The 144,179-nt window shown below is 42.7% G+C and overlaps 1 protein-coding gene across 1 annotated transcript; it reads right to left on the reverse strand.

Moving 5' to 3' along the window:
- Positions 1-41,454: 41,454 nt before the first annotated feature.
- On the reverse strand, positions 41,455-95,336 carry PROX1 (prospero homeobox 1). The gene is made up of 5 exons (XM_068985935.1): positions 95,228-95,336; positions 86,424-88,215; positions 79,453-79,560; positions 73,321-73,515; positions 41,455-46,882 (listed from the first exon to the last, which is right to left on the reverse strand). Exons 2-5 carry the CDS (start codon positions 88,146-88,148, stop codon positions 46,697-46,699), a joined length of 2,214 nt encoding a protein of 737 aa, XP_068842036.1. The 5' UTR covers positions 88,149-88,215; positions 95,228-95,336; the 3' UTR covers positions 41,455-46,696.
- Between the last annotated feature and the right edge of the window lie 48,843 nt (positions 95,337-144,179).

The following is a 144,179-nucleotide window of genomic DNA, read 5'->3' on the forward strand; positions in this document are numbered from 1 at the left end:
TGCCTGATGAGCTTTGTCCATTCCAGGTGACCATTCATTCATCTGAATTCACTGGGAATCCATTTCCTCTTGGTCCCTTCCATCTAAGTTAAAGTGATGATGGATTTTGCCTTCAAGGAGTTTATCTTCCAGTAAGAGGGTTAAAACATGTGCCTCTATAATAAGGAGCAAGGGAGAAGGTGATACCTGAAACCAAAAAGGCTTGTCTTGGTCCCTAGTTTCTATGCTGGCTTGTAATGAGCATCACCTAGGTCTTTTGTAAGGGACAGACTGAGTCTTATCCTTTTGGGTTTCCCCAGTAGGACTTTGCACATGGCCAGTGCTCATAAAAATGTACTGACATCTGGATGATGGGTTCCTCTTCCCATGTGGTTCTTTACGATCTTTTACTGAGAATGGTAACTGACCTACGTCAGTAGTTTTGAGTGTTCATTTTCCTTTCTCATTTCTCTGTCTCTCCATCCTGCCCTCTTTCTGTCTCTCTCTTTGCCTCTCTCACTCACTCACTCTAAATATAAATATTTTGCCATTTGGAGATGGAGCCAATACCCAACATGACTAAAAGCAAATGGCATAATTTGAAGCAACATGGATGGACATAGAGGTGATCATATTAAATGAAGTCAGACAAACATCGTATGATACATGGAATCTTTAAAAAATGATATAAATGAACTTATTTACAAACAGAAATAAACTCAGACATAGAAAACAAAAATGATTATCAGAGGGGCTAGTGGGGTGGGTGATGGAGATAAATTAGGGGTTTGGGATTAACATATACACACACTGCTGCTGCTGCTGCTAAGTCGCTTCAGTCGTGTCCGACTCTGTGCAACCGCATAGATGGCAGCCCACCAGGCTCCTCCGTCCCTGGGATTCTCCATGCAAGGACATTGGAGTGGGTTGCCATATCCTTCTCCAATGTATGAAAGTGAAAAGTGAAAGTGAAGTCGCTCAGTCGTGTCCGACTCTTCGCAGCCCCATGGACTGCAGCCTACCAGGCTCCTCCATCCATGGGATTTTCCAGGCAAGAGTACTGGAGTGGGGTGCCATTGCCTTCTCCAATGCATGACAGTGAAAAGTGAAAGTGAAGTCGCTCAGTCGTGTCCGACTCTTCGCAGCCCCATGGACTGCAGCCTACCAGGCTCCTCCATCCATGGGATCTTCAGGCAAGAGTACTGGAGTGGGTTGCCATTGCCTTCTATGTACACACACTACTATATATAAAATAGATAACCACCAAGGACCTACTATATAGCACAGGGAACTATATGCAATGTCTTGTGATAACATATAATGGAAAAGAATCTGAAAAAGAATATATAGACAGAGTCGCTTTCCTGTATACCTGAAACAACCACAACCTTGTAAATTAACTATACTTCAATAAAAAGTGGTTATGCTTTTTTTAATAAAAGCAAGTGGCAGAATTTTATTTTCTTATATTTGTGTCCCCAGCATATTAGGGCAAATTTTAAATATAGTTTTATACATTTTTAGCAAATCCAAATATCTTCATTCCTAGTGGATAAATGAGAAGAAAAGAGTGAGCTTCTTATTCTCACCAAGGTCACACCACATGGTCCTCAGCCTGGGCTTATCCTGCTGCCTCCTTGGAATTAAACCTGAGTAGGCAGAGAGAGGGTGGAAGGGGACCTGAAGTATCTTGAGACAGTCTCTCCTGACTGTTTCAGCACATGGATTACAACAAAAATCACAAACTGCGGACTTGGCAGATTGTCCCAGAGCAGGAGGGGAATGTGATAGCCTTTTCCAAAGTCAGAGGAGGGATGGGTATTGAATACATCACAACAAATATGTGATATGTCCTGCGAATGATATGAAAAATTAAATACAAAGAAAAGTGAAGATGGAGCTTCTCAAATGACAGAGCTGTGGAGAGGGTGATGGGGGAGGTTGTGACGGAATGGGGGTTGAGGCAGCAGGGGAAATGGGGGGCAGAGTGCTAAATTTGTGAAAAGAAAAACATTGATGCTATGCATAGTCTGAAAGATGACATGTTTCCCTGGTCCAGATGGCAGTTTTTTTAGAGTTTTACTTGCATTTTCTGACTGAACAGACTTTGCTCGGATCCTGTTATTAATGTTAGAACCCGGGGCTGGGGCTCCTGTTTTCTCGCCAAAGCACACTGACCCTGCTGTTCCGATGCAAGGGGGTTCAGAGGCTCAGAGAGCAGCAGCAGCTTGTGCTTCTGGGAAGTGGAAGGCTGGCTCCCAGGCAGCCTGTCCCGCCACTCCATAAAATGGAAGAACCTTGCCTCCCTGTGTGAATCCTCTTTGTGATTAGGAAGACAAATACCTCCACTGAGTTGTCTACGAACAGGTGCTGCAGATGGCTGGACCCTGGTTCTTACAGGCTGTGGCTGGAAGCGAGGGAGGCTATTTTACTCTTGTTCAGCCCTGCTAAGTTGTTAGCTAAGGGTGGGCTCTCAGGAGACAATGAGTTATGTGAAATATAAGTAACGCCGAGGGCAGGAGGAGGGGTTTGCTGCAGACTGCCATGTTAGGTCTCGCTGTGAATCGATGGTGTATTACCTAAAGTTGCTTCTGTGATACAGTCATTGGGCAGCTTCAAAATGGGTCGGGATTCCATTTGCTCTGGAAGAGAATGGTTGGATACTTTTTCTTAGGGAATCCCAGGCAAGGGGGAATTCCTCAGAATCCTTCCTCATCTTGGAATTTGAATCCAAGGGCTATCTTTCTCAGACCAAAGGACTTCTCTGCGTTGTGCTATGCTTAGTCGCTCAGCCGTGTCTGACTCTTTGAGACTCCGTGGAGCCTGCCAGGCTGCATAGGGATTCTCTGTCCATGGGGATTCTCCAGGCGAAAAGACTGGAGTGGGTTGGCATGCCCTCCTCCAGGGGATCTTCCCGACCCAGGGATTCAACCCAGGTCTCCCGCATTGCAGGCAGGTTCTTTACTGTCTGAGCCACCAGGGAAGCCCAGAGAGGCAAAAGAAAGAAGGGGACAAATATTACTTTCCAGATTGTTTTGCTCTTCTTAAGATTTCTAGATAATGATGGCTGACCAATGCCTTTGTTCAGAGTTATCAGCCTGTTAAAAAATCAGAGGCAAAGCTCCCTTTTGGTTTTAGTTGTCACTGATGTCTATTTATAGTCATGGCCAAATGTGACCTCATCCTCTAGGTTCTGCAAGCTCAGCAAAGTGAGGCCAGGTTAGCCTGACCACGGGTCTCTGAGGAGCACCCCAGATGCTGTGGTGTGTCTTGTCAGCAGGGCCAAGGTTTTTCTCTTTCTGCTACGCCTCAAATGCCTCACTGCTCAGCACGTCAGAGAACAAGGTGATGGGAGGAGCCATCTTTGAAATCAGAAAGCAAATGGAAGCTCCTGAGTATGTACAAGAGTTCCTGGACTTTCTTTCTTTTCCTTCCCTTTTTCACTCTCTCCCTTTCTTTCTTCCTTCCATCTTCTGCTTTCCTTTTCCTTTCTTCTTTTCTGTTTTGGAAGAACAGAACCGAGGAAAGAGAAGATGGTGAAGCAATGAAAAACTGGGTATGTCCCTGATGGAAGGGTCTTTGTGACACTGAAGTGTTCCTGGGATTCAAGCAGGACCCTGATTGTTTGTCTTCAGCAGACGGCACATCGGTGATAATGGTGGCTCTTGACTTGTGGGGAGCTCTGGTGGCAGTGAGCCTGATCTCATCTCACAGCCCATTTTGGGGGGCCCCTAGTTCTTCCAGCCAATAATAACTATGTACTGCTCCCTCAGAAGTCAGTTTTTATTCATTTCCTGGAGTTTTTCATCCTTAGTTTCAGAAAAACCGACTTCGCCATAAAGCCAGAGTTTTTCTTTGAAGATCAACTCCATTTCTATGGCATGGTCTACATCATTGAAGTCATGAACATTTTTCCTTCTCTGAATCCGTGAGTCTTCACTAAGCTACTGATGGTTCCAGTGGTCCCTCCTTTCGTATTGCAGTCAATACATACTTTTTATGAATCGTGTGTCTTCCAGTCTACAAGGTCATAGAAATTGTAGGATTTGGTTGAGAAATCCAAGTCAGTTGTTAAAGAAACAGTAGTTCATTCAAGAGTTACGCGTTGATGTGTACAGAGGGGTTACATAATGAGACCTTGTACACAATGGTTTGCTTAGATGTGGTGCCTATCCCCCAGTGAATCAACACAGACTAAAATGTAGGATGCTCAGAGAATCCCATGAAACTTGGGGAAAAACAGCACAGCACTGGGAAGAGCTTTGCAGTGGCTGAGAGGAAGCTAATGATCTTAGCCCCGGGCAGACCATACACGTGCCGCCCTCACCTTCTAGCAGCAAAAACCATATTTAAACCACATTTGTGCCATTGCAAAGATGTATTCTGTAATGGAAGCAACCTTGATTTCAACAGAAGTGTTTAAACTTTAGTTTTTCTAAGACGAGGATAGCCCCAAATAAATCTGAACAAAATCAAGGACTAAAAAACATGGAGTAAGAAAACAGCAGTACAAATATTCCTTTTCTACTAAGGTCCTCATCAGCTAAAATCCCAAGCAGCTTCTTTGATTTCATTTTTGGTAATTGCAACAGAAAATTGCATCTGGACTGACAATGTGTATGCCACGCTTCAGCCCAATGTGCTTACAAATTGCCAAGTTATAGCAAAGCCCCAGCAGAAAGGATGGAGAGTTCTCACAGTAATACTGGCAGACCATTAAGAGCAGTGCCATTTACTGACACTACATCCTAGGAAAAAGAAATGAACTGGAAACTGTACATCAGGGTGATCAGCAATGTCAACTGGGTTCTGATTTTTCTTCTCACCCCCCTCCAAATAATTTGGCTTTCAAAATTGCATCTGCTGCTCTCTCTTTAGCACATACAAAATATATGCAGCATCTCATTGGAATTCTCCTTCTTTCCCCTTCTCCCTGCCTCCTGGAAATGTGTTCCTTTGGAGATGAATCTGGATATTTAACTGAAGCAGTGGAGATAATATTACAGACAAATTGCAATCACCTGTGGGGTAGGGAGGGAAGACTCTACTCTTGCGGGCTGGAATAGAATATTTTAGGAAATATTGAATTCCATGCTGGTTTCCATGTCCCAGTCAGAACTCTCTCAGTTCCCTCAGCCCATCAGTAAATACGTATTTAAAAAAAAAAAAAAAAACTGATTTCAATATTTACCTGAGTGAGACGTGAATATCCCTTAACTCAATAGAACTGACTTTTGTATATTTCAGTGGGTGGGATTAATATATCTCTATAATTATGAAAGACTTAGAATTAGTTGGAGCTAACAGTATGTGTCAGAATGCTCACCATGTCCATTAAGCATCACCTGGGTAAAGAATTAACATTACAGAATGCTCGGGTCAGAGCACGTTCCTCACTCCTAAAAGGGTGGGAAGATGTTCTGGAACACAGAACTTTCAGGGCTTAATCTTGAGCTTTTGCCAACTTCACTTGAAGAATTAGAAGTCTGATCCTCTTCCTGGCAAATATCCAGCAGCAGGATAGACACATTCAGAACACTAAACAGCAATAGCAGGTTTTTGTGTGTATGTGTTGTTTGCTGGTTGGTTGTGTATATGTGGCCATGTCTATATATCTGAGCCAGCTTGAAGAAAAATGCACTGCTTAATCTCAGACAATCACTTGAAACAATTATCAACCAGTTCCCCGGTGGTTTCTAAAATAGAAGTTGTTCGATGCAGATACACTTCTGTTACATGCTGCTCCCTACAAGGGGAACAAGGACTGTTTCTCCCTCTATTTCTTATAATACCTGGCTGATAATGGTTTTTTACTGAAGACAATTTCACTTATTTACACACTGAAAATAATTATACTTAATAATAATAGTTGTCTTCCCTTAATATAGTATTGTTTGTTCTTTTAAAATATTCATGACTACTAGAGTATTAAGTGATCACATAGCAAAAATTCCCACTAAAACAAGAAAACAATAAACACAGCCTACCAAATGGTAAAGAATCCCCCTGCAATGTGAGAGACCTGGGTTCGATCCCTGGATTGGGAAGATCCCCTGGAGGAGGGCATGGCAACCCACTCCAGTATTCTTGCCTGGAGAATCCCCATGGACAGAGGAGTTTGGTGGGCTACAGCCCATAGGGTCACAAAGAGTTGGACACAACTGAGCAACTAAACAGAGCCCAGTGCTTTTAATGTATTCACCACTGTGTAAGAAGTCAATGTCCAATTCTCTAAACAGTGATCCATCAGCCCCATTGTGCTAAAGTGGGTTTCTCTCAATCCCGAGGTCATCTTTGCTCTGCCTCTCCTGACCCTGAGTGGGAAAGTAAGAGTCTCCGGGGCACACCTAATAGCTCCCTGCGGTCAGGCAGCCATGGGAAGGGCAAGTGTACTGAAGCAGCAGAATCAATCCCCGGACTCATTAACCCAGCAGCCTCCCACCCCTTCCACAAGCTCCCCAGCCTCACAGCTTGCCACCACCCTTCCATCTCCCTGACTCAGACTCACCCAAGCCACCTTCAAGGGTCTGTGCACCTGCTCACTACACCACACTTCCCTTCTGGCCCCTTGCAAACGGGCGGCTGGAACTTAAAGAAGCTTTCCCAGAGAAAACTGTCACTTGCCCCCTTACATACACACAGGCACACACACGTGCACATGCATACACAGACATACGCATGCGCTGATAAGATTCCATGAGGGTCAGTGTTGTGGACAGACACCCCTCTGCTCGTAGCTCCAGCCCCCCTTCCCCTCTGCCCTGACTCCCCATGCCTTCCTCTGTCCGAGGATGCCCGGCTGCCTGGCACTCTGAGGCCCGATCGGCCGCTGCCTTCCCTCTCTCCTGCTTGAAAGCCATTGCCTCCATCACGGCTCTGTTTGCCAGCCCTGCACTGTACTTCATTAGGCAGCTCTATTTAATGGCTTCAACAAAAGCCATCATTTTAGCCCAACTGCCTTGACTAAATTAAAATTTCCAATCTCTGTTTTAGTGTTCTGCAACTGATGTATACATAAGCAAAACTGGTCAACATCTGCCAGGGGGTTGGCCAAAAGTTCTGTAAAGATGTACTTCACATTTCTGAAGCATGTGCAAAGTAACAGCGTCCTTATCCTCCCGAGAGCTCTCATGGTTTTACTTCACCATTTGTTCAAACACACTTTAGCCGCATAGAAGCCATGCAGTTGATTCTCCCCTTGGTTGCCATTTTATCTGTAGTGTCATTTTGAGTAATTGGGGTATGGTAGCTGATCAACTTACAGGTTTCTCATTGGCAGAAAGGGACCATGTTGGCACCAAGAAAGAATACGATGGGTCCTCTTGGTGCAGAAGCAAGTGTCCCCCTCTTGCACTTGGCTACCCAAGACCATTAGGAAATAAGCTTAATAAAGCCTCCAAGTGTATATGTCGTCACTCTGCCCAGGCAGAGGGAAGCACCTATGGATGAAACACCACACACCAACATGGAAAGATGGTCAATGTACATATTTAGTCAGTGATCTGTGAAAGTTTTTGAATTAGTTTTTAAAGCTTTGTTAAGACCAGAACGCACAGATGTTGAAAACAAGTTCAGATGTAGCGACAGATGGTATTTGATTATGAAGCAGACTGTTCATATAATACAAAGATGCTACTTCTGCCATACACAAGTAACTGCAGAGAGTGCAGTAGAAATTTTGGAAGGCAGGCGCTTCGAGAGGGTCTTTGTGCAGCAATAACTTTCCCATTTTCCAGCAGTGCTAGAATTGTGATAATTTCCCCCTTTTCTTTTCAATCAGGGCCTCTCTTGGCCCTTCCATGCCCCGCCTGCCACTCCAGCCTCTTTTACTCCAGCCTTCAAAAGTCCTCTCTCCTTTCGGTGAATTGTCTCACCTCGCCATCACGCCTTTCACAACCTCGGTGTCGTTCAGAGAATGCACGGCCTCATCCAAGGCAGGCTCGTGCCCAAAGTTAGGGGAAACTAGGAAGCGGCTGCCAACGTTCCCATCATCTAAGGAAAAAGATTTCATCGCTCATGCTTCGCAATGAGAACTTGACCTTTAAACAGAAGCCAGGTTACAGCTTCTAACGTGCTGCTGCACACGTGCTGAGGTTGCTGCTAGCTCAGCTTGAGACTCAGCTGTCTCTTCTGTACAATGGGGATAACACTGGTCCTTCTGATCTCTTGGGGGAGCCAAGGAGGTCATAGAGGATGCTGGATTGGGAACTTGTCTTGGAAACTAGAAAGTGCTGCTGACAGGCATGTAACTGTCATTGTCAAAGCCTGAGAATGGGAAAGTATGGTATCTGCGGTTGGAAGGAGAAATCACCCTGTGCCTTGGGGATTCTCAATCAGAAATCCACTCTCCTTCCATGTAGGTTCTAGAAAAATGCTACAATATCCAAAATTGAGCTTATTAAATGATGTGAGGCCAGCAGACACCCCGGCTGGAGAGGTGTGCCCTCCAAATGGTTATTTCATTTTGTTAAACCAGGGACTGCGGAGGATCAGTGACGCTGAGCTTGGGGTGCCATCAGATCTGGTCCATGAGAGAACCTTCTCGGCGGAAGTCCTGAGTGTAGAGCCAGGGAACAGACACACTTGGTAAAGAAGAACGTGGATTCAACAGCCTCCATTCCAGACTCCTTTAGAATCCAAGCTTTTAAGGCTAAGTAAGTTACCAGGCCCAGTTTCCAAAGCTTTTCCTGAGTCTATTGCTTTCTTTTCTCAGCACAGGATGCCCGGGTCTGTGTTACAGTGTCGGTGTGGTGGGGGACAGACAGGGCGGTAAGGGCAGTGCAGCCTCGTTTCTGCAGGCTTGTAAGCCCACCGCCCAGCCCTTGCAATCCAAACCTCTTGTTTTGAAGAGCTCACTATGTGCCAAATAATATTTAATAAACACAGATGAGCCATGGAAGATGAGGGAAAGAACCAGCGTGCCAAAATGAGTTGGAGGAGATTTTGAAGGATGGCACTATGGTGGAGTGGGTAGAGAGCCACTCTGGATGGACTCAGGATGGAGGCGGAAGAAGGTACAGGGAGGAGTCGTCAGGTCTCCTCCTGGGGTGAAGGGTGCTATGACAGTATGGCACACGATAGGACAGCATAGAATGCTATGATATTTTACATACAGCACCTGCAAAAAATCTCTTCCTTTTGGCTAGCTTTATTAGTTAGCTGGTTAAAGAAACAGACATGGTTTTAGTGAAGGTAAAGCTGATCGTATATATGTATAACTGACTCACTTTGCTATACACCTGAAACAAACACAGCATTGTTAATCAACTATGCTCCATTATAAAATATTTTTTTAAAAAATGCTGCCAAGACATTGAATTATAATAAATGTCTGGGGTTAGATTAGCCAGTTAAAGAAAGGGATTATATTATCTCTCCAAGTCGCAAATGTATGTTAAAGCTCTCTGCATCTTGACTGCAGATGGGACTGGTGACATAATTTGCAGGGCTCTGACCAGAAGGCAAACGTGTGGCCCTTTGTTTAAAAATGATTAAGAACGTCAGGAGAGTACCAGATGAGCAGCAAAGCAGACATGGCACTCTCCGAAGTGTGGGACCCTGAGTGACCAGGCGGCTTTCACATTTGCGAAGCTGGCCCTTCTGCAGGGGAAAGATGCAGAGGAAACTTTCTCTGATCACCTCCATCTAGAATCTCTGCAGTGCTTGGGAGATTTCTGTGGTTTCGGTATCAATTTATTGAACCCCAAGACACTAAGTGATTATCCAAAATATGGAGGAAAATGGAAAGCAGTGGCCACAGACCGCAGCCTGGGCAAGCCTTGAGAAGTCCTGGGTTTGCTCTCAAAGCCTATCATTAATCAGATTTATGAACTTACCCATGAGAAAGGAATAACCAGGCCTTCCTGCTCCAGGAGTCTCTCAGGGTTGTGCGCTCCCAGAATGACAATATGAATGTCAGAGTGTAAAGTGCAGTGGCTGGCAAGTTGATGCTCTCGGTTCAGGCCATGTGCACTGCGGGGTAGTGGTGGGGAGGTGATCGACTAGTCAGCTGGTCAGGATTGGTGTGGTGTCGTTGCAGGGGCTTCCATAGATAACGCAGTCATAATGGAGGGTGCATTGGTGCTTCAAGCCAGGCTGGTGGATCCTCTCTCTGAATATTTCAATAAATACTACCAATTCCCCAGGCTCTGTAAGAAGAAGCTTTAAGTAAAGCTATGCAAGTTTGTGGACTTCCCAGGTAGCTCAGTGGTAAAGAATCCTGCCAATGCAGGAAACATAGGTTTGATCCCTGGGTCAGGAAGATCCCCTGGAGTAGGAAATGGTGACCCACTCTGGTATTCTTGCCTGGGAAATTCCACAGACAGGGGAGCCTGGCGGACTATAATCTGTGGGGTTGCAAAGAGTCAGACAAGACTGAGCATGTACACAATTGGCTCTTCACCTCCACCCCTTTCCCCCGCAAATCACCATCACTCTGCATTGCTGGTCAGCATCTCTGAGGAAAACATTTCCATCACCTCGCCTGGGACTATCTCTGAAGGAAGGAGATGCAAGTAATTTTTCCAAGTGGGCCTGAGTTGTGTGTCCTGCTCTTGGGGAAAACTGGCTCCATTAAGGGGATAGCACCCGGCTAGTCCATGCCCAAATTTCTGCCCATAGAAACTATGAGATGATGAATCTGTCTTGCTTTAGACCACAAAATATGTGGTAATTTGTTCTACAGCCACGGAAAACCTGTATGTATTGCAATGTTTTATTATTGGATGTAAGAGAAACCACAGAACCGACTCATTGGTAAAGGCCCTCAATGGAAGGACTCATTGGAAGGACTGATGCTGAAGCTGAAGCACCAATAGTTGGGCCACCTGATGCAAAGAACTGACTCATTGGAAAAGACCCTGATGCTGGGAAAGATTGAAGGCAGGAGGAAAAGGGGACAACAGAGGATGAGATGGTTGGACGGCATCACCAACTCAATGGACATGAGTTTGATCAAGCTCTGGGAGTTGGTGATGGACAGGGAAGCCTGGCATGCTGCAAGCCACGGGGTCACAAAGAGTTGGACACGACTGAGTGACTGAACCATGACTGAATTGAACTGAACAGATCAAGATCTTGTTATATGGTTGAATTTCTCCCTCTTCACAGTCATTCCTACAAAGTACTTAAGAAACCTAGCCTATTCCCTGCCCATGTTCCTGGTTGCCAAGCCCTCCTTCAGAGAATCACAGCACTCTGAGCATGTCTAGACAGGACTCTCATAATAGTCACCTCTGCTGCCTCCTGGGCCAGTTTCCCTGGAGCTATAACACCTTAGGCTCCACCAGTTTTTCACAGGAGCAAGTGACCTGGTGCCCACACAACCTACTGGGCAGCAGGATCAACACCACCATTGCTAGTGTGAATTTTTTTTCTATGACTGGGTAACAAACTATCATGCGTTTAGTGGTACAGTGCACACGACAAAGCATACTGCAGACACAAGTCTTCTGCTGCTGCTAAGTCACTTCAGTCGTGTCCTACTCTGTGCGGCCCCATAGATGGCAGCCCACCAGGCTCCCCCATCCTTGGGATTCTCCAGGCAAGAACACTGGAGTGGGTTGCCATTTCCTTCTCCAGTGCATGAGAGTGAAAATTGAAAGGGAAGTCACTCAGTCGCGTTCGACTCTTCATAACCCCATGGACTGCAGCCCACCAGGCCCCTCCGTCCATGGGACTTTCCAGGCAAGAATACTGGAGTTGGGTGCCATTGCCTTCTCTGCAGACACAAGGGGGGCTTTTCAATTAGATATATTTAAATTTAAGTTTTGGATTTCTTGAGCCTCCTACTTACCATCCTAGATAGCATGTTAAAAAGCAGAGATACTGCTTTGCCAACAAAGTCCGTCTAGTCAAGGCTATGGTTTTCCCAGTGGTCTTGTATGGATGTGAGAGTTGGACTATAAAGAAAGCTGAGTGCCAAAGAATTGGTGCTTTTGAACTGTGGTGCTGGAGAAGACTCTTGAGAGTCCCTTGGACTGCAAGGAGATCCAACCAGTTCATCCTAAAGGAGACCAGTCCTGGGTGTTCATTGGAAGGACTGATGCTTGAGGCTGAAATCCAATACTTTGGCCACCTCATGTGAAGAGTTGACTCATTGGAAAAGAGCCTGGTGCTGGGAGGGATTGAGGGCAGGAGGAGAAAGGGAGACAGAGGATGAGATGGCTGGATGGCATCACCAATTCGATGCACATGAGTTTGGGTGAACCCCAGGAGTTGGTGATGGACAGCGAGGCCTGGCGTGCTGCAATTCATGGGGTCACAAAGAGTCAGACGCGACTGAGCAACTGAACGGAACTGAACTGAACTTACCATTGATTATCCTAAAATCAGCATATAGAAGACATGAATTAAAGTTCTTGGAACAAATAAATGAAGCTAAAAAATACTCATGATGACAATGTCATCAAGATGGTGGAAGCCACAGGCTTTGTTCTTCCACAGGAACACCAACTTATCATTACACGGTCCAAAAGCCTTTCAGAAAACTCCAGAAACCACTTACAAAGTCATAGTTATACATGTATCCATCTGTTCACCTGAAACTACCACAACATTGTTAACTGGCTATATCCCAATACAAAATAGAAGGTTTAAAGTTACCAAAAAAAAAAAAAAAGTATGTGGTTATGGACTGAAACTGTTGAGCTCCCGAATATAATGAACATTAACCAAAGACTGTTAAGGTTTAGTAGAGATCACGCAAAACTTCTAAGAGAAGAGCCTTGTGTATCGTAGATAATAACTGTCCACTAAAGCTGCAAAGCATTTCAAAAACTCAGAAAGATGGGAGATACATATCTGTTACAAAAATTGGCTCATTGGTTCTTTCATTTGCTCATTTCACTCTGATCACTGAAAATCAATCTTCATGTATATATTTTTCTTTTTTTTAATTGGAGGATAATGCCTTTACAATGTTGCTTTAGTTTCTGCTGTACAGTAATATGAATCAGCTATATGGATACATATATCCTCTCCCTCTTGAAACACCCTCATTCCACACCTTCATATATATATTTTTAAGGAAGATAAAAGAGTCTGAAATGCTTCTAGAACTCAGAAAAAAATTGAAGTAATTAGCAACACTAATATAAGTGAATGTTACAAAGGCTTTACACTTTAAAAAATAGTTATAGAAGCCCTGGCAAATTGAAGGCCAAGAACAGTGCGGTGTAACAGCTTCATCTCTTGGAAATCAAAAGTGTTAAAGACTTGGAGACTATAGTAGAGACAGGTAGCAGAATGATCCTCTCCATTGATTCGTGGCCTTTAGAAGACAATCTGCAAATTCAACTGCCCAGAGAAAACCACCAAGACTTGCCCTAGTGGAGAAAATGAAAGTGAAAGTCATTCAGTTGTGTCTGACTCTGTGACCTCATGGACTATGCAGTCTAGGGAATTCTCCAGGCCAGAATATTGCAGTGGTTAGCCTTTCCCTTCTCCAGGGGATCTTTCCAACCCAGGGATCGAACCCAGGTCTCCCTCATTGCAGGCAGATTCTTTACCAGCTGAGCCACAAAGGAAGCCCAAGAATACTGGAGTGGATAGCCTATCCCTTTTCCAGGGGATCTTCCTGACCCAGAAATCAAACTGGGATCTCCTGCATTGCAGGAGGATTTTTTACCAGCTAAGCTGCAAGGGAAGCCCCATAGTGGAGAAAGAGAGCCTCACAGAAGCATTGTCAGAGCTTCTGGATGTCTCATCATTTGAGAATCAAGAAAAGTCAAGTGCATTTGGCAGCCTTAGTGAAATGCATGTGTACTGATATGTGTATTTTAAGTTTGAAATTGCTTTATGATTTGGGAACTGATTTATTTATAAAGCCTTGTAAAGTTATAGATAATAAATCACGTTTAGTTACACACGGTGAAAAGTTAATTTTCATAGGAAAAATTTGACACAAATGTATCATCTCAGAGTTTTCATGTGGTAGGAGTCTTGGTATGGGTTAGCTGGGTGCTCTGCTCAGAGTCTTACCAGGCTGAGATCAAAGTGTGGCTAGGACTATAATCTCATGCAAGGCATGAGAGTCTCATCTAAGTGCTCCAGTTGTTGGCAGAATTCTGTTCCCTGCGATCTCAGTACTGAAGGCATTATTCTCTTGCTGGCTGTTGACTAGGGACCATTTTCAACTACTAGAGGCTGCCGTCGGGTCCTTGCCATGTGACCCCCTACAATAGACAGTTCATAACATGGCATTTACTTTTACAAAGCAAGCAGAAAAATCTCTTTTAAGAGCTCACCTAATTAGTCCAAGCACATTCAGGGTAACTCTTTCGATTAACTCATAGTCAACTGCTTAGGGACCATAATTACATCTGCAAAGTACTATTATCTTTGCCATATAATGGAGCCATACAGTGAGAGTGATAACTCATCATATTCATAGGTTCTGCCCACATACAAAGTAGGGAAACTTTACAAGACATGTACACAAGGGACAAGAATCTTAAGGATTGCCCAGATATTGACAACCACATGGAATATAAAGAGAACACAGTCATCTCTAAAGACTAAAGGACTCATAGGAGTTAGGAGGCAGAGGTATAATTCTTTTTAATTTATTTTATTGCGGTTAAGTAGATTTACAATGTTGTATTAATTTTTACTATACAGCAAAGTAATTCATATATATATATACACACATATATATTCTCTTCCATTGTAGTTTACTACAGGATATTGACTATAGTTCTCTGTGTCATATAGTAAGACCCTGCTGTTTATCCATTCTATATATAATAGGCTTCATCTGCTAGTCCCAAACTCCCATTCCTTCCATCCCCTGCCTCTCCTCCCCTCTGGCAACCACAAGTCTATTCTTATTTGTGAGTCTGCTTCTGATATGTACATATGTTCATTTGTGTCAGATTTTACATTGCACATATAAGTGATATTACATGGTATTTGCCTTTGTGTGTCTGACTTCATTTAGTATGATAATCTCTAAGTCCATCTATGTTGCTGAAAATGGCATTATTTCTTTATTTTTTTACTCCTGAGCAATACTCCATTGTGTATATATAGCACATCTTCTTCATCCATTCATCTGTTGATGGACATTTAGGTTGTTCCCATGTCTTGGTTACTGTAAATAATGCTGTTTTGGACATAGCTGTGCATGTATCTTTTTGAATTATAGTATATGCCCAGGAGTGGGGTTGTTGAATCATATGGTAGTTCTATTTTTAGGTTTTTGAGGAACTTCTATGCTGTTTTCCATAGCGGCGGTTCCAGTTTACATTCCCAGCAGGTGCGGTTTTAATGGTGCTTGAGGGAACTCGCAATTGGATAATAGTAGCTGCATGTTGTGGTCTTCCAAGACAGCAAAACTTGGGGTCCTCTAATCCAGAGAAATTCACGACTTCCGGTTTGTATACTCCCATAGTTTTCAGTAATACATTTTCTTCCATGCATTTTATTCTTTCTATTTCTATTGAGGCAAACCTTATTAATATCTGTGGTGTGGGGGGAATTTTTATTTTGAGTGTTTTCAATTTTCCTTCTTTCCCCTGATTCCTAACATGGAATAATTATTGTTTGTAGAGGCAACTCTCAGAATCTCCTTTGCTGTGGAAAATCTAGGTGATGAGCATATGATAGAGAGTATGAAAGAAAGAAACCTGAGGGTTTCATCAACTAGATAAGGTAGCAGGTAAGAACACAAGCTCTGGAGCCAGACAGACAAGGTTTAAATCTCAATTTTTCCCCTTACTAGCTGAGTGGCCTTGGGCAAATCATTTCCTTCTACGTCTGTGTCTTTATGTATGGGATATAATAATGCTATCTTTCTTTGGTGATCTGAAGATTAAATGAGTCGATATATGTGAAGTAGCTGGATCCATTCCTGGGATGCTGTAATTCTATATATGCATTTATTATTCCTTACCATTCACAGAGGGAAGCATTGTAAGAGATTGGGAACGGTGGGAAAATGTTTACACATGGATTTGAGGAAGTTGGAAGCGAAAAGTAGGAGTTGAGTGTGGGTGGGTTTCAGGGAGCTGATGCTGACATGTGGGAGATTTTAGAAGGAGCAGAGATGGAGAAAAAGAAATTTTCACGTTTGTTGTGCTTTAATGTTGCACTTTGTCTTATAGCATATCACTTAGAAATTGTGTAAAGATTTGAAGTGCTATTAATTACTTAATTGTTTCAAGAGAGAATTTATTTAAAGGCACTGCTGGACTTGGAGAAGGCAATGGTAACCCACTCCAGTACTCTTGCCTGGAAAATCCCATGGACGGACGGATGGGCCTGGTGGGCTGTAATCCATGGGGTCACTATGAGTCGGACACGACTGAACGACTTCCCTTTCACGTTTCACTTTCATGCATTGGAGAAGGAAATGGCAACCCACTCCAGTGTTCTTGCCTGGAGAATCCCAGGGATGGGGGAGCCTGGTGGGCTGCTGTCTATGGGGTCGCACAGAGTCAGACACGACTGAAGTAACTTAGCAGCAGTAGCAGCAGCTGGTTAAATTTGAAATTTTTAGCAGACATCTGAGACAAAATTTAAATAGACAGTTGGTTGTAGGAGTCTGAGAGATTACCCAGCTTGAGCCACACATTTGGGAACTGCCTGTGTATAGATGGTCTTCCAGGCCACGAGGCTGAGTAAGATCATTTAGCTATTTTCATTGAGCTATTGTACATACTGGAGAGAAGTCTGATAATAGCTCTTGGGTACCCCTAGTCCCGGAGAAGGCGATGGCATCCCACTCCGGTACTCTTGCCTGGAAAATCCCATGGATGGAGGAGCCTGGTGGGCTGCAGTCCATGGGGTCGCTAGGAGTCGGACACGACTGAGCAACTTCACTTTCACTTTTCACTTCTATGCATTGGAGAAGGAAATGGCAACCCACTCCAGTGTTCTTGCCTGGAGAGTCCCAGGGATGGGGAGCCTGGTGGGCTGCCGTCTATGGGGTCGCACAGAGTTGGACATGACTGAAGAGACTTAGCAGCAGCAGCAGCAGCAGCAGCAGCACCCCTAGTCCTGCTATTGGTTACCTTTATAGCCTTAAATATCATCCTTAAATCTCTAATTCTACTTCTGTCATCATTAGACTGTGAGGGCATTACAGTTGAGGGCATTAATATTCCTACTTCTTCCCTCCCTCCATCTCCCAACTTTGGCCGGTCATGCCTTTGTTTTTACTTTGCCACCGCTGAAAACCTTGACATCCTTCTCTGTAACCACCTTAGAGTTCACTCTCTTAGGTCCATATACTAATCCTCAGTGGTAACAGACAGTAAACAGCATTTATACTATCAAAGTATGTAAGTGTTGGGCATTGCTAAGCCAGGCTGAGTGTCAAGAGCACATTTTCTTCTTGACTGGTTCAAATTATTCATTAACTAAATAGCCATTGACTTCCTGCCTCATCACAGGCAGTTTTAGTTGTCTGCATTATGCAAAACAAGTTGCCTGCCCTCATTAAACTTACCTTCTGGCATGGATTCCATATCACTTGTGGGAGAATGTTTTTAGAGTTCATTCAAAAGTATTCTTTTTTTTAACTCCCTTTTATTTATTTTATCAGCTTTTTGGTCTGATTTCAATATCACTATGCCAGATTTTTTTAGTTATTGTTGGCATAATATATATATTTAAAAAATGCATTATCTTCACATAATTTATCTATTGCTTAAAATCATATTTTATTTTCCCTTAATTTCTCTTTCATAAAATTTTTTCAATTTATTTTTTGATTCTCTTAGAGTTTCCCTTGGTTATTTTCTTTTTTCCTTGTTATGAGATGAAACATAATTTCACTATCATTTCACAAATATTTTTGGTTTCTTACTCATCCTGCCCACCATGCAGAATCTTTCTAACTTTTCTAAAGACATCTTTCTTGCAGCTATTGAGTTCCTGTTCTAACTTAAACTAGTTATACTCTAAGCTTGCTGCACAACTGTCAGCCTGTCTTCCATCTTTATTCCACATCTTCATCTTTTTTTGCTTTTTAGCTTCATTCTGTTTGAATATAGTGCATGTAAATTTTTCAGAAAGACTATATGGAAAATAAGCTTTTCAATCAGCACATATTGGAATCTTTATTCTTATGCTTGTTGATAGTTTGGATTAATACTATTCTAGATTTTCATAGGGCTTCCCTTATGGCTTAGCTGGTAAAGAATCCACCTCCAATGTGATAGACCTGGGTTCCATCCCTGGGTTGGGAAGATCTCCTGGAGAAGGAAAAGGTTCCCCACTCCAGTTTTCTGGCCTGGAGAATTCCATTGACTGTATAGTCCATGGGGTCACAGTCAGATACGACTAAGCGACTTAAAAAAAAAAGTTTTTGTATTGAACATTTGAATAGTGTTTTAGAAAGTAACAAAAAGTTCAAGCCGCAAATAAGAAAAAAAAAAAAAACCATTTAGGCAGTGGGAACATCAGTGCAAATGTACTGAGACATGAACTGACAGTGGATATATTGGAAACTACAGGAAATTCAATATTGTAGGGACATAAAGGGCAAGAATTAGAGGGAAGGGATTTCCCTGGAAGTCTAGTAGTTAAGAATTCACCTTCCAATGCAGGGTCAGTTCAGTCGCTCAGTTGTGTCTGACTCTTTGCAACCCCATGAACTGCAGCATGCCAGGCTTCAGTGTCCATCACCAACTCCTGGAGTTTACTCAAACTCGTGTCCATTGACATGGTGATGCCATCCAACCATCTCATCCTCTGTTGTCCCCTTCTCCTCCTGCCTTCAATCTTTCCCAGCATCAGGGTCTTTTCAAATGAGTCAGCTCTTCGCATCAGGTGGCCAAAGTATTGGAGTTTCAGTTTCAACATCAGTCTTTCCAGTGAACACCCAGGACTGATCTCCTTTAGGATGGACTAGTTGGATCTCCTTGCAGTCCAAGGGACTCTCAAGAGGCTTCTCCAACACCACAGTTCAAAAACATCAATTCTTCTGTGCTCAGATTTCTTTATAGTCCAAATCTCACATCCATACATGACTACTGGAAAAACCATAGATTTGACCAGATGGACGTTTGTTGGCAAATAATGTCTCTGCTTTTTAATATGCTGTCTAAGTTGGTCATAACTTTTCTTCCAAGGAGCAAGCGTCTTTTAATTTCATGGCTGCAGTCACCATCTGCAGTGATTTTGGAATCCCCCTAAAATAAAGTCTGACACTGTTTCCACTGTTTCCCCATTTATTTGCCATGAAGTGATGGGATTGGATGCCATGATCTTAGTTTTCTGAATGTTGAGCTTTAAGCCAACTTTTTCACTCTCCTCTTTCACTTTCATTAAGAGGCTCTTTATTTCCTCTTTGCATTCTGCCATAAGGATGGTGTCATCTGCATATCTGAAGTTATTGATATTTCTCCCGGCAATCTTGATTCCAGCTTCCTCCAGCCCAGCGTTTCTCGTGATGTACTCTACATATAAGTTAAATAAGCAGGGTGACAATATAGAGCCTTGACGTACTCCTTTTCCTATTTGGGACCAGTCTGTTGTCCCATGTCCAGCTCTAACTGTTGCTTCCTGACCTGCATATAGGTTTCTCAAGAGGCAGGTCAGGTGGTCTGGTATTCCCATCTCTTTCAGAATTTTCTGCAGTTTGTGGTGATCCACACAGTCAAAGGTTTTGGCATAGTCAGTAAGGCAGTAGTAGATGTTTTTCTGGAACTCTCTTGATTTTTTGATGGATGTTGGCAATTTGATCTCTGGTTCCTCTGCCTTTTCTAAAACCAGTTTGAACATCTGGAAGTTCATGGTTCATGTATTGTTGAAGCCTGGCTTGGAGAATTTTGAGCATTACTTTACAAGCATGTGAGATGAGTGCAATTGTGCGGTAGTTTGAGCACGCTTTGGCATTGCCTTTGCAATGCAGGGTATGCAGGTTCAATCCCTGCTCAGGGAACTAAGATCCTACATGCAGCAGAGCAACTAGCTGGTGTGTGGTAACTGAGGTCTGCCACAGCTAAATATGAATAAATATTGGGAGAAAAAGAAGAATTAGAGGGAAGGGAAGAAGCAGTGGGAAATACAGCCAAAGGAAAAGGTAGGGGTGATATCCTAAGGGGTCTTATCTGCCACGCTAAGAGGATTGGCTATAATCCTGAAGTGAAAGGGAGCCCCAGATTAGTGATAATCTGGGAAATACCAGTGATGTGATATAGAAAGATTGATTGCTTACAACAGTGGTTTGGAGGATTGCCATGAGATTGGAAGAAAGGGGCGCAACACAAAAGAAGCTTTCATGATAGCAGGAACGGAGAGCTGGGGAAGGAACCAGGGACAGATCATAAGGGGTGTGAAGAGCCACGCTAAAAAATCTGAACTCTATTCTGGAGCAATGGTGAAACTGTAGATGTTGAAAAGAGGGGCAGATGAGTGCTTCCAAAAAATCACTCTGCACACAGTACAGGAGAATGAATGCATGTTGGGGTGGAAACACCCGGTGTAAAAATGCCACTCCTGATATTGTTTCCTTCTTGCCAATGTAGAACCAGAGATCAGAGTTGATGGGGACCTGAGTTAAGAATTGCGTCTAGAGGGACTTCCCTGGTGATCCAGTCGTTAAGAATCCACCTTCCAATGCAGGGGATGTGGGTTCAATCCCTGGTCATTCCACATGCCTCAGGGCAACTGACTCCACGTGCCACAAGCACTGAGAATGCATGCTCTGGAGTCCATGTGGCACAGCTAGAAAGAAGTCCACATGCTGCAACTAAGACTCGATACAGTCCAAAAAATAAAGTATTAAAAAAAAAAAAAAAAGAGCTGCACCTAGGGAGAAGTGAATGGATTTGAGTGGTATATGGAATGTGAATGGACGGCCATATAATGGTTGATGAGATGTGGGACTTGAGAGAAGAAAGACAGAAGACTTCTGGGTTCTTGGCTTGGGCTAGTAGATGAGTGGATGATGATACCATTCACTGAAGAAAAGACATTTTTGGGGAAGGATGTTATAATCAGGGATAGAGCAGATCAGTCAAGAGTGACACTTCTCTCCTTAAATATAATGTGCTTTTATCTGTCGTGTGTGTGTGCTAAATTGCTTCAGTCATGTCTGACTCTGTGCAATCCTATGGATTATAGCCCACCAGACTCCTCTGTCCATGGGATTCTCCAGGTAAGAATACTGGAGTGGATTGCCATGCCCTCATGCAGGGGATCTTCCCAGCCCTTGTCTCTTACATCTCTCCTGCATTGGCATGTAGGTTCTCTGCCGCTAGCACCACCTGGGAAGCTGTCAGGTGAAGAAAATAATAACAGCTGCATGTTTTTCCTCCCCCAGTGTAATGGAGTATCCTCACCATCACAACCTCCTCTTTTGGAAATTCCCTCCCTCTGGCTACCTGACTCCAGGGCCCCAGTCTTCTCTGCTGTCAAATGCTACCTGGTTCCTCCAAACTCAAGGCCTGCCTGTTTTTGCCCTAGAGTACAGCCTCCTCTAGGATAAGAACTACGCCTATTTTACTCATCACTGTTTCCACGAAGCCCAGAACAAATGTTTGTTGACGGAATGAAAGAGAAGAACGCCTGAAGATCGGTTGGCTGTGACCTCAGAGGTGCTCTGCCCCCGACAACTCTCAGCAGCTGTTTGAGAAGTTGTGGAGCTAATTCCCAGACAGCAGCTTACCACAGGCCATGTGGGGACCACGGCACATAGTTCAGGCGAAACTGAAGCCTCAAGGCCTCTGGGATGCACCAATTCAAGTTCTGAATTGGGGAAGCCACAGTTGCTGCTGGCTCAGTCTGGGTAGCAACCAGCAAGAGGCTTGCAATTTTGCCTAGAGATGAAGAAGCGCTTTCTTCAGGCATGTTTGCGTTTTGTAGACCGTGAGCTCCTGGTCTTATCCATGCCTTCCCTGAACCAAGCTGAGTGTTGGGCATATAGAAAGTGAAAGTGAAGTCATTCAGTTGTGTCTGACTCTTTGTGACCCCATGAACTGTAGCTTACCAGGCTCCTCCATCCATGAGATTTTCCAGGCAAGAGTACTGGGGTGGGTTGCGATTTCCTTCTCCAGAGGATCTTCTCAACCCAGGGATCGAACCCAGGTCTCCTGCATTGCAGGCAGATGCTTTACCATCTGAGCTATCAGGGAAGTCCATTGGGCGTATAAGGTGCACTCAATACATATAAGTTAAATAAGCAAATGTATACATTGAGACAGAGATACTGATTTGCACCTTATCATGTTGTTTAAGAAAAATTTCTTTTGAAATCATTTAAAATTTTGAAGGCAATAAAGCTATAAAAATTTCAAATAATAAAAAGAATATGCAATGAAAATGAAAGCTATCCTGCATTTTTCTCTTGAATTCCAAGTATCTCTTATCTATCATTTATCTGTATCTATTGAATCTATTTTCTATCAATCATCTATCATATCTATCATCTTCTATCTATCAATCATCTATGTATCTCTCTACCTAGCTATCATCTTTTTATACTGTTCATGGGGTTCTGAAGGCAAGAATGCTGAAGTGGTTTGCCACTCCCTTCTCCAGTGGACCATGTTTTGTACTTTGGCCACCTGATGTGAAGAGCCAACTCATTAGAAAAGCCCCTGAGGCTGGGAAAGATTGAAGGCAGGAGGAGAAGGGGACGTCAGAGGATAAGATGGTTGGATGGCATCACCGACTCAATGGACGCGAGTTTGAGCAAGCTCCAGGAGTTGGTGATGAACAGGGAAGCCTGGCGTGCTGCAGTGCTTGGGGTTGCTAAGAGTCGGACTGAGTGACTGAACAGCAACAACGTCTATCATCTGTCTCTTTTCTATCTAATCTGCCTCTCTCTGGTACAGATGGGTCCAGAACATTCAGAATCTAGCAGTAATAAGACATTTTCTTTTATAACGTGCCCCAGCACCCATCCAGTAGAGCTGGCTGGACATTTAAACTTGATTACCTGAGGGTACTCTCTCTCTCCCTTGAGGTCGATCAAGGGCTTATCCAGTAAGATTGAGGATAGACCTTAGGTCTTCAGTTGCTTCTGCTTCTGTACTCAGTTCTTCTTGCTTATAACACTAGTGGCTCCTAAGGCAGGTGGGTCTCCTGGGGCATCTCTGCTGCTATGACAAGCATGGTTGCAGATGTGCCTGCTTCTGTCTTCAGCACTCTATGCTTAGCGCTCTGTCCTCCACGGGCAGCCATGTAGCAATTCCATCCATCCTTTCGCTTCAGGGAAGCGACTTTCTCATCTCCTCACCCAAACCCTAAGTTCACATCGCCTCTGAGTCATCAGAGCATGGAGTTGACCTACATCCGTTGCTTCCCCTTATGACAGAAAAGACTCCATCCTTTTTCTGGGGGGTGGAGATAGTGCTATCAACCCATAGATTGATGGTTAAAGGCATGTAAATTCCCCTGGGATAAATGAACCAAGTTCAAGAATATAAAGACCTGATTGCCCTTAAAGGGAAAGGAAGAAAATTCGCTTCCTCATTCTTCTCCTCTTCCCTCTTCATCTCCCTTTCGGATCAGTACACCAGAAGGTCATCAGTGAAGTTTTCAATTACTCATTCTATTAGATACATAGATAAATGTAATTTTAAATACAAGTGGGATTATATGACTTACTGTATTTCATCAAGTCTAAGAGTCGGACTGAGTGACTGAACAGCAACAAAGTCTATCATCTGTCTATTTTCTATCTAATCTGCCTCTCAATCATGTCAATTGTAAGACATGCCGTCATTTTATGTTTTACTGAGAAGGAAAAAATGCTACCTATTATAATTATTAGACCCATGGTTGTATGATGCCTCACAATGTCAGAAGTGTTGAAATGTGAATGACATGATTTTAGAATTAACAGAATATAGTACTACATTACTCTGCTCCTACACTTTTTGGTTAGTAATTTGCCTTTGAGAATTTTCAGTGTCAATATATAAAGATTTATCTCATTTAAAAAAGCACTTTATAGTATCCCATATAAGAATATAAAGTAATTTACTTTTAAAAACATAAAACAATTTGTTTGATCATTCATATACTGAGGTTTTATTTTGTGCATTTGAAAATAATATTTTAATGAAGATTCTTATACCTTTAATATATTTTGTGAACATTTTTGGTTGTTAGATATAGAATATTAGATTGTGTTAAATTTTGACAATTACTGTCAATTTGTCCTCTTAAAAAGAACTATCTTTAATCCTGCAATAATGTTTGAGAGTATCCATTTTCCCATGTACTTGTCAAAACTGGATGATAATAATATTATTTTTCTAATCTAATTGACAAAAATGGTACTATTTTTACATTTGTATTTCTCTGATTTCCAATGAAGTTAAGCATATTTTGACTACACTAAAGCCTTTGACTGTGTGGATCACAACAAACTGTGGAAAATTCTTCAAGAGATGGGAATACAAGACCACCTCACCTGCCTCCTGAGAAATCTGTATGCAGGTCAAGAAGCAACAGCTAGAACTGAACATGGAACAAAAGACTGGTTCCAAATCAGGAAAGGAGTACGTCAAGGCTCTATATTGTCCCCTTTCCTATTTAACTTCTATGCAGAGTACATCATGTGAAATGCTGGACTGGATGAAGCACAAGCTGAAATCAAGATTACCAGAAGAAATATCAATAGCCTCAGATACGCAGATGACACCACCCTTATGGCAGAAAGCAAAGAGGAACTAAAGAGTCTCTTGATGAAAGTGAAAGAGGAGAGTGAAAAAAGCTGGGTTAAAACTCAACATTCAAAAAACTAAGATCATGGCATCCAGTCCCATCACTTCTTGGCAAATAGATGAGGAAACAATGAAAACAGTGACAGACTATTTTCTTGGGCTCCAAAATCACTGCAGATGGTGACTGCAGCCATGAGATTAATAAAAGACGCTTGCTCCTTGGAAGAAAAGCTGTGACCAATCTAGACAGCATGTTGAAAAGCAGAGACATTATTTTGCCAAAGATCTGTCTAGTCAAAGCTGTGGTTTTTCCAGTAGTCATGTATGGATGTGAGAGTTGGACTTTAAAGAAAGTGGAGCACCGAAGAATTGATGCTTCTGAACTGTGGTGTTGGAGAAGACTCTTGAGAGTCCCATGGACTGCAAGGAGATCCAACCAGTCCATCCTAAAGGAAATCAGTCCTAAAGGAATATTCATTGGAAGGGCTGATCCTAAAGCTAAAACTCCAATACTCTGGCCACCTGATGCGGAGGGCTGACTCCTTGGAAAAGACCCTGATGCTGGGAAAGATTGAAGGCAGGAGGATAAGGGGACAACAGAGGATGAGATGGTTGGATGGCATCACAAACTCAATGGACATGAGTTTGAGCAAGCTCCAGGAGCTGGTGATGGACAGGGAAGCCTGCTGTGTTGCAGTCCATGGGGTTGCAAAGAGTTGGACATGACTGAGCGACTGAACTGATACCGAAAAGCATATTTTCAGATATTCATTAGCTACTTTCATTTCTTCTCTGGTATTTTGACAATTCATGATCTTTGATCATTTTACCAAGAGTGGTACAATTTATTAATTCATTTATAGATTTTTTAAATATAGTAAGGCTAATAGTCTATGTGTATATGTATGTATTTTCTCTTTTCCCATGCTTTTTTGGTTATTATTTCTGAAACGTAATTTTTTAACTCTTTTATTTAATGAAAGCACCTTTAAGTCCTACAGTGCCTTACAACTTCAAAAGTTTTGCACACGATTCCATATAATCCCACAACTCCTCTTAAATCCCCTACCCTTTTACTGTCCTTCCCCGCTCCGCTCACCTCTGGTAACCACTAGTTCTCTGTATCTGTGAGTCACCTTCTTTTTTGTTATATTTACTAGCTTGTCATGTTTTTTAGATTCTGTATACAATATTTGTCTTTCTCTGTCTGACTTATTTCATTTAGCATAATCCATTCCAAATCCTTCCAAGTTACTACAAATGGCAAAATTCCATTTTTGTTTTTTATGGCTGAATAATACACACACACACTCCATCTTCTTTATCTATTCTTTATCCATTTGTGAGATGTGACTTTATCTAACCGTATCTTTTATTTTACTTCTTTATGGCTTCTGGGTTTTGTGTTGCTTAAAATATCTTCCAAACAGTAAGATGGTAAAATTATTTTCCCAGAATGTTCACGTGTGTGTTATGTGTGTGTGTCCGCACATGTATTGGTGCACATTGTATTTGGGTGAATATGTTTTCAAACTTTTATCTATCAGTATTTTATTTTTGCATGTGTTATAAGATGGGACTCTAACTTTGATTTTTCCATATCATTAGCAAATTTTCCCAATGCTATTTGTTGAATCATTTATCTTTTCCTCTTGATTTGAAATTGGTCTTTATTGTAGACCAAATTCCTATGCTTCTATATGTCTGTTCCTGGATTTTCTAATTTTCTTTCTTGAACTATTTTTTTCAATCCTTGTGTTAATAGCAGACTATTTAATTACTGTAAACTTTAAATTTTGTTTCTGTGTCTATTGGTGCAAGCCATAGAAAAAATAGATAGAAATATACTTTAATTTTCAAAATATTTATTGAATGTCCTCTATGTCCTTGTCTCTGAGTGCACCTAACAACTGTACTACACCTTAATATAATTTTAATAGTTTTTAAAATTGATATTTTTTTGTTTTTGAATACTTTCTCAGCTTTCTTTTTTACTAGCATTTCCTTTTTCAGGTGAACTTTAAAATTGTTTAAGTTCCATTAACAGTCATCTAAATTTGATTGAGACTGCATTAGTTTATAGAGTAAATTGACTGCATTAATTTACAAAATGTTGAGCAAATTAGAAAAAATAAGAATTTGGATCTTTCTGTTCAAAATGTTATCTTATCTTTATGTTCCCCCAGTTTCCTTTTTTTATAAATGAGGATAATAGTACAAACACCTCTGAAAATTTCTGACATTAAAGAAATCATTTAGATAATTCATCTCACATTATAAGAACTTAATAAATGTTTTTTACATTATTATCATTAGTATTTTTATCATTATTGTCTGACTCAGTTTTTTAAGGTCTTCTATAAGTCTTCTTTAAGCTGTTATAATGGCTTCCCTAGTAGCTCGGTTGGTAAAGAATCTGCCTGCAATGCAAGAGACCTGGGTTCGATTTCTGGGTCGGGGAGATCCCCTGGAGAAGGAAATGGCAACCGACTCCAGTACTTTTGCCTGGAGAATTCCATGGACGGAGGAGCCTGGAGGGCTACAGTCTATGGGATCGCAAAGAGTCAGACATGACTGCACGACTAACTTTCTTTATTATGTCTTTGTAGTACCATTTTTAGCTTTATCCCTAATATTTTATAAGTTTAGTGTTACTTTATTTCCATTTTTTGTTCTAGTTGTTTATTGTTTACAAATAGAAAAATAATTGAAATACGTGTTAATTGGCCACATACTTACTGAGTGTCCTCTGTAGTCACTTCCCATTCCTTTCTCAAATCCAACTCTGGTGATATTGGGAATTACCAAGAGTGGAGAAACAGAGGCCAGATTCAGGGGTTACTGTGTGACTTCCTCTCAAAGCTGATGGATTTTCACTCCAAAATCAAACACAATTATGCTTTCAATGCTCAGTTGTTCATATCAATCTTCCCTCTACTCAGATCATGTACATTGGAAAAATGACTGTATTGCATATGGAAGTCATTATTGCTGTCAGAACCTTTGAAGATTGGCTTATACAAAATACACATTTGACCATCTATTCTGCATATAGCGATGTATCTAAAGGTTAGGAAGCAAGTTTATTCTGAGACACCTGGGAGAACTCAGGATACCCAACAGGGTGATATAGTTTGGTGGATTCCAGCCATTCTCAGAAAGCTAAGAGAGGAAGTGGCTAAGGGTTACATAGTCTACTACAATTTTTAGATGCGATATTTTCAAACAAGAGATAGTGTTGGAACTCTAGGTAGAACACAGCAGCTGAGGCTATATGAGTCTGAAAGAATATCACCCCTCCTCGGAACAAACTAACCAGAAGATTTATCAGTTAGTTTACTGGGTAACCAAGTTACATCATTAATATCAACGGAAGAATACAATGGCCTCTATGTTGTGTAGGTTAAAAATCTCCCCAAACAAAGGTCTCCACATGGAAATTCTTTGTTGGCAGTGTCCAGGTTTAGAAAGCAGTCACACAACTGCAGATTTACTTATACGCTTGCATTCTTTCAAATGTCAGTGGAGCTCACTCAGTTTATACTCAGATCATTTAGAAGTGAATATTGCTGTTCAGAACATTGCTTAACCTTTTCTTCTCTCTATTCATTCTGATGGGGATGGTATCCCCTCAAGTGTCATTGGCTTGATTCCATTATGTCAAATGTATGCAGCAGAGAAAGGGGATACACCAGCAGCTGGAGTTGCCGAGCGGAAGGAAGGAGACTAAAATGTATTAATCCCATTTTAAGCAACAGGCACTGTGTTAAATGCTTTCAGATACAATACCACACTTAATCCTCATGGCTGTCTTGCAGGGAGAGCATTGTTATGATTATTTTCACATAGGAAGAAACTGAGGCCCAGACAAATTAAGCTTTGAGCCAGGGTCTATTTAACTCCAAAATCCATGGGTCAGAAGTACCAGTTTATTCTCAGTTCCAGTTAGAACTGTTAGACTTAGGCCGGGTCTTTAGGAATTCTCAAGATTTGTGTAATGTTGAAGCCAAAGATGATTCCAAATGAGTTGGAGCTTCCCATTTAGCAGTGTGTTTCTTTATTGGCAAAATATTCTATCAAACTCTCTCCTGATGGGCAAGTCAGACATTTTCCAACAGAATGAAGACCTAAAGATATCATGGGAATGCTGCTCTCTTGCTCTTTCAGCTTCAGAATCTACTCCTTGGAACCAGGTCGTGGACTCGTAGGACTTTCCATCTACAAATTTGCTTAGTGAGCTCAGCTCAGATGAACAGGGCTGAGGAAGCTGTAGGCAGACAGAATTAGTGATAATTCTTTCCCATAATACTGCACTCCATTCTTCTAACATACCTCAAGTGCATGCCCTCGGCCAAAACAGATCTGGCAAGAGGGAGATTAACAATGATGACAAAAATAGTCCCTGACTTGATAAAACAAATATCAACTGGGGCAGGGGACAAGACCTGCCCATAACCAACCTTGGGATCTGATATGCTCTTCATGAGGACAGGATTGCACCATCTTAAGTATTTCACCTCATGCTAACTCTGAAGTTAGACCTTCTATCGCTGCCCTTGAACTCAGTCAATATTTGCAAACTGCGGGGGGGAGGGGAAGAGGATACAGATCAGCAAGAGGGGTAAATGTAAAATATTCTGAAATAACTTTTTTGGTTTCCTATAAGCTCACAACTCTCCATTCATTGATCTTTCAGAACTGAATTTCAGAAGTGGGGTTACTAGGGTAGATGTTTCATGTGATGTAGTGTGTATTGTGGAGTGGGAGGTGGCGGGGGCGGGCGGGGGGATGGCGGGTGTTAGAGGTAAATTTTCATTGAATAAAATGTGGCTTTGTCTGGGTCTGGGCTCCATAATTTCCTCTCAAGATAAAGATGAGCTCATTTGAACCTATCCGCCTTTAGATCAGTAAACACTCTGCATGGGTCAGATTCCAGTCCTGGACCCTGGGCTCTTGCACTTCGGGAGCCCATTGATTTTCCCTTTCCTGAGTCTTTAGGGTGAGAGGTCAAGGCAGGTGGGGGTGAGGGTGGCCTAGATTTCCTTTGCCTTCCAGCTCTGCCTCTAAACATGCTCTGCTCAAGTTTCCAATTCCCAGAAGTGGGAGCATCACATCTCACTAAGTCCAGAGGAAGTTTCCACAACTGAATGTACATTGTTTACCATCCTCTTCATTCCCCTATTTTGCCCTCTACCCAGGCTTATAGTATGATTTTGTGCCATCTGTTTTTCTTTTGGCCTCTTCACATGGCATGTGGGATCTTAGTTCCCTGATCAGTGATTGAATCATCCCTCCCCCACCCACCCCCCCAACCCTTGCCCTGGAAGCATAGAGTCTTAACCACTGAGCCACCAGGAAAGCCCTGTGCCATCTGTTTCATAAGATAATTTCTGATCACTCACCCTCAACTCTGATCTTCCTAAATAAAATTCCCCTGTCTTTCTTGTTTCCTTCTCATACATGGTAGGGAACTGCAAACCCATTATCACACTGACCCAAGGAAAGCACAGCATATGCTTTGTGTGTATTTGATGCCTCCCTCCCATCTATAGCACCCACATCCACATAGCACCCACACCCACATACCACCTGGAGCAGGCTCCTTTTGAGGATGGGTGCAGAGCTCACTCCGTGTGTGTACCCTGCTTGCTTCCTTTTCCAGATGCTCAGTTGGGGTGGATTTGGGCTGCTAAGTTGAAGGAAAAAAATAAAAAGGAATAAGGCACCAGTGGTGCATTTAAACATATCAATAACCACCCTGTGGGGACACTCATGGCTCCCACTACTCAAGGTTAGCTATATATCTTCCATTCTGACTTCCTCCTCCTCTTCTTGTCTATGGAGCACCTTCTGAACCAGGCACTTCATACAACACATCTCATTTACTCCTCCGTTTGAGAGGTAGGTGTTATTTCATGAAAGAACTAATGATGATTCAAAAAGACTAAAAACCTAACAAGTTATGGATTAGACTTTGGATGCAGGCTTGTCCGGCCCTGTGTCTGTGCTTTCTTCAGGAGCCCGAGACAGCTGAGGCGAGCTAGGCAGTGCAGACTGCCCACTTGAGAGCAGAACAAGATGGAGTCGGGGGAAGGCTGAGGCAGCATGAGGGCAGGACCTCCGTTCCCCTCAGAAGGAAGCTCTCGCATGCCCTCCGTGCTTTTGTCTTGGTACGTATGAATCCTACAAACAGAAGCTGTATTTGCTCACTGAAAAAAACTCCAACACTACAGAAATCTATAAAGTAAATGTGACAATTAAGCCCTCACTTTAAGGCTTGTTTGCCCATTTCTACTCCTGGAAAGTAGCATCTACTATGGTGGTGTGTGCATGTGTGTGTGTGTGCACACATGTGTGTGTATGTGCCCATATGAACTTTGTAGATAAAGATACATCAACTGAAAAAATAAACCAAAATGGAGTTATGTTACATGTCATTTCCTATATTTATTTATGAACCCCAGTAACATAGTGTGGATAACTTTCCATTCACTACAAAGCTATTCCTCATCTTTAAACTTTTAGTGGCTGCATAATATTCTATAGACCATGAAATCAAAATTCAAATCTTACAACTGAAAGCACAAACAAAACTTTGCGAAAACACAGAATAGCTTTTGTACAATTGTGGTGATGTATTCGGTTCAGTTCAATTTCTCAGTCATGTCCGACTCTTTGTGACCCATGGACTGCAGCATGACAGGCGTCCCTGTCTATCACCAACTCCCGGAGCTTGCTCAAAACTCATGTCCATTGAATCAGTGATACCATCCAATCATCTCATCCTCTGCCATCCCCTTCTCCTCCTGCATTCAACCTTTCCCAGCATCAGGGTCTTCTCAAATGAGTCAGTTCTTCGCATCAGGTGGCCAAAGTATTGGAGTTTCAGCTTCAGCATCAGTCCTTCCAATGAATATTCAGGGATGATTTCCTTTAGGATTGATGGGTTTGTTCTCCTTGCAGTCCAATGAATTTTCAAGAGTCTTCTCCAGCACCACAGATCAAAAGCATCAATTCTTTAGCACTCAGCTTTCTTTATGGTCCAAATATTACATCCATACATGACTACAGAAAAACCATAGCCTTGATTATATGTACCTTTGTTGGCAAAGTAATGTCTCTACTTTTTAATACACTGTCTAGATTGGTCATAGCTTTTCTTCCAAGGAGCTAGAGCACATTAGGTAACATGTTAGGGAAATAGTTACTCCTGGGGTCAGTTAGGTTCCACTGACAGACATAAAGTAACAAAATTTAACAGTTTACCTTGTGATCGATATTTAATTTGTCTACCTTTTTCTATTATGACATACGAACTTGCAGTGCATATTCCTGAACATGTCACATAAAATTTAGACATATTAACTGAGGTTTTCCCAGCTGCACACCAGTATCTGTGACTTGCCCTTATTCAGTCACCCACAAACACTGCTTCTAGAAGGGATTCATGGGGCAAATGCAGAGAACTAAGAATCAAGGTTTTAGAATTTTAAAATAGGTTCTTAAAACTCAGTGTGAGATGATAGTCTTGAAAGTTAAGGCTTTTAATTTTCCAGAGCCTGACTTTTTGTGATAGAAAAGGGTGTTTTCAGTCTCAAAACTTAAGCCAAAGGGATCAAGGCATAAAGCCTCATCCTCAACAAAGAACAGACTGATAACAGATGAGGAGCCAGCCTGGCCCACCATCACTGGTTGGAAGACATTTTCCTGGTCCAGAGGACAAAATGGCTAGAGAAGAAGGACTTAATCAGACCTTCCCTACAATGGGGCCCTGTACTTTCTATCTCGGGCTGAGCTTGTGATTTGGGTGGAGGAGACAGAACAGCCAAATACGTTTGGAGTGTAGAAGAAAGGCTTTGTATCTGTGTGCTGCCTGGCACCTAGAATATAGTAGCCTTGCATCTAGACTACAGTAGCCATGCAGAAATTCCTGGGCCAACAAGGCATGACTGCTGGAGGGTTCAGAGTTTTTGAGCACCAGGGACAGAGAGCATAGACCTCTGATAGGCTCGAGGAGAGACTCCAACATTCCTGTGTCCAGACCACTGGAGAAAATGCATGGGGAGGAAAGTGAGCCAGTGAAGGCCTGAGGATGCCTTAGCGTAAACTGGTATGAACGCTGCAGGATAGAAGCCTAATGTAGTAATGGCCATGTTAGCAACCAAAGCATGATGCCCTGATGACACCTTGCAATCCAATTCGCAGGACTCCTTGCTTGAGGATCAGAGGACCTGGCACTATTAGACATCAACCAAGAACCAGAAGACTCCTTGTTAACACCCAAGTGCTTAGATGCCACCCTATGAATAAAGGAGCAGAAAGGGATGAAACTTCATCTGAAAAGGTTGAGTACACCTGAAAGTGATTAGGTTATTTTCTATCATTAGAAAAAAAAGGAGCTTGAGGAAGAGATTAAGTTGAGTTGTAGGAAAAACACAAAAACACTCAGGGCTTCCCTGGTGGCTCAGACAGTAAAGAATCTGCCTTCAATACAGGAGACCTGGGTTTGATTCCTGGGTTGGGAAGATCCCCTGGAGAAGAGAATGGCTATCCACTCCAGTATTCTTGTCAGAGAATTTAATGGACGAGGAACCTGGCAGGCTACAGTCCATCGGGTCACGAAGAGTTGGACACAACTGAATGACTAACACTACACTATAGAAAAAAAATCACACATTTGAACCTCACTGAATATGTGCCTTTGTGATCCCTGTCCGCTTATATGTTCAATTATTTCCATAATGTTGATTGCTAGATGTGGAATTGATGAGGCAAAAGCATACACATTTTTAAAAAGTAAGAATATTGCCAAATCTCTCTCCAAGTTCTAAGCAATGGCAGTTCTCATGAGCTTCACCAGATGGCCTTGGGTCAGTGCTGGCCAAGTCAATACTTCCTTAGAGCCTGATATCTTATCCTTTCCTCTTACAATATAAACAAATAAGCTCTAATTTTAAGTCAATTTTCTAGAAAATGAAAAAGTCATGATTTCTTTTAGGCGGAAGAAAGAGCCTATCTTTAATTAGCATTACTTTTTTGGATTTCTTTTCCATTTTAAGTTCTTTTAAAAATAATTATTGACTTCTTTCACCAGTGTTTTATAGTTTTCTATATATAGATCTTTAGTTTCTTTAGGTAGATATATTCCTAAGTATTTTATTCTTTTTGTTGCAATGGTGAACGGAATTGTTTCCTTAATTTCTTTTTCTACTTTCTCATTATTAGTGTATAGGGATGCAAGGGATTTCTGTGTGTTGATTTTATATCCTGCAACTTTACTATAGTCATTGATTAGCGCTAGTAATTTTCTGGTGGAGTCTTTAGGGTTTTCTATGTAGAGAATTATGTCATCTGCAAACAGTGAGAGTTTTACGTCTTGTTTTCCAATTTGGATTCCTTTTATTTCTTTTTCTGCTCTGACTGCTGTGGCCAAAACTTCCAGAACTATGTTGAATAGTAGTGGTGAAAGTGGGCACCCTTGTCTTGTTCCTGACTTTAGGGGAAACACTTTCAATTTTTCACCATTGAGGATAGATGGAGAAATATACCATGTTCATGGATTGGAAGAATCAATATATTGAAAGTGAGTATACTACCCAAAGCAATCTACAGATTCAATGCAATCCCTATCAAACTACCAGTGGTATTTTTCACAGAGCTAGAACAAATAATTTCACAATTTGTATGGAAATACAAAAAACCTCGAATAGTCAAAGCAATCTTGAGAAAGAAGAATGGAACTGGAGGAATCAACCTGCCAGACTTCAGGCTCTATTACAAAGCCACAGTCATCAAGACAGTATGGTACTGGCACAAAGACAGAAATATAGATCAATGGAACAAAATAGAAAGCCCAGAAATAAATCCACACACCTATGGACACCTTATCTTCGACAAAGGAGGCAAGAATATACAATGGATTAAAGACAATCTCTTTAACAAGTGGTGTTGGGAAAACTGGTCAACTACTTGTAAAAGAATGAAACTAAAAAATTATTGATGAAAATTTTTAAAGCTCTACTAGATGAATTTGACTTTTTCTAAAGACTTGGAATTCCAAAAAGGCATATTAAAATAAGACACAGTCTCTGAATTAGGCAACCTGGCAAGCTAACATGGCTGAAAGAGCAAAGGCTACTTGGCCCTAGTAAAAGAAAAACTTAGCTGACAGCCCCAATAAGATATATTTGTTTTCATTGTCACTAGAAGGTAGAAAAAACAAATCAACACATCAATAAACTTTTTTCTGCTTTTCACCCAGAAAATCAGTAAGTCTGGGTCTTCCTTCATCTCAGTTTGTCACAAGCCCCGCTTGTTTATAGTACAGTGTTTTTTTCTATATTGGTGGATTAGAATTGTTTATATTTTTACTTAAGATTTTTGCATTTGTATCAATAAATGTGTTAATTCATAAAAAAATTGGGATATATATGTGTATATATAGGTGTCTGAACTATTGATCTAATATTTTAGATATTTGATAGAATTCTACAATGCTGGGTGCCTTTGGAGGAGAGGAGATTGCATTTGTTTTTATTTTGTTTTTTGAGCAAGTTTTTCAATTTCTTTTAGGATCTCAGTTCTATTAGGTTTTTTTCTACTTCTAGTGTAAACTTTGATACTTTCTTTTTGTTTAGAAATGCATCCACCTCATGAAGATTTCTCATATATATAACTATAATGTTGATTCTACAAATTCTTGGATATTGAGTGGAGAAAAGACATAAATAATACTCAGTTGATAATGGATATATTATTCACAGTTTTTTCTAGAATGCACAGGTATTTTTTCTAGAATACCAGTACTCAGAGGCACATGCCCATACCATGCTTGAGTGCATGCTCATTTACCTTCCTCTGTGTTGGACTTCAAGACTCTCTTGCTCACTTTCAGTTGCTAAGTGGTGAACAGGCATTTAAATAAAATGTTTCTTCTGGTTACCAAGAGCTTTCATGTTGTGAATAATTGGAAATTGGACCATTGATTTTTGAAATTATTTCCTAACAGGTCAAGGGTAATGACAATAACAAGAAATCCATGCCTCCCATTTTCATGGTCTAGAGCTACTCACACCAAGGAATTTCCAATACCAGCAAAGCACAGAGTACTATTTGCACAAGCACTGGGGAAAACCCAGTGCTTTCTCCACCAGCAGATTTATTTGCAGAGACACAGGCATTTTTTCCAGGGAGGCTGCCAAACTATCTCCTGAGCCTGTCTAGCTAGCACCTGGGCCACTCAGCAGGGGGCTTTGCAAATAATACCCTCCCCTTTGCCAGGGTAAAGACAGCCTAAGTGATTGTTTCAGCCTGTTATGGCACCTTAATCTTTCTAAGCTGCTCCACTCCTATTCTGGGGCGTACCCAAGCATGGCTGGCTGGAGGTGGGGCCACAGTGGCTAGAGGCCTGAGGCTGAGGGCAAGGGCCCCAGGAAATAGTAGGCCTGGGAAGAAATTTTTAGTTCCTGGAGAATTTCTGTGTTCTTCAAAATCTGAATGTCCTGGGAAGCTGCCATGGGTCTGGGTATAGTTCTCAGATCACAATTTAAAACAGTATGGCAGGATGACAAAAGCCACTGGCTAGGGGAGAAGAAAGGGGACTAAATGCATGTGCCTGGCAGGCTCTGTGCTGTTTCTTTGGTGTAAAAATAATCTCTATTTTTGAAGGTTTGCTAAAACTCACATAAAGCTACTATTTTTTAATGTTCACCTAATCATTCATCCTTGAAGATCTCTTACTTTACTTGATGAGTATTGTGTTGTTGTTTAGCAGAGAACTCCTTTATTTTTTTTTAACCTTTTAAAAAAGATGTTTACTATTGTATTGTAAAATATACATAAAATATAATTTACCTTTTTAGCTGTTCTTAAGTGTAAGATCAGTGACAACTGATTTTGGTTCTGCAACAAACAGAACAAACAACAACAAGCAGACAACAGTCACAAGTTTTGTAAATATCATCACCATCCACTTCTGGAACTCTTTTGTCTTCCCCATCTGAAACCTCATACGCATTAAACAATAGCTCTATATTCCCTTCTGTTATCCCCTGGCAACCACCATCCTACTTTCTCTTTGAATTTGATTACTTTTAGAACCTCAAACAAGTAGAATCACACAGCCTTTGTGTTTTTGTAACTGGCTTATTGTACTTAGCATGATGTCTTCAAGATATTTCCATGCTACAGCTTGTATCAGAATTGTCTTCCTTTTTAAGGCTGAGTAATATTCCACTGTGTGTAAATACCACATTTTAAAAATCGATTTATCTAAAAGAGGACAATTAGTTTGATTACACCTCTACGATTATTTTTGTTTTTTCATTGATTGACTTTATCAATAAACACATATTTTAAAAATCTTTATATTGTAGTTCATTAGCAGTGTTGTGTTAGTTTCCTGTGTACATCAAAGTGATTTGGTTATGAGAGTGAAAAAGTTGGCTTAAAGCTCAACATTCAGAAAACAAAGATCATGGCATCTGGTCCCATCACTTCATGGAGAAACAGTGGAAACAGTGTCAGACTATTTTTTGGGGCTCCAAAATCACTGCAGATGGTGACTGCAGCCATGAAATTAAAGGACGCTTACTCCTTGGAAGAAAAGTTATGACCAACCTAGATAGCATATTGAAAAGCAGAGACATTACTTTGCCAACAAAGGTCCGTCTAGTCAAGGCTATGGTTTTTCCTGTGGTCGTGTATGGATGTGAGAGTTGGACTGTGAAGAAAGCTGAGCACCGAAGAATTGATGCTTTTGAACTGTTGTGTTGGAGAAGACTCTTGAGAGTCCCATGGACTGCAAGGAGATCCAACCAGTCCATTCTGAAGGAGATCAGCCCTGGGATTTCTTTGGAAGGAATGATGCTAAAGCTGAAACTCCAGTACTTTGGCCACCTCATCCGAAGAGTTGACTCATTGGAAAAGACTCTGATGCTGGGAAGGATTGGGGGTGGGAGGAGAAGGGGACGACAGAGGATGAGATGGCTGGATGGCATCACTGACTCAATGGACGTGAGTCTGAGTGAACTCTGGGAGTTGGTGATGGACAGGGAGGCCTGGCGTGCTGCAGTTCATGGGGTTGCAAAGAGTCGGACACGACTGAGAGACTAAACTGACTGATACATGTATCTATTGTATTTCAAATTCTTTTTCTATTTCAATACAGAATATTGAGCAGAGTTCTCTGTGCTATACAGTAGATCCTTGTTGGTTATCTATTTTAAATATAGCAGTGTGTACATGTCAATCCCAAACTCCCGATCTATCCTTCACCCACCTTCCTCCAGAACCACATGTTCATGGAACTTTTTTTTTTAAATGAAAGTTTGACAGAACTTATTGAATTTAATATTCACGTTCATACTTAGAGACTTATTCTATCATATTTGATGAGATCTTTGTTGCTTGAAACAGAGAACATCTTTTAAAAAAGTGAACAGTTTATTGCACCCCAGTATAAAGATAAAAATTCTTTGGTTAAAAGAGATCTTGATTTGGTGGCCCCTGAGGTAGTACCACATTACCCTAGAGATCTTGGGAATAAAAGTCACTGAGTTAAATTCTCTTTAAAATCTATTCAGCACTAGGTAATTTCCTCTCTAACCAGAAAAACAAACCAATGTCCAGTGGAGAAGAGTCCCTCCTTCTGAATGATTTTGGAGACACTTGAAAGGACTCAGTGACCACAGGCAGGAAAGTGGTCAAGGGACTCAATGACCACAAGTTCCGGAAAAAGAAGCAGGATGCCCTGACAGATGATACTGCATTCAGGCAGGGTGTAGCTATGAGTGACATTGTTCAAAGATGTGGCCTTGTGTTTGGTGGGGAAGACCGCCAACCCTTAATTGCTGGGGTGTTTTCAGCCCCAAAATGAAAATGTAAAAAGTATTCCTGTGCACCATATATCTTTTAATACCTATACCACTGGAAGAGAAACACACCAAGTTAGTGATTTCTTCATGTTACGTCTAGTAGATATCTCAGTCCCCTTGAACAGAGCAAGGGCTGGGGCCACACGAGAGCATTACATGCTTGACAAGTGCTGAGACACTTACTGAAGGACGAGTGATCATGAACAGAGGGAAAAAGATCCAGCCACCCTTGACCAACTTCAGAATTTTGCTCTTGCCTTGCCCTGTAAGTTAATTTCCCTTTCTTTTTTTTATAAAATAATCTTTTAAAGTTTATTTTTTTGGCAGTGGTGGTCTTTGTTGCTCTGTCCAGGCTTTCTCTAGTTGCGGTGAGCAGGGGCTACTCTTCATTTCGGTGCACCGACTTCTCATTGCAGTCCCTTGTTGCGGAGCACAGCTCTAGGCATGTGGGCTTCAGGAGTTGTGGTTCCTGGGCTCTAGAGCACAAGCTCAATAGTTGTGGACAACAAGCTTAGCTGCTCCACGACATGTGGGATCTTCATGGACCAGGGATCAAACCAGTGTCCCTTACATTACAAGGTGGATACTTAACCATTGGGCCACAGGGGAAGCCCCCTAAATTCCCTTTCTTGAAGGACAGGGAAGCCTGGTGTACTGCAGTCCATGGAGTCACAAAAAGTCAGACATGATTGAGCAACTGAACAACAACAACACGAGAAGCAAAAACATTTTAGCAAACTTTTTTTTTTGGTATGTAGAAATCCTTCAGAGAAAGTCAGCATGGTAGCTACACTGACTCTAAGAATCCTTTAGCCTTCTAGACACCAAAGAGAAAGTTTACCCTTTAGATATTTTTACCCCAGAGTCTTGACCCTCCCTCCAAAGGGTTATTGCTTGTGAAAGGGGGCAGTGGGTGTGTGGAACCTTTTTTTTTTTTTTTTCTAGTAATCTTTCACAACTTTGTATAGATATCATACCAGCTGTTTTCCTTTACAAATCCTTCTCTTGTATTTTATGCCTTCAGGAGCTATCATAGATCCCAGAACTTGGCAACGCACAGCAAATATTTGATGTTTTCCTATGACCTTGTTTTCAGAGACATCTGTCTCTCACTTTAGCATATGTGAATAAACTGTAAAAATGTGAGGATTTTTAGCTGCTAGTCTTTAAGAAAAACTTATCATTTATGATAATGAATGGAGATACCAATGAATAAAATCAACCTTTTCTTTATTATTACTTGGTGAAACCTAAACCTCCAAGTATAGCAAGGGTACTGGCAGGCATTGAGACAGACATATATGGAAATAGTTCTGTGAACAGGGTTCAGATCAAAGTTAAGAATAGTGGTATCAATGCATATTACTCTGGGTCAGTGCCATCAGATGGAGTCACAAAAGCAATAAGTTGAAGCTACAGTTTACACGAACCTCCTATCAGAAAACATTACCACCTACTGTAACTTCTTAGTGATTTAGTCAGATTATCCAATCTGATTTAAAGAAGATTGGTGTTAAGTAAGGACCAGAAGATGGAAGTCATTTCATTATATTACCGCAAATGCCTTCTCCTGTTCAAGAGCAGTTAGAAGAGAGCTGAGGGTGAGAGGTGGGGTGGGAGGAGCAGAGAGTGGGGGGAAGCATTCCTTTCTTTCTCCAATCAGGGAATAAATATTTTGGCACAGAAGGCCACAGGCATGCTCTTTGGCACAATTTAATTAGGAAGGCTGGAATTTAAATTTCTGCCATTGATAGAGAAAAGAGCTAAAAATGGAAAATACCATTACCATTTCATAGCTTTTCAGTTGGCACTGATTCTAAGCACTTCTCATGACAATAGAGTCAAAATATAAAGCTTTTTCACTGAGGGGAAGAGCAAAAGGAGATATCTCAGAAATGGAGAAGACTCAGTGTACAGTAATATGGTGGGCAGAAAGGGAGGTGCCGCTGTGAGTGACACTTAATAGGGTCATTGTCAAGTGGGCAAATGAGTTCTGATGATTCCTCAGGCTTTTGATTTGAAGATAAAGGAGACATGATTTTAAACTAAAGCAAAAGAGAAAGAAAGTTTTCCAAAGCCATATAACCAATGTTTTTAGTATGAATCATGCCACCATTCTTGTCCAAAGGAACATTTCAGAAAGGTTTTAAATCTACATTAGGATGTAGTTCTGAGTTCAACCAGAGTAGAAAGAATACAAGCTCTCACTCCCCATATTTCAAATAACATATTTGCCATTTTGTGATTTGGGGAACATCTTTCCTTGTTCTTCAAATCATGAGACATTAACAACTGAACTGCATTTATTAGATCACAACACTGTTTGAATCCAAAACTTACATTGTTTATAAATTCTGAGGGTTAAATTTAAATTTGTGAGAAGAGGTTTCAGACAGAAATCTAGCCATTTACTACAAATGTCTGAAGTAAAAAAAAGACCATTTCTATGAGTTGCGTGTAACGATCCTAGGTTTGTATGCTTAAGAATTGTAAAAAAGGAAAATTCCAGGGAATTCCCTGGCAGTTTAGTAGTTAGGCCTCCTCACTTTGGGTACCAAGGGCACAGGTTCAATCCCTGGTCAGGGAACTAATATCTTGCAAGTACATGACCAAAAATAACAAACAAAAAAATAAATTGCCCAACTGGCAGGAGGAGGAAAACGCCATAACTGATATTACAGTCACAACTAGCCTGCTGCCCTAGAATTGGACACAGGTCCAAAAACTAAGTGTCCCATGTTTAAAAGAAATCAAATGGCACTGAGCTTGTAATGTATATTTTATTTTGCACAAGCTTGCATATATACTGCACATACATTCAGTTTAAGAGGAGATGGAAGGCACACAAGGCAATTGGACTACTGTATCCTTTCAGTGGTACAAAGCAAAAGGTAAAAGTCTGCAGAGTGTACAAAAGCTTAAACACACAAAGTGAAACCCCCTTCCCACCCTCCCCCCAACACATTTTTTTTCCTGTTTTAAAATTTAGTAGCTGCCAAACTAATTTTTTTTTTACTTTTACTTTAAAATCAATTGTCTACTGCACCTTTTTATTTATTTTTTAATATGGACAGGGAGTCTCATTGTTTTTTTTATCATATCAATTAATATTACAGTACATCCTTGGTAATACAAAATTGTACACCTTCATCAAATAAATTAGGATAAATTAAACCAATAAATTATGCAAAGTCTTCAGAACAATAGACAACAACAAAAATCCACAATTGAAATTGCCTCTAGCTAAAAAAAAAAAAAAAATCAAAAATTGACTTTATCAGTTCAGTTATTGTACTATATTCAAATCAAAGGGTCTTTATTACAAAAAAAAGAGCTTAATAATGCTATTTACAACATATTGCTAAATAATATAAAGGCAGTGTTTTGTCACGGTTTATACTATATACATATGAGAAATGGCTGGGACAATATTGGGGGAAGCCAGGACCTTTGATTCTTCTGTGTATTGCTGAGACCAACCCCAAATACATTTGCTTTTCGAATTCTAATTTTGAAGTGGTAATATACAATTTAAAAATGCTTTTCCCCCCTATGGAGAGGATTCAAATATTTTAAAAAACAAAGAATGAATCCATTTTCACAAAAAAGGGCCACTCTGTTCGCCTTTTCTGCTCATGCGCATGTTTGTGCATTTTCGGGGTGTCAGTTTTGAGAGAGGGCTCAGCTGAAAAGACTCAAAGTCCAGTTGCTCCCAGATTCTGTTATATTTCTAGAAGGATACTTATAAGAAGATGCAAAGGTTAAATACCAGTTTTGATCCCAGCTCTGAAAACGAGCATTTTAGCTTTAGTCTTATAGGTGGTTTACAACCAACAGGTCTACAGAAAACAAAACTGCACTTCCTTCAATGTCACATGTAAGTGCAATACGGTAACTGCTTACTCATAGAAACCAGTTACGTTCTTTTAAGGGGAGCTTTTTGAAAACAATGCTTCTTATAATTTGCAAACACGGAGTCTGTACCAGAACGAAACATTTGTACTATTCACACCAATAAAGAGTCTATAATATACATGGCAAAGAGATTCTGCTCTGTCCTCACACGCACACGCCTTCTCTCAGGGGATTCTGTAAACCACTTTTTCTTTGATGAATTTATGATTGCTTCTGGGGAACATCCTAATTTGAAAGCCCCCAACTCTTTAGCTTTACGACTTAATATTAACCTATATGTGTATGCATGTATGTGTGTGTGGGGGGGGAGGGGGATTACATACTTACTGTCTTCATGTACACAGAAAAGAAATTTCATAAATTTACAGAAACTGCATTACCCTTGCCCTTGACATCTGATGAAAGAGACTCTTATCTTTTAAAAGTAGAGAGCAGGATTTTCAAGAATGCTTTCAACTGTCTATACAGTCACCGAAGTGTTCCTAATAAATTCAACAGATGTTGTGAGAATGTAGTTATTTATTAAAATCTCATGTCTTACGTAACAACAGCCATGAGGTTAAATATTTACATTGCTTTATAAAAGTTCCCCATTGCTTTAGTGTTTTTGTTTTGCTTTTTTTTTGTTGTTTTTAACATTTTTTAAAATGATATTCACCCACATCCCTAGCACAGCAACAATGAATTGGCAAACATAAAACACTTTAATGGAATAATACTTGGAGGCACAAAGCAAACTTCGGGAATATGTGGGTGAACATTTCCTTAAATAATTACTACATTCTACCATCTTCCACGTTGTTTTACCAGTTAAAGTGAAATGTCCTCATTAAACAGCCAGAGATACAGTAAGAATTAAATGTTTTGTTGTTGCAAATAGAACATTCTTTTGACAAAACATAACAAATGCCTAAAATAGGTCCTTAAATCTAGGTAGGAAAAGGTAAGCTTTCCACTTCACACGCATATATATATGTCTATTTTTACATGTGTGTATATGTGTGTATGTGTTTATGTTCACACATCTGCACACACATATATAGCACATGGTATGAAATATTGCTTCTATACTACTTTTCGTTAGGCTAAGAAAACACAAGATTTGCACCACAGTTACAAAAAATTGGCTTCTACAAGAATTTTCAAAACTCGAATGCTGCTCAAACAATTGAGGAAAAAATAATTTGCGGTATCAAACTGTTCTAAAAATTCTCTTCTCAAAAACGTATTCTCCCGCTTTGTTTTTAAAAAGACACAAAATATGCATAGCTATCAACGTTATGTCAAACAGCCAGAAAAAAAATCTAGTGTTTATTGCAGCTGTAGTAATTGGAAATAAAGTCAAAAAGATGAAATCGAAAGCCACAGAAGGCACAAGAACAATTGTACTTGTGGGAAAAAAGTGGGATTTTTGAAGGATTTTTAAAAATCCCCCCGCTGGTGCATTTAGGTCTAGGCACAGACTATAACCTCAAGTGTAGATGCAAAAATATTTGGGGTTAGCAGAAAATAAGTGGAAATGTGGTACTTCAACATGGACTTTAGACTTTGTTTCCCTTTGTAAACTGTCCCTAGTCCTTCACCCTCCCACCGGAGAAAGCGAACTTTCTCCCAAGTTGCCAATTTTTATGTGGTGAGAGTTGAATGAAGATTGGAAAGATGGTGATTTTAAAAAACCTGTTAAATAGGCATTTTGAGAGACAGGCTTTTGCCATTTTCCAATGCACTGGGAGGCATAAGATTTTATGGTGGTGAAAGAAAAAGAATCATCTAAAAGCAAAATGATCAAGTTCTGTTTCCAGGACAATGAGGTGAGTTTCTACTCACGCTGCAATTTCTACTCTGAAACAATTTCTATGCCTCAGTGAACATTGAGAGGATATTATTGTGGATAAGCACATCAACATTTGGTTGTGAATACACACTTTTGCTTAATTTGTCTATTTAAATTAGAAAGGCAGGGGAGAATAATACTAAAAATCTAAATATGTCTGGAATCAATACTAAATTTGCCCCAGATCAGGAAGATACTAGCAATCTGTCTTGATAGGTGAATACATTACAGTTTTGCCTTTTGCCTTGCAAATGGCAATACAATGGTGATGTGAATTCCAAGGAACAGCAAAAAGAGCCAGTTGTATACTGATGTGAACAACGAATGTCATACTCTTGGGCGTGAAGCAAGGCGAAAGAGTGTGACCACAAGTTGAGATTGCTTCTCTACTTTGTGCTGATTGGATTTTTTTTTTTTTTTTTTTTGGTTTGCATTATATTCCAATGTGATGATTATCTGAACATTTTTTTTTTCCTAAACAAGCCAGAACAAGAACATATTGGCTCCGATGGGCCTGTGTACGCTGTGTAGGAGCCTCCGAGCTGGGGGATGGGTTCAGTTGTGCAGGGAGGCTGGGGCGTGCCAGGCCTAAGCTGCTGCCCTCCGTCCACACCGTGAGAGGCTGTCTCCCCTGAATGACGCAGGCATCACAGGACCACACTGTTTAATTTAAAGTCAGCAGGTTTTAAAGCTTTGTGCTGACAATAATTGCCTTCATACATTCCTGTCCATCAGCAGAATTTATAAATGATGTTAAAATACAGCGATTGGGTCAGCTAGTCTCATGGGTCAACCGACATTCTTCAAAGTCAAATGTCATTTTTATAAAAATCAAGGAAAAAATGGTATTTATGTTATACATAATCTAAATACCAGGGTTTTCTTTTTTTTCTTTTACTGTGTCATTTTAGAAGATGTAGATCAAATTACTGAAGGGGAGGGAGGGTTCTGGAAAACACTATTAGAATAAAAAAGGAATTCTTACTGCCTCTGCACACAAAACCCATCCAAGAAAACAAGTGTGAATGCCATATGGCTTTTTAAAAGCAAGTATGGAAACGTTGTACACTTTTGAAAAACTGGAAAAAGAAAAGAGAAAGAAAAAAAGAGGAGAACCATTGAAGAAAGCATGAGATAGCAGCTAGCTTTCTTATGTGTGCTGAAATTGTGTCTTTTGGGTTAACTCCCAAACTCTCCTATTCTATACACTCTTGTCATGTTTTGGTCAGTTACTAGCTTCTGAGTTAGAAGAGACTTTATCAATTGCTTTAAAACACTGTACCTAAAATCAAAACACTTTAAATTAGACTGTCACCACTTTGAATATCCATCAGGGTAGGTAGTGTGGAAATGTATAGGAAAATAGGTCATTCTCAAATGTACTCCTCTCAGGAGGGGAAGATCCAGTCAGCTAGCAGCTGTCAACAAACTTCTAGTATAGGCAGGAACTTTATGGTCAAGTTAGGATGTCCTTTATTCCTTACCATAGAAAGGAATTCAGAAAATAGTGTTTTTCGAAAAAAAAAATTTTTTTTTTGTTAAATATTAAACAGACATGATAATTCTTCTAAAGCATATAAACAAAGTTTTGCAAAGAATAAAATTGAAACTTATGTGCCTTTTTATATCTTAAGCAAGATATACAGAAAATAATAACACATTATAGGGGTTTTCCTGTACGAAGAATGATAGGTACTCACTTACTACCAAGAAGAACCTATTGCAAAATTCTAAGAGGTGACTAGAAACCACATGAATTTCCAGTCTCACCTTGAAAAGTCAGTTTTGTATAAAATTGCTCTGCCTCCAAAAGAAACTAGTTTGGGGTGTTTGCCATTTCTCTGAGGAAAAACTTGACAGTTAGTGATCATGTTTTCTTTTTAAAATGTGGCCTTTTGGGGTACTTTTGAAAAGTGAGCTGTTGATCTGCCACCGGCATTATTTTCAAACGTGTGATAAAAAGCTACTTACTGAGTTCAAACCAAGCAAAATATTTAAGTTTATCAAGTGGTTTCATTCAGTTTTCTGACCTTCTCAGCAGTAAACACAAGAGACGCATCACTGACTGCGGAGTTGTGCTTTGTCACGGGTCTCCCTCCGCCAACCGCCATTTGCAACAAACCATGAATCCAGCAGACGCATTTTAAACAAATGCCCGTCCTTGCTAATATAGACTTTACACACGTCAACATTCTTTTTTTCCCTGATAATTAAGCCTATTTTAAGTCTCCAAATGTTAAGGGCCTTGGGCAAAAGTAAACTAAAGGCGGCAGGAAAAGAATCATCCCCGTTGCAATTGAAAACAGAAGAAAATGAGAGAAAGACGATGGAGGAGGAATTACCAGCTGATTTCATAACATATCCATGCCTCCCATACACACATATATGAAATCAAAATCTAGACACGGATAACGTGGAAATACAAAGGGGACTGCTACTATTCATACATTCGAAAAGAGTTGTTGAAATTTCTACTCATGAAGCAGCTCTTGTAGGCAGTTTGGGGATTTGAAAATCTCAGGGACTTCACTATCCAGCTTGCAGATGACCTTGTATATGGCCTTCTTCCAGGAAGGATCAACATCTTTGCCTGCGATAATGGCATTGAAAAACTCGCGTAATGTGATCTGCGCAACTTCCAGGAATCTCTCTGGAACCTGCTGATACAAGGAGACAATGGCATTAATAAAGTTTTCAGTTTCAAGTCTCCAGTTCTTCAAAGGAAATTGAGCTAAGGTCTTTCTTTCAGAAAGGGGCTTACAGGGCACCTGTATTTTCTAAAAATGGCCGACCCCTATTCTCTTATGTAAAGTTGTTATATATAGTAGCATTGTAATGTGGGGTTGACAGCTTTGTAGAGTTTTAGAAAAAGACTTATGCAAAGGATACATGCAGACCTATTGAAAAACTTGGATTCCATTGTGAATATTTGAGTAGAAAAATGGAGACATACTGTTGGGACTCCTCACTTCATTAAAGAGGTGTATTCCAGAATCAGTTCTCTACCTTATCTTTCAGAATTTGAATCATTTTTCCATTAGGAAAACAAAATGTCTTCTCAGAAGTAGACTAATAATTGGCCTTTGATATAAACTAAACCCACGCTACAAATGAAGAAAATTAAAACCTTAGTTTCCTGCTTGTATTAGAGGACTGTCGACTCTGTTGCTAAATTGTATACTAAAATATTCCGCACTATAAAGGACAGGTATACCTCCTTTCACTGCACTTTGTTTTGCTTTATTATAGGTCACAGATAGTGAGTTTTTTTATGAATTGCAGGTTTGTGGCAACCCTGTGTGAAGCAAGCCTACCGGCACCATTTTTTCCAATGATAACTGCTCACTTCACATGTCTGTGTCACACTTTGGTAATTCTCGAAATGTTTCGAACTTTTCGCTCTCGTTATCTGTGATCAGTGATTTTTGATGTTACTACTGCCAAAAGACTACAACTCAAGGCTCAGATGATGGCTAGCATTGTTAGCAATTAAGTATATTTAATGAAGGTCTATACTTTCTTTAGACATAATGGTGTTGCACACTTAATAGAGTACAATATGGTATAAATATAACTTTTAAATACACTGGAAAATTAAAGAAAACATCATGTGACTTGCTGTATTGCAACACTTGGTAGTCTGGAATGGAACCTGCAATACCTCTGAGGTATGCCTCTATGCTGTGGACAAAAAAAAAAGAGTAAGATGATGATATTAATACTGAGTCCCAAAATACAAAAGTGTTAGTTGCTCGGTCGTGTCTCACTCTGTGACTCCACAGACTGTAGCCTACCAGGTTCCTCTGTCCATGGAATTCTCCAGACAAGAATCCTGGAGTAGGTTGCCATTCCCTTCTGCAGGGGATCTTCCTGACCCAGGGATCGAACCTAGGTCTCCTACACTGCAGGCAGATTCTACCATCTGAGCCATCAGGGAAGCCCAAAATATAAAACATGTACCAAATCCTAAAATCCTACATCAGAAAATACTTTACCTTGAGATGAGAATTTCTCCATAAGAGAGTGATTTATGCAGTTGATAGTAATACTACTCCACATTTTTGGACTGCTTATTATGTGTCAGGTACTGTGTTATATACTGAATGTGAACTGTATCATTCAGTTTCCCCAACATCTCTGTGGTTATTAACCCCATTTTACAGTAAGAAAATGGAGGCTCAGAGAGAATAAGGGAATTGTTCAAAGTCACTGTAGTTCAAGATAAACATTCTCCAAATATACTGTTCAGAAAATCTATTTGTTAATTCTTTCCTACCACAGCAATGAATATATGTGTGTGTTTTCTGTGCATGTGCTTATGAGTTGTTTATTAGTAGTTGTTTAATAGTCTGAGCTCTTGTCTAGGGAAAGGAATAGCTACTGACGTACTTATTTAGTAATCTTTGTAAGTTACATGGTAAAGCAGGACCTATCACTCCTACAATGAAACAGGATTCACAGAATCATTCCAGATACTTATAATTTTCCAAGTACACACTGACACTTTGTAGTTTTCCTTTAGTGGGGGAACTTACACATGAATAATGTTTTACTTTTACAGTAAGTGCAGACATTTGAGGAAGTGAAAGCACTGCAGCTGCACGTGTAGACGGATCTGTCTACACCTAGACAAGAGGTGAGAGATTTTTATCTTGGCTCAGACCTGCTGCTCACCAAAGTAACAGAGAGGGGTTGTCATTTTGAACATATTTGATCCCATTCTCCCCACCTTTTCTCGCTTTGTGCAGTGGACCTTTTTATAATGATAGTAACTGTTAAAGAAAATGAAAATGATACCAGACAAACCTGTCTGAGACATTTGGAGTTGGACAAAGAAGTTCAGTGCTTCCTATGGCAAGTCACTTGTCCTTTGAAAGAAATCTAATGATGCTCCAGAAGAAAAAGAGCCCCAATCTGGGGCTGACTGGATTCTAGAAAAAGTGAAAATGTTGAGAAGCTTCTCCCAAAATATATATATAGGCTAGTTTCTCAGGACATAGTTCCAACCACTGCCTGGGAAATAATGGAAATACCACCTTGCTCCCCAGGGCTTTCCTAATGGCTCAAGCGGTAAAGAATCTGCCTCAAGTGCAAGAGATGCTGGTTCGATCTCTGGGTCGGGAAGATCCCCTGGAAGAGGAAATGGCAACCTAATGTAGTGTTGGCAACCCACTCCAGTATTCTGGCCTGGAGAATCCCATGGACAGAGGAGCCTGGCAAGCTACAGTTCATGGGGTCACAAAGAGTAGATATCACTGAGCATGCACGTAGCACCTTGCCCTCCATAAATGTGCAAACCCATATACTCCAAAGGCCATTCCCTGATGAGAATTCAACTGAACTCTGATGACCTCCCCAATCTCCCGCACATACACGTGTATTTGTGGGATGGGGAGGGCATGGAGTGGCAATCAGCCCTCCCACTCACCTTCTACCAAATAAAAAGTCATTAAGCAGCCTTTCTGAGTACTCTCCTGTCTTCCCCAAAGATGATCCTTCAAATTGTGTCAAATGGGCGTTATTGAGAGAGGGATTATGGCTGGAGACGAGTTACACAGTGCAACTACTCACTCTAACTACAGGGTTTGGGAGCTGTTAGCCAAATGCTACAGAAACATAATCAGAGGCATTTATTAAAAGAAACATTTCAAGAAGTGTGGTTTCCCTGGCCATTGGCAACAGACCCACGATGAGGATCTATGGTCCTTGAACACTCGAGGATGCAGCCTGGCCTGGCGGAGAGTTCTGGGGACAGAGGTATGGCAGGGGCGCCAGATGAAGCCTATCCACTCCCAGGACCCCCAGGAGATCTGGAAACCAGGGCCAAGGGAATAGGGATGATGTTTAAGACAGTCAGAGGAGGGGGATGCATCTAGAAAAGCGTCAGTCTTGGAGGAGGGAAGAAGTGCAGTTCTGAGGGTTTGCCTGAGAACAGATCAAAGAAATTTCTTTGGGGAGTGTGCACAGCCTCCATTCTGTTATTTTCTCTTTTTTTTTAATGTTTAAAAATGTATCATTTTTATTTCTTGGCCATGCCACACAGCATGTGGGATGTCAGTTCCCTAAGCAGGGATCAAACCCACCCGCTTGCACTGGAAGGTAGAGTCTTAACCACTGGACCACCAGGGAGATCCCACCCTGTTATTTCTTATCATCGGCCATGCTGGTTACTGATTTTTAGTGGGTTTTGTCCTTTTATAAGGACTTCCCAGGTCGCACTAGTGGTAAAGAACCCACCTGTGCTAAGGCAGGAGACGTAAGAGAATAAGAGATGCTGGTTTGATCCCTGGGTCGGGAAGATCCCCTGGAGGAGGGCCTGGTAACCACTCCAGTATTCTTGCCTGGAGAATCCCATGGACAGAGAAGCCTGGTGGGCTACAGTCCCTAGGGTCGCAAAGAGTCCGACGTGACTGAAGCAACTTGGCACACACGCACGCATCCTGTTTCAAACATTCATTTCTTTTGGCAATACTCTTGGGCTGTCCTTTAACAACTTGCGCATTTGTGTCTTGATGTCATTTAGCTTTTCACCTACTTACATCTAGTTGTAGTGGATTTATCATTAGATGTCTTTTGAGAGCTTTCCTGGCTTCCATTCTGTGTTTTCCTCACAACGCTACACAGGGTTTTGTTGCATCGTCTTTGATAAACAGCTCAAAACGAGACCCTGCCTCCTGCTTTGCCCCACATTGCTCTAGAATCACACCTTACCTTCCGACTAAATACTTAAAAAAGGAATTTTAAAATAATGATAAAAAAAATAGACTTTAAAGACTTGAAATAGATCTCAGAGCTCATTTTATAGATGAAGAAAGTATGAGATTCTATGGGATGAAGAAATTATGAGATGAAGAGACTCATGTGAAATAACCGATTCAGGTCTATTGCCATTAAACCCTGCTGGCTCCTTTTAAATGCATTTTCAGTAATTCCTACTTATACGAGGCATCAAAACCTTGACAAGCTGTGGATTTGTGGCTTAGAAAAACCACAGAAGAGCTAGTAACTTCAAAATAAGTGGGAATGACACAAAAGATTCCCAAGAGGAGACTCAGGTTATTGGTTTATGTTTGGGAAGGGATGAATTCTTTGAGAACAAATGAAATGGTTTGCTAATTTTGTGCTTAATTTGAGGCAATACTCATGCAACGGATTGGGCTAGATAAAAGAAAGTTATAACGAGATCCTCTACTGCTAGAGCAATTAATCTTTTTTTTGGTGGCTCCACAGAGGTAATTGATGGGTAGCAACTGATCTGAAAGAGTGCCAAGGAATTCCATCCACAGGTAGAAATATTGCCCATGAAAGAGACCCTTACCTCTCTGCCAGAAAAGTCTCCCCAACTCCATTTAACAGAGTAAGGAGGGTGGGGGGGGAGACTCCTTTCTGATGTTCTGAGCGAGCGTCTTAAGAATTCAGGGTTATGAGACTGGTCTTGTCCATGTTTTTTCAGTACCTCTTCACACCTAATGGATTTCCAATCACTAATAAACATCTGCAGAAAATCCCTTAGTGACAAGTAATCCCTTATCTAGGTTTCTTTTAATAGAACCCAACAATCTGCAGAATGAACCCTAGAGTATCTCTTCAGCATCAGGTGGCAACAGTCAATCAAGTCCCTGGAATGCAAGACAATGCCGGCCGCTGGGAGGGGGAGGGAAGGCCATGCCTTTGGACATGCCACAGGGGAAAAACAAAAGGCTTCCAAAGTCTCTGGCTGGGACTCTGAGGCTATTGTGGGAGCTGCGGTGCTGAGTGTTCTTCAGGAGAGGCGAGTGGAAACTTTGCTTTGATAAAAGGCATCCCAATATAGGAACCTCACCCCAAATGGTCTTGCCTCTCCTTGTCTTGACATCTGGAGGAGAATATAATTGTGAGGAGGTACTTGAGCAGACTCATACATTTCAAGGGGGCTGACTCTCAGCGTCCACCTATTTCATCACCACTGTTTGTTCTTGAGTCTCCTCAGAGCAAACGAGGGCCTTGTGGGCTTAGATGAAATGGGAGAAGTGGGAGGATGTTTCCAGGTCTGCTCAGGGGTGCCTGGGTTGTCACACACTCACACACACACACACACACACACACACACACACACACACGGTGCGTTGGGTGGGTGCTTATTTTGCTGTTCTTTTTTTTATCAGAATGAGTGGCAAAGACACATTTTCCCCCCCGTCTTCCTCCTCCTCTTCCCAGTTGCTTTACCTTCAAGGATGATTTGTTTTATTAAACTGGCTGTCCCTAGCCTCTGCAGTACATAATAAAAGCCTGACATAGCAGGCTGCCTGCCTTCTGCGTCCTGCAGACGCTCATCATAAGTGTCAGGACATACCAAGGTTAGCGGTCACTGCAAGTGTGCTCGCTGGCCCAAACCTTGCCAAACGCTCTTGGCAGCTGAATGAATGTCAGAGAGAATAGAAGGGGAATTACAAAGGTTAAAAAGAAGACAGTCTCTCCTATTTTCTGGAGACAGGGCAGCTGATTTTTCACACCTCTGAAACGGCCACAGGCTCATCCATCGGCCTCTTTTTGGGGATCTAAACCTTGCCCCTTGCACAGCTCCCTGTGGCTCTCTTACAATCCTCCATCCCCTTTAAAACCTGGTCCACTGGCCTCATTTCATCAGTGGGATGATGTCTGCAGAAATGGACAGAAAATAAACCAGGCATAGACCTCGCTCCCTAGCTCCTCTCCCCAGTAACCAAAGGCTCACATGGCTTCTCAAGCTTATTAATCAAGAGATGACAATCTTATCAAGATGGATCCTCTTTTCAGTTCATCCTTGAAATGATTGTTTTTTTCAAACTTCAGTGAAGAAATGGTAAAGGAAATCTACATATGGGCAGAAGTGGCCAACTGCTGGGAAAGTAAAATCTTGGTTTACTGTTTTGGTGAATTAGTTCTGTGTGTGGGTTTACTTTCTTCTTGCTCCTTCATTTAAAAAATACTATAAAAGGGCAATAAAGTGCTGACTGTAGGAAGACAATGTCAAGGAGAAAAGGGTACTGGTATTTTGGATACTCTTCACTGCTCGCCTTGGAGAGAGAGTTATTCTTGTCACAAACCCTTTTGTCTGCGTCTGCTGACGGCTCGCCTGTAGCCAGCAGCATACTTTAACTGTTTTGTCACCTCCTAACATCACATGCGTCAGCTGTTGGGCTTTTGTTACGGGTATTGTAGAACTAATCCGCTGTGGCTGGTCTACTGTGCAGTAAATAAAACAGAAACGGGCTTCTCAGACAATTCTGCATGAATATTTCAGATGGCTTTTACAACTCCGATTCACAAAATCAAATAAATAAATAACTCCCACAGTTTCCCCCTCAGCCTCTCCCCCACACACAGAAACAAAACCCCTCAAACTCGACCCAGGTGCCTCCAAGTCAACTGCATTGAGGGCCCTGCCTTGAGCCTTCAAGCAATTGTTTGAGTGAAGTTGAAAGAGTAGAGCTCTCTCAACATCAACACCAGGGTGTTTATAATTATTATTAGACTTAAACCCATCTGATTCCAAAAACTGGCTAAGTGGCTCTGAAAATCTCAAGAGCTCCTTCTCTCCTTGGGATTTCTTTTAAAAAGAAATGTCATGTCATCAGAAATATATAGTTAGAGTTGCCCTATCAAACTGCTTTTATTGTTTCCACTTGCATTTTCCTCCCTTCCACTCATCTGAAAAGGGTCAAAGGAAGATGCTCGTGCCTCTAATTCATCCTAAGAGCCTTTCCAAAATGTTTAACCTGTATAGGAACACAAAAGGAGAAGCAAACTTTGGGCTGGAGTTTTTTGAAACTGAATTGATATTGCGAGTTCTCTTAAGGGATAAATAATGTACTAATCATACACAGCGAGGCATTTTTCTGGATGACTTTGGAGAAGTTAAAAAGGGCATTTGTATGGGGCTGTCTGTGCATGCTCATGTCTGCACGCATGCGTACACACATGCACACACACCCCTAGATCTTAGGAAAGGAGACAAAGTTGAGGTACTTTCCCGAGCATTCATTCACCCTGGTGTGCACGTGATTCCTCTAAACAAACTCTCTCGTCCCTGCTGTTTGTTCAGTAAATATTGATCAAGGAGAGACATAGTTCCTGACGGCAGTGGCACAAGCTGGGGACTTAGACTGTAGACAGAGTGGACTCAAATGGATAAACTCTGATGCCTTACTAACCCCTTATTGAGATTATCCAATGAAAAGGCAAAAACAGATACGTTATTGCTGTTCCTCTCCTCCGTCTCACTCTCACTGAATTTTCCTGCCTGAGGTAGAAGAGGGGAATCTCAGAGCTATGAAAGATGGTGACAAGATATCGTGGCTAGGGATCTCCCTTCACAGTCACACACACGCTTACTTTGTGTGTACTAGCCAGGAACTAACTGGCCCTTCAGAAGGGCAGAAAGGATGCTTCCCAGAGGGAACCATGGGATTGTGTCCTAAAGCCCTCTCATCAGGCTGATGGATCCAGTGGGAAAACAAGCATGAATGTGCTTTGGAAAGTGTAAAGCAGTTTCCAAAAGTAAGGCGGTGGTTTGAACCTCAAGGACAAGCCCACTTTCTGGGAGACAGTTCACTGCGATTCATATATGTGTGCAAAGCAGTGTTCTGAGAGATGCTCTGAGGAGGTTCACGTGGGAGATTTTATCAACTGAGTCAACATGCTGAGAAAAGTTGCTTTGTGTTTCCTAAGTTTTATTTCCATCACGTCATGATTCTGATGCGAATCTTGTCAGGGGCTGAATAGTCAAATACATTTCCCTTGGGAAAGCTGGTTTTACAGTCACATCTAGAGGCTAGGTTTTGTGTTTTAGGGACAGAGCACCCCAGTCAAAGAGTAAGGTGTTTTGAAGCGTTCCTGGAGAGAGTGACACAGTAGCACATAACTACAATATGTAAATCAGATGGCCAATGAGGATTTGCTGTATGACTCAGGGAGCTCACGCTGCTGCTCTGTCACAAGCTAGAGGGGTGGGATGGGGTGAGAGGTGGGAGGGAGGTTCAAGAGAGAGAGGACACGGCTATACCGATGGCCCACTCATGTTCATGTACGGCAGAGGCCAACACAATATTGTGAAGCAATTATCCTTCAATTAAAAGTAAATAAATTTACTAAAAAAAAAAGAGCTTCCACCAAATGGTGACAGGGCTGTTCTCACAACAGAGGCTGCCCGCACCTCTGTTGGGAAGGATGGATTTTTCAGGGAGCAGTGGCTACAGAAGTGTTTGCCCACATGACACCAAATGAGGCTGAGGAAGACTCTGTAGCCACAGCTGAGCTTTGAACGAAAGTCTCTGCCTCTGATGCTCCAGGTAGATTCAGCATTCAGGGACCTCACGGGATCAGGTTAGTATGATGCCCACGAAGTGGCTCAGCCAGTAAAGAATCTGCCTGCGATGCAGGAGAGCTGGGTTCAATCCTTGAATCGGGAAGATCCCCTGGAGAAGGGCATGGCAACCCACTCCAGTATTCTTGCCTGGAGAATCCCTTGGACAGAGGAGTCTGGAGGGTTATAGTCCATGGGGTCTCAAAGAGTCAGACACGACTGAGCGGCTGACACTTTCACTTTCTTTCACAGGATTTGGCTAGTGTGATGCCCACAAAGTTTTAGGCATATGAGTGGGCTCACCTCCCTCCCACTTACATGTTTTGCTACTTGAATATGTGAAGACTAAATGCTTATAGGAAGTGGCTAGAGTTCAAGGCTGTCCTTAAAACAAAACAACCAAAAAAAAAAAAAAAAACCTCCCCCCACCATGTTTCCTCGGTCTAAGCAAAGGAACACATGGCAGTAACAGTCTGTATCATTTTTTTTTATAAACCTTCAAAAGAACAATGTTCTCTTGAGCAAAATTCAGTAGCATTCTGTAAACATTAATTTAAGGAAATCAATAGCCTCAGTGAGCTAAAGCCATATTGCAAGATAAACTGGCCAGAGTGCCACTTTGTCAAATAGATTTTCGTTTTCTCGGCCTGATAAAGACAGTTTCAAAACGGGGCAAACGTGTTGCAACCAAGGTTTGAAAAGTATGTGGCCTTCAAACAGTCTGCTCGTTTCTCCTACAAAGCTGGATAAACAGACTTTAAAAATGATAAGATGGTTCAGAATTGATCTGGCTCTCAAATTTTACACGGGGTAGATTTTTTTGGTTGTCTCACAGGAAAAGAGAAAAACAAAATATCACACGCGTGGTCAGAATAGAAAATACAAGTACTTGGGAGAAGGGGATAAACTGTCTCTAGAGAAAGAGCTCTGGGGGGAGTGTCCATTGATTCTTGTCTTTGAAAAAAAAAAAAAAAAAAACAGAAGGGAAGAAAGAAATCTTTATTCATGCTGACCTGATAGGCAAACAGACCTTCCTGCCAAAATCCAAAAGCCAAAATCTCTAGTGGGTATGGGATTAGAGGTTTGAGCTGTTGGAAGCTGTTTCTTCTGTGAGTACCACCCAACGTCAAGTCAACGTGCGAGGGAGGGGCTGGGGGCCAAGCCCTGGGAGAGGGCTGGGGAAGGACCTTGAGACAGCAAGATCCACGCTGCAGCCTCAAGGGTCCTCCCAGCCAGCCTGCAGGAGGTGCAGGGAAGATCAGGAAAAGGGGCGAAAGGAAAGCCTGTGTCTCGTCTGCCACCGTGGCAGGGACCTGCTCTGAGCTTGTGGGAATACACTTCCAAGTGAACCTGCTGGCCAACCCTCAATGCCCGACCAGTCCTTATAAATGCTGACAGAGTGGTGTCCGGATAGGATATGGTTGACATGGTCCATTGGCGGGAATGTAGCAAAAAGGACGTAACAGTCCCACGGAAGCTGCAAGGTGGGAGGTTGAGGATTTACCTTGAGTGGACAGTGGAACACCACGGGAAAGGATGTCAGGCAGGGGACTCTGGTCTTCGGTGTGGCGGTGTGGGCCTGGCCATCAACCCTCACGTGGACTTCCCTCAGCAGCCCAAAGGAAGTGCCAAGGCTGCCCTGAGGGGTTTCTTTGTTTCCTCATTTGAATTTGAATCATTTACCTTTGAAGGGGCTTCCCTGGTGGCTCAGATGGTAAAGAATCTGCCTGCAGTGCAGGAGACCCGGGGTTCAATTCCTGGGTTAGGAAGATCCCCTGGAGAAGGGAATGGCAACCCACTCCAGGATTCTTGCTTGCCTGGAAAGAGTGGATATTTGGAAAATAGAACTGTATTTGGAATATTCAGAGAAGTAAATTCCTACACCTTTCAGATGCTGATAATTGATAGAGCATAATCGATAATTGATAGGGGCTGGAATCGAGCATTTTGAATAGTTGTGACTTTCACAATAACAGAAGAGACTGTCTTCACTTCCATGCTACCTGTTAATAATTTGTGTATACACTTTAAGCTATGTAAACATTCCACTGGCTACTTTGCCTATCAAGATAAATAAAACCATTTCTCCCACAGCCCCAGAAAAGGAAGTACTAGCTTGCTAGGAACAGAAGGACACATGCCTTTATAATAAACTCTATGAGGCTGTCAAAACTATGTTGTAGGCCTGAAATCTGGTTCACCAAATGTGCCTAAAGTGGCCAGTGTACTTGTTCATGCTTGGAGGTCTTGGCATTGTATGTATTAAGAAATATAATAATTGTCATGTTACTTGCTATAATGAGTTTAATTTTTCTTCTCTCCCAAACTCTACACATGTCCAAAGAGTGACTCCAAGTTTAAATAAGCATTAATCAAAACAAAACAAAAACAAAATCAGAGGAAAAAAAAAACATCAAAAACTAAAATCTAGTATTTTCTCCCATCCCTCCATCCCCGAGAAACTATGAAAATACTCTCCCATCTTAAAAACAAGGGCAAGCTCTCTGATGGAATTACTCATCTAGTAGGTTGTTCGGTAAGATTTGGACCAAGACTTTGCATCAAAGAATCATAGTTCTGGAACTTCAGAAGGAGAAAGGATCTGAGAGTTCATCTTCTACCAAAGACAGAAAAAGCCTCGGACAGGGGTCGGAAAACTCCTTCTGTAAGGGGTCGGACAGTAAATGCACAGGCTTTATGGGCTGGGTTTGGTTTCTGTTGCATATTGTCCTTCTTTTCACAACCTTTACAAATGTAAAAACCATTCTTAGCAAGGGCCATAAAAAAACAGACTCAGTGCCAGATCGGCCCTGCGAGCCAGAGTGTGCCAACCCCTGCTCTCAGCCAAACTTAAGAGCTAGCCACTTTTCTGAAGGCCTAAAGCTCTTTCATTCTCCTCTAATCCCGTGTCCCTCACTGGGTCAGCGCACTAGTTGTTCCTGCGAGGGTAGCTGGGATCGACTAACTCAGATTCAACCTGGATTGTCACACCACTCCTCAGATGTGAGTAAGGCTGCACATGTCTATGGGAATAGTTCTTGGACCACACACAGAGATGCCAAGGACCAGGTGGCTCTCCGTCTTGCCCTGCTTTGACAAGGAGCTTTTCATTAGGCACTTCCCTGCCAGCAAATATTCAAATGTACTAAATGGAGGACTCCATCTCTCCTTCGTGATGCAGGTAATGAATCAACTTCGATGGAAAAATAAGCATTAGATAGCCGCTCTGCAGCCTTCACTAACTTCAAGTCACCCCACGAATTTTGTGCCAACCGTGTCAGAGTTCAAGACAGGCTGATAGCGCCTCAAGTTTAACTTTTTGCTACCATTACTGGGTGAGGCAGTGGAATGAATAGGGCCAAGCCTGGTGCCCTTCTTGGATGGGAGATTATTCAAAAACAACAGGGCATCAGCTCTTCAATATTACACGGAGGGAAGCTGGGGCACAGATAATCCGCAGTTACTCCTGTTTCGTTGGAGAATGCATTACGTGATTGTTTTCTGCAGAGATTTACCTCCATAATTAAGCTGTGCCCAGGCGAACATGAAAACCAGTCTGTGTGCCCTTTATTCGTGGGGATGGAGTAATAAGAGTGAGAAGCCCGAGGAGAAATGGGGTTGAGGAGATGGGGTTGAGGCAGGACAAAGAACAGCACGGAGCAGAGTGAGCAGGAGAGAAGGTGCAGGCAGATGCAGACGCTATGTGAACAGAACCCAGGTTCCGGGAGCCTCCGCTTCTCTGCTGACAACTGCTGATGTGTCCCAGTAACATCTAGGTGGTTTGGGACAAGGACTGGGGTGAAAGGCACAAAAGTCAGGAAAATTCCGCTTTGTAGTCTAGGGAATTCTATGGGTTTCTCCTCCACGATTACCCTTTGTATTCACAAAGCTAAGTCAGCTAGGAGTTCGTGAAAGGCTTTGACATTCCTTTTTCAAGAAAGGTAAACAGCTCAGAAAGACAGAAAAGTCAATTTCAGAAGGCTATCCACTGGGAGACTTTTGGAAGTCCTCTAGTAAACTACCAAAACCTCTTGAGGTAATGTTTCTGGTGAGAAGACTTAGGATGCTGTTGAGGGAAGCTCAGGACTCTACAGACAGATTCTTTTGTACACTTTCAGGTCACTTAAGCTGATAAATCTCTGGGAATTCCCTGGTGGTCCAGCGGTTAGGACTCCGCGTTTTCACTGCCAAGGACACGAGTTCAATCCTTGGCCAGGGAACTAAGATCCAGCAAGCCAAGCCAAGTAGTGCAGCCGGAAACACAGACACACACAGACACACACACACACACACACACACACACACACACACACATAAATCTTTGAAAAATACACTATATTGAAGGAAATGCAGTGGCCTTGAAACTATCCCCTACTTCTGCTTCTGATCATGCCTCTGCCTACACCCTTACTCAAACTCCCACACATTCGTTCCCAGTAGATATATTACCTTTTACTTAATTCATTTTTAGGACCAGATTTTATTTTCGACTGTTACTACTGCTGCTGCTGCTGCTGCTGCTGCGTTGCTTCAGTCATGTCCGACTCTGTGCGACCCCAGAGACGGCAGCCCACCAGGCTCCCCCATCCCTGGGATTCTCCAGGCAAGAACACTGGAGTGGGTTGCCATTTCCTTCTCCAATGCATGAAAGGGAAAAGTGAAAGTGACGTCGCTCAGTCGTGTCTGACTCTTAGCGACCCCATTGACTGCAGCCCACCAGACTCCCCCGCCCATGGGATTCTCCAGGCAAGAGTACTGGAGTGGGGCGCCATTGCCTTCTCCGTTCGACTGTTAAGGTAGCCTTAAAAAAAAAACAGAGGCTGAGTATAATTACCATGAGAAAGATGGAAAAAACAAATCCAAAAGGCCAGTGTGAGGATTTGATACTCCCAACCACAAACCTGGGCTTCCCTGGTGGCTCAGCTGGTAAAGAATCTGCCTGCAATGCGGGAGACCTGGGTTTGATCCCTGGGTTGGGAAGATCCCCTGGAGAAGGGAAAGGCTCCCCTCCCCATTCCAGTATTCCATGGACTGTATAGTCCATGGGGTCACAAAGAGTCGAACACGACTGAGCAACTTTCACTTCACTCACAGCCACAAACTCAGACATACAGAACTCCAGTGGAAAAGACTTTTATGATCGATTTATGATCATCTGGGATATGCTTAAAGGAAAGGGTGATGTTGCTTTTGCAACAACTACCAACCAAGCCTCAGAGTGAAGGTAGCTATGGCATCTAAAACAATCAACTCTGTCCTGAAAGAGGGGAGATGTTGGATATGCTACAAAAATTAACACATATTACACAGGCTGGCTGTTTGGGTTGAATTGTGGCCTTGATGGAATGTGTGTGGGGACAGGTATACAGGCTCTCTGTTTTCATTTGTTCAGATCCATATCATCTCCTAAAAACCCCACAGGCATGAGGGCTTCATGGATGAATGTCCTCACTGTTTGGCTGCCGTAGCCAACACAACGAAGTGAGCAGCACATATAATGGCAATAAATTGTCTATAAATTTGAAAAATTCATCACTCTAATCCCAGCAAGGGAGTTGCCATGCCTCCAAGGACACGGTTGAAAGATCTGCAAAGAGGTCCTCGGGAGAACACTAAACTGGGCGCCCTGGAGAGTTTTACTGAGATAATGAGGCTGCAGCAGGGTGGAAGCGGCTCCACGTGGACACCATCTGTATTCCCAGGGGCTCCACAGTCACTGTTTAAAGCTTTGCATCATGCGCAGGACTTGTGTAGAGAAAACAGAATGTCTTCTATTCTAGAACTGCAGAATTTCAGAGCTAGAACACAGCTCTGTCTTTAATCTTATCACTTTACAGGTGAACAAAGTGGAGCCCAATGAGGCAGGTGCCGCCAGGGGCAGACCCCCCCAACCTGGGGCCCCTTCCACCTTACCCTCTCATCTCATTAGTGCCCTTCTCATCTGGAACCCATGACTCCAGATTCCCAGAGCTCCTGCAGGCTGCTGTCACCTTTATGGCCAAACTTGGGGCAGAAGGAATCCCTTTCTCTTTTCAAAACCAATGTTGCATGACTCCCTGTCCCAATTCTAAGGACAATTCCCTGTTTGCTCTTCTGTTTTGTGTGTTTTCCTGTTTAGGGTAGGCAGGAAATGCTGCAGTCGTTGGGTTACTGATCGCCGCGACAAGGTAACTTTTCTTTGGCTTGCTAATGAATGAAAGCAAGTGCTTATACAGCACTTACTTTCTGCTAATATATTAGTGGACATTCATTTGATTCTCACACCAACTTTGTGAGGTAGGCACTATCATTTCCCCTGTTTTATAGATGAGGACACTGAGGCAGGCACAGAGAGGATAAGACACTTGCCAAGGTTTCACTGCTAAAAAGAATCAGTGCTGAGGTTTGATCCCAGGGACTGGTTCCAGACTCTAGGCTCTTAAGTTCCACTATTATGAGTCCAGGACCTCTGACACTGAGGGCTTCCCTGGTGGCTCAGATGGTAAAGGATCCACCTACAATGCAGGACACCTGGGTCCGATCCCCGGGTCGGGAAGATCCCCTGGAGGAGGGTATGGCAACCCACTCCGGTATTCTTGCCTGGGAAATCCCATAGACAGAGAAGGCTGGTGGACTACGGTCCATGGGGTCCCAAAGAGACATGACCGAGCAACTAACACTTACACTTTCATAGACATGGAAAAGACTTCCCCAAAGGAATTCCCTTTTAAGATCTCAAGGTGATGCTTTTATAAATAAAAGTAAACCTTCTTGTAAGGGAACATTTTGTTTCCTGCTTGAGAATAATATAGAGACCAGAGCTTTCTTGCCTTAGTGGTCATTTTTAGACACCCATGCTCAAGGCTAAGGCTGTGTCTTCATGATGTCAAACACTCCAGTACTTTACCTATCAAAACACTGAAAACATCAGCACAGCAGGATGGATCTGTGCATTTTTTATGTGCTGGATATGTTCCGTAGACACAATCAGATTTGCTGGAATACTTGCCAACAGTCTCATAAAAAGTTCTCACAGGGTCATTTTAACCAGAAAGTGCTACCGAGATGCTACTCAAGAAATCCAACTTCTGAGGATGAACTGTTGCGACAATCAAAAAAGTCCCATTGGAGGTGAGGGAGAAAGCCATAACGTGGCTGCCCCCTCCAGCTCTCCCTATTGTCCTAGAATTGTAACTGTACCTCCAGAAAACACAGTCCTGCCGGAAGAGCATTATAGAAATGATGGGGGCAGCCCACATACTGTATGAGATTAGACTTTTAAAAAGGATTAGGGCTCCTTAATCTGGAGAGATGAAGATTAAGAGGGAGTAATGATCAAAGTCTATAAAATCAGAAAGGAAATGGAGAATATGGCCCTAGTCCTGTTCGTAAATCCCAGGATATTCTAATCAGGGCTACCCCTTTGGAGTTCCAGGGAAATCACTTTAACAGCCATAAAAAGAAGATACAATTTTCACAGCAGGTAATACATTTAGAGAATTATTATCTTGAGAAGTGGTGTACTCTGAGAATGAAGTTAGATTTTATAAAAGGTTTAAATAAACCCAAGGGTGATAAAACCATAATGATCTAATAATGGGAGGTTAAGAATGTTCTGGGGACATCCTGAATCTTTTGAAAATGATGCAATCAATGACAGGTACCCGCCTCTCCTGACATGCTCCCTGCCCAGGGCTGGTGGCCTAATGATCTGCCCACCTTTCTCCTCCCTTTGTGACCTAGCTTTGTTCCTAATATTCAGACCAGGGCTCAGTGACTAGAAAAGCTCGGAAACCTACTACAAACGGCAACTCATTCTTTGAAGGGGGTTTTCTTCGATTCTTACCAGGGTCTTTGTCCTAGGATTCTGAATAAATTTATGAACTAATTTTTTCCTTTTGGTATACCTTAAAATTAAAATCTACATTTTACTCAAACATAGAGACATTGGAAACATCTTATGTTGCAGTGGTGTGGGGATAAAATTGGTTAAACTCTCTACTGGAGAAGCTCCTCATAATACGCTAACACAGATCAATTAATTCACATTTAAGAGGAAATTAAACATACCGATTATGTAGTTCCCATCACAGCCCAAGATATTAAGCTCTAAAATTTACTGCAGTTAATGTAGAAATCAGCACACCTTAACAAAAGCTGTGGCTCCATCCAATACACAGAGGAAAACTTGAGAGAAATGTTTTAGTTCCTTCCCAAAACAGCCATGCATTCGTCACTTTCAATATCTAATAATAGGTCGTTGTTGGGGGCTGGGAGGGTATGACAGCAGAATAAAGGCGGGGGGGGGGCGGGGGGGGATTTGGGGAGTCGGTAGAGCGGAGATCAAGATTCCATTCAGAGAAAAGGAACCTTCCAGATGACTCAGTGAGGCATGAAGAATATTTTCTGTACTCACACTTTTTAGACTGCTTACTGAAAACCTGGTAAAATGTGGCAATGCACAGAAAGGAATAACAGAGCCAAGGAGAGGGAAGGGGTGGGGAGAGGTGGGGCTAGAGGAGAAAGGTGTCCCTCTCGAAGCCATATCTAATTAATGCTTCATTCTAACCCTAAGGACCACCATAAACTGGGAGCAATCCCTGGGTATCTTTTCAAAGGGCAAGTATGAAAACGTCAGTCCTCACCCTGGGGGCGCCACTCGGAGTCACACGGATTCATCTGGGAAAGGGCAGACCGGGAAGGTGGGAAGGGGTGGGGTTGGGTTCAAAGGTGCAGTCACCGTGCTTCACGTGGTACACTTTTGAAGGCTCTGGGCAAGCATGCCGGGACATCTGGAGTTCAGAAGTCGAGAAAAAGCGGGGAAGAACCAGGAAGATGAATACTCGATCATCAGCGACACAAAAGAACGGAGCAAAAAGAAGCCTGGATTTGGGCACTGGCGTCTGGCAAGGAGGCCGCCAGCAGGGCTAATGAAGCATTTGTGGTGCAGGACGATTGCCAACGCAACAAAGAAGATGTGCTTGGGCTCTGCAGATGTGCCAGGGCCCCCAGAGCAAAATAATGACATAATCACCATCAGTGTCACAGACCAGACTGTACACAAGGTGACAGGGGAGGGGGGAGCTGTAATACACACACGGGGAGGACCCACCGGGGCCCACTGCGGCTGCGCCCTGAGGCCCGGGATGCGGGCACAACCGCGTGCCCACCTCTCTCCAGCGCAGTCTCACTTCCTAAGGTGAGGCTTGTCCCATCACCCATCACCGGTGGCTTTTTTTTTTTTTTTCTTCCAGTCCTAGCTACTCCTGATGAAGCCACAGAAATCAGAAAAGCTTAGGAGAAATTTGGACTGGCTGGAAAAGGCTTGGAAAAAGAGAGAAATGGAAGAAATGAAAGGGAGAGAGTTTTGAGTCAGACTCCCTCTGATGCTGCTAAGCTCTGTGCTCTAACTTCCATGACCCTAGCCACCAAGCCTGAGGGATAAACATGAGCATGGGGTGTCGTCAAGGTTTCCCGCTGCAAAGAAAATGCAAGACATATTTTGGGGAGCCTGGGAGCGAGGGCCACACAGTAGCAATAAAGAGTCCACCTCAAAGAGCCCCACAACGACATGAAGGAGGAGGGGGCTGCCCTGCCCGTTTTAAACAAGGCTGCTCAGCCGGCCTCGTCACCTGGCCTGGCTCCTGCTCCGCAAGGTGGGTGTATTAGTACAGCTGTCTGGCTTTTAAGTGACTTTTGTCAGTTTGAAAGTGAAAGTCTGTTTGAGGAGCAGAAAGAACAATAACCCAGAGGCCGGAAGAAGGGCTGGCAACACAAAGGACCTAGACTACACTACTGTCCCTTTTCATGGCTTCTACTGAAAGATTCATAAGAATAACTTTAATTTTTTATGAACCACACCCCCCTCCCCGTTTTTGGTATGAGTATATTAGTTGTGTCAACTTCCCGATCCAGGGTTCTCTCTAAATAGCAAAGGGTCTGTTGTGAAAGCGTCTTCAAAGAGCGGTGGGGACAGAATTGCTTCTGGGCATCCTGCAGGTCCCTTTCTCCAGAAGACACAGCTCTGAGGGACACGGAGATGCTCTTTCAATACGGGTCCCTCCACCTCGAGGTCCCCATGAACACTCCGGCCCCATGACTTAAACCTCTCTAATGTGCTGGTTCAACTGCTCCTAGGAAGAAGGATTCTGTTTGTTTTCTTGGCTTCCCTCTGTTTCACAGGAACAGTAGTATAATAATCACTCATGGCTCTCTTTTCCCTTTACTTTTCAAATAGCTGTCTCCACGGCGCGTCTTTATTTGGTGTCTCAGCTGAAAGGGCAGGGGTGGGTGGGTGGGGGGAGGGGCGATGCCGAACAGCTTTCATTTGTTTTATGTCATGTTACCAAATAATTGGCTTGAGGCAATCGCTGAAGGTGAAACAATATTTTAAAACTGGGATAATCTACTTTCAAGAACCAAAGTCCGAAGCTTCATCAAAAAGTGTGTTTGCCCAAACACTTATTCTGGCAAATGTACACCAAAGCAGTTAAGAGAAGTGAGTGAATGATCCATTTTCTGCCCTATGGCTGAAAAAGAACCAAACAATTACAGTGCAGTCAAATCCTGGGGGCAGGGTTAGGGTAGGGTGAGGAAAATTTGATTGAAAATGTTATCTGCTACATGAAAAGGGATCACCAACTTCTGAACAAGCTTGGGGTTCGCTAAATGAGTCTGTTTAACCTCAGCGAAACAAACAGGCTGCTTTTCAAAAGGTGGTTAGAACCTCTACAGACATTTAATCCAGGATGGGCGGAACACAGTGATACTAACCCCCTGAAAGCTCCAACCACCACCAGCGGCACTCAGCGGAGAACTGGCTCCCTTTCTCCTATTGATAACCCTTTGTGGGGTGCAGAGAAAGAGGCGAGGCAAGGAGAACTGAATGTCAGACAATGACCATCATGCCACACAGTCTCTGAACTTTCCTCATCTCTGAAGGACAATTAATTATGAAGGCCTTCGGGGTAGGTCGAAGCAAGGGAAAAGCCCACTGCCATCCCAGCACCGCGGCTGCCCCCTCTGTGTTTGCTAAATGGCTTTGCCTGTTGGGGTACAGCCACCAATAGATAGATCACTGGGTAGGGTAGGGGGCTGGGGGGGTGGGGGAAGAAAGCAGAAGAATTTTTTGTGTGTGCGCCTGCCCTTGTATAATTCTATTCTCACTGTGAACTCATCCATACACAAAACACAAGGACAATTTTTTTTTTTTTTAAAGAGAGAAAAGCCACAGGGTAGGTTGCAGCAGAAACGGCCTCTCAGTGGTGTGTTAAAAAGGATGGTCTTTTTCACCAAATCATTTCACAGAGGCAAAACAGACAAACACAAAGAGTTGAGACTTTTTCTCCGACATTAAATGGAGTAACTGATAAGGTCAGACATATGATACCTAAAGACATGAATCTGTGAACTCTTGAAGTCAAAGGGCCTCTCTGTGCCGAGGAACAATCTTTCAAAGGAAATAGATCATAGAACTCCACTGAATCCGCTTTAAACTTTATGAAGCAGGAGGAGAAAAAGCTCTAAGTAGGGAAGCTTGACAGAAGAGCCTTGAACTATTTTCTGAAGGAAAGATGAGACCCTCCCTAGGCTGCCACAAAACATCTTTTTTTTTTTCTAAAGGCTCCTCTGAACTTCGATATGTGCCAAGACACTGCCATTGAAAGCCGTATAATTATGTGCTATAGCCACTGTAGAAAATGCTTTGTTCCCCCCAACAAAGGACAATAAGCAAAGTAAAGCGACATTACACTGTATCTTTTTCTTTAAGAATGTTGAGAAAGGTCATGGAATGCTATAACTAATAAAGCTGTTGAGTAAGGAGGTTTGAACGTTGATCTTACTGTGCTTGAATGTAACCCGATGACAAAAAAGACACAGGGCGCTAAAAATGCAACGACGTGACCAAACAGATGATAAACCGATGGGCCCGCTTCATTATACCGATCAACACCTTGAGTCCCAAAAGGATGGAGGTGCAGAAATGAAGGTTGGGGTCCACAAGTCGCCCCGCGCCCTCCCCCGCCCCGCCGCCCCCAGCCCCCACCCAGCCTGGTGTCCTTTACTGCTCTCTCCTTCAAATTTCAGGCAATCATCCCGTACAAGGAGCGTGTTCCCAGACAGCCATGTGCGTACAGATATTTAGAGAACATTCATTTAGTCTCTTAAAAGATCAATTTGGCTTGTCAGTGGGGGCACTGGCAGGGAAAGAAACAGTAAAGGTTTCTTTTCCCTCCTTGCCACCCACTAAGAGTGCGTTGTGCGATCATTTAAATGGCGCCTCAGCTTCGAGGCCAAAAGACAGTGAGAGGAGTAAAAGGGTTTCCCCTCCTGCGCCAGTTTTCCAAATGATCACTCATATTTAAGTGTCTATTTGGAGCAGAGGGAAGCGCTTCCTAAATCCACCTGTCCCCATTTTTCTTTAAAGAGATGACAGGGCGAAGGAAAGCCTTCCAAATATATTAAATCTTCTTAAACACGCACTGTGTGGCAGGCGGGAGTGGGCTGGGAGTGGGGGTGGGCCTGGTGGAGAGAGGAGATGCAGTGTGTGTGTTTAAGCGTCAAGTGTTTGGGTGGGGGGGGTGTTTTGGTGGCGGGGAAGGATATGAGGAGTCCCAGCTTTCCATCTTCTTTCTAAGGAGAGAAGACATAGAGAGAGGCCTGCAGAAGGACCCTTCCTGCTTGTCATGTGACACCTAGAAAAAAACAGTCAAACCACAAGCAGCAGGATGGAGCATGCCCCGCGTGAATTATGCGTATCTTAGGAAATGACATTGACAAGCCTGCTAATCAATGGATCAAGGTCTCTTTGCTATTTGCTCCTAAGCCTTCCATCCAAAGCCCTGGGTCTATCGAGGGCAAGGGTAGTCAGTCCCTCTTCCTTGGAGTTTGCACCCAGCCCGCAGTTAATTGGCTAGTCACTCATAGCCCACGGGGACGCCTGGCTGATCACAGTGGGGAAGAGCTAGCTTCCAGGACTGGAGAAGGAGAAGGCCGCTCAGGGCAGCCTGGAAGCTGACAGTGAGCCTTGTCTTCTTTCCGGCCACAGTTGTGAGGGAACCAGAAAAGCAATCCAACTGGATGTGCGTGCCCCTACGGTCAGAAGGCTCCGCCTGGATGAAGGTGCCCACCACATTCTCTTCCCAACCTACAGCCAGGCCATGCCAGACCCCCCATCTCTGGGTTGTTCTGCCTTTCTCGGAGGCCAGCCTGCCACAGTCAATCCAGAGTAGATGTCTTCTGGGTCTCCTCAAGCAGTGCGTTTAACCTCCGTGACTTACACGGATCGGTTGCCTTAGTTGAGTTCTTTGCAGAAACGTGTAAATGCGCCTTGGAAACTGACAGGGCGCACCACCTTCATTCTGCGCCAGAGTTGTGAGGGAAACAGAAGTAATAAAACTGCACTCCTATGCTTCTAAAGTCAGAAGTATCGGTGTGATTTAAAAACTGGGAAGGAATCCCAAATCTCCTTTCCCTCCCCCATAAAAACCAATTTTGGAAGCTCTTCCAAGTGAAGTGAGAATGAAGCATGGAAATATATACCATAACACCTGGAAAGACAAATTTATTGTTGCCAATCTTGTTTAACGTGAGAAGGGGGAGTGAAAAGCATGGACATGCCCCTCCGCACACCTTTGCGGACTCACGTTGGGAGGGAGGTGCCCGACTCCTGTCCTGTAGCCAACTTTCTTCCCTTGAGCACAAGCTGAAAGCGTGGTGCACCCTTCCCTGCCCCCCACAGGGTCTTCTTCCACCTTCCCTGGGTCTTCTCAAGCTCTCACCACCCCAAGTCTGCAGGCTGTGCCAAGAATCTTGGCAATTGTGTAAACTGATATAAAAGGCAGAACAGCCTCTCCTGTCACTTAGGAGGTCCTGACTCACACAGGCCAGGAAACGCAAGGGTCCAGACGAGGAGGGAGGTGCAAGCCACTCCTTCTGCACTAGTGATAAACCTTCCCCATCTGCTTAATTTTCCCAAAGGCCAGGGGTCAGCAGCCACTCCAGCCTTGAGAGCCATTGGCAGCGGGGGGCTGGAGGGAGGTGGGGCTTCGTGGTGACAGAGGCACCACCAGCAAGCTCATGACAGAGGCAGAGATGGAGCAGGAAGCTGAAAAAAAACAAGCGTGGGAGGAGAGCAAGAAGGAAGGAGAAAGTGGTAGTGAGAGACAGAAGCATCAGCCTTACCCCTGCTCTCTTTCCCTGGCTCCTCTATTCCCACATACTTAGAGCAACTTTAAAAACAGTATAAAGCTTTAGGCAAGCTGAAGTTTTCCTTGTGTTAATATCCATATCATTATTAGTACTCACATTAAATAAGTTAATATTGGTAGAACACTTAGAAGAGTGCCCATGATAAACAGGGGGCTTTCCCGGAGGCTCAGTGGTAAAGAATCCGGTGCAATGAAGGAGACCCAGGAGGCGAGGGTTCGATCCCTGGGCTGGGAAGGTGCCCTGGAGGAAGGCATGGCAACCCACTCCAGTATTCTTGCGTGGATAGAGGAGCCTGGCGGGCTACAGTCCACAGGGTCACACACAGGTGGACACGACTGAAGCGAGTTAGCACGCACACATGCACAATAAACAGAATAAACAGTCAATGCATGTTAGCTATTTCATCATTGCTACAAGCCACTGATTAACTGATTGAGAAATTTAAAACTGCAATCAAGAAAGAGGTTTTACTACTTGGCCAGCTAATACTCAGTTGGTTTAACATATTCCTTTGAATCGACTGGCTTTTCATGTAGACATACCTTCGGTCTCTCTACCAGGCCCCGTCTCTGTTTAAAAATGTAAGGAGAAACCAGGTGTGCGGTTCTCTACTTTACCATCTTCTTCACTTGCTCATTTCAGACTACAGATGTATCTGACTTGATCTTCGGGGGAGAAACTTAGATGTGTAAGTCAAGCAGTGAAGACAACAGCAGCTGAATCGGCTTGAGGCACTGGGTCCACCTCTGCTCACAGCCACCGCCCACACTGGGAAAGCGACCACGATAAGACAGTGGCTTTTTAAGCACCTCACTTAAGCACTGACCTCCACGCACCAAGGCACAGAAGAGAAGGATTATCTCATCTGAAGCTTTTCTGAATCCGTGCCCCAAACTTCCTAAACTAAAAACTAAAGAGAGGCTGAATTAAAAACTAGTTTGTGAACATAAGGGGCGGTGAGGCTGTGTATGTGCGTAGGTATGCGTAAGCGAAGGGGGCCTCGCAGAAGCCACCTCCTGCCTCGTGTTTAGCGCATTTCCGGAAGGAGTCTAGTTTTTTACCAAAGGAGGAATAAGGCCCAGAATAGTCCAATAACTTGTCTGAAGTCACATGAGAAGTGACAAAACTGCTCCCTGGGCCCCATCCTCTTTGCGCTGAAGCAGTCTTAAAATAGACACTGCAGATAAAGGAGAGGTGGCCTGGCTGCAAGTGGATATGATTCACAAAGAGACGAATATCAGATGGTAATCATATTAAAGGAGGATTTAGATGATGCTAAATGGAGCAGCTTGCTGGGTACCTCTTGATGCCAGCCATCCTCTGTTTGTGTCGTTTTGGCCCTTACACTGAGTAGGGGATTAAAACCAACCAGGTAAGGTTTAAATGACCCTAAAAAATCCTAATGGGCACTGTCAGGATTTGTTCTCTCAAGTATGTTACTCAGCAAAAATGTACAAACCAGCCCATGAATCTCAGGCAATTCTTTTATGAAGCTTGACGCATGCTGCCAAATGAGTATTTATCATAATAAACTGTAATTAGTTCACCAGCATACCGTTGAATTCTCTTAGCTCAAAGTTGACAGCAATAAACTTATTAGAAAGGGGTTGTGGAGCAGTGAAGCTTTTCACAAGATTTCTGTAAAACATTTAGCCATCGTCATCATGTAGGGGACATGGGTTCAATTCCTGGTCAGGGAACTAAGATCCCATATGCCATGCAGAGTGGCAAAAAAAAAAAAGAATTGCATAGCCATCATCATATGCCTCAGCTTTAGGAGAAACCTGCTAGGGTGTTCTGTATATATAGTAAAGCAGTGCTCTGTTATGAGACTTTAAAATAGTGAGGCAGTAAATACAAAAGGGCTTCCCTGGTGGCTCAGATAATAAAGAACCTGCCTGCAACACAAGAGACCTGAGTTCGATCCCTGAGTTGGGAAGATCCTCTGGAGGAGGGCAAGGCAACCCACTCCAGTATTCTTGCCTGGAGAATCCCATGGACAGAGAAGCCTGGTGGGCTAAAGTCCATGGGGTCGCAAAGAGTCTGGAGAATCCCCATGAAAGAGGAGCCTGGCAGGCTACAGTCCATGGGGTCACAAAGAATCGGACCCAATAGAGTGACTAAGCACGGCATAAGTACAAGAAGGATCCTCAATTCTAATATGTTCAGCCAAGGAAAATCTATGCTTATAACCCATTTGACAAGAAGAATACACTGGTCTTGGATATCAAAGAGAAACGGGTGGCTTGCAATATAAACACTCTAACTTTCAAGGAAAAACCATGACTTTCCCACTGCTAAGCTTCCACAGTCAGTTCTTTCTAAGCTGCCCAAACAGATCAGCTAAAACCACTGGGATACAGGCCCCTTCAGAGGAGTGGGGGTGAGGTGGGGCAGCGGGAGTCAGTTTGTTATTGACAAGGCCAGATCAAGGTGCCACTCTCTCCTTCAGTGCTGAGAACTTGGTAGGCACTGGGGTTTACCTATCTGTGTAAGGAAAGAATACTAACATAAGGTCCTCACACAAGCAGATGTGGGAGAAAAGTTCTCCTCGATGACGCTAGAAAAGGACCAACTTGGTGAAGTCACAGCCTGTCCACTCTTCATCATCAGAGGTTCAGCCTGCAGAACCCTTGCCACATTCCCACCTCCACCCACTGTTGCCCCAGCCAGTAAGGCTCAGCAAAATGCCTTTGTGGGTACTGGGAGATTCGCTAGTGTTGTCTCATGGAGAGCCACCACGTTGCAATGAAAAATGCTTGCTAAGGCATCACATCAGCCAGTAAATAAATGCCTTACTCATAGCCACACATCTCTTATTTTTGTGTAGATACTGCTTTCTGGGAATCATCACTACTGTTTCATAGGTACCTAGAATATGTAGGATGTAGACATACAGAAGTGTGTATAAGACCTTATGAATGGAGAGCAGTATGCTTCTGAAGCTATACGTATGCAAAATGAACACATGAGGGTGTCCTCCCAAAAGGACAACAGCAGAAACAGACAAGCAAAGATGTTGACGGAGCTCTTACAACAGGTACTTAGTAAATTCTCACACCATTTCTTCCAGAAAGGAAATGAATGCTGACAAAAGTTAGAAACCATGGACTCACTCCCCAGTCAATCCTTCTGGATTTTTTAAGCAGCAATTTTTGAAGCTATCACTGAACAGAGCATCTTATGTCAGCTATATACACGTGCCGGAACCTCAATGTGCAAAATGCCTCTTGGGGTAGAGACCTCTTTTCTGGAAAGGGAATCACTCTGTGTGTGTTCCTTGCTGCCATTTTTTTTGGATTGTCCACTTCCCTCTTATGTGGCCACACGCGTCTCCCATGCCAGCAGCAGAGGTGGGGGATGGGAAAGGAAGCCGAAGTGGGTGAGCTCCCGGGACTCTGAAGGGACCCACGGGGGAGCTCTTCGTTGACACTCCACACCTCTTGCCCTACTGGTGGACACTTGTGTGAGATACCAAGGCAAAAAAAAAAAAAAAAAAAGGACTGATTTGGGACATTTCTAAAGAAAATAATTTTTTTTTTAAAAAGGGGGAATGACCAAAAAATAAAGATGAATTCCTACCTCAAAGTCATTTGCCTTATTGTAGTGCATGTTCAGAGCTCTGTACAGCTCACAGTCTCTGGTTATAGACAGCTCTTCAGTACTGGTGACCCCATCGTTGATGGCTTGACGTGCGTACTTCTCCATCTGAATGTAGTAAAACTCACGGAAATTGCTAAACCACTTGATGAGCTGCGAGGTGATGCACCTGTTGAACTGTTAAATTTAAATGTTGAAAAGGATAAGAACATTGCCGTTTTTTCCCTTCATTCTTTAAGCATTTGAAACATTTTTAAAGTCCCCCTCTCCTCCTTACTTGGAAAGGTTCTTTTTTAAAATTCTACCCAAATAGTGGCAAGACAGGCAAGAGCAATGATATTCTCATGGGATATAATAAAATCGACCAACAATGAAAACTGCATCTCCACTCTACCACCCCTCAAATGGAAACCCCATGTTCTAAATCTGATTTTCCTTAAGCCGAATATCTTATTTGCAACATTGTTCTTCATCTTGCGGTAGAACCAATTGCGGTAGAACCAACTGCATTTGTATACTTCTTATGAAAATTCGTTCAAGCCAGAGTCCTGGGAAGTCCTTCTATTCAAGTACCAGCGGTGGTGAGTCACATGACTTCACCACTAGCGTGATTTGGGGGCGGGGGTGGGGGGTGAGGTTAAAAGAGAATTTGCGTTACTACACAACAATCTCATTCAGTGCTAAAAGTGGTTTTCACACAAAAAGGGAGGAATCTGGCACCCACTTAGTTTTCAGTCATGGGTGATCTCTGTGGTCATCAGCTGTGGTTCTACTTAATGTCTGCACATGGGACTCACGGTCGGCGCTGTCTGGCCAGACCTCTGTACCTGTTCACACACTTCCTACACACAGCCAGCACTGGAGAGGACCCATGTCCCCTTCCCACTGGAGTCTATGCAGTTTGTGGGGGGTGGTTGAGACACAGTCAACAAATGGCACAGACAGAATCTTTATTATGGTTTTTAAATGCCAAGTCACTACAACATGATTAGCCTTGAAAACTTTGTTTTCCAAGGTTTCCCGATGACCTTTCACGTGAAGATGGCTTCCTGCACTCACTGCAAAGGATACCATTCTTACTGACAGTCCTCTGTGCATGTAAAGGACAGATGCATCTCAACTTGCCAAGTCAAAACCAATAAATCCATAGCTTTATATCAGGCAGGCTGACAGTCAACCCCCTGCCTTTTGTCATCACAGGCATTCCCTTCTCTGGGCCCCCAGAAAAAGATGTACATTCATCAAAAATCAACAAAGACCACTTATCAAACACTGGCCATGAGAACATCCAGACTCCAACAAGATGACAGCTAAAGTGTGTATCGGGGCTGTAATTACTACACAGAAAGTTGTTTCTATACTAGCATAATAATAAATGAATGAAAATTTATGGCAGAGAATGGAAGGCACAAGGAAACAGGAGCAGGGAGACTGGTGTTTCTCCCAAAAGGCCAACTTGCATCATAATTGCCATGGAGTTGCAAGGGCCCTTACAGATAATTGACCAGAAAATGATTAAGTCATCAGCAAATCGCTTCTGCTTGCAAGAGTTCAAACATGTACTTAACCTATCCAAGAATTATATTTTCACTCTGTGTGCCTGCTCTGTCTCTATTCAGCCTTGCGGGGAACCCGATTAAAAAGACAACTGAAGGACCCCCGTTATCTGATCTTCTGGTTGCCGATTTCAATAGAACTTAAACCCATTACGATTTGCTGAACTTGGAGTTCTTTCCATTTTATCTCAGCAGTAAAATACACTGTCCAAATTTCCAGACACTGAGATAAGGACTACAGGCCCCCGTGACGGCTTACTGTTCCTTTTTAATTCTTTTAGAATAAGAAACAAAACATTACAAAATGATAGCAGGCTGTGCACTGGGGAATGAAAATTGCTTTGACATGGAGATTAGGCTTCTGCATTGTTACAAGACATTGTCTCATATGGACAAGAGTACTGTAGAGGAAAAAAATAGAAGGGTATTTTTTTTCTGGAATGGTCATGAATGACCTAATGGGGAAGGACAAAAAAGTAAGTGCACTTGCCATTATTTAGGAATGGGACATAAAGGGAGATTTAAAGCTTATTGTCAGAGAATGGAAATACCAGAGAGGAAGAATGGGCAGAAACAACAGACTCCCCAAACATGAGACAAGGGCAATGACCAGCACAACAGCTTGAAGAGCAGGCTTGGCCTCCACGAGGAGGGAACTCAAACGCACTGAAATTCGTTTGGTTTGAGCTGCTGGCCCAGCCAGCAGAGGCCGGCCCCCTCATTTCCAGATAGTCACCTTGGGGGAGGAAAAAGTGTACAACTTGAAAGAGTTAATGTCCCCCCTTCTGTAGTGGCTTCCCAGAAAAGGATCAATTGTTCTACCAAGGCGAGCTCTGTCGTGTTAATGTGTTACTGCAAAAACTGATCGCTACAATAAAGAGGCTGTGTTTCCACAGTGTACGAGTCTCTGTGACTTTGATTAATGCTTCCCACGGGACATCTCAGCCTCAATATGGGCTGGAGAAACTTCCTAAATATTCAATGAGCATGGTCAAAAGATGTATAAAACAAATCAATCTGACACCTTAATCTGGCCGAGCAGCAGTTGACTCAAGGGGTGGAGGGAATGAGATACATCATTTAACACCGCCGGCTTGAAAAGCTGTGAGCGTCTGTTCTTCAAAGCTAAAATGACACTGAATCTGTTGTACTTAGTGGTCTAAGAGTTATTAGTTTATACATTAAAATCAGCACCCAGGAGCGCCCAGGAGGATGGTGGGGGCCCAGGGATCCTCGCCTATGTCTCCCACTCTCCCCTTTGACCTTCTCAGAGGAGCCGGAGGCCTGATGAGCTGAGGTTTTTGTCCGGCTGAATGCGAGTAAGAAAATTAAGTTAGACTCTCTGTGAGGACACAGAACTTTGTTTAAGATTCTCACTCTGGGAATTAAACTAAAACGGCCCTGGTTTTGTCTGATGGGATATGTATATGTATCTATTCACCGTAGAAGAACTTTGCTCACCAAGTCAACATCTCGGAGTTGTATGGGATTTCCTCCTATCTCTTTTTTTTTCCCAAGGTAATTTAAAAGCATTCACCTCCCTCCCAAACAGCAGTCATTTGTGGAGAATGAAGCATAATAGTCTGGCTTCTAAAGACAGATAGATACAAGGGAGGAAGCATCGCCTTGGCGGGTCTTGTCTGACACTGGCTGGAGATTCACTCAGCCCAGCACTGTCTCCCAACTGTGTCTGAGATCGATAGCTACACCCCAACTTATTCACCAACAGATTTTCCACTTGTGTTGTTTGTCTTGGTTTTTTGCTTGCAAAACGAGCCTCTAATGACTATTTGAAATGAAGTGACTTTATGATTTAGAAAGGGCTATTTTGCTAGAATTAGGAATTTTCTCTTCATGTATGTGACCACAAACAAGTACATACATGTGTCATTGAGACAAATAGTGCTTGGTTCAGAGACACATGGATATGTCCTTTTTAAGATCTAAGATCCAAGGTTTCATTTCTGATAAAGCTCTAAGGCCTCTTCTGCAATAACTAGGAATCTCCCAATTCTTTGGTTTCTTAAATCTGGACTGAAATAAAATTTTGGATCATATATTTATATTCAGAGAAACAGTTCTTTCAGCCTTACAAATAAGCATCCACATTTACATATCTGTATCTAAAGATATGTATGTGGGTATTATACACAAACACACTACATACGTATATACATACATATATATATAATACACATGAGTATATGCATCATCAACATTCAAATTCTGAATTTTCCTTAATATTAAAGAAATCCAAGAATGTTCTGCCATTGCTTTCTAGAAAATTTCTGGAACCCCTTTTCTGGACTATCCTGGCCTTTCTAGGCATGATTTTCCACTATCATTAGTGTAAGCTCAGGAATACAAATTCATTTATTACTAGCCAAAGAAAAAACATAATTAGGAAAGTTAAAAATGTATAATTCATTCCAAAAATAAAAGAGAAATGACCTTTGGTGATTTTCTGCTTTGCATTATATGCCCTACTCTTTCCCCTCCATTAGAGTAGATAATTGGGAGTTAACCAGGCTCACATACACTCTAACAGCCTTCTCTTCCAGTATGGATAGAGTATGGATAGAATCTATAATCTGAATATTAGGGCTTTTTTAAAAAATGAAATAGTCATCCAGGTATATAATTGTTATTTACATAGAGTGAGTGATTATTTGCAAAGCTGAACGACTAAATGTATTCTAAAGGAACAATTTCTTGTTGGTTTATAGTGCCTGGTATTTATAAAGCTACAAATCCACAGTCTCCCCCAACCTTGACCTTCCCCACATCACAAATGGGCAAAAACATGAATGTTTCTACTATTAATATCTACATCTCCTGTTGAGTAGTACTGCAGGCTCAGAAAGGCTGCTGATTCCCACCCTCTAGGTGCCTGCATTTCAATCACAGGTGACTGATCTCTATGCATGCAGTTTATAAAGCTCTTTGGACTTTTTCTGGCTGAAGGGTGCTATCTAGACAACATAAAGCCCTGTTTTATTATATCACAACACTGCAGGTCACTGTACCAAGAGGAGTGATGGAGGTAACATGGACATCTACACATACACACACACACACACACAGAGTAACAATTTTCTCCCTCTGCTCCATGTTCCCCTCCTAGAACTAAAGTATTGGGAGGATTCCTGGAAGAACTAGGCTCTAGAAACTGGTCGCTCCTCAGCCAATTGGCCAAAGCCCTTTAATCTGTCAGCTTCCGATGGTGCCCCACCAAGGTCCAAACCCCATCCCAGCCCACTGCGGCCCTTGACCTTTCTTTGCCTAAAGATGCTTCACTAACGGTTCAAGTTCCTGCCTGTCTCTGCCTTCCCATGCTGCCCAGTTTGCTGGCACGGAATGAGAAGGAAACATGCCTTCCACTTAAGGAGCTTGGCCAGGGAAGGAGAGAGATAAAAGGCTGAAGTTGCTACACAATTCAAAAGCAAACAGGACGGAAAACAGAACTTTTCTTTCAAGGCCAAGTAAAACATGGGTGAAGGAGAGGCTGCAATGGGTCAGCCTGCAAAAGGGGGCCAGTGATGCAACTCAGGCATCGGGCACAAAACCCACTGCAGAGAGAGGGGAGCATCGGAGAAAGGAGTACGTTTTGGCAGCTCGTGGCTTCTCCATGGCAGAAATAAGAACTTTACACATGGGGGTGGGCAGGGGAGGGTGGGGGGGGGGGAGAGTACCCAGCCCTAATAAACTAATCTCAGCTAATGTAATGTTTATCGAGTTCCTTGGATAATGATACCATGCGTGTCATTATCATCATCAAAACCCAATCTCTGTTTTAAAAAGTTACAGATGATTAACACAACATCAAGTTGTTGCAAACAATTACTTAAAACCCCTACACAGACACAGACGCACGCACACACGCACGCACACACACACACACACGCACACACACGGGACCAGGAGGTCCCCATATTCTGTAGAATGAGGGAGGCTGCAGCTGTAGGCCGACAGCTTTCATATCCTCATTTGAATAATGTGTCCTGAATCTGTCACTTTATTCATTCTCCTTATGCTCAGTGTACTCTACATCAACAACAAATTAAGTTGTAAATAAGAGACAATCATCACTTTTGTTTTTAAGCAGCTACTGCAGAGAGAATTTCAATGTAAGCTCCTTTCGACAGGGGGGAAAAAGAGGTGCTAGAGTTTGCTTTCCTAAGCACAAATATGGGGAAACTAACAGAAACAAAAACAGAAACAGTTCACTGTGGCCAAGAGGAGGAAAAAAAAATTCTCTAAAGCGCATCCCTCCAGGACCAGCTGAAATTTCTTCCAAGGAGTTATTAAGACACATAAAGACAGAGGAGAAGTTTCCGGGACTAGAACGAAAATCCATGCGCTCAGTCTTTTGGTCTTAGTACACAAGGACCCTCCTTGCTTGGCACAGCTTTGGACTGAAGGACAAGTGCATTAAATCAATTACAACACAGGTGTATTCACCAAACGACCCCACACTCATCTCCATTAACTTCCAAGTGTTCAAATTACTACCTCCTGCACAGAAATTGAAAACATTAATACTGAAAAACGTCCTTACCTTTACATCAGAGAAGTAGGTCTTCAGCATGTTGGAGCTGGGATAACGGGTATAAAAGAACATGAGCTTTGCTTTTTTCAAGTGATTGGGTGACAATCCTTCCTGCATGTAGGATGCAGTTGGTTAAGGAGATAATTTCTTGAAACACAAGTACCTACCATCCCTCCCACACCCCTGCCAGGAGTCTGGAGGCCCAACCAGTAGCCATGGGAATTCTGGAAGATAATCGACTCTGGCCATGGAATCCATCACTAACTTGCTGTTGCTGGCTCAGAAGGACCATTGCTGGTCAGAAATTGCCAAACATAATGGTGAGGATGCACGATTTAGTCGTGGGATCTTGGTGACTTCCTGGTGAGAATGGCAAAACATCTATTCCCCCTGTTTGAGGTCCTTAGGCTATCTATACGTTGGTTCACTTGTTGCTAAGGAGACAAATGCGCCCAACAGGTATTGCACAACTCTTATCATGAGAGTTTTTTTCTTCTTTGCGTTACAGTTCTGTTTGTTCTTCTCTTTGCTCTCTGCAGTTGACATCCAATTATTATACTAATATAAGTGAAAATATAAAATGCATTATTTTGATCACTGTTAGGCAAGCTTCACATTTTACCTTTTAGTGCTCCTATGAGGGAGCATCTTGACTCACTTTCTTCCTATCTTATTATTATATCTTGTTAATTGTTTCCTTTTCAATAACAGCTAAAACTGGGGAGGGGTAGTTTGGGCACTGAGAGAACAGGGAGGGGGTGTCGCTTTTGTTAAAGCGAGGATCCAAAACCAAACACAATTTGCCTCTCCTGGATTTACAGTTAACTCCTTGGAGAGTGGCACAGTGGTTGGGGCTAACAAATCAATAAGTGTGGGTTAGCAGATCAATAAATGGCCACTTACCCAAAATAAGAAGGCCTATTTATCTGGAAACATCATTACCTTTTAGATCTGTAAACAGCAGCAACTAAAACAGTTCCCAAGAGAATGTGAGGCTAACCATAACAATCCCGGCTTCCTGATTCTCCCCCAGATTCTTGGCACTCCTCAGCACACTCGGAGCGGGGATGGCTCTGGTCACATCTGTGCCGCAGCCTGGCCCTGCCATTTCCTCAGCAAATTAATGGCTTTATAATTTATCAGAAATGAAGACGCACGTGGAGAAAATCAATGTGGTCCCCCACAAGGTCAATTAAGGGTCCTTCCTAGAAGCTTCTCTAAGGATTTTCTCTTAAAAGAGAGTCTGGAAAAAAAATAAATAAATAAGGAAAAAGAAGAAAAGAAAATGTGCACGTGTGGTTGTACGCACACATGCACAAGCACACACATCCTTGGCTAACAAGCTCCACAACCATTGCACACCGCAGGAAGCAAGGACAAATAAACCAATATTTAAGAAAGGTAAAGGTTTCTAAATGACCTCCATCAAGTACAGCGTGACCAACCTCAGGAACAGAGAGGGAAACCTGGAAGTTCCTAGAGAAGCATAATCGAATTAATACTGATAAGCTCTTGTCTACGTATTACAGGGGGCTTAACCAAATATAATGCTGAGAATTTGATCAATTAGCATTCCCTTTAGTATCATGCAGTTTGAAAAAGATCACCTTGGTCTGCGTATTGAAAAGTCAATGCCTTTTGTTTTTGCTGAAAATAAACACTAAACACTGAAGAAAGAAATTTTGATGTGAGAACTGTAAGCCAAAGCAGCTTAACTGAACTTGTGTTTTTGTTTGAGATCCTTAATGATTACAAAGACGATAATTTATGACTGACATACTTCTTGTGCCAAGGAAAGAGCTGAAAGGCCCTCCAGTAACCTCCATTAGACCGAGAGAGGGGACTAAAGGAGCCCGGCACACTTCAGGACCATCTGTCCAAATGGATAAGTGAAATAATAGTTGCAAGCTGTCTCCTATTGCCTCGTGATAAGAGTTTTAGGCAAGTCCAAACTTCAACAAACATGCTCAGATCTGGGTTCTAATCTGTTCTTTCAGACGGGCTACATTCAAACAACCTGGTACATTAATTATTAGCAGGGAAAAGTCCCAAGTCTTTTCAAATTTGGTCTCATACAAATCAAACTGCTTTGCTGCGTGCGGCTCTCAGAGATTTCTTGAGCCACCAAAACTTCCTGGAGCTTTCAATATCTTTAAATTATGCTAAGATGCTTTCATCATTTTTATTTAAAAAAACAAAACAAAACAAAAGAGCAAAGTATCCATCTTGTTTTGATTGGGATTTAGAGGCTTTTTACTTCATGACAAAATCATCCTAATTTGAATTTCTCAAGTCCATTTTTATTTTTTATTTTTTGCTTTAAAATGCTTCCTGTTGGAAATACTTGGAATCGATCAGTGGCAACGGAACACAGAATGCATCTTTATTTCTTGCTCAGCGTGTAATGAAGATAAAATTCCCATAAAATATATGTTTCTAATAAACTATTAAAAATAGCTAATGAAAGATTTAAAAGCCAACAGTTAGATAATCCTTTTTTTTCCTCCTCAAAATAAATCTGAACTGACCAATTGGTTAATTTCCCTTTTAAGTGCTTGTGCTGAAAAGCAACTGTTCTTCCAAGAAAGCACTAGCTGTTTCCAGGATACTTACACACGCACAATGACTCATGATGGAATAGATTCAGTAAACATACAGCTGTACTGAACACGAGCTAAGCTCCATTCAAGGCCAGGAAAGAAAATGAGCACAAATAAATATTAAGGAGGTAAAGGGGGGTGGGGTGAGGGGGGATGGAGCGCAAACAAGATCTGTCCCGGCAGCTCATGTGGCTTTGCCTCAATTCTCTTAGCCATAGCTTTGTGAAGACAGATGACATTCAGTTCTATGTATAATGCAAAATAGACAATAACTGCTGAAACTTGAGACAGCTGCCAGGTGTAAAAAAAAAAAAAAGGGAAAAGAAAAGAAAAAGAAATAAAAGAAGAAAAGATGATAAATCCATAAATTAATGAAAGACATCTGCTGGGGAATATAAAAGATCAGAGAAGTAGGGGACTGCAGCTGAGCCTAAAACGGTGTTCAAACAACCTGAGAATGTAAGTGTTGTCTGTTTACCAAGCACGGTACAACCTCACCTAAACAACAGCCGCAGGAGGAGCAGCGGAGGCAGCAAAAAGGCAAATGGGAGGATAATAGGTTGTGACGGCTGCAGGAAGAAAATTCTTTTCCCCAACTGAACCCTGAATTGTGGCTAGAGATTTTACGTGCTGCAGGGCCAACCAAACAGATCGGGAGTACCAATTCTCAAACATTTTTAAAATCTGAAGGATTTTAGCTTTCTCCTTAAGCCCTGATTTGCTATGTTTCTAAGAGACTTTCCCCTTAGACACCTTAAATGGGCAGAAAAGATCTACATTCTCACCTGTCATAAAGGGATAGAGCCAGCTGTGGCTCCTAGAAGTTTTAACATAATCAATGGGCTGTGTAGTTTATGGATTTTTTTTTTAATGTACTTATTTCATAATCAGAGGGAGGGAGAAAAGAGGAACCCAGAGTCTTCCAGTCTTTAACAGTCATGTTTCCCTGCAGATAATACACCTAACAGAACTAACTCCTGTGGCCCCAAATGACTTCCAAAATAGTAAAAAAATCAATTTCTATGGATTCATTCATATTTTAGAAATTCATTTTGAATTCAGGTTTTCTGGGTGGATTTTTAGCTTCAAATCATCAAACCATTTTCCTTTTTGAACCTCAAGTATTTTTTAACATTCTCCCTAAAAGTCCAACAGGGAAAGCTGGCTGCTGGGCTCAGTTTCTTCACCTGCACGTCTTAACCGCGCTTGGAACATGGCTCTTGTGCTTTACTTGGATGCATGCAAATGCTTGAAGCCCGAACAAGGCTATTTTTCTTGAGATGCAAAGAGGATGAATGACAAGGAACATCAGGAGGAAAAACAATTGGCTGGCTGTTTCTTTTGGAATTTGAATAAAACTTAATATTTGATTAAATGGATTCATTTGCAAAGACACTGAACAAATTTTTTTATATCCAAGACATGAGCCTTTGGGGCAGGTGCACTGACATTCAGTTTACCATGCACACATTCACTATTGCCTTTCTATCAGAAGAGATACCGAGGTAGTGCATTCCATGATATAGAACATATACGCTTAATGTGTGGGACTTGGAATGGATTTATCTGATGAGCTGGTGTCCTTGATAGTTCTTATCTTGGCTCCTTTGTTCAAAGAAACAGATGATGCCTTTGGGGTGGGAAAGAATTGTTCTTTAAGTATTCAATTATCCATTACAGTTTGGAAAGCCATGAACTAAAGAGAAAAACAATAATGGTAATCATGAAGATACCATTTCATCCCTTTTCTCCTCATTTCGATTGAGCTTTTCAAAGAATAACTGCACTACAGGTTCAGATATGGCCTTGTCTACCTAAACTGAAGTCTGCTCACTTGCTGTGATTCCTAGAGATTTCTTTGAACTCAAAGCTTGAGAATTTTGCCTAGGCACCATCATCAAGAAAGTCAAGGGAAGAACACAAGGACCGAGACGAGAGAAAAGGAGATCCAGTCTCCCAACAAACCCTCTTGTTCTCACTGCCTTCAGAACTGTGTAGGCTCCAGAAAGTGGTACTCGCCTATCTTTTTCCTGAGAAATAATATAGCAAAGAGATAAATGGCTAACAGGGCGAGGGTGAGGCTGTGGAGGGGAAAAAAGAAAGAAACAGAAGCTGGAAGGACAGCCGGAAGGAAATGTAATCATTAATTGCAGGAAGACGCCAAAACTGTTTAGCGACACACAAGAAATAACTCCAGGTGTAAGCAACTAGTATTTCATAGGAAGGAACACAGGTGTTTCCAAACAACCCTGTTGAGCAGACTCTTCTACCATAAGAGAGACAAGTTATTCATTCCTTTGAAGAAGAAGCAACTAAATTCTCTTTAAAGCCTTTGATATGTATAGAAAGAAAAGGAAGTTCTTTCTATTCAAATCCTCAAAATTCCTCAGGGGATTTAGAGAGGGTGAGACAGGCGCAAAAGCAACACTTCCAGCAATCCAAAGATGGTTTTCTTAGAAGACTCAACTTACTTAAAAACCAACAACCAGAAACCAGCATCTTGAGTTAACGAGTTAAGTATGGCCTTATAAGACTGAAACCTGGCTTCAATAGTCATCCAAATGGGCATGTCCCTTTCCTCTGTGTGTGTGTGTGTGTGTGTGTGTGTGTGAGAGAGAGAGAGAGACAGAGTGAGTGAGGGGAGAGAACCCACCATCACTACAACTGGCTTCAAAATGAAGTAAGAGATCTCCGAGGAGCAATGGGGTCTCGCCCTGGACATGAGCCTGGTATGAGCCCCAGAAGATACTCTCCTGCAAAGCGGAAAAAAAAAAAAAAAAAAAAATCAAAGCCTGTGTCTTTGTTCCTTGCCTTTCTCATCACCAACAGCTATATTCCAATTTGACCAATGTTGGTTGCCTGCTTATGATGTGTATGACATGGTGCCTGGCACAGCTTTGATTCAAGACTGGTGGATTCAACCTCAGATCTCTGAAAGCTAGATTTGTAAATCAGCAACCAAACCAAGACTCATCTATTTACATCTTAAGTCCTCACATCTTTCCCTCCAGATATTATCCTCTTCCTCTCTACAAAAAGAGACTCTGTGCTTAACTGCCCAAGTGGGTCTCATATGTATCACACATTCACCTTATCAGAAATCTTCACTGCTATCCTGAGTTGGCTGGAAAGATGACCTTCATATCAAGAAAAACACATTTCTACCACAGCTGGGACTTTGCCCTTACATGGCAGCCTCTGGAGTGGGCTTAGATATAAAAATGCCAATCTCTAGTCATCAAGACGATTGCTCAAAACCCTCATGTTAGCAACAGCCAACTTAATAGCTAAATTTTATATCCATCTGACAATCTCTTATAAAAGAAACATGCCTCTACTTGCCCCCAAATGCTACTATTCTACTCCCCCAAAACATCAACAACCACACGATTTTTAAAAAATTTACTGAAAGGACCAATTTATAGAGGAAAAAAAAAAAAATCATGAGTTAAAAATAACTAGAGTTCAGGACAGGTCTAATGAAAAAATGTAACTGGCATTTCAAAAGTCAGGTTCAAAATATAAAAGAGACCTAAAAAGAGGCATTTTTAAAGTTGAATACAGCTGAGTTTTATATTTAATTGTGCTCTCTTGCTTTCCAAAATAATTTGCTTTGTGTATGTTAGGACAAAAGATTTCTGTGTATGGCTGAACAGAGGTTAATCATGCATAGAGGCAGCTGCACCAGACCCGAAGAACAGACCTTGGGTGAACGAGAGAGACGGATGTCGTCTGCATAAATTAGTACCTGTATATTTCCTTAAAAAAAAAATCCCCCTTAAAGAATAAGGAGAGCATCTAACTCCCCATCCACATCCATCCTTCTCCCACTGCAGCCTCCCACCAGCAAAGTGTTCCTCATAAGATTTAATCAGGCCTTCTTTAATCGGACCAGGAGCCTTCTAGATGGCTAAAGGGAGAATTCTTCTTACAGAATCTTGGGGATCTCAAAACTGACTTTACTCCACTATGAAACTATGTTAAAATCTGATGAGTGCAATATTACACTGAGATTTCCCGCTCTCCCATCCTCTGAAAATACTCTTGGGGGAGAAAAAGAATAAGAAGATAATACGGGAAGAAACAGCAGAAAAAAACACTGCTGCAAAAGCACAGATGAAACAGGAGGGCTTGGGGGCAATCAGCAACTTGTGAAAGTTGCAGGGATGTTGGTTTCCTGTAAAGCTTTTGTGCAACCAGAAGTGCCAGGCACGTGTTGAAAAAAAGACTATGACTCCGAATAAGAGGGCAGACTGGAGAAGACAGGAATCTACACGACTCTAAAACCGTGGGTAAACCTGACCTTGGGGGAAGACTTTTTGGTTTCGGTTTGTTTTCTCCTTGGGGTGGGGTGGGGGTCGGGTGCACATGAAAGGATATTGCACTTCCCGAATACGGTGAGATCTCAGACATGTCTTGAAGATCACCACACTCAGATTTGATGAGAGACAAGGAGAGCCCTTCCGCGGTGCTGGGTGGGTGTGCTGGTGAACAGGGGTGGTGGCTCAGGTGGTGGGACGACATCTTGGTCCTCAGACTCGTGGTCTCCCTAGTTAAGTCTAAGGATTCAGGAGAGGCTCGGTCTTTCCCCGAGAAGGAGCCGGTGGGAGCACCTATTGGACTCTGAAACGGGTAGGCCATCAAGGGGAGTGGGAAGGGGTGGCGGAAGGTGGACGTGGTGAAGCCCGCGGTGGCCGACAGGGGCGACTGGTGCAGGGGCTGGTGGTGGCCGCCGGCGGGGGGGCCGGAGGCAGACTGGTCCGAGGAGTTTTTGCGGACCACCAGGGGCAGGGCTTCCGTCTGGTCTGTGGAACCCGGCATCTGCACGTTGCCGAAGGTGTCCAGGGGATTCGGAATGATGACATCGCCAAAGCACTGCAGGCGCTGGTTGGCGGTGTGGAAGTTGTGGTTCTCCCCGTTGACTGCAAACCTGGCCTGGGGGATCTGCAGCGGTGGGAAGACCTGAGGAACTTGGCGGGAGGGTTTGGCCGAGAAGACTTTGACCACCGTGTCCACCACCTGCGACATGGCAGTGTTCAGTTCCTGTTTCAAGGTCTCGGCCAAGTGTTTGCCTTCAGGCTGCAGGGAGTTGGGCCCGGGGTCTCGGTCTTTGTGGCTGCCTTCTCGCTTGGGCTTGTTTTCGGCCATTTCCTGCTCCCGGATCAGGGCCCGGGCTCGGTCGATGAACTGCCCCGGGTCCAGCTCGCACATCTCATTGTCTGACCTCCCCACCGAGTCCTGGGCCCTGGCCTCCAGGATCTCGGAGCGCATGCTGTCTTCAGACAGGTTACCATCTTCATCATTTTCAGAATCGGTGCTGTCATAGATTTGGTAGAACTTTTCCTGCAGCTGGCGCAGCTGTTTCTGCATGTCCTCCAGCTGCTGCTTCAGCTGTCGGCGCTCCTCTCGCTTCTGTTCTTTGCGGGCTGAAACCAGCTGCTGGAAACTCTGCTGCTGCTGCTGGGGCAGCTTCTGCTTGCGTTTGTTTTCTCGGTAACTTTCTCGGGGACTCACAGACTGCGGGGCCATCTCTCTTTCATTTTCATTGCCCCGTAATGCCACACTGGGGGAATGGCTCATACCCCGGATTATATTCTCAACCCGGGCGCGCTTTGCTCTCAGGTGCTCATCACATAAGCGATCCATATCAAACTGGCTCATAGTAGGCCTGCCAAAAGGGGAAAGACACTCTGGGGGGCTGTCTCTTGAAGAGTTGCTGCATATATCCTCCTGATGTACTTCGGAGCCTGTACTAGAGAGACCGCTGGCTTGGAAACTGGGCTCCGTGCCACCATTTTTGTTCATGTTATTTTTCAACAGCTGGGAAATTATGGTTGCTCCTGGAAAAGGCATCATGGCATCTTCATACGAGTTCGCCCTCTTCAGCAGCTTGCGGAGTACGTTTGACTTCTCCCCATCTGCATGCTGCACCACTGAATACTCAACATCCTGCTCGGAACCTTGGGGATTCATGGCACTAAAAAACGTGGCTCTTGCCTTAGCGAAAAATGCAGATGCTGTCCCTACCGTCCTTTTCACTCCAATGTCAACTCTTCTCCTCTTGGTTTGCCGGCTTAAGAGGGCTGTGCTGTCATGGTCAGGCATCACTGGACAGTTATTGTGCCATCTTCAAAAGCTCGTCAGCTGGGCACAGCTCAAGAATCCCGGGACCCTGGCCAACAGAACAAAAGGACTGATGAATCATTTTCTTTAAATTTCTCCAAATTTCCTGACCTCAATCCTGAATCAAATGCAAAATGCATAGGCTCTGGGATTTATGGCACATTACAATTATTGCAATTTATTATGCACTCTGCTTGAAATGAAACATTTTTAAATATTTCTGCTCCACTGGTTTAAGATGGATTAAGATTAAAAAAAAAAAAAAAAGCAAAAACTGCTTAAGCACCAGTAATATGATTCTCTTTCACAAATGCCTAAAATGATACTGTTTATCTTCAGAAGAAACAGTAGATTATAAGAACACAGCCTCTGACAACCAATTGATTAAATTTTGGGCACTGAGATTCATATTACAAAAGCAGATAAAAGTGGTCCATACTTAAGAAATAAGGTTAAATTTTGAGGATGCATGAAATCTGAATGAAAAATTCCATTTCTGCAATAGAATTATTGTGGCTTTAATGCTATTAAGGGGAAACGAGTCTAAAAAATGCAAATATTTCACATACATCCTTTATTACTGAATTTTAAAATATTTTTGTCATATGTGAAATGGGGAAGAGAACACTCCCATCAGCATCTTTCCAACACAAATGGTCAATTTAACATGGAAATAAATGCACAAATACTCATTTTACAAGTCTGCTTATTTAGCACAGATATGCGCTTTTTTTAATACTAAAAATCACATCTGAAGATGGTATCTGTTGCTGGATTTTAATGTAAGTATGAGAACATTTATAAATTTTCATCTTGTCTTTTTGATGACTTAAATTTTAAAGTTGGACTCAGTGCAAAAGAAGGACATTATCACATTTTAGAAATCCATATGTGAAACAATAAATTGAGTTAGGCAGGGATAAATACATCATCAGTACTAGTTTTATTTTTCTATAATCTGCCAAAACAATACTTCAAATTCCTGAAGAAACTCTTTAACATACACCATTTATGAATCTTATTTCTTATGCCAAATTAAAACATTTAAAAAAAAAGACAGAAAAAAAAAGACTGAAAGGAGATACATAAAGAAGGAGGAAGATAACATCAATTAACTATGTGAGAAAGGGAAATACTGTCTCTGCATATGAACTTCCATTGTTTCTTGGGAACACAATATAAAAAGAGAGTGTCCTTCCTTGCATTTTACAAAAGGCACTTGACATATTTTGTGGTGTTAACCAGTGATGGCTAACCCCAAATTCTGTCTAAACGTTAAGATGTCACATCTCCTTGCTTACAATGGACGTTTTAAGAAGAAAATGAAAAAAAAATTTTTTTCACACGGGGTTTATCTAATATTAAACTTCACGTTTGCTTAACAGAGCACATCTTCACAATAACAGGGTCTATTGCCAAAGGCAGCGTGCAGAGTGTTTGGAAGAGCTCCCATCTCTTTCGGTTCACCTGTAAAAACATCTACGTGCTCACTAGGCTGCATCTGTGGCTAGTTTTAAAGAATGACTATCCATGCAAATAGGCATAATTTCAGCATGAAATAACCTGTAAAAATCAAGAAAATGCTCAGTGCTTAGATGGCAGTGTGTATTTTTTTTTTAAGTGACAAAGATGTCATCTGCAACCCTTGTTCCCAGTTTTCCTACGAAGATGCAACCTTTAAATAAAACCTGGTTCAGAGTGTCAAGAAAGCAACATGATGCTTCTTTATGTGTTTTTTGGATGCTTGAGGGTAAAATAGTTTTTGTGTGCCTCAGGATGAAATTTCCTGAACTTGGAATGTAATCAGATCTTGATAACTTCAGCATTAGAGTTCAAAATTGAATTCAAGATGATTGTGACCCCTCACACATTAATAAATGAAATTGGCTTCAGGAATACAAGAATCCAATGGCAAATAGTTCACTAACATGTTAGATCTGATAAATCAGGTACAGCTATCAAGTGAGAGAAAAGGGGGGAAACTGAGACAAACAAGAAAAAAGATGAATTATTTTAAAGCTCAGAAAGACTCACATATTGAGGGGGGTGTTTTTGCAAGGAGGACTCTGTGTGTATATATCAGCTTTTCAAAAAGAGAGTTCATTGCCATTCTTTAAAAATTTTACCTCTTGTCTTTTTGTGTACAAATCATTTTCTCCTTAATAGCACCTGAAAAGCACACAGGTTTCCAATCAAAATGTTGAATAAACTTTCTGCAGTATTTGCTTCCCCTGTTCCTCCTAACATCCTATCTGGATTTTCCTCCTACCCATCCTTGTTATAGGAAAAGCATCTCTGCAAGAGAGGCTCAGACACAACACGCTGGTGTAAGAGATGAACACAAGGTCACCCACAGCCATCCTTCCTTTCCCAGCTGCCTCCACCTCTGTGTCAACTGCACTTCCTCTCCTCTAGCATAGGTATCAACAGCTGCATCCCCACCTCACGCGTGAGCCAAGAGGAGGGCTGTGCTCTTTCTAAGGTGGAAAGAAATGATACGCTCATCTTCAGTGGTGAATGCGTGTTAATTAAACATGATAGTTGGGTGTTATAAGAAGAAAATATCCTGTAGCTTCTTTAAAATTCCCCAAACGAAACTGATTTTTGCAGTTCTCTTTCAACTGGTCAGCATTCTTAGATCAAATAATAATTTGTTTCTGTTTAGGGCTAAGGGAAATTATATACTTTTAGGTCTTATTGTAAAATGTACAGCTGAGACATAATAATCAGGACAAAACAAATGGGAAAACTAGGAAAAATGATATAATCCAGCAAGACAAGGCATTATATTAATAGGCGTGAATAAATAAATCTCTTCATATAGCTTTGAGCTGAATTCAAAAATGAAGGTATAGGAGTCATACACACTGGAATTATAACCCATGGAGGCTATAGGAGAGATGAAATAAAATAACTGGTTGACTACTGTATCAGCATCATATTTCATAAACAGTATATATGAATATTTTACCACACAAGAAAATGCCTTGTTAAATGACTATAATATAAATTAAATCACCCGAAAATGCTTTCAAAAATGCTTCCATGACTTCCCAGTTCAGAATTTAGAGAATGCTATGGAATGAATTTATCAGTGATGTCAACCTGCCCATTAAAGATTTTTTTAAATTCCTTTATTTCTTAATATGTGTATTAAGCCATATGTTTCAACTACAATTATTATTGATTGTTATTATATTTAATTTTAATCTTGAGTTTAACCTGGCAATGGGAAATCTGATCAGCACTGGTGAACATCAATAGCAGCAAGTATGCAGAAAAATACTGATACAGAATTTGAACCCAAATGTATTATCGATCGATACACATATTCCTTTAATTAATATGAAAATCTACATAGAATATTTTATTATTAAATATTGGGTCGTACCACTTGGCATCTAACTACACAAATGCTTTAATAATTTCTATACGAGGAGTATCTAACATTAGCAGATTCTTCCCAGAGAAAAGATAGGAACAAACATCCAAGTATAATCAAGTCAGATTTTAAGGACTCCACAACATTCTTCATTAAAATCTGAATTATCTGAAGAATGTCAGATAACTTTACAAAGAGAATCCTAAGGAAGCTGATGATAATGTCAGTAGAAAAGAATTTTCAGGGGAGGATTTCAAAGGAACACTGCAGTGTGAAGTAGAAAGTGGTGAAGTGCTCTGCTCTAAGTTTGTGTGTGGGTGAGTCCCTTCGCCGTTCACCTGAACCTACCAAACACTGTTAACAGGCTATACCCCCATACAAAATTAAAAGTTTAAAGTTTGGGGGGAGAAAAGTTATTTGGGGAAGGGGGTGCAACCTTTATGGCTCTATCTGGAGTCTGGATTCTGGACAAAGATGTGTTCCCTATGGTTTTTATTCAAATAGTTCAGGTAAATCTTTCATGAGACGGGGAAGAAGGTATGGTTGGCGTGGTTTCCTGCTTGGATTATATAGATTATCAGTCTTGACTGATAAAATGATTTGAAGAAATTGCTCAAGCCTATGCTTTTACTTCTTTTAGAAAACCACCTTTAAGTGGGCCTCTGATCTACTTGGGTCAAGTCTCTTATGAAATTTCAAGTGGAATAACACCAACAAAGAACACTGTGAATCCATCTGGAAATCAGTAATTCAAGGGGGAAAATCAGATGACTAGATTTAGGGACTCCGCTGCCCCCACCCCCGCCCAGGCCCCTTACCAAGCTGTCCCCTTCACTGTATTTAAGAGTTCATTTCTGCTAATTAGCAACTTTCTCCTTGGAGATGTTCCTGCTATAAGGTTAAGAAAGCCTTTGGTGTTTACTATGAATAATCCACTTGATATTAGTTAATACTTAAATTAATTAAGATTGTATTGCCAAAAGCTTATAACAGATTCTAAATTTTCCTATCATAGAGTTCTCAAATCAGAACCATTTCATTTAAAATTTCTCCATTGTATCAAAAATTCCATATATTTTTCACCTGCAAGATGAAAACAGCAATTTTCTGGAACATACCTAAAATATTCATTTCTACTTATTTAAAAAGTAATAATTCACCAGATTAGTAAACAAAAGGGAGTGAGAAATAACTTCAAGAAGAAACAATTTCTTTTCTTTCCGAAGAGAACTGAAATACTCTGTCCTTTGAAGCTCTAGAATACACCAGGCAATAGGTTTTAGAAATTTCTTATGTATATGTCTTTTACAATATATATGGATACTTAATTAGAATCCAATCATAACATATCAGGCACAATCCATCTTTCTATTATTAAATTACTAACATTTTATAAGCTTTTATTAATCTTGAACCTTACCATTCCTTATCTTAACAGTTGCAAATGCAAACAATACCTATAAGAAATTCATGAAAAAAGGCCTATTTCACTTTGAATTAATAAAGAGCATGCCTGGCAGCTAGGTTATGTTTTAAGATTGTAAGTGCTACTTACAGGAGAAAGATGTTAGGGAATGAATAAAGTGAGAACAAAGATGCATGTTACGTATGCATCACAGTTTTCCCACACGGTGGTGATTAAACTAAATAGAATTCTGCATAATGGACACATAAAAATATCAATACATGTCCAGCACAGAAAATACTTAACAAAAATAAAGCAAATGAACATATCCATAGATGACATATTAATTATGAAAGAACTGCAAAAGCATCCAAGAAAAGTATTAGGAGGAACTTGGATGTTTAAGGTGAAAGAATAAATGACATACACTCTCTCATTTTCATGAAACAATGATCATCCACTAAGCAACCAAACCAACCAGCAAAAACCATTCACCAGCTAATCTAATTCTATGCAACTCAAGAAGCAGCCTGTTTGGAAGATAATAAATAAATAAACAAAAGATCAGATGTTGAGAATCCAGATATAGTGCCTACACTGAATTTTCAATAGCCTCCTTCACACACGAAGCCACAGTCCTTACCTTCATCTGTTTTACCATTGCAGAAACAGGTCCACGGTGTAGCACGTGGACAGGTTAACCAAATTACTCCCCTTTTTCTTCATCACCACCCACAGCCCATTTAATTTTGAAAATGCTCAGAACTTCTTGCAAGAAACTCTTCAGAGAGCGGACTGCCTGCGTCTTGCATCAAACAGAAAAGCACAGTTACCTCTCACATACTTGAGATTTTCCTTCTCCATCAAAGTACTAACTAGGACATCTGGCACATGTCTGGTACAATGACAGGCTCATTCTACTTTATGAGAGTATTTAACATACGACTTGAAAGAGTTTATGCACATACCTATTCTTTCTGGGCAGGGAGAAAGCACGCTAAAAAGATAAGCATTAACAACAGTAACACTTTCAAACTGACTTTGGTATTCTTGGCAGTTACACATACTACCCATGGATGTCCAAATCACACACACACACACACACACACACACACACACACAAGAAAGCTCTCATCACTCCCCCGCAACACCCCCACAGACCTGGGAGACAGGCGTAAACCAGAGGGAAGCAAAGAGAAAGTCAATGTCCCTCCACCTGCTGCCTGAAGTGGGGGGTAATTTCAGCTGCCTGGCAGACAGGAGCCTGAGACACAGCCTCCCTAGCAGCCTGCCAACATCCTTAAGAAAAATAAACAAACACATACCAACTTGTCCCCCACCCCCAACCAAAGGACTCACATGGCAGGGCTCAAAACATAACAACAGCCTAGTTCCCATTAGCCCGGACAATCCTATTAACCAGGGCAACCATAAATTCATAAACCTCTACAACCCTGGAGCACGGCACCGTGGTCTGGAACGGTACAGACACATACAGACACAGAGGAAATTTGCACCTGTCTTTCTTGACACAACACACCTGTCAGGCCCTGCCCATGCACAGCCCTCGGGCTAATAGACCTCTGCCTACGTAGTCTAGGAAAGTACTTTTTTTTTTTTTTCCTTTTGGTAAGGGAGGTTATAGATGGGAGAGAGGGTGGGGTGGGGAGAGAGGAAGAGAAGAGACTTCTAGCCTTGACTTTGAGAGAAGGCCACCCTGTGCTTGCACTGTTTTCATAAGCTCAAGGAGACAACTAGACCTTCTTGGAAAAATAAAAACAAGCAGGTGAGTTCTCAGCCTTCCCCCAGGCGGAGTGGGTTCTGGATTGCCAAGAACAGCAGTTTCACACTCCAACCTGCCTCCTTGGGCTATTTAAGACTGTCGATCAACCCCTCCTCCCGGTTGTTCTTCTCAGCCTGCCAGGAGAACTCTCAACTTCCGAAAAAAAAAAAAAAAAAGCTGAAAAAGTGGCGGGAGACCTGTGAGTCTCCCTCCAAAACTACTCCCCCTTTAACTTCCCTCCCGCGCCCCCCACCCCCTGCCCCTCCAATCCACACTCTCCACCTACGTTGAGTTTTAGCCGGAGGAGTAAGTGGCGGGCACACCCGAAGAACCAACAACTTGCCAAACTGGGGGCTTTGGGGAATGTCTCCCCACCTCCCAGCTTGCCCTGGTCGCCCCCTCTCTCCTTGTCTGTTCAGGCAAGATAGCCGCTCTTCCCGCGCCGCTCCCCCCTCCTCCGGACTTTTCTTCCCAGGAGCAATCACGCTCACCTCTCCATTCCTCCCTCTCCAGTGCTCCGAAGTGGGGCAAAATTGTAGGTACCACCCAGACGAACCAAGATCAGATGGAAGCAGCCCAACCGAACCGGCCGCCGGCGTTGACTGCGAGCAGATCCGTTGGACAAGAACATCCCCTACCCCCACCCGGACCGCGATCCTTCCATCCTTCCGCGGCGCTCGCGCCCCAGCACCCCCTCCTACCACGGGAACCCCCCCCGCCCCCCGCAACCCGAGGCTTCCAGTGCCACCTTACCCTACTGAACTTGACTTAGCCCTGGGTCCTGGGAGCTCAGGAGAGGGGCGCCGCGCTCGTGGCCCGGGACCATCTCTCCACTGCTCCAACCCCGATCTCAACATTTCGGCTTCGACAGCGTTTTGAGAGGCAAGTAGCCGAGCGCCCCCCCACCCACCCCACCCCCTCCGCCTCCTCCCTCTCCCTTCCTCCCTACTCCCTGGCCCTCTGCTGGGGTTAAAAAGGAGAAGTGAAAGGTATGCAAATGACAAGCAAATTGGAAGAGCCTGGAAGAAAGGCAGCTATAATAAACAAGACAAAGAGAGAGGACGTGGGGACTAGCCCAGGAGTTTTCCTCCGGGCGAGATGGGAAGGATGAGGCTGGGGAGGAGACCCGGGGGATTCAGACGAACAAAAAGCGACCCGGTCCCCCTCGCGGTCCTCTCTCCGGAGAAGAGAGGGCCAGAGAAAGAAGGAAAGGAAGCGAACGCCTCCTCACCGCGTCCCCCCCACCCCGCCCCCGAAACAGTACACAAAAGGTGAGAAGATCAGCGACAAGTCCAGCACTAGCAGCCTTCTCCCCCTCCACACACACACACACACATCGCCAACACCCCCCCCCGCCCCCCCAGCCACCAGCAGCAAAGAGCAAGAAATAAAAAGCCAAGCGGATCACTTACTCTTAGGAACTGGGAGGAGCGGAGCGCTGAGTTCCACTGAGGCTCCTGCTTAGAAACTGTTTAGACGCTAATTTTTTTTTTCCCCCTTAAATTATGATTCATCTAAAGAACACCCTTTTCTCCCGGGGATGGGGGGGGGGGGGGTAGATGTATACACGGGTCTGAGTAATGGGAGTCTCTTTTTCTGGTCTTCTCATTCAAGAACAAGCCGGTACAAGTGATTCTGGAAAAGGGGAGGGGACTCGCGAAGCGGGGGAGAAGATACTTACGCGGTGCAGAGAGCAGTGGGACCCACCGAGCCTTTGGGGGGGGGGGCAGTCGGAGAGAGGAGGACACGCGCGCGCACACGCACCGGGAGAGATCTTGCGGGTGATGAATATGATAATTGGACAAGGGACGGTGAGTCCGTGCGGGCACGCGCGAGCGGGCCGGCGGGGCGAAGGAGACGGGAGAGAGGAGAGGGTGGGCAGGGGGAGGGTGGGAAGAGGAGCGGAGAGAGCGCAGCAGAGGCGGCGAGAGGTGAGAAGGGAGAAGCGGGGAGAGAGGAGAGGACAGGAGCGAAGCGGAGAGGGAGCGGGCGGACCCGGCGAGAGCTCTTTTGCGCCGCTCTGCTTCCCCCGGCTGCAATGGTGTATTATTTCCGAGCGCTCCCTCGGCTGAGGGCTCCGCTCCACAACAAGATTTACTTTAAGACACAGCTGAAGGAAACAGGAAGACTGCACGTCACAGTCTGACTGACGTACCCGGCCCCAGCACCCAATCGCGAGGCGCCTTCGGATTCAAGGGGGGATAGCGAGGCAAGAGAACTTGGGAGGAGAAAAAAAAATATATAAAAGGGGTGGGGGTGAGGGGCTGGGAGGAGAGGAGGGGAGAGGGGCCCCACGCTCCCCTCCCCTGCCTCCATCCCCGCCCCCCCTCCCCAGCGCACCCGCGCCCGACTGCCGCTGCTTCGGGGCGACCGGCTCGCTGCGCCCGCGGCCGGAGCGAGCGGTCTGCGGACGCTGTGCTGAGAGCCGCTCGGCTCACACTCGCTCTTCCAGGACGCAGGTCCTTTTTTTTTTTTTTTCCCTCCCCTTCATTTCTCAGATACTGCTGATCGAGTTCGCCGAGCGGCCGAGCGAGTGAGCGCTCCTCGAACGGGAGGTGGAGGAAGGCATAAAAAAAGTGTTCTCGAGAAAAAGTGGGGGTTTAAAGGGGGCTGGGATGGTCTACGAGGAGAGAGCGGGGACCCTCAAATCATTCCACTTTTTAAATGATCGTAGCTATCAGGAATACATGTCACCGTGGCTTTCTTTGAAAGGAGATGTGGACAGTACAGGTAGGTTTGGGATTAAAATAATAGGTGCCAGAGGTTTGGCGTCGGCTCCGCTGCATCAGATATGAGAAGATCAGTATTGGCTGAATCCCAGTTAATCTCCCTTCAGAATTGTTAGGAAGAAGAAGATTTGTCCTTGGTTACCTCTAACAACCTTATCTGGATTGTAGGTACAGCAACCATTGGAGGCGGGGGGATGTTACAAACATTACTACCAACCGATTACCGCTCAGTAACTCACTCACCCCAGAATGATTAGAGAGAGGTTTCATGTAGGATTTACACCGTTTTGACGCCTGGGTAACAAACTTTAAAGTTTCCTAGGTAAGAAATTTCAAGCGCTTAAATTTCGGGCTTCTGCGTCAAGCCACAGAAAATTCACTTTGTTTTGACATTTCTTGGTCGAAAAATAACCAGCGAGATTTCTTTAGATCATGTGGTTCTTGAAGAGCTGCTTGGGATTTGAAAGTTGCTAATGCTAAAGCGCAAGATTCCAGCCGCAGCGAGGACCGGGCACAGTAAACGGGCTTTTAATAAGACAACCGCGTTTATGACTTCAAGGTCCTATAAAAGCTGGGACTTGCAAGGGCTGTGAAGCAGAAACATTCACACCCAATCGATAAGACACTTTTTTTTTTTTGGTAGGATGGGGACAAGTATTTTTCGTGTGTCCCTCGAATTTAACCAGATCAAAGGTTGAATCGTGTTGCATCGTGACAACAGAGTGTTTGTGAAGTGTGTTACAAGTGCACTGGCCAACTACCACCACCACCTTCCGCAACACACACATACATGCACACTTTTCTTGGGACAATTTCAGCCTCAAATTCATCAAACTGTGAAGAAGTCTAATCTTTGAATAAGAATAGTGACAATAGTATGTTCCAGTCCATACCCTGTAGGAAACTTTTGGCACGGGATTCAAACATTGAAAAGAAGAAGGGGGAAAAAATTAAGCCGGCTGGGTTAGGTGTTGGGGATCAGAAAAGAAAGAAAGAAAAAAAAACAGACTTGCTTGAGCATCCCCGCCTTCATGTCTCCCTTCTCGCTGCCTCCAGGCACTCCCCCCACCCATTATGGAAACAACACAGAGGCTGGCAGACACACGACTCACACTTCCAATGATCGGCCACTGCATCAAGTGTTCTATCGAGATGTGACAATTTAGACTGGGCACGGAAATAATCTAGCCACATGCCCATTAGATACAGGATGGAATAGTGTTTCTTTTGGTTGGGTCCTTTCGAGGTAAGCGGGTGTACTGAGCGGAGAAATGTGGGTTCTGTGAATGGATCCGCGCTACTTCCTTTCTTCTTTTTCGTCCAAGTAGTATCTTCCTTAAGTAGCCCAGTGTGTACCTGATCGCGCCAGCCCACAAATACACGGGCAGAAGTAAAGGACACATGCCCTCCACACCTTAAAACCATCTGCTCAGTTTGACATTTAAAAGGGAGGAGAGCAGGGAAGGAGGAGAGGAGAGGAAGGGGGGAAGAAAGGAAGCTGAGCGGGAGAAAAGGTTCAGACTCGGGAAGGAAACGGCTTGAACTTTAGCCCACAAGTTTATGTCAATTGCACCTAGCGCCCGGGTGCACGTTTTGCACACACTACGCCCGGGAACTGGCGGTGGGAAAAGTTTCCTGCGAGCCCTAGTAAGTCCTTTATCTCTCCCGGGGGAAGGCAGGCCCGAGTCGAGGTCGGGGTACCCCGCCTGGCAAACAAGAAAGCTCCTCCACCCCGCAGCCTCGGCGGCGGAGGCTCGCGGCTCGCCGGGTCTGCCGCGGTGGTTCGCAGCCCGCACTGGGGGCACCAGAGCGGCTTGTGGAGTGAAATAGGAGCGCGCGCGACGCTGGACCAGCGAGCTCGGTCCGCAGCCCAGCTAGGCGAGCTGCGTATGCTGAGGCCAGAACTGTCTTCTAAAGTCTGGGTGACATACAGGCCAGGCTCCTGGCAACCTCTCAGCCAGAACTTCGGCGTTCTCCCGTGTCTCAGGCCGCCCTGGATCAAGGCGTGAGGCCCAAGCTCCCTATCTCCGGCTACTCGCGGTTTGTTTTCTGATAGGCGAGAAGCGATCAGTCAGCCCGGAGACGAGAAGTCGCCTAGATACAGGCTCCATCTCTGAAACCATCGGGCAAGTTTAGGGTCAGTCCCTTTCTCTGCCCTACTGCCAACACAACCCCAGTAACTTAAAAGTTAACCCAAGTTCTGACGGGTCTTCCAACAAACCTCATCCAGGCAGTCTACATTTACTGATTTATCAGAAGGGTGATCTGTGCGTTCTTAGTCAAACTCTTTCACTTATCACTTACGCATCTGGTTCTGGGTTAAACACACTTCTGCTTGATATTTCTTCGGTGTATTTTACCCCTCCGGTTCTTTCTTAAAGCCAGTAGGTGGGGGTAGGAGAGAAGAGTGCATATCAGTAATTTTAAAACCTTACAAACAATCGTTAGCAGGTCCTAAACAAACCAATTCCGGGAATTGCAACCAGATCCAGCTGAGAGACAAACATGGATGTTTATTTCAGGAGAAGGATGCTGAAGATCCAACCTGGATATACACCTAACGCCACCCACAACCCACTACCACCACCACCCTGAAGAGAGGAAGAAAAAGAAATAAAAACCAACTCTAGGGTGCAGGCCGGCCTGCTGCAGGCTGTCTAGAGGCGGACTGCCTGCCTGCCTGCCATATTCCTGCTCTTTCTCTCAATCCCTATGCCCAGTGTGGGGCCAAGACCAACGTGGATTTGTTCTGAATTGGTGGGGGGGGGGGTGGGGGGGGGAGTGAAATGCCAGGAGATCAGTAGCAAGTAGCAGCTGCAAGGTTTCTCTCCTGGGAACCCCACTGCTTAGAAGCCTCCAGAGCGATGCTTGTTTAACCAACAGCTTTCAAAGTAAACAGAAGCGATTCATTCCAAAGAAGTTGAACTATAACTCTTACAAAAATTTGGGGTCGGGGTGCTGGCAGAAAAAGTAATTTTTTAAAAAAAATAATAAACCCCCCACCCCCAAATCAGGGCCCAGTACAAAGCTTCAAGGAGCCTAAAACTGTCATAAACAAATCCATTGAAAGGATTCCTTACAATAGCGACTTCGAAGAAAATCACTCTTCCCCCACAAACACACGCCCTGGGGAGGGGGGCTTGGTTGTCAGTGATCGAAGGGGCACACTACTACTTGATTTGATGGAAGTGGGCGAAAACAATCAAATGGAGGTACGATCCCTGCCCCAGAGTAGAAAGGAGTAGGCTGAGAGCTCTGCGACGCCAACCCTGGCTTTGCCTCAGGCACCGAACTTTCCAATATCAAGATATTAACAGATGGTGGTGAGCACATGGAGGGCTGTTACTTACATAATCCAGCCACTCCGCCCGGGCGCGCTGAGCCCAAAAAGGCGCCCGCCAGGCCGCGCGCGCGTGTCTTCGGAGGGGTGCTGTTGCCCCACCCCCGACCTCCCTCCGGAATAACTTGCCTTTTTTCAACCCCACCGGGCTCTTTGAGGGTTAGGATTTGGAGAGGTTGTGATTTTAGGCGGGGGGGCGGGGGGGGGGGGCGGGGAGGGAACCACGCATCGATCCTCTTGGGCTTTATCTTCTTCATTCCACGGTAGAGAAGAAGCCAAGGGCAGAGGGAAGTGAAGGGGACGCTTTCGAAGAGAACTGGGCGATCTCGCTCCGAATCTGGGGGTGCTGAGGAGTGGGATTCACGCCATTTACACCCCTCCCTCTTTGGCGCGGATTAGCATCTCTTCCCGTGTCCCTGAAATACTAGAGCAGGCTCGGGCCGCAGCCAGGGAGAGTGGGGTGGCGTGAGGGTGTGTGTGTGTGCGTGTGTGTGTGTGTGTGTGTGTGTGTACGCCTCTGCACGCGGGGGCGCAGTGGGCAAAGTTACGCAGAGCCTCTGGGCACCACCGTACTTTCGAGCTTTGGCAGGATTTTAAACACTGGGTCTCGCACGTGGGGAACCCCTTTCGGGAGGTAGCGCCCGCTTGCCTGCACGCCCACAGCACCTCCCCGGAGGCCCGGTCGTCCCCTCCCCGACCCCGTGTGTCTCAGTACCTCCGCGTGCGTGCCCGGGGACAGATTTGTTTGACGAGCCTCCTTCCCGATGGCGACTCGGGGCCGCCCAAACCCGCGAGGAACACGCCTGCATGTGTCGGAAAAGTTTCGGGTCGGGTGGGAAGGCTGGGAGTCTCCTCTGCAGCCCCGAGGCGGGAGCGGGGCCTCCGAGTCAGTATCTTCCTCCGGGTCTCCTCCTCCCTCCCGGCCCTTCCTTCCTCGCCCCGGCCCCGCGCTAGGTGTCGCGGCCTCTCCGGTCGGGAGACGACGCGCGCGAATAGCGGCGGCCGTGGCGCCGCGCAGCGGGCGGAGGGCGCGCCCCCTCCCGCCCGCTTGCCCCGTGGGGGTGCGGGTCGCCCCGCCTGGACCCCGCGGCCCTGCCCTTTCCCCGGGGCCGCCGCCCGGCTCCGCGGGCCAGAGCTGGGCGCCCAGCGGGCGCGGAGGGCAGCCACCTGCTCCCGGCGCGCGGCGCGGAGCCGGGAACGTCCGACGCCGCTCGGCCGGCGCTGCCGGGAGATAGCCCCCGCCGCCCGCCTGTTGCTGCGGGATCTAGGCGGCGGGGTTCCCGCAGCCAGTGGGATAGCTCAGCCTGGAAGGTGGGGGCCACCATTGGGGACCCAGATAGGGGCGGGGACGCTTGGAGGGCTTGAGACCTCCCCTTCTGCCCACCCCCTTTATTTTTTCATTTGGCTTTCCTTAGGACCGTTTTCAGACAAGGGTGTGAATTTCGGAGAAGATGCTCTTTTCAAGGGGCTTTGATGGTAGGACTTAAGTCATCCCTACTGCCCATTTTAGGAGGCTTTTAATCTGGACGCCAGCTAGTTAGAAATAAATAGGTGTAGGCCAGGCGCACAGAGGGAAAAAGAGAAGGAAGGTCTCAGTTTGGATTTATTTGGTGGGGGGGAGCGTGAGTGACTCTGGAAAGTTGCATTTTGTTTAAATTAGAGCAAGACAAAGTTGAAAGCCAGATTTCTATAATTTTTCTAGTAATATTTCTTTTATGAAGTATCTAAGTGTCTGTTTGTCATCATTTTGAGATCAAAAGGAAAATCCATATGCTGCATAGTTTTTCAAAATTGCTATTTAAATATGTTTTAAATGTTTTATCCGACGTAGAGAAGGCTGCTCAGAGGCAAGGCTGGTGACAGGGAGAGTGGGCTGGTTTGATGTGGAGCAGTGGTTCCCAAGACAGGGCTGTTATCAAGAATCGCCAAGGGAGCTTTTCAAAAATAAAGATTTCTGGGCCACCCCAACTAGGCAGTCAGCAGGAGGACGTGGGAATCCAGGGGTCATACTGTGCTTCCAGTAACTGCTTAGTGAGTTGCTGACTCTGTGACCGTGGGTGTGTCACTCTATCTGAGCCTCAGTTCTTTTTATCTGTTAAGTGGGGATATTATCCAACTCCCAATTGTAGAGAGCTTTACATGAGTAATATTGTTCAGCATATGACTGGTGCTCAATAAAAATAGAAACTGTTCGATTTACAAATGTGTGTTCATCACACTTGCACTGGCCTGTCCTCCTCCTGTCATAGACACCTCTGCTCCCCCCGCAATATTGTGGTGAAGCTAACAGGACTCTCATTCAATGTCCGCATGTTTTAGCTCATGCATAGTTGCTGCTTTGGATGCTTCATATGCTCACCTTTCATTTCTTAGGCCATGAAAACTAGAATTGGGGCATGTTTGAAAGCAGAAGTTAGGCCCTGTGTTCTTGAACTTAGAATTATCCATCAGGCCCACGGGCAACCATTTATCAATCTGAAATCCTTGCTTGCTTGCTTTCTCCCTTCCATCCTTTCTTCCCTCTTTTATAAATGCCAAACCGTTCCTACAGAAGCCACCTACTCCCGACAAAACCGCAGGACAAATATTTCTATTCAAGGAGGGAAAAGCAAGAAGGCAAAAAAAGGTTTTAGGTAAAACTGAAACGAATGGACTTCATCTATCATAAGTGTGAATCAAATGGACATCATCTGTTTACATGTGTGAATGAACAGCTCCCCCAAATTTATGTCATGTACGATACAACCCTTCATAAAATTAGGTTTGGCCCAATGAATAGGAGCACGCCCCAAAGTAATTAAGGGAGAGCTCAGCCAGAGGCAGCTGTGAGAAGGGAAAGTAAGGTTGGTGGGAAGGGACCCTGGCTGGCTGGGACTCTACACCGATGAGAGGGGAAGAAAGTCAGAGGAATGGAACCAGCAGAGAACAGACCAAGAAGTGGATTTTAGAAGTGGACATAGCCGTAAGTGGCTACTTAACGTCCCAAGGAGGATGCTTTGCTGGTATCCTCAGAAGGCTTGAGATTAGTAATCCCTGTGTATTCTTGGAGAGGGGTTACCGAAGAGATTTTTCCAATTTAGGGCACGCATGGGCCCAGCCCTTAGTGAATGAGCCCAGGAGCTGAGAGTGCCCTCTGAATGATGGACAGTGAAAGCATGACCCCTAGATGCCTGTCCTCCCAGCGTCCGTGGATCTTCAGGCCAGTGTGGAAGATTCCTGCTGTCTGGCTCCTAGGGGTGAGAGGGATATGTCTATGACTCTAGCAGACAAAACAGAGGCCCTCAACAGGTACAGAGAAACACACACCTGGAGCCAGGCTGTAGGGAGACAGGTATCTTTGAGTTTCTTACTCCCAAGCGCCCTCCTGGTGGTGGTCCTGGTGGAAGGAGTACTTTTGCCCACACTTGTTGGTGGGGCAGGGAGAGCGGGGGCAGCAGTGGAGACAGGAAGATTTGGAGAGGGGGGCCTATGTCAGGGGGTAGGAGAATGAGGTCAGAAAGGGAGTATGAGTAGGTGCTGGGTAGAGGTGAGGGGAGATCATGGGTGAGGGTGAGTGGGGGAAGTAGGTGTCCTACAGAAGGTACCTGGTTGGGGGCAGGGGGTAGCTTGTGGAGGTAGGGACTAGGGAGTGGAGTTCAGGGGAGGGGGGAGGAGGAGATGGGTATGGACCAGAGCAGGTAACTAGGGAGCACAGGGGTGCAGGAGGTTGGGGGGGTGGGCAAGGAGGCTCCCGTGGGGCATAAGGGATATGAAGTGTGGTTTAGATGGGAGGGAAGGCGAGGCTGGAGGCTAAATTCGACCCTGCTCCAGGCTGAGGGGGGCGGGTATTAGGGGTGGAGGGACCTGTACCTCTTCGCCAGTCTGGCCAGGCTCTGGGAGGCTCTGGGATACCCTCTGATCCCTGTTGGCAGGAAGACTTTAGAGCCCGCCTGTTGGCCACCACTTGACAGGAGCAGGCAGCCAGGCTCCGCAGTGGTGGGACGTGCCTGATTGGGAGGGGTCTCGCCATGCCTCCCCCATTACCCAGGGCTCCCTTAGCCCTGCTCAGACTGCAGGGTCCCTACAGCACCCTGCCCCAGGCAGTAGCTTCCTCCTTCCTCCCAGCTTCATCTCCCTCCATCCTCATCCTAGGCCCAGGGTGGCTCTCTGACAACCCCAGGTCCCTGAGGAGGAGGCCCCATCCTTTTCCCTCTTGGAGTTGGTGCGTTCACCCCTTTGTCTTAATGCCAGTCTTCTGGGGTGGTGCCTGGGGGGGAACCAGGCAGGAGGGGCTGCAGAAATCAAAGTAGGCTCAGAGAAGATGGAATCATTGGACAGATAATTACTGTTTGCAAGACACGGCTGAGCATGGCAGTTGGTGACCCTGTTGAGAGAGCGAGTGGACTAGAGAATTTTTGGTTCTTTCCCAACACGGATGGACAGTGAGGATGTGCTGGATCTAGTCAGGTTTCTGAAACCTCAATTAAGAGCAGGAATCTAAAGGAAAGCTGCGTGGGGCAGAAGTGTCAACACCCCCCTCTCTCCATATTCCAAAGTGGTCTTTCGGAGAATATGAGAGGGAGGGGCGTAGGCATAGTGATGAGCAGTGATAGAAAATTCTAGCATCTACTGAGCACTTCCGGCATCAGAACTGTGCCAGATGCTCTATGCCCAGCACTTCCATTTTCTTCTTTCTCAAATGCCATAGACTATAAGACACACCATCCATTTAAAGATGCCCTTTGGGAGAAAAGGAAAACATAATGACCTTAAATGCACAATCGATTGTAAGACATACTGATTGAAGGAGCATAATAAAATATGAGAAAAAGTGAATCATAGCAGTGAAGAAACAAATACATTAGATGTAGTGCTCCCCACAGCCCTGATAAGAATTATCCCCACTGGATGGTATGGATGAGTAAAGAGAGTTACAGAGGCGGGGAGGGTTTCACCACCTGTTCAAGGCCACAAAGCCAATAAATAGCCATCAGAATCAGAACCCATGTTTGTCTGCCTCCAGGGCACACAACCTCTGCAAGGGTGGGGCTTGGGCAGCTGTTTTTCACAGCCCAGGTCTGTCTCGACCCTTTTACCATCAATACTCCCTCTCTCACCCTCCAAGCTATGAAGATTTCTAGGAGGGGAGAGTAATTCACTGGGGTTGGGGCGGGGGAGGGGGGGCATCCAAAATAGTCAAATTACATTTTTCAGATTCAGATAAAGTCTTTAAAGGGTAAAATCCATGCATGCCGGGTTTTGCTGTGCACCGCAGGAAATCGAATTCAAGGATCCCTGTATTGCTGAAAATAGAATTGTAAAAAATAAAAGGGGTTGGGGGAGAAAGTGAACGAAACTAATCCTATTAAACGTGGTAGCATGTTTTTGTGGCACGCAGGGAGAGATTAAGCACAGGAAAGGGGATAAGTACTGCTTCAGTTTCACTAAACTAATGTGACAACTTGTCATTGGAAATCTTTGCAGCTTGTTAGTAGATGACTAGCTGATTCAGAAGTGTTTTCTATCATTCCCTTTGTGTCTCCCATGAGTTTTGTTTCTTTTTTCAATTTTCTTTCTTTTCCTGTTTCTTTCTTACCCACGCTGCTCTATTTTGCTTTTTAATCCTTCATGTCTCCTTCAAGTCAAAACATTTAGCTGGCTCTAATCAACGTTTGGTTCTGAGGATGCCCCTTGACCTTGTCTTGCCCAGAGAAGCCCCCAAAGGGAACACGCGGCCCTCCATCCTCAACCCGCTGTCTGTCCTGGTTCTTGAGAAACGGAGCTCCTGGGGAAAACATCTCATTTCAATTTGCATTTGTCTGCAATCTTTCTTCTTTCTCCTTTTCTTTTCTTTCTTCTTTTTGGCTTTGTGCTTTTCCTCTCTCCTTTTTGCCTTTCACATCCGTACCTTTTCCTCTCTCACTTACCCCTTCTCGTTTTCCTGTCTCATTCTCTTGCTTCCCTCCCATCTTGTTCCTGGAATTTCTTTTACCCCTTTAATACACACCAGTAGCTCTCATATTCTTTCTCTCCTTCAGATAAGGCAGTTAAATTGGTAGAAGGAAGCTAGGAATTCCTCCTGGTGGTTTCCATGTTGAATCAAAAGTGGCAGTGTTGTGGGCAGGGGGCATCAAGGCCAATCACAGACATGCAGGGAACAAAAGCTGATCCAAATCAAGAGGAAGCAAGAAGTTTAGGCTTGGTCACTGTCTTTCCAGAACAGGTGTCCAGCTTGTTTGGAAGCATGGCTCACCGTCCTGCTCTCCTCTGCCTTTGGCCTCACTCTCTCCCATTCTCCTCCTCCCTCCCCCGCTCCAACTTTCCCTGCTGGCTTACCACCAGAGGCGAGATGTTGAGTCAATGGAAAAACAACATTCGCCAACATTAAAGGGAGACTGTTTAGAAAAGGAAGGCCCTGGTGAGGTGCAGAGGAAGCCTGTACATTAACACGGGCCACCTCTTATCTGGGGCAGCTGGGCCTGCATTGCCTGTGCTGATTCCTGGCTTTGCCAAGAGGCCTTCAGCAGAGAGGCCGCCTGCTTTTCGGGGGGTGGCAGGGAGGGGCGCGATTATTACCCACAGGCATCACCAGCATTTTTTAGAGACACAAGTCATTGATTTTTTTTTTTTTTTTTTTTCTACCGGGGACTTAATGGGAGAACCCGGGCCAATAAGTGAAGCTTTGCAAAAGGCAGCATCAGCTCAAGGCCTCTGTCTCTGGACATGTCTCACCAGGAACCTGGCCCCTCTCCCCTGCAATCTTTTTGAGGACTCCCAAACCCAGGACGGACTGGCCATTCTGACTCAAATATGAATTAAGGGAAAGGACAACTAAGTGACCCAGAGAAGAAGAGAAAGGCACATGTGTCGGTTCACCCTGGCTCTAGAGTGTCTTGAGCCAGCTCCTGATGGAAAGATAAGGTGAATCCCTAATCAGTCAATAATTAACTGAAACTCCGTTAATGGTCCAGTCAATCAGCTGCTGCTGACACTTTCAGAACCCTGCTGGAGTGGGAGGGTTAGGTGGGACCTTTTGATAGGAAGGTCTGTTTAGCCCACTGTCCACTCCACTCACGGGTCACCATAGAATGGGGTAAAGTTCCTATTCCTGTATCTGCCAGTGAAATCTTTTCTTAGGTTAATGCCTTTGAGTAACTTTCAAAATTTCATTTTTTTAAATGTCAGTATGTGCGTTTATGTGTGTGTTGTGTACTGAAGGACTTGGGGGTCCACTCAGTTCCAGGTCAGTTTGAATCAAATCCCAAATGTGTTCTAATTGTTACTACATTATTCTTCCTGGAGGACCAAAATGTGTCTCCCCAGGCTTGCTCATCTTAGCCTGTAGTTTATTCTCAATATCTATAGATATTTCTGTTCCTTGTTTCTCAATGTTAGCTCCTCCTCAATTTGTGAGTGAAGCGTACTTGTGTTGTAACTAGTAAGCAACCACACAGCCCTACCAAAACATGCAGATAATTCTTGAATTTTAAAGAAGTAGTATTTTAAAGGACTAATAAAGATTTGATCTTGGTACTTCTGGTGGATCAAGGTCTTTTTTCTTTCTACAGAAGCATATTTTTAGAAAAGATGGGTTGAAGTCTCATTTTATTTAATTGAATTTTTTTTCTTTTGCTTTCCTTTGTTTTTCTTCTGTACAGTATTTAGTGTGTCACCATATGCTTGTAGTTAAGCTATTAGATGAGAAAAATCAGTGCGTTAAGTGTAGTCTGAGTTTTTCCTAAAGTCAAGTTGTAAGTCATGATTGTGTGTCAATCGATGAACTTGACTCCTAATTTAATCTGCTCAAGCCACTTGAAAAATGTGTTCGTTTAGCATGAGAGGAATAAGGTATGAGAGTGTGGCTTAGTAAGAATCCACCTCCGTCACAGGAGAAAAACAACAAAAATGGCATGCTTGTCTACTAGGGTGTCAGTGGCTATTCCTGCATATAGTTCATCTAGCTATGCTTCTGTTGGGTTCCACAGCTCAGCCTCTGTCATCGTCAACACAATTATTCTCTTCTCAAAGAACTCAATAATCTGGGAGCTCAATTAATCTTTGGCTGCTTGGGGGAGTTGCCAATGGGTGGAAATCCCGCCAATGATCTGTGACACCCTTTTCCACAAGTATTAATTGAGTGGCATTTCTTTTTTCCCCAAACCATCCATCTGTCCTTTCTTATGCAACCTTTGAGTTTCAAAAGGGTAGAAGGCAAGCTTCCTTTCCATCGCATATTTAGCCTCACAAGACAGTCTATGAATTAGACAATAGAACCTACCGTAGTCTTGTAAAGAAATCTCAAAGATTCACCAGCCTGAAGCAACATGTTAAATATAAAACATTATATCCAGCCCTCTTTACCCTTTGCCTATTACAACTTCTTGTCTTTCATGAAGATAGTTGATAATGGCTAGATCCAATGTTGCTATAATCATTTAAGGGATTGTTAATGGAAACCATAAAAGAGGGAAAATGAGAAGTTTTTTCTAAAGTAGCCATTATTCAATTTGTAGTAAACAAATTTAGGATCCTATATTTTTAGTTTTTGTGCTAATTTTTTTTACTGTTTTAAAAGATCAAAATCTCACCAATAAGAATACTGTTAAGTAAAGCAGAAGACATACATCAAGTTATGTGCATGGTGGTCCCATTGCTTGGATATTAAAATGAGATTAAAAAAAAAAAAACAGAGCCAGCATCTATTATTCAAGAAGTCAAAAGGCATTCATAATTACACTAATCATTTTTGAGCATCATGTTAACGATGATAGGAAACTGTAGATCTTGACAGTGGTATGTTTAGTTACATTCGCTATGAAAAAAAAAAATGTTGTTTACCCCTCCAGAATTTCTTAAGAAGAAGAAAAATCCATCTCCATCAATGAGCAATACTTTTCTCCCCAAGGGATATTGATTTGAACATTGACTTCACAATGGGTGAGTTGTTTCCCTCAGACTCCCTGTTATGAATTGTTAGGTGTCATGTCTCTTAGGAGACAAGAAACATGGTGTTTCTGGGTCTAGTAATCTCATCAGGGAGATCTCAGTTCTGAATTGTGGTTGGTTTGGAATATTTCAGCTTTTTAAGGTCTGGGTTAAATATTTCCATGAGCTATATTCCAAGTTTAAAAGGTGTTCTCTCTCATCTTTCTGCCCTTTTAAATGAGGTATAGCTTTCTCGATACTCAAAAGGGAAAGTCAAGTGACAAAGAATCCTCAGCTGAACCTCCTCTCAGCTTGTGTGTGGACCCAGGACTCATATGCAGTCATGCACATGTCTTCATGATTCCCTTTTCTCCTTTTCTGTAACAAAAAAATGTTTCCAATTTGAAAATGAACCAGATTTTCAAGAAACCAATATGTAAAGGAGCATAATGGTAGATGGGGAGGGGGGAAAGAATAGGAACTGTAGAATTCTTGTTAACGTGATAGTCATTCATCTATTTATCTGTTAGAATTTGTGTATGTTTTCTTAACAAGCTTTTTTTAAAAAAAAATATTTATTTATTTGGCTGTGCCAGTCTTAGTTGTGGGATGTGGGATATAGTTCTCTGACCAAGGAAGAAACCTGAGCTTTTTGCACTGGGAACTAGAAGTTTTAGCCACTAGACCACCAGGGAAGTCCCTTAATGAGTTTCTTGCAAGGGCTTATTTATCCATCCATTTATTCTTCAACAAATATTCATTTATACTCATATGTCAGACATGGTGCTCAACACTGGTTGAGCACAAGATAAAGAAGACCCATCAGAGTCATTCATAGTGGTTGGGAAGATATTAGGTAAGCTAGTCATGAAAACACTTATAGAGCTCAGTGGCTTTTCTTCATGGCAGTTTGGAGTATCAAGGAAGCCTTCCGGGAGGAGGTGAATATAAGCAAACAATGAATCAGACCAGGGCCTTAGCAGAGGAAGGGAAGTGAGTCTGTGTCCCTGGTACCTGGTGAGAGAAATCTTAAGCAAGTTACTGCCTTAGTTTCCTTGTCAGCAAACTGGGAAGAATAACAATAGCTGCCTTTTGAGATTGTTGTGAAGATTAAATGAGAATGCATAGGAGGGCCCCAGCCCTGTGGCTGGCACAGAGCATACCTGCAGTAAGTGTGCGCTTGACAGGTGTGAGAAAAGGGACAGATTTCAGCATGCTCTCTAACACTGACCTGACAGATATTTGTTGGGTACCTACCACACGTCGCCTCTTCGTGCTGGATCCTGGGCAGGAACCAGATCGTTCGTTTGTCAGGAGGCCCCATGAGGGTGCATTGAGGGGTCCAGTGACGGGTGACTTGGGCCAGGCACGGAGGAGACACATCGCCTCAGTGCCGGGGAGCCTGAGGTGGCCTCTCCCTGCTGGAGGGCAGAGCAGAGCGCCCGGGGAGGCCTGGCAGACCTGGAAGGGCTACAGGGGGCAGCCATGGCCTCAGCGCCGGAAGGACACGGGCACACACGTTCCTTTGGGTTTCCTCAGCTCCCTCGGCATTTTCCATGAACGCACGCTGCCTTTCTGTAACTTGGCTACAGTCTCTTCAGGGACCTAGGCGCCCATCTCTGTGCGGCTCCCACCCTCCCCATGCTGCCTGTTGTAAGCTGGAGCCTCTGCAGTGTCCTCAGTAAATACGGCCAACTCCTCACACGGCCCTCTTCTCCGCCTGCTGAAATGGTCCCGCTGTTTCTTATGCCCAGGTGACTGCAGAAGGCTCAGGCTGAAACACTCATTCTGGTGCTTATTCGAGAGATTCCTGAATTGGGAATTGTGATCCTGTCACTACCTAAAACTTTCTATATTGCTCAGTAAAGTCCGAAAGCCTGAATGTGTCCTGTAGAACTTGGCATCATCTCATTCCTGCCCCCCAGAGTCCCGCCTCATCTCTTGAAACTCTCCTCATGCCTCCATGCCATTGGCTTTATTTTTCCCCCGTTGTTTCAGCACCATGTGCACCTTCATACATGTTGCTGCCTCTGTTTGAAAGGCTCTCCCCAACCCCTTCTCCAGACAAACGCCTCTGTTTATTTTATTTACTTAATTTATTAGAAGGCCTCTGCTCGTGAAGGGTCTCCCTCATTCCCTAATGATACATACTCACAATGCCTAAGTTTTCCTTTATCCTGCTTATCATAATTGAAATGAAGGCGTTATTTGAGACCAAGCCTTATTTATCTGACATATATTCTAGGAGCCCGTAATGTAGGCGTTTATAATAATGTGCATGCAGTAAGGCACTCAAAGGCCCTGCCCATGGTGCTTGTATTTTAATAAGTGAGGCAATGCATAAGAAACCAAAGTAGATATGATATAATGTCAGGGAGTGATAAGTACTCTGGTGAGAAGTGAAGATAGGTAAGGAGACAGAACTGAAGATAAATGGGATGGGCTTAAGAAAGAAGGGCTTTTAGGTTGCTGCCATGTCCTGGCTATTATAAACTGTGCTGCAATGAACACTAGGGTGCATGTGCCTTTTTGAAAGGAATGGATAAAGAAGACGTGGCATAAATACACAATGGAACATTACTCAGCCATGAAAAAGGACAAAATAATGCCACTTGCGGCAACATGGAAGGACCTAGACATCGTTATACTGGGTAAAATGTCAGGCAGAAAAAGACAAATATCATTTGATATTACTTATATGTGAAATCTTAAAAAAAAAAGTACAAGTGAATTTATATACAAAACAGAAATAGAGCTACAGATGTAGAAAGCAAACTTATGGTTACCAGAGGGGAAAGGAGTGGGCGGGATAAATGGAGACACTGGGATTGACATATATACACTATGTATAAATAGGCAACCAATAAGCACTTATTATATAGCACAGGGAAATCTATTCAATACTCTGTAACGGCCTATATGGGAAAAAAATCTAAAAAAACAGTATTGTGTCCTTCTCTTTGTGACCCCCCTGGACTGTAGCCCACCAGGCTCCTCTGTCCATGGAATTCTTGTCCAGGCAAGAATATTGAAGTGGGTTGCCATTCCCTTCTCCAGAGGATCTTTCTGACTCAGGGATCAAACCCTGGTCTCCGGCATTGTGGTGAATGATAAAGGTGAATTCTTTACCATCTGAGCCACCAGGGAAGCCCATTATTACTTAGCACAGGGAAATCTATTCAGTACTCTGTACTGGCCTGTATGGGAAAAGAATCTAAATAAGTGACATATGTGTGTATATGTACCAGATTCACTTTGCTATACACCTGAAACTAACACAACTTTGTAAATCAACTATACTCTGAGATATATATATATATATATATATATATATATATATATATATTTTTTTTTTTTAAGCAGGAAGGCCTTATGAGTGTCCTAGGCTAGAATTCCCAATATCCAACACAGTGCCTGGCATCTAGAGAGTACCTGATAAATGTTTGCTAAATGAGAATCACATTGGCCCAAGTAGACCCAAGAGGTGAAGGACACTGAAGAGGGCTTACTGGGTTGTATTGTTACGCTTGTTTCTCTCCAGTGTCCCCCACTAAGGACTGGGACAATTCGGTCTATGTGTTCACCCCATATCCAGTGTGAATCCATGTCAAACCCAATTTCCTATTCAAGTTGACTACAGTCACACCTTTCGTGAGGTCACTTTGCATACTTTCTTCTTAATTGCCCTGGGCAAAATTGCACCTGGTTGGTGAATGAAATATTTATGCTTTAAAGAATTGATGTTCTAATCAGTTTCTATTTATACTGATGATCCGCCCTTTCTCAGTGAGGAGGAGGAGAATTTTTTCTGTGATCTATGCGCTTCTAAATGACTAATGAAGTCAATCTGGGCCTGGCAGATTTTTGCCACGACTTGGACAGACATAGCGCTCATGATGCTGTGTTACTTCTCAGCCCCCTGGTTCCCTGGTTCCCACTGCAATGATCTCATCATTGGCATTTCATTTTCATAGTGTCAGATCATCCCTGCTTTGCATTATGCCTCTCTGTGTCTCGGACTTGGGGCACTGTCATTTCTCTCTCCACCAAGATGGACTTCTTAAGGGAGAGGCCAAAGAGTAAGCATCTTCAATTAGCTTTGGTTTGTTTTCATTTTGGTGGGATGGGGAGAGAGGGAAATTCATGCCCTCATAATGTCCTTCAGTTTGAATGAAAGTACTTTTGCAGATCAGGGTGGATTGTGATCCAGACAAATTGGGTCCATTCCCTGGACTTGGTTTTAAAAAATCAAACAGCATAAAGGAAATGAGCCCCAGGAATGGCTCCTTTCCTTGTCTCTGGACCCTACCGTGCCTTCTTATTTGTGCTTCACCTGGCTCCTCTCCTCTCTGCCCCAGAGGCCTTTTCTGGTTCTGCACTGCTGTAGGAGTCTGTTGCTTTGTTTGTACCACTCTTTGGACAAGAAATGCCAGTCAAAATCCATACTTTAGGGGAATTTCCGGGTGGTCCAGTAGTTAGGACTCTATACTTCCACTGAAGGGGCCACGGGTTCAATCCCTGGTCAGGGAACTAAGATCCCACATGCTGCACAGCAAAAATAAATAAATAACTAAAATATTAAAAAATCCATATGCATACTCCAAGTTCATTTTGGCTTTAATCCATGCTATTTTGACTGTCCCACCCCCTTCTCTCTGCACATCACTGTTCTCTGTGGCAAATTCCCAACTCCCCAATGGAAAAATCCCACATTTTCCATCTAGCATTAACCAGCTTCCCCAGCCACCCCAGGCCCTAATAATGAGGGCTTCAAATTGTTGCTGCTCATGGAATTGGTTAAGAAAAAGACTGAAGAGCAATAGAATGTTTCTCCATTTTCACCCTGCTTCCTTCAATCTTATCAATTTGTAATTGTATATTTATTTATCTTTTCACTTATTGAGTGTCCCCCTTCCCATAAACGTTGGGAAACGTGTCTGCCTTGCTGGCCAAGGTATGCCCGATGCTGGCCAGAGTAAACATGTTTAGTGAATCTCTGTGGAAGGGAAGAAGCTTATTCAGGGTGGATTTCTACTCACCCTAAAGAAGGGAAATGAAAGCAAACTTTGGTGGTTTTGTTTTACTGTGGGCAAATTCGTATGGACTGAGAAATTCAATTAACTGTATTCATCAATTTTTGTCTCTGGGGTAGAGTCGTGAGACTAAGACCCAGAATTCTTGGTCCCACCCCTTTTGTGGCATTTAAAAAAAAAAAAAAAAGCTTGGCCTATTACACCAACCAGATTTTTTTTCTTTGTCTCAAAAGGCTCAGCTGAAGGCTAGATTCCTCACCCAGTGCAACAATCAAAAACTCAGAAAACCTCAGCTGCCTCAGATGACGTCACAAAACCCTTAAGAATGCTCACTGCTGAGTTGGGCACAGGTCCAGCAAACACAATTCTTTCTGCCAGTTATTCAGGGTCTTTGACAGATTAGGTGGTCTTTTTTATTCCTCTTCTTCTTCTTCTTTTTTTTTTTTTTTTCCATCCTCTTAAAAGGCAGTTCAGTTTACCTCTAAGCAAGACATTAGCTCTGGCTGCCCCAAATAACATTTTAATTGAAGTCTCAGTCCAAACAAATGCCTGGTCTCTTTATTAACCCCAACAGTGTAATTTTTCAACCTAAGACTGATTCAGGGGGAAACCGTCTCACTTAAACTGCCGTGCAACGGAACATGGCAGTTTTCCTCAATCAGTCTCTTTTTGACCTTAATTTGAACCTTAATCTCTTTTAACCATGTTCTCTTTATTAGCTGCTCATAGCCGTGGCACAATACTAATTTTCCTGTTTTTAGACTATCAGTTTACAGAGGTAGTTCACTCCCCTGTCTGTCCCCAAATGTATCCAAGATTTCATGGACCTTTTTGGGAAAAGGAAGGTAATACTTAACCTTTTTTTTTTTTCTTCAGGTTTAGTAATTTAAATAGCTGCTTTGAAAAATGCTCTATAGAATTTTAGACTGGGTATTTTTTGAGGTACATTAAAGTTTAGGTACAAAAGATTAGACACTTAATTGTCAGAAAAACCTAAAAAACCTTTTAAATAGTTACAAAAGATTTTTCATCCATAGACAGGTCCACATTCATCACATGGAAACTAAGGCCATTATCTTAATAATTCAGGCAAAAACAGTATGTTTTTATTAGAAACCTCTAATCTTTGGGGGGAGACCTGAGTTATCCAGATAATTGCTTCTATTCCTTCCTTTTTTAATGCTTAGATATAATCAATGAGTAAGGATAGAGACAATCATTTTTTTCTTAATTATACCTTCCCATTTTTTGACATTGGTAAAATGATCCAAATTAAAAAGAAAAAAAATCCACCCTTTTCAATAACAATGAAAAAAAAGTGTTTCTCTATTTGGAGTCTACCTTAATATAGCAGAACTATGTAGGTAGAAAAACAGTGCTTATGATCATGTGCTCAATTAGATTTATTATAGGTTTTTGTACTTTTTGGCATTAGCATGAAAGCATATTGGTTATTATTCTTTCTAACTTAATTGAAGGCTTTGTATCTAGTTACCCCTCTGTTCTTTCCTTAATACAATAGTTTGTTGATTGCAAAAAATTACATTTCTGTGACTTTAAGGTCCTAGAATGAGGACTGTCATTGAAAGTTGGAGATTTAGCCTGGTGTTTGGAGGGCAGGAACCATGTGCCCTCTGAGTGTGAGGAGGTGGGCAGCTGGGAACAATGGTCTGTCCCCTGCGGAGTTCTGTGGCAGTAGCAGCATGTTGGCATGATAAACTTCGCCTTCATTTCACTGGTTCAGACAATTAGTGGGATTGAATCAGAGTTCTCCTGGATCATGGTTTATTATATGTTATTAAATTCCATTATTTGAGAAGTTGCTGCTATGATTCTAAAACTTCCCAACGTCTCACACAAAGACCCCATCTCCATTCTCTGTGTATTTTCTTTTACGTTTATCTTCTGCTTCTCTGATAGTCAAGGTTTCCTTTTTCTTTCCCCTTGGTACTTATTTAAAGAGCTAAGAGCTAATTTGAAAATACATCTTTGAAAGGGCAACAAAAATGAGATGTGAAAAAAAATGGATGAAGATTCTTAATTAGTCCATTATTTGACACGCACGATTTAACATGGTATGCTTAGCATTGTGCATTCCCCAAAAGAACAAGGCTCTTTTTTTTTTATCCCAAACTTTAACTCCCTCTCATTCATTATATCCCTTCTTGTCACTTTCCATTAGCTGATCATGACATCCTTTGCTGGAAGGGCGAGCAAGCAGATTACTTCCAAACTGGTGTAAGTGACACTCAAAAGACTGGCCTAAAGGGGGTTCTGTGATAGCAACAAGCTCCTCAGCCCCTGGAGTTGGAGAATGTCATTTCAATAATATATCGGAGTTCATTGTCACATCATTTCTGAAGCAGCTTGGCAACTTCCCAGAAGTGGCAGGAATGGGTCTTCTGCTGGACTTTGTGTGTAGACACCATCTAATGTTTTTACAGTTGCTAATTATTATCATATAGTAATAATTATTATTGTTTATTGTGCTGACGCAGACCTTCTATCTAGCATAGCATCCTGCATTTTACAGATGAAGCAACTGAAGACCAAAGAGATGAAATAAATATTCTGTAGCTGATGAGTGGCAGAGCTAGGACTTTTAATTGTGGTCTGACTATGTCTCTTGCCATTAGAACAGGCTACATACACCACATCAATGGCTAGGAAACTCCAGCGTGTCTCCGTAAATCTAAGGGATAAAGAAATGATCAAAAGCATATTCGTTTTAATGCAACTGAGACATATCCTGTCCCCAGGTACTTCTAAATGGGGGCAGGGGGTGACTGAATGAGTTAGGGATTAAACAAACAGATTGTGCAATGAAAAGAAGTGTAGAATCTGATGCTCTGATCAGAAAGCCCTGTACATGTGAACAGTTCCCCAGCCCAGCATCCTTGCTCCCCGCCTCCCTCCCATACCCCCAAAAGTCCCATCTTAGGAATCTGCCTTGGAATGGGGTGGACCTGGGGAGAGAGGAATGGCTGCAGATTGAAGGTGGATCTCAGTCAGTCACAGAGAGCCATGAGCTCTAGCCTGAACAGTGCCAGGACTGAGGCTGGCCACCACGCGGGACCCTCACTCCAGCTTCTTAACTCCTGGGATCTACTGCTCCCAAGAAAATCACATTCAGTTCATTCATCAAGTTTCAGCTTCTTCCCTTCCTTAAACAAGTTTTAGCTTCTTTTCCAGTAACGCTTCAAACATTTTGATTATAAAATAGAGAGTTTGGAACTACAAAGAAACATGATATAAAAGTCCCCTATTCTTCTTCCATTGAAGTGAAAGTCACTCAGTTCTGTCTGACTCTATGACCCCATGGACTATACAGTCCATGGAATTCTCCAGGCCAGAATGCTGGAATGGGGAGACTTTCCCTTCTCCAGGGCGGTGTCTTCCCAACCCAGGGATCGAACCTAGGTCTCCCACATTGCAAACAGATTCTTTACTGACTGGGAAGCCCAGTCAGATATTCTCATGGTATAGATTTTTCTGGGGTTTCTCTGGTGGCTCAGTGGTAAAGAATCTGCCTACCAAGCAGGAGACCGGGGTTTGATCCATGGGTCGGGAAGATCCCCTGGAGAAGGAAATGGCAGCTCCAGTGTTGTTAAATCCCTCGGACAGAGGAGCCTGGCGGGCTATACAGTCCACAGGGTCACGAAGAGTCAGACACGACTGCGCGACTAAACAGCAGCACAGCCTAGATCTTTCTAGTCTAGGCTACCCATGTATATGCTAGGTGGTAAAACAAGTAGTTACAGGGATGGACTCTGAAACCAGACCACCATCTTTAGATCTAGACACTGCCATCAGCAGCGTCACACAACCTCTCGGGCCCCCTGTTTTCTCACGTGTAAAGTTCCCCCCGCCCCCACAGAGTTGTGACAGGGGCTATTACATGTGAAGCAGCTGGCCCATGGGCAGCACTTACTGCTTTTCAGCTACGGCTGTATATATGTTGTTCCCATGTTCTTATCTTACTTGCTTTTTCTGACCGTGCTCCAGCCTCCTCGAGTCCAAGCCCACAGATAACTTCATACTCAACCGAGTGGCTGTCTCTTTTCAGTCCATTTGGTTTGACTGGCCTCCCCCTCACAGTGCATCAGTGATTTCTTCCAGGTCTCAACTCCTGTTCATTTACCCATAACTCTTAAACAACCATGGCCAGCATCTTATTTCCACTTCAGTCTGATGGACACATTTCTGCTTGGCTCCCTTGCTTACCGAGCCTGGCACCATGGCAAAGCCTGAGCAAGCTTCCTTGCTCTTTTCTGTCTTGAGTTCCTTGAGTGAGTGCAGTTGGAGGCAATACCAGGAGCTCGTGATCACAAAGACAGCTCCAGCATCCACCCACGGTTTGGGAGCCTCAGGAAGGTCAGTGAAAAACTAGGTGCCAAATATAGATAGGCAACACAAGGGCAAGTTTATTTGCTGAAAACAATTTAGATGTAAGAAGGATATTTGTTTAAATCATATTCTTTTTAAAAACTGTCTTTGTCAAATCCATCTTCTCAGAGATTTTTGCATCACTGAGAAGGGAAAAATATAAATAAAAATTTTATTTTTAGATAGCACGTTTGAAGTGTGTGTGATAGGAGCATGGATGGCCAGCCACAGGAATGGGAGAAGAGGGAATTACATTTAATGAAGCTGGGACCTTTCACGTAGACCTTTCAGACTTAAAAAAATTGTTGATTTTACATGCCAAAGTCTTGAAAGGGCCTTGACGGCTCACGGCTTTGGTGTATTTTTCCAGATGGCAGATGCCATTTTGTGTTTTGCATAAACTGACTAAATTTGCTTGCTCTTTGTACTTATTTCAGAGGCAACCATTCTTTGCTTTCAATAGGACAGAAGAGCTCCTTGGCACTGGAATCCTCCTGGTCTGGGGAGGGAGGGATGGTTAAGGGACTGTTCTGAGGATATGCAGGCGTCATCCCAAACTTCCTACGTTCACTCTGAGGAAGGAGGGTGCACCAGGGCATTGAATCCTTGCTCCCTACGGATATTTCTGACTCTGTGAGCAAGTTACAGAAAGCAAATTGTGCTGGAGAACTTCTGAAAGCTATTTTTTCTAGTTTTCCCATTGTTATTTCCATGGAGGACAAATAGGTTCATTATGTTCTATTTCAACTCCTCTCTAGCCTAACTACTAGTTGTATGACCCTTTAATGTAATTCCTTTGTACTTCAGATTTTGCAAATATATATATATGTGTGTGTGTGTGTGTGTGTGTATATATATATATATATATATATATATATATAATGCTAAGCAGCCCTGGGATTTCTTTGGAAGGAATGATGCTAAAGCTGAAACTCCAGTACTTTGGCCACCTCATGCGAAGAGTTGACTCACTGGAAAAGACTCTGATGCTGGGAGGGATTGGGGGCGGGAGGAGAAGGGGATGACAGAGGATGAGATGGCTGGATGGCATCACCGACTCGATGGACATGACTCTGAGTGAACTCCGGGAGTTGGTGATGGACAGGGAGGCCTGGCGTGCTGCGATTCATGGGGTTGCAGAGTTGGACACGACTGAGCAACTGAACTAAACTGAACTAAATAAAAATAACACATCTCTCAGAATTTGTCGTAAAGATTACATGAGTAAACCCAGATAAAGGATTTAGAACAGTGCCTGATATATGGTAAATGCTCAAGAAATTTTGATCATTATTGTTGTGATGATTACTGTCCATGGGAATTTTCACTCTTTTCTCATTTTCTGCTATCGACCCTGCCTTACTCCTGTCACCATTATGCGGACTCTCTGGGTCATTCTTTATGGAAATAGGCTGGCAATAGACTGGTTACACTATTGGTTTCGAAGTCAAATAGAATCAAGTTGAAATTCTTGAAGTAACATTTAATAGCTATATCTTCTCCACAAGTGACTCAATTTCCTTAAGCCTCAATGTCTTCATCTATAAGATAAGGATGATCATAACAGTACCTACCTCATAACATCTTGAGAGGCTTCAATGAGACAATGCTTGCAGCGTCTGGCAAGAATGCACAGCATGTTATGTATGTTATTATTTTTGATGCTCCAAATTTTATCAGGGTAGGACTCTTCTAAAAGACACCTAGAGGCTTGTCAAAGCTCCAGGGCTCCAGTTTTATGTCAGCTCCCCTACCAGTAAAGAGGGCAAGCACAGAAATAGAAAGACGCTATGAGGCCATGACTTGACAGAGACTCTTTGCCAAATCATGTCACTGAATTGACAGAGCTGAGTATCAGTTAACATGAATTTCAGTTCCAGTTAGGAAACTCACATTCCTGAGTGGGCCCTCCCAGCTCATTTGCATTGGAGATTCCAAAGGATAGGAACTATTGGGATAGGCATGAAAGCTGTATTCTTCTATCCTAAACTCCCCAAATAAAGCATAGGGTGGGGTAGATTGTAAGGAAGAAAAAGTTACTTGTGCTGGTAACTCAAGGAGGAATGTGGCATTTGCATATTATGGAATATTCAGATTTCCCATTTTCCAAAATGTATTTCTTCCCTCAAACTAAAAATGGATAGAAATGGCATCTGCGAGTGAAAGAAAGCCCTCTAAACACGACACTTGTGTTACTGGACAGCTGAAAACTGTCTAACTCACTTTTTCCCTTTGTTCTCTAAGGATCTCCATAACTGAATAAAGAGAAAACCAAGGAACTTTTGAAACTCTTGCCCCCAAAGCTAGAAAGAAACCTGAAAAAGCTGAGGAACCTGGAACAAGGAAGTGTGAAAAACAGCAACAATCTTGCAAATATTTAGTGTGCCCTCAGATTTGTTTCAACCTCTCCCTGCCTGTGACTTCTAACAGTACCAATAAAATGGGTTTGAGTGAGAAGGAAAAGGCACTGACATAACTTCTTTTCTCAGTTCTGATAACAACTCCGTCTTTGTCCTTGACCTCATACTTAGAAATTACTCAGAACACAGAATTCTACAATGGTCACTAACAGTAAAATAAGAAAGGAAAGTAAGTTTGAGGAAGAGGCAAAGAAACAAAGGAAAAAGGGAAGAAAAGTGGGAAAGAATAGGAGGAATCTACATTATTAAAATGGGGAAAGAAATTATATAACAGAAAAGAAAAAAAAAAAAAAACCTTTACATTATTGTAACAGAGATGGCTAGCTGACCCACCAAGATTTACCCTCCCCTTTCACAGTGCAGAACTGTTTCTGGGAGTCAGTTGCTCAGCCAGGGACTATATTTCCCAGACTGTCTTGCACGGATGTGGGATTATGTGAGGAGCTCTTATCCCTGGAATATGAGCTGAATTAAAGAGATGGTTGTCACTTTTGTCTTCAGTTAAGACTGTGTGCAGTTTCTCTATTCTTTGTCTGTCTGTCTTCCTCTCTCTGTTTCTCACCATCCTCTGGCTGGATAATACCAGGACAGTCTTGATGGCATCCATATAGAGGAGATGCAGAGCATGACATGAGAAGAATGTGGATTCCTGACTCACTCTTTGAAGAAGAGCATCTCAGGACAGCCGCCCAAACAGAAATGGCCACGTTAGACCTTGGGTGAGTGAGACATACACTTTCATCTGTTAAGCCACTGAGCTCTGGGGTTTATTTGTTATACCTGCAAACATGACTTAGCTTGACTAATAAGGAAATTGATACCAGAAAGAAGCTCCAGAAATCGTTGCTTTTTCTTTTTCTCTTTGCTTAAAAACCAGTTAATCATTTCCTGATATCCTCTTTTTATTCTATGATGTTGTCAAGAGCGGCCAGTAACAGCCAGTGTGTGATGTTTTTCACCTGTAAGCACAAGAGTCACGTGGTAGGACTTTCAAGTTACTAAAGGCAACAGCTTTGATGAGTGTTTTTCTACTTCCTGCAATGGATCTCCAGCCCTCCAGACTAATATATCTGCTTCTTACAACTTGGCCACAAAGTCAGTGCCACACGTGTTAGGGTTTTGTTGCAGGACACCACATCTGGTACCAAATAGAACGGTCAAGTTTAGTTAGAAAAATAGAGAACCTCTCATGGCAGAGATAAGGCAATGTGTTCACCAGACCATCTTTTCTCTCTGGACACAGGGGGAGATCACACTCGCCTTGCAATTTTAACTGGGGCTTCAGGACCAGTTCTTTGTAATGGCATGTCAGCAGGAGTCCTGGGCCACCTTTGGTCCAGGAAGTTAAGAATACATGTGTGCTTTCTCTGTGTTCTCTCCTTCTCTTCCTCAGGGGTTTAGAGGGCATGTGTTCAGATAATGTAGCTACAAGGCAGAAGCCACTCAGTGTAAATCCTGAACAAGAAATAACCTTATTTTAAAAAATAATTCAGTGTTAGTTATTATTCTTTATTTGGGGGGGTTAGCAAAAAAATTTTTTTTAAATTTTATAGAATTTTTGAAGGTTATACTCCATTAAGAGTTATTAAAAAATATTGCTGTATTCCCTGTGTCATACAATACATCCTTGTAGCCTACCCTGCACACAATAGTTTGTTCCTCCCACTCCCCTGCCTCTGTAAGGCCCCTGCCACTGGTAACCACTAGTTTGTTCTCTGTATCTGTGAGTCTGCTTCTTTTTTGTTATATTCACTAACTTGTTGTACCTTTTAATTCCACACGAGTGATAACATATGTGGAATCTAAAAAAAATGTATATTTGTCTTCCTCTGATATTTCACTTAGTATAATGCTCTCCATGTCCAACTGTGTTGCTGCAAATAACAAAATCCCATTCTTTTTTATGGCTGCGTAGTATTCCATTTTGGGTTTCTAAGGTGGCTGTAGTGGTAAAGAATCTGCCTGCCAATGCAGGAGACATAAGAGACACAGGCTCACTCCCTGGGTTGGTAAGATCCTCTGGAGGAGAGCATGGCCACCCATTCCAGTATTCTTGCCTGGAGAATCCCATGTACTGAGGAGCCTGGTGGGCTATAGTCCATAGCATCTCAAAAAGACTGAAGCAACTCAGCACACATGCACAGCATTCCATTGATATATACACACACACTACATATTCTTTATCCGTTAATCTGGTGATGGACACTTATTTTGCTTCCATATGTTGGCAGTTGTAAATAATGCCACTGTGAACACTGGAATGTATGCATTTTTTAAAAAATTACTGCTTTCGTTTTTTCCTTCAGATATATACCCAGGAGTATTTTGTTATACTATTCGGAGTTTGGAGGTTGTTACTGAAATATACCTATCCCATTCTACTAATATACTTGAAATATTCCCATCAGGAAGGAATTCAGTGTAAGCAATTAGAGGTTTACAGGATCTATGGGAGAGCTGGGGAATAAAGGTCAAGGGGGTTGTTCAGTTCAGTTCAGTTCAGTCGCTCAGTCGTGTCTGACTCTATGTGACCCCATGAATCGCAGCACACCAGGCCTCCTTGTCCATCACCAACTCCCGGAGTTCACTCAAACTCATGCCCATTGAGTCGGTGATGCCATCCAGCCATCTCATCCTCTGTTGTCCCCTTCTCCTCCTGCCCCCTATCCCTCCCAGCATCAGAGTCTTTTTCAGTGAGTCAACTCTTCGCATGAGGTGGCCAAAGTACTGGAGTTTCAGCTTTAGCGTCAGTCCTTCCAATGAACCCAGGACTGATCTCCTTTAGAATGGACTGGTTGGATCTCCTTGCAGTCCAAGGGACTCTCAAGAGTCTTCTCCAACACCACAGTTCAAAAGCATCAATTCTTTGGTGGTCAGCTTTCTTCACAGTCCAACCCTCACATCCATACATGACCACTGGAAAAACCATAGCCTTGACTAGACAGAACTTTGTTGGCAAAGTAATGTCTCTGCTTTTGAATATGCTATCTAGGCTGGTCATAATTTTCCTTCCAAGGAGTAAGCGTCTTTTAATTTCATGGCTGCAATCACCATCTACAGTGATTTTGGAGCCCCCCAAAATAAAGTCAACCACTGTTCCCACTGTTTCCCCATCTATTTGCCATGAAGTGATGGGACCAGATGCCATGATCTTTGTTTTCTGAATATTGAGCTTTAAGCCAACTTTTTCACTCTCCTCTTTCACTTTCATCAAGAGGCTTTTTAGCTCCTCTTCACTTTCTGCCATAAGGGTGGTGTCATCTGCATATCTGAGGTTATTGATATTTCTCCTGGCAATCTTGATTCCAGCTTGTGCTTCTTCCAGCCCAGCGTTTCTCATGATGTTCTCTGCATAGAAGTTAAATAAGCAGGGTGACAATATTCAGCCTGACGTACTCCTTTTCCTGTTTGCAAACAGTCTGTTGTTTCATGCCCAGTTCTAGCTGTTGCTTCCTGACCTGCATATAGGTTTCTCAAGAGGCAGGTCAGGTGGCCTGGTATTCTCATCTCTTTCAGAATTTTCCCCAGTTTATTGTGATCCACACAGTCACAGGCTTTGGCAAAGTCAATAAAGGAGAAATAGATGTTTTTCTGGAACTCGCTTGCTTTTTCCATGATCCAGCGGATGTTGGCAATTTGATCTCTGGTTCCTCTGCCTTTTCTAAATCCAGCTTGAACATCTGGAAGCTCACGGTTCACATATTGCTGAAGCCTGGCTTGGAGAATTTTGAGCATTACTTTACTAGTGTGTGAGATGAGTGCAATTGTGTGGTAGTTTGAGCATTCTTTGGCATTGCCTTTCTTTGGGATTGTAATGAAAACTGACCTTTTCCAGTCCTGTGAGAAGGGAATGGCAAACCACTTCAGTATTCTTGCTTTGAGAACCCCATGAACAGTATGAAAAGGCAAAATGATTGGATACTGAAAGAGGAACTCCCCATGTCGGTAAGTGCCCAATATGCTATTGGAGATCAGTGGAGAAAGAACTCCAGAAGGAGTGAAGGGATGGAGCCAAAGAAAAAACAATACCCAGTTGTGGATGTGACTGGTGATAGAAGCAAGGTCCGATGCTATAAAGAGCAATATTGCATAGGAACCTGGAATGTTAGTTCCATGAATCAAGGCAAATTGGAAGTGGTCAAACAGGAGGGGGCAAGAGTGAACGTTGACATCCTAGGAATCAGCAAACTAAGAGGGACTGGAATGGGTGAATTTAACTCAGATGACCATTATATCTACTACTGTGGGCAGGAATCCCTTAGAAGAGATGGAATAGCCATCATGGTCAACAAAATAGTCTGAAATGAGGTACTTGGATGCAATCTCAAAAATGACGGAATGATCTCTGTTCATTTCCAAGGCAAACCATTCAATATCACAGTAACCCAACCTATGCCCCAACCAGTAATGCTGAAGAAGCTGAAGTTCTACAGTTCTATGAAGACCTACAAGACCTTTTAGAACTAAAAGATGAACAAGATGTCTTTTTCATTATAGGGGACTGGAATGCAAAAGTAGGAAGTCAAGAAACACCTGGGATAACCGGCAAATTTGGCCTTGGAGTATAGAATGAAGCAGGGCAAAGGCTAATAGAGTTTTGCCAAGAGAATGCACTGGTCATTGCAAACATCCTCTTCCAACAACACAAGAGAAGACTCTACACATGGACATCACCAGACGGTCAACACTGAAATCAGATTGATTATATTCTTTGCAGCCAAAGATGGAGAAGCTCTATACAGTCAGCAAAAACAAGACCAGGAGCTGACTGTGGCTCAGATCATGAACTCCTTATTGCCAAATTCAGACTTAAATTGAAGAAAGTAGGGAAAACCACTAGACCATTCAGGTATGACATAAATCAAATCCCTTATGATTATACAGTGGAAGTGAGAAATAGATTTAAGGGACTAGATCTGATAGATAGAGTGCCTGATGAACTATGGACGGAGGTTCATGACATTATACAGGAGACAGGGATCAAGACCCTCCCCATGGGAAAAAAAATGCAAAAAAGCAAAATGGCTGTCCAGGAGGCCTTACAAATAGCTGTGAAAAGAAGAGAAGCGAAAAGCAAAAGAGAAAAGGAAAGATATAAGCATCTGAGTGCAGAGTTCCAAAGAATAGCAAGGAGAGATAAGAAAGCCTTCCTCAGCGATCAATGCAAAGAAATAGAGGAAAAGAACAGAATGGGAAAGACTAGAGATCTCTTCAAGAAAATTAGAGATACCAAGGGAACATTTCATGCAAAGATGGGCTCAATAAAGGACAGAAATGGTCTGGACCTAACAGAAGCAGATGATATTAAGAAGAGGTGGCAAGAATACACAGAAGAACTGTACAAAAAAGAGCTTCACAACCAAGATAATCACGATGGTGTGATCACTCACCCAGAGCCAGACATCCTGGAATGTGAAGTCAAGTGGGCCTTAGAAAGCATCACTCCAAACAAAGCTAGTGGAGGTGATGGAATCCCAGTTGAGCTATTTCAAATCCTGAAAGATGATGCTGTAAAAGTGCTACACTCAATATGCCAGCAAATTTGGTAAACTTAGCAGTGGCCACTGGACGGGAAAAGGTCAGTTGTTACTAACTTTCAAAAAAAACCTCAGGTGAAGTTGAGGAATCACCAGAAAGCCAGGCTACTGCTGACCTCAGCTGCCTGCAGTACTGAAAGAGGTGGTTCTTGGGAGGATCCTCAGGAGCCCACACACCTGCTTGTAGCTACTTAGTGATAGAGGAAAATGGTCTTTACTTCTCCCTTCAGGTGAATGTATCTCTCAATGGCAGGTTCTACCAAGTACCCTACTGGCAAGGGAGGCTGAGAAATGTAGTTTCCAAGCAGTCAGCCCTGTGGTACAGAGGGACACTTAGAAGGACAAAGATGGTACTTACAGAGTCTCGACAAGAAATTTCTAGTATAAGTGCTCCTTGTTTCTCCCATAGGAAATTCAGGTGGTCATTCTTCTCTCTTGAAAGCTCCTTAAGGTTAGATCTTAATCAATGCTCTATCCCCAGTGCTAGACTGAATCAGACAATATATCGTTCTGAGTTGATCTGAATGGAATGACAACAGGATCAATAGCAAAGAAGAAAGTTGTCCCCTTTTTAAGTTGGATTTCAAGGTCTCCTGTTCCTAGAATCTGATGATTCTCCCTAATGACTGTCCTAGATTCTGCCCCAGCTTAAGTCATTTTCCTTCCTAACCTGCTCAGAGTGATCATGAGAGATGTTTGCTCAAGTGACTTGAAGCTTGAATTCTAGGTCCTGTCTGCACAGTGAGGAGAAGGATTTGAAAATAGTCTGGTTTATTGGATCCATGGAGATTGTCAGTCACATATTTTTTTGCTTTAAACTGCATTATCAAGTTGGTTGTGAAAAGTTGGCCAAGGTATTTCTATATTTTATTCATATGGTTCTAAACAGAATCTTCATGTCCTACCAAAGTTGGGGTCTCTTTAGAAATGTGGAGTTTATGATTCACCTTGGGGCAGAATTTGGAGTATTCAAAATGAAAAGGGAATGGGGCGGGTTTGGGTGTTCAGAAGGCCTGTTCAGCTGTAAGAAAATGATATTCAGGAAAGGGGGGACCTGATGTGATTTCCTCTGAAAAGGCACAGAGTTAAAACTCTATGAAAGATTAAAGACATCCTCTTGAAATTTATTTTTCTCAGTAAAAAATGGGTAAGACTATTGTGCCTATGGTAAAAATAATGGCAGGGTGACTCAGACTTATTTACAACCATCAAAGAAATGAAAGATATGGATCATGTCACTAATTAATCTTTTTATCATTATCAAGTGGTGACTGTATCCAGCTAGAGAGTGCTGTGTGCATAATAGCACAATTATGGGGGATGTGATGATGTAACAGCTGCTAGTGCCCAGCATTTAGCCTCTCTTTTCCATTCCCACCCACCCTGATCTCTGGCTATATTTAGTTGTTTTACACAGTGTACCTGGACCAAAGTCTGTTTTACAAAATTAAAAGAGTAGAGAGAAGAGTCAGAGTCTTCATAGAAAAATCAGGCTTCTCAATGTTTATTTCCCTTGATTACCCATGTTCCTTCTTGATTAATGTATTTTCTCCTATGTTGCAGCTAGAATCATGACTGAAATACAATCATGAGTTTACTTTGTGTAAAGGGAAGTAGGGCATTGAGCAATCACCTAATGAATACAGTCAAGATGGTTAGTGAATCTGGAAAATTCCACTCTCAAAAAATTACTTTCTCTACTCCATAGCAGATTTCCTCTTGGCCTTAATTATCCACAGAGTTGTCCAATTTTCTGATAGTCTTTACTGTTGTTGACATCACCTTAATAATTTATTTAATGGATTTCACTGGGTTCATTTGGGAGCCCTTTCTTCTTAGTGGCTTCTTTTATCAATTAATTTATGTATTCAATAAACACTGAACACTGTTCCAGTTATCTATTGCTGTGTAATAAGCTACCCTAAAACCTAGTGACTTAGTACAATAATTTTTTTATTACCATGTGTAGTTCTTAATGTTGATGGGCTCAGCTGTTGATGGGCAGTTCTTTCTTGAGTCCGTCATACAGTTGTGGTCAGATGGTAGCAGAGGCCAGAGACACCTTCACTCTGCGCCTGTCATTGAGCTCGTCAGGCCTCTCTCTCTCTTCCCCCACATGATTAGTTTGGGCATTCTCAGAGCTTGTTGATCTTTTGGTAATCAACCTGCTTCCCTTGTGACCAACTTTGTGCAACATGTGTATTCTGAAAAACTTCATGTGGAAGTTGCAAATCCTCCTTTGACCTAGCCCTAGAAGTCATCTTCTCTCTTCTGTTTGTCAAAGCGGTCACCAGACTTGACAATCTACTTCTTGGACTCCAAGAGTTGGAGATGTAGATTCCACCTCACAGTGGTGGAATGACTTGTGCCTTCAAAGATGACCACCTAAGATGACAGTGGTCACCTCAATACCAAGTTACCTCTGGCACCTGCTATGTGACAAGCCTTATGGTAGGTGCTGGGGAAAAGTGTTGAATAAACCAGGCACTTGTGGAAATTAAAATCTAGCTTAATTAGCTTTAGTCTGATGTGGTGGTGTTTATAATCAACTGTCCAACAGTGGATCTCAAAAATCAAGTATATTTGGTTATGAGACTGACAAAACAGCTATTCTGATCATTTGTGGTCTGGTCATTTTGACTTTCTCAATAACCCAACTGAATGAAATTCATGGTTATCTAATCTAAAACCTGATAACAAACTCGATGAGCTGATTCATCTCTGTATTTTTAAAAACATAATCTGAACAAAACTGGGATATTCATCTGTGACTTCACATTTGAGTTCCTGCTGGGCATAGAGGATGAAACCAACTTTTTAAAACTCCAAATAGGGAATGTGAGAGAAGCTGAGAAATCAGGTTTTGCTTCTGATGAGTTTCTATTCTTTTGAGTAGTTCTGATCTAGTGAAAGTGGGGTAACTGGTGACGATGACAAGCAAGAGGGGAACCCAGACAACACTTGCTAAACTAGACAGGCAGGATCTTTCAGTTTCCCTCCCGAGAATTATCTTTTGGGGAGAAGTAATGGGTTATTTGCCTGCATTTTCTTGTCTCTTGTATCATCAAAGGAAGGTGATCGAGGTTTGTTAAGTAAAAGGAGATTTCAGGACAGGAATGTTTGCAGAAGAATCAGTGCTGTTCAGCAATTCTCAGGTCTTATTGTTTTTGGCACAGTTTGTGTCCATTCAGTGTAATAGCTATGAGGGGCTGGGGGAGGGGGCTTGTGATGACACAAGAGATACCTTGACATTTCAGAGACAAAGGTCAAAGCCCAAAAAGGTCCAAGAGTATGAAGAAGTCCTGTGCACACTTGTCAAGTTCCCTGCCATGAAACCAGTATCATACTGGGCCTTCTTAGGTTATGTCTATACACTGTGTTATCTTAGCATGAAAAGACATCCTAAGGGGATATTTTATGTAAAACAGCAACAATAATATATACTTGGCCTTAATGACGAGAAAGGTTCAAGCAAAACTAAATTTTGGCCTCATTGTCATACAATGAGTCTCATATATCAATCCATTCACTTTAACTTTGTAGCACATCCTTCATCAATAAGCAGACTTGTCTCTTACTAGTGAATCTTGTGTCCCCTAGGTATGACTTACTAAATTAAACTTCTTTCCATTCCTCATGCCAAGTTACTTACCTGTCTGAAATCCCTATTTCTACTTTACCTGGAAATTCATAATAAATGTTAACAATCACTTATTCTTCATGCAGCCAGCATCTACTTACTTGATGAGTTTTGTGTTAGGTTGTTTTTTTGTTCCTAATTTTAGATATCACTTTATAACTTTTCATGGGCACCTAATTTGCCCAGTTAGTTGGTTAACTGGCAGGAGATTCTCTATATACACAGCTGTGTGAGTGTGCACGTGCGCATGTGTACTAAGTCGCTTCAGTTGAGTGCTGGAAAGCCCATACATAACTGCATATATGTACACTCAGTTGCTTCAGTCATGTCCAGCTCTTGTGATTCCATGGACTGTAGCCACCAGGTTCTTCTCTCCAGAAGAATGGAATTCTCCAGATAATACTGGAGTAGGGAGCCATTCCCCTCTCCAGAGGATCTTCCTGACGCAGGGATCAAACCCATGTCTCTTACATCTCCTGCATTGACAGGGGGGTTCTTTACCAGTGCCACCTGGGAAGTCCAACTCCATATGTATACATGCTCACACACACACAACTATACACGTATGTATATATACACACATAATTATACATGTAGTATGTGTACGCATGCACACATACACAGAAGACTTCTTTCAACAGCTGATTGACATGTTCTATGTTCCACTTTCTTTTGGTTTTTGTAGGTTAAAAGCAAGTAAGTTATTTTATAATTACATGATGAATTGGATCATACATATTATAATGGATTATTCAGATTTTTAATGCACCTTAACTTCACAAAGATGAAAACAGTCTAGATTATTGCTCATCTTTTCCTCTGAGAAAGTTCTTTTCATAGGTTCATAACAAACATAAGTATTTGAACTATATAAGTGCTTGTGATTGATTATTTAAGTAAAAATTTTTTTTTCTTTCCCCTGGAAATGTAGAAGTCTTAACTCTCAACTTGAGGCTACCAAGCCTTTGAATTTCCATGTTGGCCTTGTGGGAGTTTATCAAGTTTTGTTTTTATAGGTTGTGAGGGAGTTACAAGCATGGCTTGGAGGACTTGATCTCTTCCTTTATGATATTTAAATATTCCTCCCACTCAGACTTCCTAAATGAACAAACAGTTTAAGTAGAAACTTGAGGTTGGCCTCAGGAAAAATCTCCTGACCATCATGTCACCTCTGCTCGTCCCTCTTCTAACTAACTCGCTGTCCCTAAAATCTTTTATAGGCGAAGTCTGGTGCTGCTGCTGCCTATTTGCTAGATAAGGGGCATCTCAACTTGACTGATTTCAGGGCCATTAGAAAACATTTCCTATTCTCCAAATATGATGAACAATTTCTACATTCCTGGTGTTACATTAACATGGGATAAAGCTTTCTTTTCATAACAAGGCACATATTTAGAATATAAATCCAGTTGAAAGCATTGATGTAATACTGGGTTCTTTCCATGTAAAATGATAATGACTAGCAGATAGTTTTTGAAAATAACTTTTGATTAGGGCAAGATATCGATTGAATTTAGGACATTGGTAGGCCACTGCATTCTTAAAACAGTGGGTTCAAAAGTAGAATATCCTTACCCTACGGAGAATCCAAAATGACCCATTGAAGTGCAGAAAGAAGATATTAAATCTTCTATTTATTTTAATTTACATTTCATCTTAAAGTTTGGTGTGTTTATTTTTTGAGGCACACAATATAGAAACACATATGTAATTTGTAAGTAAAAATACACATATTGGATATGCCTCAAAATTTTTTTCTGATAGAGGCACATGATCTAAAAGGTTAGAAACCAAACTGCTTATAAAGAATAAATGTGGATGAGGTCTTGACAATGCTACGTGGAGTAACAGGAAATAGTTACAGAACAAGTGTTTACAGCCTCAGAATTCTGACTCCAGTTATTACTGATTTCAGTTCATTGATCAATAGGTAGTTTACTAACTTTCAACCTGACGCAGGACAGTCCCTTTTAAGATGTTGAGAAATTGCTCAATTTTAGGATGTTGACTGAAGAAAGTAGATTTTAATCATGCCTTTTTTTTTTTTTCATTTTGTTTTCTCAAGGGTCCCATGGGAACAGAAAGTTTTGAGGGTGTTTACTGTTTGTGCAAGGTGACTGGTTGGGTAAAGAAGTTCAAAGTTTATTATCTGCAGAACAAATAAAGCCTGGGCAAAGGTAACTGAAGTGAACGTCTCCCACCTTGTCCCTTGAGCCTGTCTAAGGGGATGTTTGCGCCAAAGATTGCATAACTGAGAACCTAATCTATGCAACTCAAATGGAGAGGAGGTGCATTTTAGACTCCTACTGGTTAAAAAAGTCACTGTCTTTTATTTTTCTTGGTTTGAGAGGCAGTTGATGGTGGTGCCTATACAAAAATCATTTTAGAAACCTGTTTTTGGATAAGCTATTTCTAACTATCTGGGTTACTTGTCAGATAGCATCTGAGTGGCTGAATTAGAATGTTTCTGTCTTCCCCAAAGGTAGACAGAACATAGTGCTAGGTAGATACTAAAATAAGTTTACTAATTCAAGGTTCATCTGGACTTTTATTGTTGGTGTTGATTAATGACATCAAGGATAGCTAGACTGTTCTAGTGATTAGTCCATAGTAATTACTGACAAGTATTCAGAATGGTCAAACATATGATGTGAAGCTCAGCTATCTTTTAGAAGATAACAGCCTATGCATAAATGTTGATAGGAAAGAAGTAGAATGTGATTGAATGGTTGAGTTTAAGAACTTATTATTGGGGGAAAAATGCTTTAGGTCTCAAATATTCTTACTGACCAAATATTTACTTTTCATTCCCACTTTTTGGACTCTGTTGATGTTTATATTGGAATTTGATGTTTGGAAAGCCAGTTATGGAGGCTTTTTATATCGTACAGTCATGAAGTGTGATAATAAATGATCCAGAAGCCAATTGTGGATAGAGGTTTTATAGATTTAAAGAGTTGACCTTTCATTTTAGAGTAGGTATTGCAGAATTTTATGAATTTTTCTCAAATATGTTTATCATCTGAAGACTTCTTATCTCAAATAAATATTTAAGAAAGGGTTTAAACATTAAGAACAGAGTGATCAGAGTGAGACTCTGTCTAGTTTTTGGATGGTTGAAAAAAATTTCCAGTAAGATTAGTAATGTATTGTGAGAAATCCACAAAGAATTGCCTCTTTGTGTGTGAGTATGTATGGATAGACACAGTGATAACTAAAACTAGCTACTTGCTGTAATTATTAAAAAAAAAAAAAAAACCTTCAGTTTCCCAATATGAAACAGACAAATTCCCATTACTAAAGCCTAAGCCTTTCTATGACCTTGGTTTGGAATTTCTCTTATGACCACCTATTCAAGTGGAAAATAACTAACTACAGTATAAATTTAGATATTTGGAAGTACCAACGGCTGGAGAGACACTGAATTGAATTGTAAATGGATGTGTAGATTCTGGATTCTTTCAAAGCCCAGAGTAGACAGTTACATATCTGAGTCTATAAACTTGTAGTCTTTCCTGAAAATAATGACCTTTGGAGGCTTACCGCGTTGAGTGTGTGACTTGTCCGTCCCACCTTTAGAAGGAGCTGCTGTCTGTGGAAGGTTGGTGACTGTGGGAACATGTGAACGCTGTGAGAGAAAGTGAACTGCGTGGTAAAGACGATGGAACAGTTTGTGATTCAAAAATAGCCTTGGAAACTTGCAGCACCTATTAGATCAGCCAACGAATAATCATAAAAACAATAGCTCTCTACCCGGGGACATTAAGGCATTTGGTGAAGAAGATGACAGGATGGAAGAGACAAACGAGAGAGACAGAAGGAGAGAGCCAGAGCGAGGGCGCGCAGGAGGCGCATGGCTGGCGGGCTGCGAGCTCAGAGGCCTGGTTTTCCAATCTGGCACCAGGCTTGATGAGTCTGTTTATTCAGCTACAGTATCAGACGTTCCCTTTTCCTGCCCGAAGAAGTCCCCTTTGAAGAACTGCTCTGCTGGGGAGTAGTTTCCCCTTGGACGGGCTAGTCCTGTTTGCAGACCTAAAGGAAAAGCGCTGGAAAGGCCACAAGAATGTTCTTTAAAGCGATATTCCAGCGCCACGTGAGGGGAGGGTGAAATAGCCGTAAAAGATGTATTTCCTGGTTGAGGTATTTTTTTCCCCTCTCTAGTGAATTAGGCGCCGAACAAAGGCGTCACATGAATGCGCCGGGGTCAGAGGTTCTTGGGGGCCCTCCAGGTCTGTGTGGTCAGGTGATGGCTCGGGGTGGGAGAGGAGGGGCACGTCAAGCTTCTGTAGGTAGACCTGGAGTGAGGAAAGCACACCGGTGAGAGCCGGAGAAAGTTCAGTAGGACCGGCATTCCACTCCGCATGTCTTTATCTGCAAAGGAATCAATGGTGGTGACTTATCAGAGCACCAGTCTATGCCTTCAAAGCAGAGAGGCAGACGGAACTCGAGTGACTTGCGGGACAAGGTTCATAATCAAATTGGACCATTCAGAAATTGACACGTTCGACTTTGGAGTTTTTCATATTAATTTCTTATATTTCAGTGGCCTTTTTTTACTTTTCAAAGAAGGTTTTCATCTAGCCCTCTTGTTAATCCAGTGAGATAACCAGGGTAGATGGCTGGTTCCTCACTTTTCCTCTTTGGAAAAGGATGGAGGCAAAGAGAGATGGTTCTCTAGCTCATCACTGGCAGGGGCAGAACGACAACCCAGGTCTCTTGACTCCTGGACCAGGTCTCTTTCCTCTGTATTCTTGGAACCTGTACAAAGTGATGATGGGAGTTTCAGAAAAAAGGAAGGTGACATTCTCCATCTCCTCCCAGGCACATAGAAAAGTGACTGTGACTTTGAAGCCACCGCTTTGCTGTGTCCAAACGCTCTCTCTGGGACTGGCCTTAGGGAGGAGATTCAAAGTGAAACCTTCAGAGGGGAAGTCTCATATTCTAGTCACTGCGGCTGTCCATGCCTCTGGTGGGTTTGTTCAATCTTTACCTGCACCACATAAAACAGGAGTTCTCCAGAATGAAAAGGGTTCTTTGTTCCATCTCTGAGATGAACCCTTTCAGTAAGAGAGGCCAGGCTCTCCAGGAGAGGGGATGGGACCCACACACTCTCCTCGACTCCTGCCAGAGCCTCTGTGACTCTTGGAGTCTCTCGGGGCCTAGGAGTGAGGTTCATGCAGTGCCTATTTGAGGATTAAGAGAGAACCAGAATTTTCTTCTGGGGAATATGGATTTGTTTGTCAGAGCTCCAGGGAGAAACCTTTCGAAGGGGTCTTATATACAGGCTGCCTTTTCTGCTTTGACATACACAGGCTTGTATTTTATCTATTTCTGGGTGTTTGTCTTCTTTCTACATGGAGAGCAGGAGTTGCTCGACATTGAGCCATATCTCGTAATTATTTGTATCCTCTAAGGCTTCCTAGTGCTTAAAATATCTGATGGATGAATGGGAATCCATTTTCAGCCAACCCCTTATCCCAGCCTATAGTTTGAATCAGAATCACCTGGGAAACAGGCCTATGTACTTTGAAATAAGTCCTGAGATGAATCTCATGTGAATCAAAGTTGGAGAATTACTCTTTATCCTTTTTCTCCTTGGGTTTGAGAGTTCTTGGCAACTTTGAACAATGCTATAAACGCAAACACAATCTCAGATTTGTGTCATGTTTTCTCATGTGCAAAGCTTATTTCTCAACGTTCCTCTCATTTAATCCTAATGTAATGGGGCTATGTTAATAGCGGTCCTATGATATGGGTTCTTTTTCCACTCCTTTTACGGAGAAGGACGCAGGAAGCGATAGTCTTGGGCTCACATAGCTGATCTGTGGCAGAGCCTGCATTCATTCCAAGTCCTGTGATTCCAGGTGTTCTGCCCTTCCCCACCATAACCCCTGCAACTTCATCCCTTGGCAGGCATTGCTGTTATTTGTGTGGAAGGTGTTATTCCTGATACGACTTGCAGTCCACATGGCTGGGGGCAGTTACCGTGATACAGGAAGCCAGAAGAAGCAACAATCTGTTCTCCTAAAGAAGTCTATAGTAGAATAAGAGGCTAAGGCTAATGATGACGTGTCCTTTCATGCAAATATCAGAGTACAGCGTTTTGCGCTCGTTATTAAATTGGAAAAGCAGAACTGGGTACCAGGTGAGAAAAGAGAGCCCTTTCAGAGAAGGACAGACTGTGTGTTTGGTGACGGGTGAGTCATCTGATGGGTGAACTCTGTTCTCCTGATTTCATTTTACTGGAAATGCTGACGGAATGGGGAGCAGGCTGAATTGGCTGTGTGACCTGGAGTCCCAGGGATAACCGGGCCAACTCTGTTGAGATTGGTTTTGTTAGATGTCTGGGAGGCTCGAAGCTAGGGAGGTCCAAACAAGATACCTGAGGAAGGAGTCTGGTCATAGGGAATTCTGTGTTGGATGGCAGTTTTCCTCTCACTTAATTTAAAAGGTCCTGAATGCTCCAAAGTCCACTTGACACTCAAGGGAACATGTAGCCCCACTTGCAGAGGCAATTTAGTGGTTGCTAGACTATTGTAAACAGAACTTTCTGGATGGCTGTTTACTCTTTGATTAGTTGCAATATACAGACAGCCATCAGAAATGGAGACTTGTCAACTGAAAGAAGAGGTGGGCCTGAAACTTCTGCTTGTCCTGATATTCTCTTCCACCCAGCTGGGAAAGGCACACTTCTTTCATCATGGAGTAACAGATGATTGATATGACTGTACCCTGATTAGAAAAGGTTTCATTTTACTTGTGCACGGTACATGGAATTAGTTAAGGGTTGCACAGGAAAAGAAGTGATGGACTATTGTTCACATTAAATTATAATGACAGCCTTCCTAACCACTGTGTATTTATTATGTAAGAAAAGAAAATGTCTGGTAAAATTCTGTATAGGTTAATAACACCTTCATAATATACTCCTTCTTTTCTATTGACTTGAATAGCCCTCCTACTGACTTTTAATGGATTATTAGAGTTAATTACATCAATTGCAATATAATTGATTCTTAAATACTATGTAGAAACCTCATACAATTATGGAAAAACAAAAGTTATCTAGACATCTCAGATCAAAAAAGATTTGGAATTCCTGCACATTTAATTTCTGATAATCACTAGTCAGTTTGGACATTAAGATTGCATGGTGTCCTGTTTTCTCTTTGCTAGGTTTTGACAGAATTGATAGTTTTACAACATTTAACTCAATACGCATGGAAATATAAGATTAAAGCTGTGAATGCAATTTTTTTTCTATAAAAAGATCACTTCATGGCTTAAAAGCTGAAATGTGTTACCTGCCTAACATTGACAGAAACAAACTCAAGGGAAAATCAAAAGTGAATTTGATGTTGAGTTTTAGAAATCTCTCTCCACAGGTGTAAAGATTCCTGTGGGTCTTAGGGTTTGTTACCTGAGGGCTTTAAAATGTGGCAAGGGGATGAACTGCCTAAAGGGACAAAAAATTTATCGCATTTTATTACCTAGACACAGGTTATGTGTTCTAATGTCAAAACCACTGGTTGAAAAGTGAAGCATCATTAATACCTGTTATTTGATGTCACATAGATCAAAAGAACGCCCTGTAATAGAGTTGTTTGAATGCAACCTTTTCATTTTTAACTGATTTGGGGAAACTAGTTTATGGGTATTGACACAGTTATAAATGTGCGTTTTCCCAGGGATTCTGCTTCACAGACACAGATTTCTAGACTGTGCTAACATGGTCAACAAATAAGTGTATAAAAGGGTGATACCCTGAGGTGGCTGACTGATCACTGGAATGGGTATCAGCAGACTTGATGCTTTCTCCTAGCCCTTAGCTCTATGACTTAACCTGACTAGGTCTTACCATTCTCTTCTGAACTGTCCGTACTCTCAAACCCCTACCTTTAAACTCTTATTGTCTACAGTAACTCATTCGATTCTTAATATAAGCTGGCTTTTTATCAACATGCATATTGTATGTCAATATGCCTTAATTGCTGCTAAGTCACTTCAGTAGTGTCCGACTCTGTGCGACCTCATAGACAGCAGCCCATCAGGCTCCCCCATCTCTGGGATTCTCCAGGCAAGAACACTGGAGTGGGTTGCCATTTCCTTCTCTAATGCATGAAAGTGAAAAGTGAAAGTGAAGTCACTCAGTCATGTCTGACTCTTACGACCCCATGAGCTGCAGCCTACCAGGCTCCTCCATCCATGGGATTTTCCAGGCAAGAGTACTGGAGTGGGGTGCCATTGCCTTCTCCATGCCTTAATTTGTGTATGTATATATGTCTTATTGTGTTAACTTGTTTATAGTTTCCAAGGAGAGGAGCCATATCATATACTGTAGTTATAAGGCTACTGTGTAGCCTTATAACATAACTATAGTTTCCTAGCACAAAAGAGCTACTGTTTGACCAGCCAACCTACCCCCAAAAGGAAGTGTTTACATGTATTCCCTTGATGTGCTATAATGAGAATCATGACAAAACATCCCATTTATTCATAATGGTTTAACCTTTAAAAAATTGTACTCTATGTTATTTTATGAAACTTGGAGTTTAAAATCAGATGCATTTAAGATGGAAAATTTCACTCATTTCTTTTCATACTTTGAAATGCAGTCCCATTTCCAATGGGATTGTTAATGGAGCTCAACAGCCCATTCTAAAGATCTTCTGGGAGAGCACTACATGACAATAGCCATGAAAAACACGGAATTAAAAGGAAGGAGGACTTAGCTTAGTAGTTACCAAAGCAAACTATGTACTCATCTGAAGCAATACACAATGGTAGTGATACAATTAGCACACTTTTTTGTGATAGAGAAAATAACCAAAAAGATTAGATTCCAGAAACAGACCTAAGAATATAGGGGAACTTAACAGATATTATGGAAGCACTGCCAAGCAGTAAGCTACAGAATAGACTGTTCAGGAAATGGTACTGAGGCAACTGGCTCTCCATCTGGACTCCTAACATACACAAAAGTAAATTCCAGATGGAATGAAACTCTAAACAGAAAGATCAAATCTATACAAGTATTGGAAAGAATTATGAATGAACCTATTAAAAAAATATTCTTAGGTGAGAAGGTCTCTGTAAATAAGATGAGAAATCCAGAGGCCATTAAGGAAAAGCTAACAGAGTTGATTTTATTTAAAAAAGAATCATAAAGTGAAAAGAGAAATGGCAGAATGGGACAAAATAGTTGAATTATGCATTACCGAAAAAAAGAGTTACTATCCATCAAATTAATGAGAAAAATATAAATTACTTACTTTAAATGGGCTAAAGATATAAAATAAACAACCCGCAGCAGAAAATGCAGATGGCTAAGAAATATTTGGAAAATATGCTCAACCTCATTAGTGGTTAAAAAAAAAAAAACCAACTGTGCAATAAGAGAACAGGAGTTGCCATTTTCTATGTATCAGACTGGCAAAAAGTAAGGGAGTTGATTGGATGTATCAGTTAAAATGAATGAACATCTAGACTGTCAAGGATGGATGTCAGTAATATGCTGTTAGGTGAAAGAAGCAAGTTACAGAATATACATTGTATTATGTCATTTTGGTAAGGCTTTTAAAAATATGTATATAAATATATTTTAATAATTATTAAAAATTATTTATGCATCACCACTGTATGACATTATCTTGCATAGTAGTTATCTCTTGGAATAGCGCTAAGCTGAGTATAAGTATACATCTCTGTTCTTTGTATTACTTTTCAGCTGGAAAACATCCCTTTTATTATGCTTTATTTAACACTCATCAAGCTGAATAACTGATCTTTAGGAGGCAGTTACAAGTCATTAGTTCATGGGGTGTAATTGAATTGAATATTATATGAACATAGTGCAGTATTTTATGGAATCTCAGTCAACTCTGATTAAATTCTTCAAGTCAGTCTTGTTGAATTGGGTCCGTTAAATAGGGTTCTGGCTCCCTGTGGTCGTGGTCAAATCCTGTCAAGACCTCTTCTATCTTTAGGTTCCTGAGCTTTGTGCAAGGGTTGTGGCAGGTCTGCCTCCTCTGTCAGTTGTAATTATTCCATGTGACATCCACAGGGCACTTCTCACCTGCTTCATGAACACTCTGTGCATTGAATAAATCACCACAGCCCGGAACACAAGCCATCAGTGAGGTTAAACAAGTCAGTGTAAATAAAGTCCTGTGATTAGTTTGAACTTGCTTCCAAACTGTTTTGTTAGCAAGGAGTTAACAAGTTCAGACTTTTGGTCATATGGGTCTTTAAGGAAAGGTTTTTTTTTTTCCCCATTCCAATGACTTCCTGTTCATGGGAAAATGAGAGGAAATGAACCTCTAACAGGAGGATGGACCCACCCTTTTCCAGTCGTGTGGCTAATTTGTCAGGTGTAATATTGGCACCTGGTGGCTTGTGTTGGCTTCCTGCCCACCCTCGCTGGGGAGGTATCCAAATACTTGCGCTAGGCGGTCGAAGACTTCAAAGCCATTTGTAAGGGAAAGGATATTGTCATTAAAGAACTTAGTGGTGAATACTCCCAATCATTTAATGATGTCAAGATGAAAGGAAAATTTTAAAAACACATCATCTAGTGGGTTTTTTTTTCCTGATGTGTCATATGACCTGCTAAAACAAAGCAATGCAGTTGATTTAGTAATAATATATTTTTCAAGACTATGTATATATTGACTGAAAGTCTGCTTTTCCCGTTTTTGAGAAATTAGCAAAGGTATTAATTACTTATAAGAAGATAATGTGTTATTTCTTTAAGGGTGCAATTCTTCTTGCTCAAAATCATCCTTAAGTAGATACTCTCTTTGTGCCTGCCAGTGGATTATTTCCCTTGAATCAGAAAGGGAAACTACAGTAATATCAAGTGGGTCTGATAAGTGAAAAAGGACAAGGTGGGTCTTCAGAATTCATTGGGAGTCTTGGATAGGCACAGCTGGTTCAGTTCCATACCTCCCCATTTTTAGCTAGAAATAATTACTGCCTTTTGAACAATGGTATCATTAATTGTCCAGCAAGTCAAGGTGAATTTGTCCACAAACTGTGATTAACCAAACTATAATCAGTGGTCATTAAGCCATAATAAATTCTGCATAACAATGGAACTTCTTTTAGTTTTTATATTTAATGTAAACTATATTGGCTTTTGTATCTAAAACTCTCACGGCAGAATCAGTATTCATGAATATGGAAAATAAGAATAATCTCTCTAAAACATATATTCACCAACTCAGTGGACATGAGTTTGAGCAAGCTCCAGGAGATGGTAAAGGACAGGGAAGCCTGGTGTGCTGCAGTCCATGGCGTGGCAAAGAATTGGACATGATTGAGCGACTGAACAACAACAGAGCATATACTCATGGTGTCATTACTTGTATTAATAAACTTCAATCAGTTGTCATAAAATGACCAACAAATATTTATTGAATTTTTAATGGTCTAATATGGTATTAGAAATTTACATGTTAGTTACATAAGTTATTAATTGTAAGATACTCTTTGAATGTTTACTCAATTAAAGAGCATATAGTTGGACTTAGGGCTTCCCTGGTGGCTCAGTGGTAAAGAATTTGCCTGCAGTGTAGGAGATGCAGGAGATGTGGGTTCTATCCTTGAGTTGGGAAGATCCCTGGAGGAGGGGACGGCAACCCACTCCAGGAGAGTTGGTTCTTGCCAGGAGAATCCCATGTACAGAGGAGCCTGGTGGGCTATAGTTCATATGGTTATAAAGAGTTGAACATGACTGAAGTTACTGAGCACACACAAACACATTGTTGGATTGCTCTGGCAGAGACTGATGGCTTCCATAGGGCTACATAAAGATGTATTACATAGGGGTTCCTCAACTCTGTGAGTGGATGGCAAATGTTTCAGCTATCCAGAGATCTCATACTCTTGCAATTTAGTCTGGCAAATGTGAAACAAACACATGAACAATTAGAAATAATACATTATGTGTTATAAACTATAAACAGGGTGGGAGTTTAGAAAAGGGAAGATCAATGTTGATTGAAATAACCTTTGAAGAAGAGGTTAATTTTCTGAGTCTTAAGAATAACTAGTATTTAGACAACCCAAAAGGAAAACAGTGGGCATTTTAAGTGAGTGGGAACCAGGAATGAGGGTAGAGTGGGAAGGTCCTTTGAGGAGGTCCAGATGATGGCAGCATCTGGCAGGTTCTGGTGTGGTGGGAAGTAGGGTAGACTGGCTCAGTGGTAATAATATGAATGGTCCCCCATCCAATTAAAATAAATAAATAAATTTAAAAATAATATGAATGGTTTTGTGAGCTCAGCAGAGAAATTTAAGCTTCAAAGTATGGGGTGGGGGAGGGCTAATGTCATTTAAATAGTAATTTAGGAAGGCTTTTCTGACACTGATTTTAGAATGACTACAGCAGAGAGAGGCTGTCAGTAGGGAGAGATTTGTTAGGGGGCTCTTTGGGGAGAAATGGTTAAAAGACCAGATGGTGATGGTTGAAATGGATAGAAAAAAAATGAACTCGAGACATTTTGAAGGAAGGAGGGAGGGATGAGTCTAGAAGGCATTGGTTATAATAATTGGGAGAAGAAAAATAAGTCAAAAATGACTCCAGAATTTCTATCCTAAAAGGCTGGGTGATTGATAACACCACTGTTCTCTTGTGAAGGAAAATGATGTGTTCTATTTTTAGACAGGTTATATTTGGGATCTGTTGGATGTCCCATTGGACTATCTTATAAGCAATTATATACATGGGACAAGTGAGTAACCAAAAGGCCAGGAAAAAACTGATAGTTAACGGCTACATACCGCCTGTAAATCCAGATTCCGCAGCCTGATGTTCAAGGTCGCTGTCACCCAGCCCCATCCTACCTATTCACATTCATCTTCGGCTACCCCACAGTCTGGGCCCCTCCTCTGGCCCAGTCAGTCAGCAAACTGTGCTTTTCTTTTCTTTTTTCTCCTTGATCTTTGTATCAATTCTTGCTATTCTCTATGCCTGGAACGCACTCCCTAAATCTCTAATTACTAGCACGTCTTTGTGTGATAGGGCCAGTGCAGGTCCCTTCCATTTGAAGATGTTTTTCAAAAGCTCCAGTGCGTACTCTTCTCTTCTGAAGTACTGGAGCATTTACAGCTTGTGCCATTTGTAAAGCACTCAGTCATATACATGTCCATGTTCTTGTTTAATCAGGTCAAACATGAATACCTACCTGGTTTTGTCAGTGAAAATATACATGCCTTGAGGGTAAGGATCAATGTTCTTCTTGCATCAGCTAAGAATTATATTTCACTACTGAAAGTAGAAACTCCCAGAGTGGCTGCAAAACACTGAGAGTCAAAGTCACTCAGTCGTGACCAACTCTTTGTGACCCCATGGCCTATACAGTCCATGGAATCCTCCAGGCCAGAATACTGGAGTGGGTAGCCTTTCCCTTCTCCAGGGAATCTTCCCAACCCAGGGATCGAACCCAGGTCTC

Source organism: Capricornis sumatraensis, chromosome 14, assembly GCF_032405125.1.
Source record: "Capricornis sumatraensis isolate serow.1 chromosome 14, serow.2, whole genome shotgun sequence".
In the NCBI taxonomy this organism is placed as follows: domain Eukaryota; kingdom Metazoa; phylum Chordata; class Mammalia; order Artiodactyla; family Bovidae; genus Capricornis; species Capricornis sumatraensis.

What these genes read in the sequence shown, in the direction of transcription:
- PROX1 (XM_068985935.1), bottom strand. Translation starts at nt 88,148, where the DNA reads ATGCCTGACCATGACAGCACAGCCCTCTTAAGCCGGCAAACCAAGAGG. An exon ending in CCTACTTCTCTGATGTAAAG is followed by an intron (nt 73,516 to 79,452) that starts GTAAGGACGTTT and finishes TAAATTTAACAG; the next exon opens with TTCAACAGGTGCATCACCTC. An exon ending in ATAAGGCAAATGACTTTGAG is followed by an intron (nt 46,883 to 73,320) that starts GTAGGAATTCAT and finishes TTGTATCAGCAG; the next exon opens with GTTCCAGAGAGATTCCTGGA.